Source organism: Mesocricetus auratus, unplaced genomic scaffold (genome assembly GCF_017639785.1).
Source record: "Mesocricetus auratus isolate SY011 unplaced genomic scaffold, BCM_Maur_2.0 Super-Scaffold_6730, whole genome shotgun sequence".
Lineage (NCBI taxonomy): Eukaryota > Metazoa > Chordata > Mammalia > Rodentia > Cricetidae > Mesocricetus > Mesocricetus auratus.
In genome coordinates, this window is record NW_024429184.1 from 48816707 (window position 1) to 48960470 (window position 143764).

At 39.5% G+C, this 143764-nt stretch overlaps 1 protein-coding gene and 1 long non-coding RNA gene across 2 annotated transcripts; one reads left to right on the forward strand and one right to left on the reverse strand.

Moving 5' to 3' along the window:
- The first annotated feature begins 36442 nt into the window (after positions 1-36442).
- Positions 36443-44943, forward strand: LOC121138741. Its single transcript, XR_005875601.1, has 3 exons — positions 36443-36509; positions 38873-39084; positions 44750-44943. It is a non-coding gene; the product is annotated as an uncharacterized LOC121138741 (long non-coding RNA).
- On the reverse strand, positions 43228-82808 carry Atp6v0d2 (ATPase H+ transporting V0 subunit d2). Its single transcript, XM_005066809.4, has 8 exons — positions 82583-82808; positions 72122-72293; positions 54981-55159; positions 52956-53035; positions 51530-51607; positions 46914-47090; positions 45076-45150; positions 43228-43557 (listed from the first exon to the last, which is right to left on the reverse strand). Exons 1-8 carry the CDS (start codon positions 82710-82712, stop codon positions 43396-43398), a joined length of 1053 nt encoding a protein of 350 aa, XP_005066866.1. The 5' UTR covers positions 82713-82808; the 3' UTR covers positions 43228-43395.
- Between the last annotated feature and the right edge of the window lie 60956 nt (positions 82809-143764).

Sequence of the window (143764 nt, forward strand, 5' to 3'; positions counted from 1 at the left end):
TAATAAACATTAGTGGTTGAAAATAAAGAAAAACTAGTTAATGGTTGAAAATAAAGAAATTTTTGACTGTTCTCATTGTGTAGCCCATGGTGGCTTGAACTCCTCACAGCATTCCTGTTGTCTCAGCCTCCTGAGTACTGAAATGACAACTAGAGCCACTGCTTCTGTCCCTGCCTTACCTCCTCAACGATGGGCTATGATCTGTAAGTTAAGATAAGCCCCTTTCTTCTCCAGGTTGGTTTTGATCAGTTTTTATCACAGCAACAGAAAAACCAGCTAGTACAGACACATTTACCAAGCTTCTCACCTTCAAACCAAAAGTGCTTTAACTAGTTAAAGTGCTCAAATGAAGTGTTCATAGGGACTGTGTTAGTCACCTTTCCCTGTTGTTGTCATAAAATACCCTGACACATGTAGTTGAAGGCAGTAAGAGACTATTTTCACTATAGTGCCAGAGAGGCATGGCTCATTTGGTCAGGAAGACATGACAGTAGTCAACGAAGGCATGGTGGCAGGAGCAAGACGCTGGCTGTTGCAGTTTGCTGTCCAGGAAGTAGGATGTGAATAGAAGCCAGGTTGGGATTGGAGGTGGAGTTTTTCTTTTGCCTGACCACATGGTCACAATTAAACACACACTTATATTAATTACAAATGCTGGCCAATAGCTCAGGCCCATGACTAGCGCTTACATTTAAATTAACCCACTTTTATTAATATATTTATTACCACGTGGCTTGTGGATTTATTTGCCCTCTAACACCTTGCTTCCCCAGCACCTGGCTCATGTCTCTTCTGTCTCTGCTCTTCTTCTTTGACTCCTTAGTTTGTTTTTTTTCTACATAACCTTACCCTGTCTGGCCATTGGTAGGTCAGCTTCTTTATTAAACCAAGCAGAGCATAATTTACACTAGTGTACAGGAATATTCCTTAGCACCATCTCTTCCCACAAAGCCTCAAAGCTGGTTCCTAGCAATTCACTTCATCCAGAAAGACTCTGCCTTTTGAAGGTTCGTTCCTCAAGGATCCTAAACAGCACTACTGGCTATGAACCAAGTTTTCAAACATTTGAGACTGTGAGGGCCATTTCACTTTCAAACCACAACAGAGAAGAAAGATAGTTCTCTTAAAAACATGTAGTCATTTGTAAATTGGGCTTTACATCCTGAGTTGTATTTCTTTCTTTCCTTTTTGACCGGGTTTCACTGTGGACCCTCAAGATCTGAGACAACAGTCATAAAGTTAGCCATAAGTGGGCTTTCTTAAAATGAGAATTAAATGAAAAAAGTCAGTGATTCACAAATTGTAAATGCCCAATGTTATATTAAAATAAAACGCCTATATTATTTTATTTATTTTTTAAATGACCATACTAGTATCACCCACAATTCAGCCTAAAGTGGGTATGCAAATTGGTTACATGCACAAATTTTTAAAATGTTCTACAAAATTGAAAAACAGATGAACAGGAAATACAAAACAAATTTTTACTGAATGAATGGGTAAAGTGGATGGATGAGGGAAGTCCAAAGTGTCAAGAGTATGTGGTGATCATTTGTTATTCCAAATTGCTAGGAGAAACAGGCATAGAATGCAAATGAGTGCTCTGGAGAACTCAACAATTTAAGATAACATGGAAAATGCTAGAACATAAACTTTCCACAGGAACACTGTGCTGTGTTCCTGCTGATAAAGTGGTCTGTTGCATCATGGGAAGTTCCTGGAGCCCCTTGTAGGAAAGCTCTTTGAATTGGATTAAGGTTAAAGCCTGTCTCACCTTGTCTGGAATTTTATCTAATAATATTGCATACTTATCTAGCATCAAATTTCAATTTGTGTAATAGACATTCAGTTTCTTGCCATAAACAGAACTCATTAAAACAAACGAAATGTACCAGGACAAGGTGTTCCTCATAAAGGCCAGCGGCTTCTGTAATTCTCTTTCCTTTTTGAGTCTCAAGCAGAATTCTGAGTGCAAGCAGAATTCCATCCAGAATTTCATTGACTGCTGATTCCAATCTTATCACAACAGTTATGTATTTTTAAAGGAAAAATGTATCACTGAAAGACAATATTTTCTTTTGCTCACAGGAAACATGCACAATGTTTTTCAGTGAAAAATTCTGGCTTACATACTTTCTGACGTCACAACTGCCCTCAAAGCCCATTCTCCTTTTGGAGTTTTTAAAAATCTGGATGGAAAGTTCTGCAGATGTTACAGGTTACAAATCAGAGCCCAACTGCTATGAGATTTTGTCTCCTGGACATAGCAGTGAAGCTTCACCCATGATAGTTCAACAACATTGCTGCCTAATAAGACCTGAACAAGTACAACACCAATAGGCAAGCTAACTAAAGGGATCCAACCCCTAGATAAAGAACTACAGAAGACTAAGGAATGCTGATAACCAGAGAAATAATTTTCCCTAGAATGACTTCCCCTAATTGATTATCTAATACCAAGTAGTCAGTTCTGAATCACATTATGTACTGGTAACCAAAAGGAGACAGAGAGGGGTGTATTTATATATTCAGGCATATCTATCTATCTATCTATCTATCTATCTATCTATCTATCTATCTACATTTCTTTCTTTTCTCTCTCTCTCTCTCTCTCTCTCTCTCTCTCTCTCTCTCTCTCTCTCCCTCCATATATATGTAAGAGGGCCATGATTTTGAAAGGTAGCAGCAGGGGCACATTGGAGGTGTTGAAAGGAGGAAAGGTAAGGGGAAAATCATACAATTATATATTTTTAAAAACAAGCAGTAGCTGGAAAATTTGTGATGTTTTGCTTCTTCTTCAGGTTAGTATAAAGGAAATGACATAAAGCAATTGTGGAAAGACCTCTGGAAAGTAGTGAGTAGGGTTCTATTTAAATATTTCAAGCTGAAGGCTGACTCTTAGAAAGAGCTCCTTTAATTGCTCTTCAGAAAAACTGTAGAAAAATTGTGGGCATATATTTATGGTTAAGGGGAAAAGCTGTTCAAGGAACAATGCTACTGAAAAGGTACAGACACTGACTCCCAAGCGACTTTGAGGTTCATCTACACTGTAACATGTACCAGGGATTTCCTCCTTCTTCTCCTTATCCTCCTCCTCCTTTTCTCTCTTCCCCTTTCATTCTTTCCCTTTGAAACAAGGCATTGCTATGTTGCCCAGGGTCATATGGCATAAGACAAGGGTACCCACTCTCCCCACTCTTATTCAATGTGATGTTGATTTTTAATACATTTTTAAATAAATATTCATAAGTTGGATAACTTATTCATAGGGATAAAATGCCCCTGTTTTATCTCCCAAGTCATCGTGGTCCAAAAACTCACTTTTCAAGGAGCTTCTTCCCCCAACCTTCTCGAAAAGCCCACAAGGTAGACTTAAAACCACAAGGCACACAATGTCAAAATGAGGATAGGTCTTTTGAGGCAGCAGAGCCTTTACTTGTACATGTGGGAAGAATATACCTGCAGCATCAAGGACGCTTAACCACAAAGGTGCATTCTGCCCAGAGACACAGTTTCCAAAATAAAGTTGGGGTTTTCCTTAGTACATTGTAGCTAATTCCTTGTCTACCCATTCTCACTATCAGCATCAAAATAGACCAACAGATAAATTATTAAATGTTACAAAATTTAAAGAAACTGTCCAAGAAAACAATCACACATTCATCTTTTATCCTGTTCTGATAAACAACAGTGTCCTCTTTCATGGTCTGGATTTTGTAAACTTGTATGAATGTATGTGGCATATATGTATGTATGACCAGGTTGTCGTTCACTGCCCCACCCGATACATTTGCTTGTAACATTGCCACCTGTAGTATTTTGTCTCTGTTTTCAAAAGGTATCAGTTGGAGTTCTTCTTTGAAATCTGTGCTCTAAGCAGCAATAATCCCATCTAAAAAAACTCTCAGTACAGCTTAGACCCAACTCAGTATATGTGGTGTGTGTGTGTGTGACTGTCACATGTGTCTATCTTATTTATTTTTATAAGCTTCTACAATGAAGGGATGCATTTTGTTATGATAGCATTAATTTCAAAATGGTAAAATTGTGACTCTTACCCAAATGTAAAATGAACATGTATTAAAGATTGTACTTGCGTCATAGTTGATTGGAAAATTGGTAAGATGTGAAAACTCATTTGAGATTGTGTGTTTCCCTGAAACAGGGTCTTACATTTTAGTCTAGGATGCCTTCAAACTCACCATCCTCCTGACTAAGCATCCCCAGTAATGGAATTTAAGTATGTATTTCTGTGACAAGCCTCCTGAGCTTTGAACACAAAGTAGAATAAAATGAATTTGTATTGACATTGTGTTATTCTGCTTTTTATTGCTATAGTAAAATACCAAAAGCAAGCTCTCTATTACAAACAGTTTCTTTATTATAGCTTGTAATTCTGGAGTTTCAAAGGGTTCCACATCTGGTGATGGCCTTTTTACTGGCAGGAGCTCCAGGTGGTACAAAACATTATGTGTGAAATACTGGAAGTATGCATTAGTGCATGTCTTCTCTCCCTCCCTCCCTCCCTCCCTCCCTCCCTCCCTCCCTCCCTCCCTCCCTCCCTCCCTTCCCCCCACTCTCCCTTCCTCCCTCCCTCCATCCATCCATCCCTTCCTCCCTCCTAAAGCCACCAAGATTGAAACACAGGTGCTACACCCTGATGATGTTATCTAATTCTAATCACCATTCAGAGGCCCCCACCTCTAAGCACCATGGACAACCAAGTTTTGGTTCTTTTAATATTTAACAATAGAAACATATTCAAACTATGTTGAGAACACAGCAACCATAAGCAAAGCAAATTGCAGCAGAATCTGTCGTCCATAACTGTCCACACAGGGTTATAAAAAACCTGGGCATCAAGTAACCAAAAATTCCAATAAATTTCTCCTAGTACTTCTGGACATATTTACTAAATTTCATTTAATTTCTTTGCTAAAGGGATTACTGTGAGGTCAAATATCTTTTAGAAGCTTTGGATAAGATAAAATTGCACATCCCTTCCTTTAATAAATCATTCGAGGTAGTTTGTTTAGGTTAATGTGGTTAGTACCAAATGTTCCTCAAATATGACTTTTCCCAAAAGAGGGTAGGCACTAAACCATACTGCAGATCTCTCAGAGAATGTGACCCTCAGTGAAAAACCAGACTTCAAAAGACACCAGATTTATGTTTGGTCTTAGAGAACCATATTTTCATTGTTTATAAGTCACATGGATTCAAGGCAGTTGATGCAACAGCCTCACATAGACTAAGACAGGAACCTCACTGCTTAACCAGAACATGATCTATCCCACACTCCATTCTTCTCTATGACAATACTTTTTCCAAGTATGCCATTTACTGGGGAAGGAACATTCTTGGGGAGTGTGAAAAAGACTCAATAAAGTGAAAAATTATCTGTGCTGACACTCCCTATATACTTTGGCCAAGTTCAGATTGAATATACTGAAAGTGGAGGAAACGGTAGTATTTTGCCCTCCATGTAGTGAGGATCCTACACACACACACACACACACACACACACACACACACACACACACACACACACACCATGCAAAGGTAGGCATTGATTTTGACAGATAATGAATTCCATTTTTGTAATAAACAAAAGCTTTCATATCTGTAAATCAATTACCATGCTTTTGTTGTTTTCTTTTTTCTTTCTTTTTTTTAGGCTATGCCAGAGCATTGTCTTTTCTCTCTTCCTCATTTCCAAATGTTGCTTTTAAATGGCAAAATCTGTACTCCATAAAAGTCCTGTGGTGGGGTCTAGGATGACTGTAGTTTCTGTAGGGGTGATATGAAGATAAGGAGTATTAGTTTATATCTTAGATAGTGTTTCTATTGCTGTGAAGAGACACCTTGACCACAGCAAGTCTTATAAAGGAAAACATTTAATTGGGACTGATTTACAGTTTCAGAGGTTTGGTCCATTATCATCATGGAGGGAAGCATGGCAGCACATAGGCAGACTTGACGCTAGAGAGGTAGACAAGAGTTCTACATCCTAATCAGCAAGCATTTCTCTCTCTCTCTCTCTCTCTCTCTCTCTCTCTCTCACACACACACACACACACACACAGACAGAGACAGAGAGACAGAGAGAACCCTCCATGACATAGTTTCTCTAACAAGTCCACACCCCCTAACCCTGTGAAGTAGTACCACTCCCTAATGATCAAGTATTCAAGCACATGAGCCTTTGGGGGCCCCTCCTATTCACACCACCACAGACTAGCTACCTCGTATTTCTCAGATGCATTTTTTAAAACAATTATTCTGGAGAATGACTCATCCACTTGTCACTTTCCCATCCACTTGTTCATATATTCAGTAATACTTACCAACTATTACTATGTTCTCCTGGATACTTCAAGGAAATATATAGTCATGTAATAATTTCAGTCTACAACTACCTTACAAAATCACTAGAAAAAGTCAAAGGGGCAGACGGAGACAAAGATCAGCAGACATGATTGTTAATTTCTGGTGGGTTCAGTCAAGATTCTTCTTCTTCCCCCAACCAGGTTTGCTAGCTCCTCTTACTGGTCCCATTTCTTCACCTTCTTTGCATACCTACATTAAGCCAGTTATGTCCCAACTGACTGCTCTATAAAATTGGATGTTCTAAGCAAGTAAACATGAAACTACTGCAAGAGGCAACAAAGGAAACAGAGAAGAGACACTTCCGAGCCTGGCTCCCATCTCCTGGCTCTGACTAGGAGTCCACCTTCTATGGACTACTGCTATCCTCAGAAGGGGAAGCCTGAAGACTTTGGGGCCCAGCTCCTATGTGACTCCCTGATTAGAGTGGGAAGACTTACTGGACACAGATTCTACAGAGGCTCCTATCCCTCCTCCACCACACCACCAGTGGCTGCAGAAGAGGGATTCTTTCCTGCCTCTAAGAGTCTGCACTTATCTGCAAAAGGGAATTCATCCCTGAAGTTGCTCCCTGCTTTCAAGGCCTATGGAAGGTCTCATCCTGAACTGAAGGCTTTAAGGTACTGCTCTCAGCTGGCACCTCAAAGCTCCTGAGAGCTCTTGAGTTGAAACACTTTCTCAGAAAACATCACACTGCTATTTCTTTCAAATCCTGTGTGGCAGCCTGTTTCCTGTTATTTCATCACTTTAAAGTCTGTCAATCTTGACAAATACAATACCTCCTGTTTGAACTCTTTGCTGTCTGTGAACACCACTCTTGAAGGAGGCAGGATGAGGAGGAGGAGAAGGAAGAAGACAGTCTCCATTGACCTCCACAGTTTAGGGAACCTTGATGCTAAATTTTGCAAAGGTCTGATAGAGTTTGAATTTATATGGGTCTGGGTTTGGATGTTTTAGATTGGGATTGTTTTTATGTTTGTTATTGTTTCAATCTTGCTACTTAGTATATATCTGTTTAAATTATTCATTTCATCTCAGTTTAATACTGGTAGATCATAACCATCTAGAAAATTATCTATTTCTTTTAGGTTTCCCAAAATAGTCAAAATAAAATATGTTTTAAACTTTTCTCAGTTTCTTTGATGTCTGTTATAATGTTAACCTTTTCATATCTGATTTTATTTGTTTGGGTTTTTTAAGTTTTGGCTAATTTTGTTGATCTTGTTTATCTTTTCAAAGGATCAACTCTATTTTATTAATTCTTTGTAGTTTGTTTTTTTTTCCATTTCATTGACTTCTGCCATGATCTTAATTATTTCTTTTGCTTACTGATTTTGGATTTGGTTTGCTCATGTGTCTTCAAGGTTCTAATGTGCACTGTTATTTATTCAAAACATCCCTGTCTCTTAAATATAGGTGCTTGTACCTATACATGTCTTCCTTAGATTGTTTTCATTGTATTACATCAGTGTTAGTACACTGTTTTCATTTTTATTTGATTGTAGTATTTTTACATTCCCCATTACTTATTTCAATAACCTATTATCATTCATAAGGATGTTATTCAATCTCCATGGGTTTATATACATTCTGCATTTTTTTCTAGCTGTTGATTTCTGTTTATTCCATTGCAGTGAGGTAGAACATTTTTTTTTGAATTTATTTTTTTAATTTTAAATAGCTTGTTTTACATATCAATCCCAGTTCCCTCTCCTTCCCCTCCTCCCGCACTCCCCCTCACCATCCCTCCCATCCTCCCACCCTATTGCCAATTCCTTCCTCATAGGGGATATCTAGAGTCTATCATTTCATTCAGGGTAGGGTCCAGGCACTTCCCTAAGAGTCCAGGCAGAGAGAGCAACCCTCTTTGTGTTATGGACACACGATGCCTGTTAGTATTTGAGGGATAAACACTGATCCACTGCTCAGGACCCCATAGGTAGCCCAGGACTCCACATTGACTCTCACATTCAGGGGGTCTGGATCGGTCCCATGCTGGCCTCCCAGCTGTCTGTCTGGGGTCCAAGAGCTCTCCCCTGTTCGGATCAGCTGTCTCTGCTGGTTTTGCCTGCCCATTCTTTGCCAATTTGCTCTTCGCTCCGCTTTCTCTGTCGCTGGGTTCCTTGGGTTCTCTTCAGTATTTAACTGTGGGTGTTTGCCTCTGCTTCCATCAGTCACTGGATGAAAGCTCCAGGATGGTTATAGACATCACATTCACTATCAGGAATAGGCATTCGAGGTGGTCTGTACACTATTGCTTAGCTTGCCAATTGGTGTCATCCGTTTAGATCACTAGAGGTCACAATGGTGCCTGATCTGTCTTCTAACCTATGATTCCCTCTTCCCCCTATCCTACCTCCAGTCGACCTTCCTGTTCCTCCATGTCCTACTCTCTCTTCCACTTCTCCCCCTCTCTATTTCCCAGGTCCCCCTCCCCCCACCCCCCTCGCCGTGTTCCCCATCTGTTCAGAGGATCTTGCCTCATTTCTCTTCTCTTAGGTACCATGTATATCTTTTAGGTTCTTTCCTGTTTCCCAGACTCTCTGTCAGTTTTCCTATGTTTGTCAAGATTTGTTTGTGTCCTTTATGCAATCTGTTTTAGAGAATGTTCCATGAGCTGCTGAGAAGGATGTGTACTCTTTATTGTTTGTAGGTATGTTCTGTTGATGCCTCTCGTGTCCATTCAATCTATGTTGTCATTTAACCAAGATAGTTCTCTGTTGATTTTGTTGTGGTTGTTGGGGTGATTTGTCTGTTTATGAGAGTTGGGTTGAGGTTTCTCACTGTTGTTATATTGGGGTGAATCTGTGACTTTATATCCATATTTGTTTAATGAAATTGCTTGTATCTATATTTGGTGTCTTGTTTAAAATTATAATGACCTCATGATAGACTGCTGTCTTAATAATGTGGAGTGAGTTTCTTTATCTCTTCTTGTTAATTTTTATTTGAAGTTTTGTCTCAGTAAGGGTTGCTACTACTGTGATGAAATACCATGACCAAAGGAAATTGAGGAGGAAAGAGTTTATTTGGCTTACATTGTTCATCACTGAAGGAAGTCAGGACAGGTACTCAAAGAGGGCAGGAACCTGGAAGCATGAGCTGATGCAGAGGCCACGGTGGAAGGAATGCTTCTTACTGGCTTGCTCTCTGTGGCTTGCTCAGCCTACTTCTTTATAGAACTCAGCCTATGTCCCACCCAAAATAGACTGGGACATCAATCTCTAATGAAGAAAATGCCCACAGGCTTGTCTGCAGCCTGATCTTATGAAGGCATTTTCTCAATTGAGGTTCCTTCTCAGATGACTAAAGCTTGTGTCTAGTTGACATAAAGGCTAGCCAGTACTAATCTCATTTGCCACATATTAGAACAATGATACCTGCTTGCTTCCACTGTCCTCTAGGGCTTGGAGATGAACTCAGGCCTGATCCTTTGACTAGTAATTTAAGTCCTATAGTTTCAGCTTTTAGTTTTATATGTTATTGATTGTGGGGTAGGGGTCCAGTCCTAATGTCATTCAAGCTTGCTAATATCTAATTAGGTGCTTCCTGGAGCCCATTTACCCGTAGTTCCTTAATGAAACAGAGCTTCCTACACTTCCTAGCCTCTGTTGAAGTCAGATGAAACACCAGGGCGAAGTGCTGCCAATCAATTATAAGTAGAATGGTTGTGTAAAGATCTTTAGAAGGATATTGCTCTCCTTAGCGCTGGGTTGGACCTCCAGGAGCATCTTAGACTATAAGATGCAAAAAAAAAAATCAAATAGTGATTTGCATTTCCCTAATGGATAGGGATGTTGAGCACATTCTTAAGTGTCTCTCAGCAATTTTAGACTGCTCTATTGAGAATTCTCTATTTAGTTCAGTCCCCCACTTTTTAATTGGAACCTTTGGTGTTTTGGAGACTTGATTTTTGAGTTCTTGGTAAATTCTGGAGATCAGCCCTCTGTCATATGTGGGGTTAGTGAATATCTTTTTCCAATCTGTAGGGTGCCTTTTTGTCTTGCTGACTGTGTCCTTTGCCTTACAGAAGCCTCTCAGTTTCAGGAGGTCCTATTTTTAATTGTCGATCTCAGTGTTTGTGCTACTGGTGTTATGTTCAGGAAGCAGTCTCCTGTACCAATTTGTTCAAGGGTACCTCCCACTTTCTCTTCTAAGAGGTTCAGTGTGGCTGGATTTATGTTGAGGTCTTTGATCCATTTAGACTTAAGTTTTGTGTATGGTGATAGACATGGATCTATCTGCAGTCTTCTACATGCCAACATCCAGTTATGCCAGCACCATTTGTTGAAGATGCTATCTTTTTTCTATTGTACAATTTTAGCTTCTTTGTTGAAAATCAGCTGTTCATAGGTTTGTGGATTAATCTCAGGGTTTTCAATTCGATTCCATTAGTCTACCTGTCTATTTTTGTGCCAAATCCAAGCTGTTTTCAGGACTATATATAGCTCTATAATATAGCTTGAAGTCAGGTATGGTATTGCCTCCAGACATTGCTTTGTTGAACAGTGTTGTCTTGGCTATCCTGAGTTTTTTTGTTTTTCCATATAAAGTTGAGAATTTTTCTTTCAAGGTCTGTGAAGAATTGTGCCTGGATTTTGATGGGGATTGCAGTGAGTCTGTAGATTGCTTTTGGCAGGAGTGCCATTTTTACTACATTGATCCTACCTATCCAAGAGCATGGAAGATATTTCCATTTCCTGCTCTCTTTAATTTCTTTCTTTAAAGACTCAAAGTTCTTGCGATACAGGTCTATCTCTTGTTTGGTTACCGTTACCCCCAGGTATTTTATGTTGTTTGTGGCAATTGTAAAGGGTGATGTTTCTCTGATTTCTTTCTCAGTCCTTGTATCATCTGTATATAGTAGGGCTACTGATTTTCTTGAGTTGACCTTGTATCCTGACACGTTGATGAAGGTGTTTATCAGCTGCAAGAATTCCCTGGTAGAGTTTTTTGGGTCACTTATTTAAACTAGCTATATCATCTACAAATAGTGAAAGTTTTATCTCTTCCTTTCCAATTTGTATCCCCTTGATCTCCTTTTGTTGTCTTATTGCTGTAGCCAGAAATTCCAGTACAATTTTGAAGAGAAATGGGGAGAGGGGACAGCCTTGTCTTGTTCCTGATTTGAGAGGAATTGCCTTGAGTTTCTCTCCATTCAGTTTGATGTTGGCTGTTGGTTTGTTGTATATAGCTTTTATGATGTTTAGGTATGTACCTGTTATCCCGGATCTCTCCAAGACCTTTATCATGAAGGGGTGTTGGATTTTTTTTTTTTTTTTGGTTTACGAGACAGGGTTTCTCTGTATTGTTTTGGAGGCTGTCGGTCCAGCCCGGCCTCGAACTCACAGAGATCTGCCTGCCTCTGCCGGGGTGTTGGATTTTATCAAAGGCTTTTTCAGCATCTAGTGATTTTTGTTTCTCAGTTTGTTTATATAGTGGATCACATTAATGGATTTTCGTATGTTGAACCATCCCTGCATCCCTGGAATGAAGCCTACTTGATCATGGTGGGTGAAGTTTCTGATGTGTTCTAGGATCCGATTTGCCATTATTTTTGAATATTTTTGCATCAATGTTCATGAAGGATATTGGTCTGAAGTTCTCTTTCTTAGTTGTGTCTTTGTGTGGCTTGGGTATAAATGTTATTGAACCTTGTAAAAAGAGTTTGGCAAAGGCCCGTTTGCTTCTATTTCATGGAATACTTTGAGGAGAGTTGGTATAACCTGTTCTTTGAATTTCTGGTAAAATTCTGCACTGAAGCCATCTGACCATGGGCTTATTTTGGTTGGGAGACTTTTGATGACTGCTTCTATTTCCTTAGGTTTTATAGGACTATTTAAAATGCTTATCTGTTCTTGATTTAATTTTGGTAAGTGATATTTATCCAGAAAATTGTCCATTTCCTTTTAATTTTCAAATTTTGTGGAGTACAGCTTTCAAAATAAGACCTAATGATTTTCTGGATTTCCTCAGTGTCCGTTGTTATGTTTCCGTTTTCATTTCTGATTTTGTTAATTTGCATGGTCATACTCTGCTTTTTGGTAAGTTTGGACAAAGGTTTGTCTATCTTGTTGATTCTTGAAGAACCAACTCTTTGTTACATTGATTCTTCGTATCGTTTTTCTAGTTTCTACTTTATTGATTTCAACTCTCAATTTAATTATTTCTTGGCATCTGCTCCTCTGGGCTGAGTTTGCTTCCTTTTGTTCTAGAGCTTTCAGCTGTGCTGTTAACACTGTAGTGTGACTATTTTCCAGTTTCTTCATGTGGGTACTTAGTGCTATAAACTTTCCTCTTAGTACTGCTTTCAAAGTTTCCCATAAGTTTGCATATGTTGCATCTTCATTCTCATTGAATTTTAGGAAGTCTTTAATTTTTTTTATTTCTTCTTTGACCCAGGAATGGTGCAATTCAATTTCCATGAGTTTGCAGGGTTCCTGCGGTTTGCGTTATTGTTGAATTCTAACTTTAAGGCATGATGGTCTGATAGGATACATGGAATTATTCCAATTTTTTTATACCTGTTGAGGTTTGCTATGTTGCCAAGCATGTGGTCGATTTTTGAGAAGGTTCCGTGTGGAGCTGAGAAGAAGGTATATTCTTTTGTGTTTGGATGGAGTGTTCTATAGATGTCTGTTAAACCCAATTGGGTCATAACATCTATTAGGTCCTTTGTACCCTTGTTAAGTTTCTGTCTTGTGGTCCTATCTAGTGGTGAGAATGGGGTGTTGAAACCTTCCACTACAAGTGTGTGAGGTTTTATATGTGCTTTGAGTTTTAGTAATGTTTCTTTTACGAACGTGGATGTCTTTGTATGTGGGGCTTAGATGTTCAGAATTGAGACTTCATCTTGGTTGATTTCTCCTGTGATGAGTATGAAGTGACCATCTTCATGTCTTTTGATTGATTTTAGTTTAAAGTCTAATTTGTTAGATATTAGGATTGGTACCCTTGCTTGTTTCTTGGGGGTAGCAATCCTAATATCTAACAAATTTGATTGGAATATCTTTTCCCAACCCTTTACTCTGAAATAACATCTGTCTTTGAAGTTGAGGTGTGTTTCTTGTATGTAGCAGCAGGATGGATTCTGTCTTCAAATCCATTCTGTTAACTTGTGTCTTTTTATGGGCGAGTTAAGACCATTAATATTGAGGGAAATTAATGGCCATTGATAGCTCATTCTTGTTTGTTTTGGAATAGTTGTTGCTGGTGGAATTGTGTGTGGATTTCCACCACGTTTTTTGCCTGTTGGTAAAGTGGGATCCATTAACCTAGCCCTACATAAAATTCTGGAAGGAAAACTCCAACCCAAGGAAGTTAACTACTACCAGAAAAACATAGGCAATAGATAATCCCACTTTCTCTTCTAAGAGGTTCAGTGTGGCTGGATTTAGTTGAGGTCTTTGATCCATGTGGACTTAAGTTTTGGGCATGGCAATAGACATGGATCTATCTGCAGTCTTCTACAAACCAATGTCCAGTTATGCCAGCACCATTTGTTGAAGATGCTATCTTTTTTCCATTGTATAATTTTCGTTTCTTTGTTGAAAATGAGCTGTTCATAGGTTTGTAGATTAATTTCAGGGTGTTCAAGACTATGAGGCATTTTCTTAATTAATGATTGATGTGGGAAGATCTGGCCTACCAGGTGCTATTATGCCCCTTAACAAATAGTCCTGGGTTGTATAGAAAAACAAGCTGAATAAGCCATGAGAAGCAAGGTATCAAGTAGCATCCTTCCATGGCCTCTCCTTCAGTTGCTGCTCCCACTTTCCTGCCCTGCTTGAGTTCCTGCCTTGGTTTCCTTCAGTGATGAACAGAGACCCAGGATGTATAAGCCAAATAAACTCCTCTCTAAGTTGTTTTTGGTCAGGTTCTCTATCACAGCCATATAAAGAGAATTAGAACAAACAGGAACCTCCAAATTCATCCAAATAAAAGAGAAAAGGGAAGTGCACTCAGACAAATTGTTAACTTCAAGGTGAGATTTGGCAGAACACTGGGAAGAAAGTTCTACTCTTGTGATATCACACACATATTCAGCAGACAGAAGCAGTCCAAGGTTTTGTAATACAGTTTGCAGTGGGGGACGTTCGGCATCCAAGTCTTCTATATATATTGTCATAAGCTATTTTTAAATATCCATTTACAGGACATATCTGTCAGTTGATTCAGCTTCTCTACTTCCTGTCAACAAGAATAATATTATTCCAGTCCTTCACGTTCTCAGTAGCTATTTAACAAAGTAATTGCAACTCCCAAGAAACAATAATCCATCCAGCATACTGAGAATTCAAAGAATCGTGACAAAGCACAGGTGCTATTGCCTGCTCTGATTCCCAGGTACCCTTGTTTAAGAAATGATTCTAAGTACAAATTCAATCTTATGGCACCCAGTAAACAACATCTAATGGGATGCAATTGGCAAAGGGAAGGAGAAAACTTATAAACAGTTAGCTACTATTACACTGACTGTGAGAAAGCAGCGATAAAATTCTAAAAAAAAATGTATCAGACTACTTTTGTATACAAATGGGTGTTTGTCTACAGTCATTTTTAGACATGAGCAAGCTGTCATGGACAGCTTAGTAAATTCAGAAGCAACCTTGCTTTATCTATTATGTGAGTGGGGCATGCTGACCTATTAGGAAAAAATCGTATTCTATGTAGAGGCTTGTGCTCAAGAAAGTGATGAGACAGTCCTTTATATTTTGATAAGAGAGAGACTGGAAAGATGCTTAGCAGTCAAGAGCCTTTGCTGCTTTTCAGAAGACACTAATTTAGTTTTCAGCACCACTTTTGGCAGCTCACAACTGCCTGCCACCCCAGCCCCCAAGACCCTCCCCCTTTGCTGTTCTCTGGGGGCACCACATACACAAATAAATTAGTACTCTTAAATTTCTATGAGAATACACTGTATTTATTGAAAATTCTATCAGATTTATTTGAGCCATAGAAGGAGAAGAGAGGGAAAGAAAATGAGCCATGAGTCCCAGGAAATAAAACAGATGTAACTAAGGACTTAGTTGTCATGGTAACACATAGTGTCATGAAGGACTTAGGAGTGCAAAGAGGAAGGAAAACTGGAAGAGAAATAACTGGAATTGCAAGAGAAGCTCAGAAACAGCCCCAGGGTATTTGGAAATGGAGGCCTGTACTGGTGACAGGAAAAATCATTATGGAAAGTGAATGGGGCAGTGAAACGCAGGTGGATGAGGAAGATGGAGTTCTCACTGTTTAGAATTAATCTGCAATACTTGCAAGTTTGGAATAAACTGAAATAATTGTAGTTTAAATCAATCAGTCAACCAGCCAGTTACACAAGTGTCTATTTGCAATATCAATATCAAGCTTACCGTTTTTTTTTTAACAAGTAGGTATAGTTCTTTGAGCCAAGCCATGCTATGAACTAATGGAAACACAGACCAGACAGGAGGGAATGTTCCCTTTCTTAGTGTGTTCAGCTGGGTGAGACTGCGCATGTAAATTGCAATGTAAGGCGATCCTAAATGGATAGAAATAGGTCTTTTATTAAGCACATTTATTATGCCAGGCTGTGCTCTAACCTTTAAACATATTATTTAATTCAGATCTGCTAGAAATCTCAAAAACTATTCATACTTAGGTAACTTTCACAAATGGAGAAACTGAATCCAAAAAATTCAATAATTCTCCTTAGGCCTCATGGCTACAGAAATCAGAAATGAATGATTCAAATTCCTCTGATTCACAGACTCACTTTTCTTTCTGTTCTAATCAATTTATTAGACTTTGCTTGTATTTATTTGCTTCAAAGCCAACAAGAGTTGAAGTATTTATTTCTAAGGTCTTTATCAGGTAGGCTCTGCCTAGCAGAGTGAGAACAATGCATTTTTGGAAAATAGATCAGTATGAGCTAGAGACGAGAGAAGTTGCTGTGAGATTGGACATCTTCCAGCTACCCCAAAGGGAGACTAGAAAGAAAGATTCTCATCTTTGAAGTAATCAGTACATTGCTCTTCTACCTCTGTTCTTCTACATAATGAAGAAAACAAGGGGTTTTGAGGTATTCCCCTATTGGGATATTTCACAATGGCTATCAAGTAGATTCTAGTGAGTACATGAATAGACAAGGTTGAAAAGCAGCAACAGATGAAAAAACTGAATCTCCAATATAAGCACACATCCAAAATACCTTCATCATCAATGACTCATGCTCTATTCCTCAGCTCTTCCTGTTTATGTATATACCACAGGACTGGAGTCACTCAACTGATTCATTAGGGAATGGCCGTCATGGCCCTTGTTTGTTTCCAGCTAACAGGATAATGCCAAATGTTACTCCAGATGCAGAGTGATCTGGCTATTACCCCTCTCTACCACACTCATCGAATACTATGCTTAAGGCAGACCCTGAGTCCCATTTTTGCCTCCTTTGGGGCAGTGATCAGTGGTGGTGCTGATGAAGTAATTGCCCCCGATAGGATTTTGTTCACTCAACAAACAAAAGGATTAGATGCTACCTAATATTCAAAAGATTGACAATACATAGTAACATGAGACTCCCAGAAGACTTATTTATGGATATCTTGACACATATTCCTCTAGCTTAAGAGCATCCTGTCTGTATGTCTGTTCTTGGTGGGAGGAACGATTTGTGGCTTTGAGTTGGTTCCCAAACATTGGGCTAAGCGATGTCAAGGGCTTTGGAATTAACTTAAATGCCATTTGAAAATGTTTGGAATAATTTCTATCCTTCTCTTTTTTCCTACATCATCTGTCTTTTGCTCCTTAATATATTCATTAATTGTTAATACTGAAAGCTTCTGGTCCAATCTGCTTGCCTGGAACACTTTTAAAGAGATATAATTCCCTGAATAAACAGACAGCGCAGGCAATGGAAATCTCTCTGGACAGTTCACTCTGCTCCTTCCCCACTTTAAATGAACTCAATCAGAGGGAGAGTTAACCAATTATTTACATATTTCAGAGTCCTATGAGGTTTTATTCTTGACCTTGTATTCTTCTCCTTTTCTTTGTGCTTAGAGGTTCTTTTTATTTAAATTAGAAACAATCATATTTTATATATCAATCCCAGTTCCCTCTACCTCCCATCCTCCCATGACCCCTATTGACCACAATCCCATCATTCTTCTGCTCAATGGAAAGGGTGAGGCATTCCATGGGGGAATCATCAAAGTCTGCAATATCATTTGGGGAAGGGCCTAGGCCCTCTCCGATGTGTCTAGGCTGAAAAAGTATGTGGAATGGGCTCCCAAAGTCCATTCATACAGGGATAAATACTGTTCCACTACCAGAGGCCCCATAGACTGCCCAGGTCTTCTAACTGACACCCATGTTCAGGGGGCCTGGTTTGGTCTGATGCTGGTTTGCAAGCTGTCAATCTGGGGTCCATGAGATCCCCCTTGTTCAGGTCAACTGTTTCTGTGGTTTTTACCAGCCTGGTCTTAACCCCTTTGCTCGTCACTCCTCCCTCTGTACAACTGGATTCCAGGAATTCAGCTCAGTGCTTAGCTGTGGGTGTCTGCTTCTGTTTCTATTACTACTGGATGAAGGCTCTAGGATGTCATATAAGTTAGTCATCAATCTCATTACAGAGGAAAGGTATTTAGGATAGCCTCTTCACTATTGTTTAGGATCTTAATTGGGGTCAACCTATAATGATTCCCTCTATTAAGATATCTCTTTCCTTGCTTTCCTCTATATTTTTCCCCCAACTGAATCTTCCTGCTCCCTCATGTCCTCCTCTCCCCTCCTATTCTCCCCTTCTCTTTCTCCTAATTCCCTCTCCTCTGCCCCCATGCTCCCATTTGCTCAGGACATCTTGTCTCTTTCCCCTTCTCGGGAGGACCATGTAAGTCTCTCTTAGAGTCCTCCTTGTTTCCTAGCTTCTTTGGAGGTGTGGGTTGTAGGCTGGTAATCCTTTGCTCTAATATATAAAATTCATATATGAGTGAGTACAAACCATGTCTGTCTTTTTGTGACTGGGTTATCTCACTCAGAATGGTTTCTTCTACTTCCATCCATTTGCCTATGAATTTCAGGATTCCATTGTTTTCTGTACCACATTTTCTTTATCCATTCTTTGATTGAGGGGCATCTAGGTGGCTTCCAGATTCTGGTTATTACAAATAATGCTGCTATGAACATAGTTGAACAGATGTCCTTGTTATATGAATATGAATCCTTTGGATGGAATTGCTTGATCTTAAGGTTAGACTAATTGCTATTTTCTTGAGGAACTGCCACACTTATTTCCAAAGTGGCTGTATGAGTTTGCATTCTCACCACCATAAACTGTCCTTGGTGTTTTTTATTTAGCAGTTCTGACAGGTGCTAGATTGTATCTCAGAGTTGTTTTGATTTGCAATTCCCTCATGGCTAACGATGTTGAGCCCTTTCTTAAGTGTCTTTCAGCCACTTTAGATTCCTCTGTTGAGAATTCTCTATGTAGTTCTGTACCCCAGTTTCTAATTGGATTATTTGGTATTTTGATGACTAGTTTCTTGAGTTCTTTGTATATTTTGGAAATCAGCCCTCTGTCAGATGTGGGATTGGTGAATATCTTTTCTCATTCTGTGGGCTGCTGTTTTGTCTTGTTAACTGTGTCCTTTGCCTTACAGAAGCTTCTCAGTTTCAGGAGGTCCCATTTATTAATTGTCGATCTCAGTGCCTGTACTACTGTGATTATGTTTAGGAAGTGGTCTCCTGTACCAATTTGATCAAAGGTACCTCTCACTTTCTCTTCTAAGAGATTCAGTGTGGCTGGAATTATGTTGAGGTCTTTGATATATTTGGATTTAAGTTTTGTGCATGGTGATAGACATGGATCTATCTGTAATCTTGTACATGTCAGTATCCAGTTATGTCATCACCATTTGTTGAAGATACTGTCTTTTTCCATTGTATAATTTTAGCTTCTTTGTCAAAATCAGGTATTCATAGGGGTTTGAGTTAATATCATGATTTTCATTCGAGTCCATTGGTCTACCTGTCTATTTTTATGCCAATACCAAGCTGTTTTCAGGACTATAGCTCTATAATAGAGCTTGAAGTCAGGGATGGTGATGCCTCCGGAAGTTCCTTTATTGTACAGGGATGTTTTGGCTATCCTAGGCCTTTTGTTTTTCCATATATAGTTGAGTACTGTTCTGTCAAGGTGTTTGAATCTGTAAATTGCTTTTGGCAAGATTACTATTTTTCTACATTGATCCTACCTATCCAAGAGCATGGGGGAATCTATCCATTTTGTGGTATCTTCTTTAATTTCTTTCTTTAGAGACTCAAAGTTCTTCTTATACAGGTCTTTCACTTGTTTGGTTACCGTTACCTCCAGGTATTTTATGTTGTTTGTGGCAATTGTAAAGGGTGATATTTCTCTGATTTCTTTCTCAGCCCTTGTATCGTCTGTATATAGTGGGGCTACTGATTTTTTGAGTTAATCTTGTATCCTGCTACTTTGCTGAAGGTGTTTATCCGCTGTAGGAGTTCCCTGGGAGAATTTTTCAGCTCACTTATTTAAATGATCATATTATTTGCAAATAGTGAAAGTTTGACTTCTTCCTATCCAATTTATATCCCCTTGATCTCCTTTTGTTGTCTTATTGCTCTAGCTAGAGCCTCAAGTACAATATTGAATAGATATGGAGAGTTTACAGCCTTGTCTTGTTTCTGTTTTTAATGGAATCACAGAGTTTCTGTCCATTTAGTTTAATGTTGGCTGTTGGTTTGCTGTATATTGCTTTTATTATGTTTAGGTATGTTCCTGTTATCCCTGATCTCTCCTAGATTTTTATCATGAAGGAATGTTGTATTTTGTAGAAGGCTTTGTCAGCATCTAGTCAGATGATAATGTTGTTTTTCTTTTTCAGTTTATATGGTAGATTACATTAGTAGATTTTCATATGCTGAACCATCTCTGCATCCCTGGAATGAATCTTACTTGATCATGATGAATGATTTCTCTGAAGTGTTCTTGGATTCGATCTGCCAGTATTTTAGCGAATATTTTTGCATCAATGTTCATGAGAGATATTGGTCCATAGTTTTCTTGCTTAGTTGTGTCTTTGTGTGGCTTGGTTTATTAAGGAAATTATATCCTCATAGAAAGAGTTTGTCAATGACCCTTCTGCTTCTATTGTGTAGAACAGTTTGAGGAAAATTGGTACTAGCTCTTTGAATTTCTGGTAGAATTCTGCACTGAAATCATCTGGCCCTGGGATATTTTGGTTAGGATACATTTGATGACTGCTTCTATATCTTTAGGAGTTATAGTTCTGTTTAAATTGCTTATCTGTTCTTGATTTAATCTTGGTAAGTGATATCTATCCATTTTCTTTAGATTTTCTAATTTTGTGGAGTATAGGTTTTGAAAGTATGAGCTGACAATTCTGTGGATTTCCTCAGTGTCCATTGTTATGTCCCTTTTTCATTTCTGATTTGGTTAATTTCAACATTCACTTTCTGCCATTTGGGCAGTTTGGATAAAGGTTTGTCTATGTTATTGATTTTCTTGAAGAACCAACTCTTTATTTCATTGACTCTTTGTATCGTTTTCTTTGTTTCTATCTGCTGATTTTAGCTCTTACTTTGATTATTTTCTGGCATCTAGTCCTCCTGGGTGTGTTTGTTTCTTTTTGTTCTAGAGTTTTCAGTTGTGCTGTTAATTCTCTAGTGTGGCTATTCTCAAGTTTCTTCATGTGGGCACTTAGTGCTATGAATTTTCTTCTTAGCCCTGCTTTCAAAGTGTCCCATAAGTTTGGGTATGTTTTGTCTTCATTCTCATTGAAGTATAGGAAGACTTTAATTTCTTTTTTTTTTATTTCTTCCTTGACCCAGGAATGGTGCAATTGCACACTGTTCAATTTCCATGAGTTTGTAGGGGTTCTACAATTTGTGTTGTTGTTGAATTCTAAATGTAAACCATGGTGGTCTGATAAGATGCAGGGGATTATTTCAAAATTTTTGTACTTGTTGAGGTTTGTTATGTTGCCATGTATGTGGTTAATTTTAGAGAAGATTCCATGTAGCACCGAGGGCAAAGTATATTCTTTTGTGTTTGGATGGAATGTTTTATAGATGTCTTTTAAATCCAATTGGGTCATAACTTCTATTAGTTCCTTTATTTCCTTGTTAAGTTTCTGTCTGGTGGTCCTGTCTAGTGGTGAGAGTGAGGTGTTGAAGTCTTCCACTATAAGTGTGTGAGGTTTTAAGTGTGATTTGAGTTTTAGTAATGTTTCTTTTATGAATGTGGATGTCTTTGTATTTGGGGCATAGAAGATCAGAATGGAGACTTCATCCTGATGGATTTTTCCTGTGATGAATATGAAATGACCTCCTTCATCCCTTTTGATTAACTTTAGCTGAAAGTCTAATTTATTAGATGTTAGAATTACTACACCAGCTTGTTTCTTGGGTCCATTGGTTGTAACATCTTTTCCCAACCCTTTACTCAGAGGTAATGTCTGACTTTGTTAAGTTGGGGTATGTTTCTTGTATGCAGCAGAAGGATGCATTCTGTCTTTGAATCCATTCTCTTATCCTGTTTCTTTTTATGGGCAAGCTAAGACCATTAATATTAGGGGATATTAATGACCATTGATTGTTTATTCTTGTTTATTTTGGAATGTTTGTTGTTGTTGGAATTGTATGTGAATTTCCACCCCTTTTTCTTTTGGCTTTTGGTAAAATGGGATTATCTATTGCCTATGTTTTTGTGAGTGTAGTTAACTTCCTTGGTTTGGAATTTTTCTTCTGTCTGCATGTCTGGATTAGTGGATATGTATTGCTTAAATCTGGTTTTGTCATGGAATATCTTGTTTTCTCCATCTATAGTGATTGAAAGCTTTCTTGGGTATAGTCATCTGGGCTGGCATCCATGGTCTCTTAGTGTAGGTAGAATAACTATCCAGGTCCTTCTGGCTTTCAGAGTTTCCATGTAGAAGTCAGGTATAATTCTGATAGGTCTGCCTTTATATGTTACTTGTCCTTTTTCCTTTGCTGCTCTTAATATTATTTCTTTATTCTGTATGTTTATTATGTGATGAGGTGACTTTTTTTGTGGTCCACTCTATTTGGTGTTCTGTAAGCTCCTTGTACTTTCATTGGCATGTCTTTCTTTAGGTTGGGAAAGTTTTCTTCTATGATTTTGTTGAATATGTTTTCTGTACCTTTGAGGTGGGTTTCTTCAAGTTCTTCTACACCCATTTTTCTTAGGTTTGGCCTTTTTATAGTGTCCCATATTTCCTGGATATTTTGTGTTAGGGATATTTCGACTTAAGATTTTCTTTGGTTGATGAATCTATTTATCTTACTGTATCTTCAATTCCTGAGATTCTTTCTTCCATTTCTTGTATTTTATTGGTTATGCTTGAGTCTGTAGTTACTGATCATTTGCCCAGCTTTTCTATTTCCAGAATTCCCCCAGACTGCGTTTTTTTTATTGTCTCTATTTCAGCTTTCAATCCTTGAACTGTTTCCTTCACTTGTTGGTATTTTTCTTGGCTTTCCTTGTTTTCTTTAAGAGATTTGTTTATTTCTTGCATTTTTTGCTTTTCTTTTCCTCCATTTCTTGAAATTTTTTGTTTGTTTGTCTTCAGTTTCTTTAAGGAATTTTCTCATTCCCTCTTTGAAGGACTCTGTCATCTCCATAAATTTGTTTTCAAGGTTATTCTCTTCTCCTTCATCTGTGTTGGGATACTCAGTCTTGCTGGTAGAGAGTCCCTAGACTCTGGTGGTGTCTTATTGTTCTTTCTCTTGTTGGATGTCTTCTTTTGTTGTTGTCTTCCCATGCCTTCTTCCAGTGGGTGCCAATAGGGTCTCTACCTCTCCTGGTGGGTACATGTCCAAGGTTCTTTTCCAGTGGGTGCAAGCAGGTCAGATACTCCAATTGCTCTCTTCTTCCCTTGTGTAGACTAGCACAGAGAAGTAGGCAGACTCTGGATGGCTTGGTACTCTGGGAAGGGTTCACCCATGCATAGTCCCCAGGCCAAAGAGTGCCAGAAAGGCAAGCAGAAGGCAGTCTGGAAACAGGCCTAACCTCACCTCTTCCTGTGAATGGAATCGGGACTAGCACTGCAATGTAGGCAGACTCTGGATGGCTTGTCTTCCAGGATGGGTTCACTCGTTGGCATTCCCAGGTCCTGGAGAGTCTCAGTGTATTCTTCTCTTATACATTATATTTGATCACAGTTCCCCCTCCCCCACTCCTCCCAGTCCCTTCCTCAACCTCCTCTCTTCCCCCCATCAATTCCTCCTCTGTTTCCCTAGAGGGTCCATGATTGCTGCTGCAGTCTTTTTGAGCCCTTATGAGCCCTGCTTAGTTGATTCTGTGGGCAGTGTTTTCCTGGTATCCACACCCATGAGGCTCCTACAATCCTTCCTCCCCATCTTCTGTGGGGTTCCTTTGGCTCTGCTTATTGTTTGGGTGTGGCTCTCTGTGTCTGCTTCCATCAGTTGCTGGATGAGTTCTGTGAGTTTTGTGATAGATGTTGAGTGTTTGAACATGCAAGCAAACTGGATTGATAGTCCTTGTCAGTTTTGGATTGGCATTTGCAGGAGGGATGAGGTATCATAAAGCAATCTCAAAGAGTATACCTGTTCTTTCAGTTGTTTTCTGTAGATGCTTGTGTTTGTAGATCATGAGAATAAGGCTTTACTTAGTTGAACAGTTTCTAACTAACCCTTATTTCTATTGAATCCTGCTGTTAATGTGTTGTCAAGTGTCACTGTAGATGTAGAGTGATCGGGCTGTCCCCCCAACCCCCACACTCAGTGAATATCACACTTGAAATGCTTCAAGCAGTTGTCAGTTGTGGTGCTGATGAAGTAATTGCCACAGATGGGAATTTGTCCACTAAAAAATACGTGATAGATGCTTACTTTGTGGTGAATAGTATAGTAATTCTCAGTTATTAATCAGTAAGGAAAGCCGCAGGGTCCTGTGACAATCCAGACTGGGGTCCTGAGGATGTATTTCTCTGTGGGCACTGAGTAGGGGAGTGGTAATCTTTGGGTTTCAGTTCCTTTGCCTTCCCTACATGTGGGAAGCAAAATACTGTGTGCCAGTTGAAATGTACAGGTTCACTTACCTAGCTATGCTTTTGCTCTTTCTTCTATGATTTAAATTAAGCTTTATAGTGGGAATAATCTGTTTACAGTTCATTGAAAATATTTGTTAAATGCTACCAGATACCAGGTTCTGGGCCAAATTCTGCGTATACAGCAGTAATCTAGAAAATAAATTCTCTTCTCAGAGAACATGGGTAGATAAGCATGACCAAAATTATAAAGCAAAAAAATCAACTTTTACACACTGTGGTTGGAATTATTAATCAAAGACAAAGTGTTCTGAGAAAGGTAAATACGAAATATCTCCTTAAGATTGGAGGACTTTATGAGTGGGCGTTATGCAGTGATGTTATGTAATTGAGACTTGCATAATTCCAGAAATATGAATGCTATCCACTAGAGTTGGGCAGCATGGTAATACAGTAGCACTAAAACCTAAGGGGAGGACTGGGAAGACAGTTCTGCAGATAAAGGTGCTTGCTGTACAAACCTAGTGATTGCTAGAATCAGTGTAAGGTTTGAAGGAGATGAACAATTTCATAGAGTTGTTTTCTGACCTCCACATACTTCCCATGGCAGGTATACCCATGCACCCATATGCATACACATACCACATACACAAACACAAACAAGCAACACACACACACACACACACACAACATACTGAAAGTTAGGGAGAACCCAGCATAAGAAATTCCAACAAAAATTAAGAAAGAACATGTATGATGGCCACAAAATGAGCTTAGGGGGATTGACAATAACAGAAAAGACTGGGAAGAGTAGAGGTAGGCATGGGACCAAGTGGAGAAAAGAATAAAGCCGGCAAAGAAAGACCTGCTTATTCTCAGCCATGCTCATCATGATAATATTTGATTTTATGTTCAATAAAATGGGAAGCCATGAAAGAATATTTCAAATAAGGAAGTGACAGAATTTTGGTGCAGTGCCCACGCCACAAGCAAGTCCAAGGTATGAGGAAAAGAAAGACAAGACGTCCAGCTGTTTGTACTCAGAGGATGCATGTGCTGCCTTTATTGTCAAGAGAATGTATGTGTGTGTGTCTTCATTGCAAGTGATAAGACTTCTCTCTCTTCTAGGAGGGAGCAGTTTTATATATATAGGCTTACAGCACAGTGGAAAAAACCCCAGGTGGAAGAGAGCATGTTTTCCTTGTGATAGATGTTGATGTCAGTGGGACAATACGGGGACAATAAGCCAGGACTAGAAAACAGGATGCACCTGTGGCTATCAGCTGACAAACAACTCAGAGACCCTGTGGGGGCTAGGCCACAACATTTTGGTTTTTAAAAGTTCTCTCAATTGTAGAGAGGGCAACATATAGAAAAGAAAAAGAATAGATACCAGTTAGAATTCAGTAGCTCTAATTTAGGCAGAAGATGGTGAATAATTGGATTTAGGTGGTAGATAAATAAATATTTTGAGGTTGGAAAGATGGCTCAGCAGTGACTGCTCTTGCAGGGGACCTGAGTTTGACTCCCAGCACCCACACGGTAGCTCACAACCATCTATTACTGCAATTCCAGGTTATCTGATGCTCTCATCTAGCCTCTGTAGCCACTGTCCACACACAGAGCCAGCCATGCATACAGGCAAAACATCCATACACATAAAATAAAAACAAAGAAAAAAAAACAATAAAAAACTAAAATGTATTTTTTGTTAGTAGAATTGAAAGGTTTTATATGGTGTATTTGTTGTTACTGTTTTGTCAGCTTGATACAAGCAAGAGGCATCTGGGAAGAGAAAATCTTAACTGAGAAAATACGTTCATCACATTGGTCCATAGGCAAGCCTGTGGGGGCATTTTCTTAGTTAATGATTGATGTAGGAGAATTCGGCCCACTGTAGGCAGCACAACCCATGGACAGGTGGTCCTAGATGCTATAAGAAAGCAGGTTGAGCAAACAATAGTGAGCAAGCCAGCAAGCAGTATCTCTCCATGACCTATGCATCAATTCCTGTCTCCAGGTTCCTGATTTACTTGAGTTCCCGCCCTCACTTCCTCAATGATGGACTGTTATCTGGAAGTTAAGATAAAATAAACCATTTCTTTCTCAAATGACTTTGGTCATGGTGTTTATCTCATCAATAGAAGCCATAGCTAAGACCTATGGTGAGTGAGAGAGATTTATATCATTGTATAATCATTAATATTTAAAACTTAAAATCTCAATAAACCATTTTTTTGTAACTATCATTCCCCTGAAATTATGGCTGAGTAATGAGAACATTGTTCTGAACTAGAAGTCTCAGTTATACTTGGCATATGACCTGGTGCTCAGCAAATACAAACATATTTGGGAAGTAAATAGTTAAAGTTGATAGTATTACTGTCTAATAATTTATAAGAAAAAGTTAAGATAATACTAAGTAATTTTTTTCATGATTTCTTAAACATTTGTGGAATAATAAATATTGAAACTGGAAAGGCTTATCTGAGATGCTTTGACAGACCCATCACCAGAAAGTCCACATTTTTGTTGCTATTGGACAAGAGGGACTATTCCACTAGGCTGGATCCTAGGTAGACTGTGAGCTGGGCTGCTGCTGACCTCCCTGACACTGCCTGGGAAAGTCAGAGATGGTTATTGATAGTTTTGGAGCCTAGGCCCAGCTATGCCACGAGAAAATAATTTTGCTTTAGGTTCATCCAATATGATGTCTTATTTTTCCACAGGATCGATGATCTTTGGAGGCTATGACTTACAAATGAATTCTACATTAATAAGACTATATTATTATTTATATATGGAAGAGTCAAGACACTTGGCATCTAATTTCATGTTAATTAAAGAAGTCTGTTTATTTTTGTCTAACCTTTGTCTGAATGTTATGTAAAGATGAAAATGAACATTCACTACTTGTGCTGTCTGGTGAAACTGTCCTTCTGTGGGTTCAAGGACCAAATCCTGGAGGTCAAACAGGATAAAGGGACTGGAAGAATGGCTGGTACTTGCAAAAGTAGAAGGGACCCAGGAGATGACAGAACTCTTTTAAATGATCCTTAAAATCCTGATTTCACCAGAGAATCTGTAAAGACCCCAGAGGCTTAACTTAGTGCCACATGTCCTGAAAAACAGTCTCTGGAGGGAGAAATGTCCCCCATTCCCTACGGTGATCTTCACTGTCAGTAAAATGCTCACCCATTCCAGTAAATAGCATGACTAGTAGAGGAAAATTAAAGGAGCCAGTGTAGGTTCCTAACAGTAACCCCTCTCAGAGACTTGGCTGAGATAAAAAAGAAAGAAAGAAAGAAAGAAAGGAAGGGAGGAAGAAAAAAAGAAGGAAAGAAAGGTTGGTTTGGGTTCTGTCTTAGTTACTTAAAAAACTTTTTATTGATTTTTTGTGTGTGAATTTCACATCATGCATCTGGATCCCACTCATCTCTCCATCCCCTTGCTTCTGCCCTTTGCTCTTGCAACCTCTCCCCCACTAACTGCCCCAAGACTCCAAAAACAACAGCAACAACAAAACCCAAATTTAAAAGTAAAACCAAAAAACCTAAAACCAAACCAAAACAAAAAAAATTCAGCCTGGAAGCTATAATGTGTCTTAGTGGGTCACACTACGGTTTAGTTCATACATCTTTAGTTGTCTGTATTCTTTGCAATGAGGCATTAGTCTGGTTCAGGGCTTCTGGCTTTTGCTACTACACCCTTGATACTTGGCCCTCACTGGGACTCCTCTTAGGTATCCTGTTATTGCGTTATGTCATGGAGATCCTGTGGTTTTAAATCTGCAGGTTCAGCTCCTTCATATGCTCCAGCAGTTCACAGATGAGGTGAATGGTGGGATGGGCTACCTCATAGTCCTGGTTCTGGACCTGGGGAGTAGCTGGGTTGGTCAGTTTGCCTTTCCTCATTGTGACCACCCAGGTGAGATCTTCAGAACTGCCCTGGCTAGCTCACCCAGTGTAGCAGACAACAAGGACCAGTTCTCCTGCTCTCACACACTCGGGTCCAGCTCACCCACCCTCACACCACCAGGGCCAGCTCTACTGATTTTCCCAGGTGAGGTGCAGGGCCCCCCTCTCGGGATTGCTGAAGCTGATGAGGGGGAGAGCCAGCTCCTCTGTCCTCATGCCCCCGCGGTCACCTCTCCCTCTTGTCCCAGGTGGCAAGGGTTGAGAGAGGGGATGTATTTTCCTTACCCTTGCTATCCCATGATATATGAGGGAGGAGGCAGAGGCATCCCTCCTGCTCTCATGCCCCTAAGCCTGGCTCATCTGTGCCAATAGGATGAGCTTTATTGTGCCGCCCAAGGAGGTACAGGGTCTGTTCTCCTGAGTGCTACTGCTGGTGGCAGGAGGTGTCAACTCTCCCACTCTTACAACCTGAGGGCCAGCTCTCCCACCTGCAGCAGGTGGCGAAGGGTGAGGGAGAGAGGAGGGCCTGCTCTTTAGAGTGGTGCAGTTGGTGAGGGGCACAGCCAGTTCTCCCTAGTGCTGCAGTCAGTGAGGGGCAGGAAAACTCTATGGATCCCTATCTTCCCTGTTTTCAGTGGTAACAGGAGCCCATGGACATCTGCACAGACCCTGACAGTGATAAAGCCATGGAGCCAGACATGGCCTATGGCTGCAGTTTGGGAATGGACACCACCATGGCCCCAGTAGCAGCACAGGTCTCTTAGGTCCCTACGGCCCCAGCCTGACCAAATGGCCTCAGGTGTTGGCTCGAACTGCAGGCTTCTGCACAAACCTTTGTGGCAACAGGATCCATGGAAGTCAACTCAGAGCCTAGCTGCAGCAGGGCCATGAACCCAGACATGGATGGGCCCTGGCAGCAGTCTGGGAGTGACATCACCATGGACCTGGTGACAGCACAGGAATCTTGGATCAGCATGGCCGCTGTGAAGGCACATCCCTTGGACATCGATTTGGTCACTGGTAGAAGAAGCCACAGACATCAACACAGACACAGGCTGCAATAGGACCACAGACCCAGACATGGTCCTTGGTAACATTTCATCATGGCCCTAAGTGACATTGCAGATTGCCCATATTCAAATGGCCCAAGTGGTGGCAAGGCCCCAAATGCCAAGATGTCTCTAAGTGGCAGCCCAGACCCCTGGTATCCATAGTGCCAACTATGTGCAGCCTCATCCTCATATCTAATCAGACCCCCACAGCTGCATCAGGGTCATAGATTAAGTCATGGCCCTTGGCAGCAGCCTAGGCCCAGACACTGCCACGGCTGTGGGTGGCAAGCAGGGTATCTACCTCAGTCTGTTCCTCACTGTCCTTGCCTCTTAAGATATGCCTCTCTGTACCATTCTGCCTCTCTTTCTCTACCATTAGCTACCCTGTACTCACTCACCATAACGGTGCCCAGTGGCCCAGTGCCTCTGGAGGAGCTGGGATTGTTCTCTGGAATCCAGGCCTAGTTTGATTATTTTTCTATTGCTCTGATAAAACCCCCTGACCAAAGCAACTTATAAAAGAAAACATATTACTTGGGGCTCATGATTTTAGGGGTTAGAGTCATTACTACCATGGTGGGGAGCATGGTAGCAGGCAAGAAGGCAGACATGGTGCTGTAGCTGTAGTTAAGGGCTCATATCTGAATCTATAAGCATCAGGTAGAGAGAAGTAATTGGGAATGGTGTTGGTTTTTGAAACATCAAAGAGCACCTTCAGTGATACACATTCTTCAACAAAGCCACACCTCCTAACCCTTCTAAAACAGTTCCACTAACTGGGAATCAAATATTCAAATACATGTGCCTATGGGGGTCATTCTCATTCAAACTACTTCCCCTCCTTACACCCAGCAAATGTGTCCTATCCTCCATATAGCCATTAAATTCCATTTATGCTGCCAATATATTCTTGGATGTGTGTTATTCTACTGGAGTATGATTGACCAACCAAGGGTTACACTTAAAAAATATATGTGCATGTGTCTGTGTCTGCATGTGGGTATGTGTATGGGAGTGCAAATGATGATGGGGCCCAGAGGTATGTGCTGTCTGATGTGGGTGCTGAGAACTGAACTAGGTTTCTAGGGACAACAGTAAGTATTAATTGCTGAGCCATTTCTTCAGGCTCCCAGGAGCTACACTCTCAAAAAACTCACTTTTCCTCTCCAAGTAGCTATCAATTCCTAATGGCTCTTTAGCTAGTTAGTAGAGGGAATTAATGCCCACCTCCTCTCTCCATGTTGTGATTTTGTCTGACTTGAGTACAGGTCTTGTGCATGTTGCAAACAACTGCTGTGAGATTATGTGGCCAACTTCTCTGCTGTGTCTGGATGACACTGGTTTCTTATGGTTATCTGTTGCCTCTGGCCCTTACGCCCCTTCTACCCCCTCTTCTGCATTGACCTCTGAGCCTTAGAAAGGGGGTGTATTATAGGGTTAAGCATCCTGCAGTCACTTACTCTCTGCACTTAGACCAATTACAGGTCTCTGTGGTAATCCCTGTCTCAACTACAAATAGAAGAATCTCTGATGAGGGCTGAGAGATGCATTAATGCATAGATGTAATGATAAGGATCAGGAGTCAGGTTAATACTATGTATATTTAGTAGAATAATAGTAAACTCTCCTCTACTGCCTATGACCTTTGTAGGCTCAGGTTCTTGGCTCAACAGTGCTGCTTCATTTTGTAGAGCTGAACTTAAATCCAGTCACCAAGCAGTTGGGTACTCCCATGATTCTAGTGTCTTTATTGAACCAGTGGGCATATCTTGACAGTTATCATATGCTATCACACCATGCAGGGTTCACAGCTGGATAAGATTCATGATTGTTTTTCTCCTTTGGTAGCATGCACAGCACCTTTTGACACTTTGGAAGCTAACCAGTAGTGATGAAGCTTCCTGGTCAGCACCAGCTTAGTTCATCCATGCCCTATGATTCAAGTATGTGGTCTTCAGCAGCAGGGCTTTACTATCATGTTCTGGATAGCCAATAAGCATTGACAATAGTTGATAAATCTGGGAATCCTCACTGACTGGCATCTCAGAAACAGATAACCCATTTCCAGCACTGGGATTTTCATTTGTTAGCATGTAGTGTTTAGTAGGGGTATTGCTGCTAGTTATAGGGCAACTCCAGTTTCTGTCTCTTTTTTTTAGTTTTCCCTTCTTTTTTTATTTTTCAGGACAGGGTTTCTCTGTGTAGCCCTCCTGTGCTGGAATTTGGTTTGTAGACTAGGGTGGCATCAAACTCAGGGATCTACCTGCCTCTGCCTCCCGAGTTCTGGGATTGACATCACTATATACTGCTAAAGGGTTATTCCATTTTAACTTTCTGTCTGCCTCTCTATCTAGCATGGGAGCTGTAACTGGTTGAGAATTACTGGCAGTTGATAAGTGCAGGGAGAAAGAAAGTCAGTTTTCCTTGACACTGTAACCCCTAGTGGGCTAGAGAGATGTCTCAGTGGTTAAGAATACTAAGTGCTTCTCTAGAAGGCAGGAATTTGGTTTCCATGTTAATGTATGAAGCTTTTACCATACTAGGTAAGTTTTCACATGAATTTTTAAAAATTCATTTTGTATAAATACCCAGAATAAAAGTATAACCAAAAATAAAATAATTTACATCAGAAAAATATTCTATTGCCATCCAATCAGGATTCTCATCTTCACTCACTTCAGCCAGAGAATCACACTCTTAAAGGCTCCCAGACCAGCTTCAGCTTATTTCAGAGGGATCTTTTTCAGGTCGTATTAAGTAATTCAATGATAGTCAATTTACCCCAGTGGACTATCTCTTCTAGCTTTGAAGTCCTAAAGACCCTCATCAGCTTCCAACAGGGTTATGTCCCATTCACCCTATCTTACTACAAAATTGAAAACACTACAAAAGCAAAATGTATCTGAACAGCGTGGCTTAGCAACAATTGTTGTAGAGTATTGGCTTTCCACAGGGTTGACTGGGAGCTCTGGTTCCCTGCCTTGTCTGACGTTTTGAGAATTTATCACATTGCTTGAGACAAATGCCAAAATTCAAAATTTGTTACGGCTTCATTAATATTTCAAAGCCAGGGTTTTTTGCAGACTAGGTGTGGGTTTTTACCATTGAGACATACCTTAGTCCCCAACTCTGGTTTCTCAGGAGTTCATATCATTCATAAAGATGGAAAATAACTCCTTCCTTGGTACTTTATCTAACTCTCCACTGCTGCAGACCATTCAGATACAGACACTGTAACTGCGGTCATAATCAACAAGCCACAAGAACTTCCAACGTGAGTGACCTTGCTAGTGGGCTAGGAAATGCCCTGTTGGTGGAGGTTTGAGACATGGACTGAGAAGCCATAGCAGAGCTTTCCACATTACTTTCTCTTCTTTTCCAGAATACTCTTATTGCAGTGACAACTTGTCATTTTCCCAAGGATTATGATCGTCTGGAGGATTCTTGCTCTAAATGAAGTAGGAGTGTTATATTGCCAAGGACTTGGAAGAGCTCAAGAGAGAGGAAAGGTTACCATAACAGTAGCAAGTTTGACTCTTTGGTTCATGGCTGTAACCACATGGTAAGCAGAAGTGTTATTCTATGTATATACTATAGGGAATACGATATATTTATTTACCAGAGAGAGAGAATCACACAAGCTGGGACTCAGAAGCGTGGCAGGCTTCCAAAAGAGAGGTCCTTTTTCATTTCGCTTCCTTTTATCTCTATCTGTGCTAATTTACTTGTCCCCGCCCTCATGGGTGGATAACTTTGTGGGGTTCACTCCTACATATGTAGAATTTATACACATTTAAAAGCTCTGCACCAAAGTGAAGTGCTATGTGTGTATGGGGTAATGATCAAGGAGCTATTAATAGCTCCTTGAACTAGAATGCCCAACTGAGACTATAGCCTAATTATTTTCCTTTGCTGCTTTCCTCTTTCAGGCTGATGATTGTATTTTATCAAGTTGTTTTCACTGGTTTTAGGTTCAATGGAGAGATGCTTTTTTCAGATCTGTGAACTTTACTTGCATTGTAAAGGAAGGAAACAGAAGGGGAGCCTGACTTTCCTCATTCCACTCTCTGTTCCACTGTGTTTTGGACGGGAAAAGTTGAGTCAGACCAGTAACCAGTTCTTTGTTTCTTGATTGTGCTCCCATGTAGGAGGTAAAACCAATGGTGAAAATGTAGATGGGTTTCTATAAATAACCTAAGTTTAACATAATGATGGCCTTGGACTGTCTGACTTGAGAAGCTATTCAATAACAACAAGTAACATATGTCCCAGGTCTTTATAGAAAATGCAGCTGAGTGGCAGTCAAAAAGCAAACATGCAAGGAGGAGTTGGAATTATTGCAGCCTTGATGTGGGACACACAAATGATGGCAAAGGTTTGGAACATACTGTTTTCAGAGACTACGTCCAAACCCCCAAGTAAACACTCATGTCTAGAATAGCATAATTTGGAGTTACTCAGGAACTGCCGAGAAGTACATTTTCTCAGAAATCAAGATGTTATTTTTGTATACTATATCACTTAGACAACTATATTTCCTTTGATGTAATCAATTTTTCAAAGTCAGATGGAACAAGCAACTGAGGTTCTGGACAAAAAGAAAATGTATTTTCTAAAGTATTCCAATAATACTTAAGTAGGGCAAAAAGTGAAAATTGTTAAGTGAGGCATTCTCTACATTTCTAACCATCCATTTGTGCTTATATTTCCGTATCCTAATTCAGCTACACAACTTATTTCTTGGTTTTGTTATGAAAGACAGCAATGAGACATTGAAGGGTTTTTTTTTTCCAGCAAGCTGTATTAAATAAAGAAACAAAGGATACTTGAAGTAGCACGTTAAGGTTGTTAGCTCAATATATGACCATGGAAGTAGACTGATGGATAATAGAAACATTAAGCATATTGGCATATTGGGCATGGGGAGGTGGCTCAGTGATTAACAGCACTTGTTTTTTTGCAGAGGACCTGCTTCATTTCCCAGGGCCCACATGGCAGCTTCAAACTGTGTGTAACTCCAGTTCAGAAGATCTCATGCCCTCTTCTGGCTTGCAGAGGCACTGCATGCACACACACACACACACACACACACACACACACACACACAGGTAAAAACACCCATACACATGAAGTAAAAATAAATAAATCATTTTTTATTTGCTTTTGTTTTTCAAGACAGGATTTCTATGTGTATCCCTTGCTGTCATGGAACTCGTTCTGTGGACCAGGCTGGTCTCAAATTCAGAGATCTGCCTGCCTCTGCTTCCTGAGTGCTGGGAGTAAAGGTATGGGCCACCACTGCCCAGATAATAAATCATTTTTTTAAGATGAAGTCATGTATGTTAATTTACTTATAAAATGTTTTGTTTGTTTTTAATTTGGATTTTGCTATAAGACAAAGAACCATTTTTATGCAGACAATGTGAAGAATGCCAACTTCTCAAGAACATACAAATCAAATTGTGAAGGACAGGTATTTTGAGGTCTACAAAGGATACCGAAAAAATATGAAAATAGCCTCTGTTGGTACTGATATCAATCTCTTGGGGGTAAAGTCTTGTTATTAATTTCTTATCTTTCTTGGTTGGAATAGCTTGGATGTTTTCCACATCACTGTATGTGAATAAAATGATACATTGGTATAGCACTTTGGGGTAGGCAGAAAAGGTAATGCAGATTAGAGGATGCTACAGGTCGTGGCATCCTGAGGGCTGTGAGATGAACATCTCTCCACCTTGTAGCCCACAGGAGGAACAGCTGTGTGCTTTGGCACACCAGCTGAGATGCTTTGGATTTAAAAATAAATGTGTCAAGTATTTTCCCATTAGTTTATTTTAAATGAATATTTAAAAAGTCCTTTTCTTAAATTCCTGCTCTGGGCTTACACTTGACAGTATTACTTGATTCCTAAAAGTTAATGGGGGCTGTTTTCACTTTTGTTTATGTCTAAAAAGAACATCTATCAATTTATATGGGTTTATGCAATAAGCACTTTCTATTTAAGCAGAGTGCTTTTCTCCTGTGTCTATAACCATATCTACAGAGGTGGGAATCACTCTCTGCCAGCCCTTTGGATCTGAGGTGAGTCTTTCAAGTCCCAGCAGACTGCTCAAGTCTTTGCTTTAGGGGCCCTTTGATGCCAAGCCACAGCCTTGCCACTGGCTTCCTCTATTCCTCAGAGGCAGAGTCTTGGTGCTCTCACAGTGCCCATGAGTTGATTTAAAGGTAACATTTATTTTCTTGTTTGGAGTCGATTCTTCCCTAGTTCTGTTAAGTGCTTATACTGTAATAATTATATACCAGTGGATAAGTATGTAGGAAAAACCCAAAACTAAGAATAAGGAAAAGGGAAAGGAAGGGAAAATCGTTAAAACATTAAGTAATCTTTTTCATTTGACATCAATGAGATAGATTTTTGCCCATCTTTCCTAAACTATCTCTGCAAGTGGGCAGTTTTCATGGTTCTAAGCTGGAGTGTTTGTTTTTTTGGTGAGGTTTTTGAAGTCATGTTCTACTGAGGTTTCTTCTGAGCGCAGCTCTGCTTTCTGTTTTGTTTGTAAAGAGCCTTTCCTTTTTTCCTTCCTGCTGCGTTTCCACATTTTCAAACCACTCCTGTGTTTAGTGCAGCCTCTCTGTGGCGATCGACAGGGTCAGCGGTGTCCAGCTGCTACCGATTTGAACCAATTACTGTCTCCACAGTCCTTCCTGAAAGTAGCCTCACCAAGAACAGCAGCGGCCACTTCCTCAACACAGAGGCTGCACTGCCCTCTGGAAGCAGACGGATTGAGTAAAGTAATTTCCCCCACTTGATTACTCAGTTCTAAAGATAGGCTTCAGGAAATATCTCTTATCAGCATTTATGTAAACCGATTCACAAAAATTTCATCTATTACACTTGCAAAAACCAGGACCATTGTATACAACAATTTAAAGAAGCAACTTATAGGTACTTTGGATCATATTTTCAATTTAGCTGGAGCTCAAAATAGTTGTGACCTCAGCCCCTGTGCCCTCCTCATGACTGACGTGCTTCTCTTTGTTGGCCAGGTGAGGAGTACTTTTCTACCTGTGCAGGGGCCTTCTCCTTGCAGCCTGCTTGTTCTGCTCAGTAGGTAAGAGCATCTTACCCTTGGGTAAGAAAAGTATATGGATACTTGCATTTTATTTACTCATGGATTGGTGGGGATACAAACGCCACAGTGCAGATGGGAAATCGAAGGACAACCTGTGGAGCCCACTCTCTCTACCACCATGTGGGGCTGAGGGATTGCACTCAAGCCTTCACATGTTGAGCTAGCTCGCAGGCCAATTATTCTAAAAATTAAAATCCTTCCCATTTCTCCCTAAAATGAGGTTTTTCTCCCTTCCTCAGCCTCTGCAATTGAGTTTTCCACCCTAGAGTCCATAAATAGGTCAGAAGATATTCATTATTGTAAGAGACTATGCTTCATTGGTTATCATATTCCTAAACTGCATGTGAATCCAAATTATTAAATTCATTCTAGTGACTGGTGTTAAAATGTTCATTGCTAATATAAGGCTAAGAACTCATAAGTTACACCCAACCTAGGACATAAGCTGCAGTGTTAATTGCTTAAAGCACATACTTGATGTGCATGATTTTGCCTGTTTCCACCCTTTTTTCCCCCTTCCCCTAACAGGTTTCTGAGGCTCTGAGTGATTTATTCAGCATGCACTACAGATATCACACCATTAGAGTAAATCAGAGGATCTGGAGTGCTGGAGTGAGATTACTGGTCCTTAACCTTCCAGGTCTCTTCAAATATTGTGAACTATGCTAATGAATTAGAATCTAATCATGAATATCACTGAAGTCTTAGCTGTGGATACAGGTCAGTGATGTAGTGCTTGCCTAGCATGCACAAAGCTAGCTAGCTATTCTTCAGGGCAGTCGCAAGACAAAACAAAGCAAGCAGACACAAAACCAAAATGAAACAAAACTAAACTCTCCAAACCCTCAGCTCTGTTTCCTTTCTCTCTTTAAAATGTCTTTTGTCCCAGTGACCTACTGGACGGGGACTAGCCTCCTAAACTATCTCAAGTTTTAGAAATTCATGATGAGATTACAGAGATAACCCAAAGGACGTGAGTAACCTCTCTTGAAAAACAAAATTGTTTTAAAGTCTAGAGTGGAACAACCCCAAATGTAAAGCAGACGGCATGTGATACAGTGAGTCATGCATCTCGGCATTAATAGCCAAGTTCAGTTTGGATAATTGTAAGCTTTAATTTTAGAAAACCTACAAAAGAAAATAGTGTGTATGTATGTTTTGGGGGTGGGGGTGGTCCCTGTAAACACCATGACCCACATGAGGCAAGAAGGGAACCCAGTTCAACATAACTTACTTAGCCTTTGTTGGTTCTAACTTCTAGAGTCTGAGGCCAGGCTGCCTATTTTAGACATGTTGTATAGCACAATTTTGGAGCTCCCTGGTGACAAAGATCCCAACCCCATGTGCTCAACAAAGCTTAAGGTGTGACTACATTGGAACTCTTTTGCAAAGATTTGTGAGCTCTTCAATAAAGATTGATTCTATAGCTTAAGGGCGTAGGGCCTGGTGTGGTCTCAGTATACAGATGGCTTATAAATAGAGGTCACAAAGCTGTGAAGTACATGTGGCATGTCCCCTAAGCTTGGGTTATATTGACTGAGAAGCAATGCTCAAGATAAATGCTAGGGAGGAAGGAAGAGTCTGAGATAAATATAATAGTCTCAAGATTCTGGTATGGCCTGGCCTTACATGTAGCACAGAATACCTATTAACTCCATCCATTCTCAGCTTTCTAGGTGGAAATATGGTATACACATCCCTTCCATTGAGACAAGTCTGAATGTTTAGCATTCCTGGTTTCCCTAGTGCTAACTGTGGGCACAGGGACCACAATTGCCCTTTACAAAATAGAAATGTGTAAATTATTGAAAATAGGAAATTATTGCCCCAAAGGTAAGGAAAATTGGGTTGGTATATAGTGGTAGAGCATATGTTTAGCATATAATATCAATTCCCGGGATTGACAAAATACATGTTAATGATGACTTTCACTTCTGAAGAGCAAGATTAGTATTAGTGGCTCTGAAACAGTCAAGTTATTGTTCGTAAGCCATATGCTGTGTTATTGTTGCTGATAAGAAGACATGGACTATGCTGTTTGTAAGAAATCCATGTGCATGTTATTGTTTATAAGGAAGTCACATGCATGCCACGGTTTGTAACTAAACACTAGTACAACTAGTCTTGCAGGGTCTGAAGTCAACTATTATTGAAGAGCTCCTTCTATACTTTCCATGGGGTCAGTGGGCACAGGTTTTAAATGTCACTTGTGAATCTGGTAGACTCGCAATTGTCCAAGGAGTATCTCCTTTTTAAAATACTGATACCCACAGTGGTCTTACATTGATCTTCTTATTGTTTATCTTCCTTCTCTAAAAATAGTTCCAATTGACTTTTCCTAGTATAAGCATACAGACATCATCCTTGCTGAGCCACTCTCTAGTGGGCTGGACTTCAGTCAGTAGTCAAGCCTCCAGGCAGTGGTAGAAACTGGAAAGCAAATCACAAGGTGACAAGGGCGGAAAAGCAGCTGGGAAATAACTGATGAGAACTCAAGTTGAAAAATGAAGATGTGAAGAAGAAACGATCTAGGAAAGAAGATTTGGCCCTTATTGTAAGTTTTTCATTTTCTTCTTGTGTATATATGACATGTTTTAAGACTATGTTGTCATTCAAAAATGACATCAGAACTCCTGGACTCAACAGTTGTAAAGCATAAAGGATGAATCACTTAGAATGAAGTCCTCTTATAAGGTCATAAATACTTCCTAGCAGTGTGTGTGTGTGTGCATGCGAGAGCACATGTGCTTTTGTACTTCCAAATAGAGAAAAAGATGATTAAAAATGAATGATACTATGGTTTTCACAACAGAGAGAATTCTGGTTGAAAGTAACAAGGCCAAACAGATAAATCAGCTGATCTACAATCCAATGCATCCCATATCTTTCTTTTCTGTGGATCTAAAACATTACTTACAGCATTTCAAAGTGATAATCCTGATTGCTAATATTAAGGAAGCCTTCAGAGCTGATCAACATGCAGTCAGCAATGTCTGAAGGTTTCTCTTATTCTCCATGTTATGCTATACTACCACTATGCGGGCAGCCAGCAAGATGGGGCACATTGGACTGGTTGCTTCAGACTGGTTAACTAAATACCTTCATTGCTGAAAACACAATCCTTAAATTAAGTTTACCTAGATTCAGGCCACCTCTATTGTCTCATTCATTGTTGTGCATTCTGAAGCACCAGAACATATTAAACGATGATTTCTTTTTAGACGTTCAGTAAACGTCTTGACATGTTCAACTGCTAAACCTCACTCCAGTCCTAACAGGTTCCTGACCACAGACAGTTGGAAGGAGATCCTGTGAAGTCATGATGGTAATGCTAACAGGAGTGAGGAGTGACAAGGTGTGAGTAGTCTTCAGGGACAAGATGTTAGTAGTCTGCACAAGGTATGAATCAGCAGATAGACTGGCTGCTGATTGGAAGGAATCTGGGGAGTGGAACTCACTAGACTATATTACTCCAAGATGAGGTACAGCAGATGACAGAGATGGAAACTGAATGGTTAAGGAAGTACTAGAAGCAGGATAGGGAAAAGAATGGTGAAGGTGACAGTTACAAAAAATAGAAGTATCCAGGTGTAGTGGCATATGTTTGTAATCTGAATACTAGGATCCAAAGGCAGAAAGATCAAGGGCAAGTCTTGGCTCCATATCAAGACTGTCTCAAAACAAACACAAAGATAGAAATAAAAAGCCTACCCAGCAAACCGGAACTCCTCACAGAGAATAGGAAATAAATTCTAGTCTTCTTGCTTGCTATGGTTCAGTCTCTTCTTACGACTCAATACAATCTACTAACTATAAGCTCCTATAAAGTAAAATAAAATAATCAAGTTATATATGTCCAATATCTAATGACCTAGAATAAATGCCTCCATTTCAAAAAATGAAGGACAGGAAGTTATAAAAGAAAAACTGAATCCAAGAAGGGAAAATGCCAACCACTGTTTCCCCATATCCAGCATTTGGGGTTCATGATAGAATTATTTGGGTTCCAGTGGCCTTTGGAATTCTTGCCTCTCCCATTCTGAAGCCTAAAACATCTATGATTGATCCCCCCTCACTGGTTCCATTCTGTCTATAACTTGATTCAGCAGATATCCCATAATCCTGGCATCTACAACATCCTAGGGCCTCCATCAGAACTTGCCCTTTGCCTTCCTTTCATACAGTTGTCTCTCAAGACCTCCTCGTGGGGAATATAGTCCTGTCAAGTACTGCTTGGCCTCAAAAGCTTTCTAGATCCTTGGTGCTATGTTCCCTGGGTCCATCACGCTTATATATTACATACATGCAAACTGATTTCTGCCTCTCAACCTTTGGTCCATTGTCGCAGCAGCATCTCTCTGTACCTTTGAGGCTGCACATAAAAAACAAGAAAACCCAAATAGTTCCCCAGGAATGATTTTGAGTATAGAGTCCCTTCAGTTCTCCTAGTATTCTCAGCTCAAATATACTCTTTTCAAATTAACTTTGATTTTCACAGATGGGATCCTTTGACCAATTGGATCTGCCCTTGGGGCACCTTGTTAATTGTCACAGTGTAGAACAAGAGGGCCCTCTTTAATGGTGCTAATCTTTTTAGTAAATATCACAGTGTTGTCTACACCTACCTTGCCTGTAATTTCAAATTTGTTTGTACTCCTTTCCCCCCTAAGACATGTATTCATGTCTTTCTGTTCTTTTAGCTTCCTCTTACTATAGATAGACCTTGATAAAAGCGATGAGATGAGTAGTAACCATGATGTGGTCTGACATACTGTACTGAAATTTCTTCTACCAAGCAAACAGTCGATTTTCTTTGAATTCAGCTTTGGTCAGCTTTTCACGACACAGGCAGAATACAGCCAATTCTTTGAACAACATCACATGAATGACTTCTAGTTGAGTAGTCACTAGAGTGCTTCAGAAATCTCATGAGATGGGACTCTACAGTCTGGATTTCTCTTAGCATTCTGCCTTTTCAAACTCTTATCAGAATGAATCATTAAGCACTGCTTAGAAGATTCCAGGGATGTTCTAATTCATAATTTCCCAAATCTATTTCTCACCCATGAATTGCATGATCAAGTGTATCATAGCAACTTCAGTATCAATTTTCTGTAATAGTTGCTTTGTTGTGTTGGCTGTCACAAAATACCCAATGAAATGACTTAGAGAGGGAAGGGTTTATTTTGACTCACAGTCTGAGAGTACAGTCCACCATGGTTGAGAAGGTGTGATGGCATGTGCATGAAGCATCTGGGTATATTGCATCTGCATTCAGGAAGCAGGTACTTAGCTTTATTCTTAGTTCAACAAATCATTATTTTTCCTTATACGTATACATCATTTTTCTATAGAAAAAATGTGTAGCCAAGCTGTTCTTTGTGTTGCCAACTCACAAAAAGGTGATATGAAGACCTATTATTAATTATGAAAGCTCAGCTTGTCCCACTAGCCCTTATAACTTAAGGTAACCCATTTGTATTCGTCTAACTGTTGCCACATGGTTTTTGCCTCTCCTTCTGATGTCATGCTCTCTGTGTCCCACAGATACCTCTGCCTTTCTTCTTCCCAGAGTGCTCTCTGTCTAAAAGTTCCTGGTATATCTCCTGCCTAGCTATTGGCCATTTAACTTTTTATTAAATCAATCACTGATACATCTTCGCAAAGTGTAAAGGAATATTCCACAACAAAATATTGTGCTCCTTAGTTTATGCATGCTACTCTGAATAATGTGTTTATATACTTGTTAAATATGCTCATAAAAATGATGTTCAAATTATCTCTGTGTGTTTCTTTCAGTTTTATTTTTACAATTGTTTCATGTGTGTGTGTGTGTGTGTTTCATATCTAAAGGTTAAAGGCAATATTGTAGTACTAATTTTGTAGTACTAAGTTCCTTTCTTCTACCAAGTGAGCTCCCAGAGATTGAACTCAGGTAGTTAGGACTGACAGGAAGCTCCCTTACCTACTGAATAATCTTGTTGACTGGCATGTCTAATTCTTGAAGCACAGCAAATACAGATTACATTTAAGAACCCTCTTTCTACTTAAAGAAAAGATTGGGAAGGTATTTTTGTATTTTCTTTTTTCTGAGTATCCCTTCCCACTAGTTCTAGGCTTTGTGAAGCAGCCATACTAAATCTGACTTTTTTCTTCTGAAGAAACAAAGTATAATTAGTGGAATTTTCTTCTTGAAAAAAGTGTGACAGAACCACAGGTATAAACATCTATATAGTTTCTGTATCTCTGTCTCTCTCTCTTTCCACCCATCCATCTCTCATATGTACACATATATATACATATATATATATATATATATGTATTTGTGAGAATTCAATTTATCACACATTTAGCAACACTAACATCCTGGGAATCTGTCCTTTCTCAGGCTTACCAATCCAAGTGTTTTGAGGTTAAAAGAAGACAACATTACCCCCAAATGTGCTGTGTGTTTTTTTTTGTGAATGCATGGAAGGAACATACAGCTAAAACATAGAGCAGATACTCAGTGTTTGAGCTTGGGCAAACGAATGGTAAAGGAAGAGTGAAATACTTGTTTAGGCATGGTTTTTAACATAACTAAATGAGAGTAAAAAAATGCTACAGGATAAATTAAAATGAATATGCAAGGCCAGTGAGTATTGATACATAAACTTGAAAAAATGAAAAAGGTTTGCTGGAAATAAGAATGGACTGCTTTGTTTCAAGTTTAGTTTATTGGGCTTCCAGGGGACATGCGATTCCTGGAAAGGAGATATGACTTACTTTTGTGTAATCTAGATAATGTAAGACACAATGCCTTTTCCTTCTTTAATAACTTCCTTTCAACTGTGTAATTTTCTGCATCCGAGGCCTCATTACTGGCCTATACAATTGGAATGTAACTGTTGATTTTAGTTCGATGTCTCTGGGAGATGCATTCTGCTATCCACACAATATTTCTCATCTCTTGCTCCTTCAACTTTACATATGCATAAAACACACCATAGTGGAATTGCCTGTTGAATGCCAGCACATTCATTTGCACCTAAAGAAGGGAAAAGATGACATGGATCATCAGCTTGTCTAGAATATGCTACAGTTATGAAGTAATAAACAAGCTAGAAATATTTTCTTCTTTTATGGTGCTTATTTATTCTTAAGTAATATGTAAATTAAATCAGTAGTGGGAGTAGAGGTAACTTACACATTTTAAGGAAGTGTCACATGGACAGATATGGAAGGTGTCAACTTAAAAAGTAAATTTATGGACTCACAAGATGGGCTTCACATCCTAGTACTGCTAGCAGAAAGGTATGTTCAGGTAAATGCATGTTTAACTTTGTAGTATTATTTATCTTGCTTTCAGTTGGTGGTCTAGCCTAATTCCTGTAAAGTATTCCTTCCTGGCCGCAGTTTCAAAAAAATTGAAGAGATATTTAAGGCTCTCTTTCTCTCAGGGCAGTGTGACAGTGTTCTGGAATTCAGACTGACACTGTGAGCTTTTTTTAGGTGCTCTGTAGCTACAGTCCATTCAGTTGAATTGCTTTGTTCTACAAAATTAAGTAAGCAAAAGAAAATTAAGTTTCTCAAAACTAGAATTAAATTGCAAATTGGACATTTTTTTTCATTTTGCTCCACTTTGATATTAGGAAGGAAAGAAAGCTGAAGAGGTACACAGTCCATCCTGCTGTTCTGCAAACCCTAAGCAACACAGTGCCAAGGGCAGGCTGCCCCGATGTGTACAGTAGACGCTGCTCATTTTTCCAGGGAAACGCAGCTTCCTTGACTGCCCCTTTGTGATGTTGGTGTAGCCTGTGTAGTTTTCAAGATCCCTAATATGTTGGGTTATTTGCCTTGTTTCTTTCTACGAAAGTGGGCTGTTGGAAAATACCCAATGTCTGGGTACAGCCAAGTTTCCAAGCTGCATAAAGTGGCATCCCAACCCTGAAGTCTGGTTCTATATTAAGTCAGTCAGGTAGGCATGGGTGGACCAATGGTTTCCATCAAGTGAATATACTAGAAAAAGTCTCTAGATATGTGGAAACAAACTCAATTTGGACAAAAATAAAAATTTTCTTCATTAAATAGTGCAGTAGCTAAGGACCTGACTCCAATTGACTAAGTAATCTGCCATTTTAGGGAAAGGGAATAATCTAGACTATGGGTTTCTATATGAATAATTCTCACATTGGCATAATTGTGCTTGCATTTTAACTACATATAAACCCTTCCTGCAGGTGACAAGGATTAAGGAGTGAGAGGAACCGAATTGAGAAGAGCTGGTATCTGTGAGGACATTCTTGCTTTTCTTTTGTAGTTAACTATGGAAAAGCCGCTTCTAAAGCTTTCACTAAACACACTCAGCACAGGAAAATTCATGTGAAATTATATATGAGCTTCAAGAATCTGACCCTCTCAGGGAATGATAAAATACAATGTTTACTGAAAAGCATCTGTTTTCCCAATGAAATATAAAAAAGAGACTCCAAGTGAGAAAACATTTAAAACCCGTGATAACAACAATAAAAGCATATAAACTATAATATTTCCACTTCTGCCATACCTCTCGCTCATAGAAAACATCTTCCAATGTCTTTCCCCCACTGCCACCTACAGCTTCAAACAAAGGCTTGTAAACCTTAAAAACAAAGGAAAGAGCATAAATGTAAAGGTTATCTCATTTCTTACAAGTGCATTTAAATACATTTTCTTAGCAATATAGATACTGGTGTGTGTGTGCGTGTGTGTGTGTGTGTGTGTGTGTGCTGTAAAGGAGTTTTGTACAGAAGGGCTGAATGCCTTTGATCAGGCCCTTCACTTCCTAACACCTCCCATCGTCCCCCCAAATCCAATCAACCAAAAAAGATGAATGAAATTCTCACTTTCTCACTTGTGGGCTGAATGGGCTATAAGCACAGGGACAAAATACATTTTTCCTCAATGTGCTTTGCCATTTTCACACATAAAACATTGAACTTAGTGAACTCATGCAGTTTGACAAGTAGAGGTTTGTGAGTTCCTTGAGATGACAACTTATACACCTCATGGAATTGCAAGTGCAGAAAGAGTGGAAACTGGGGAGAAGCTCAAACTTCTTTTCTAAGTGCTTTGGCCTATGCGTGTTTGAAAAACACATCATCAACTCCCATTGTAGGTTGCAGGTAGAGTGGTACAAGTTGACAGAAAGAAATGGTTAGCACTCAGCCATTGTAGAATCTGACTTTTCATTCCCTTAGAGAAAGAAAAACAAAACAAAACAAAGTATATTATCAGGTTAGGCAGATTAGGCATTGATTTGCCAGCCCACCTTCTTAACTACTCTCAAGATTCTAGAATGCCAGCCTCTCAGGTTAATACCATGAACTTGTAATATTGGTTGTCACTCTCATATTGCAGGTATCATTCCCTACATATCAAAGACAGTCATCACTTAGAAGTCTAGAGTGGTATGTCCTGGAAGATATCAGAACTTAATGTGTAGAATTATATTTCAGCCCACATATTAGCTTCAAATATGCTGGCCCCAAACTCTTTTTGGAGCTCAGAAAATTTCATCAAATAACTACATCTGTTAAAAACAAAACAGAAATGTGAGTTACAGGTGTACAGGCTAATTTCTCAAGATGGAGACTAGTAAAATATAGAGAAACTCAAATTTTAACATTATACTAAAGACTTACCCACACTTATAGATGAAATGCTAAGACTGTTTATGGATACTGTTTGCTGACATTTTTACTGGAAGGATTCGGAAACCCACAAGGAGACATCAGGGTTACTCTTAAACAGAGGAAGTAAGTGGCAGGATATACACGTGACTACCCACAAATCTGAGGAAGTGGATCTGGGTGAGAAGACTAGCCACGTGTGAGGAACTTCAGCCCATCTCAGAATGCTGAAGGCAGGAGGAGGAAAAGCAAGTAAGCGGTTCTGTTCCTCTCCCAGTTCCTGCCACTCAGCAAAGGGGTTGGGAAACCCACACATATCCCATATTCTCCTGTGGTCCCTATAGATGTTCTGTCATGACTCTGTTTCCCCAGTGGGTGCTTGAAAGGAACACTGGGGTCAGGCTGTTTAGGAACTTTGACATGAACTTTCATGTCCAGGAACTTTCATGCCCCAGCCTCTTGGGGGAAGTTGCTTTATAAGGTACTTCAAGACGTGCTCAGATAACACTCCTGGGAGATTTAAACAAGGGCTTTCTTGGCAGGACTCTTAAAAGACACCAGCTTGGACTGGAAACTTAAAGTGTTTCTCTAGGAGGCATAATTACAGCAAGAGGCACTGCTTGCTGCCATCTGGCTATCACTTGGGATGAGGTGTCTAAATGGATGTGTGAGCTTCTAAAGGGCCCAGGCTGAAATAATGCAAAGCACTCAGGGTGCTGGGGAAACCACTTACTCCATAATTATCTGCTACTCTCTTCATCTGCTCAAAGTCTTCAGCTTGAGCTAACAAGTGCAGCCCCTCAGGATAGAGCTTGCCGCAGGTGGGGAAGAGGGTCTCCCTGTCTTCTTTGCTCAGTTCAGTGCCAAATGAGTTCAGGGTGATGATTAAAGCACGTCTGTCGGCCTCAAACTGAAAGAGAAAGACAGGAAAGCAGCAAGCTAATAATCTCTTACACCAAATGCTACATGCAGAATTACATCCCTGAAGTGATCTACTTTCCATGTCTAATTACAGTGTAGGCGTGTGTTACTAATGTCCCTTTAGTGTTCCCTTGAAAGGGAGTAATTTGTTTGCTGGGGGAAGATTGCACAGCCCTGTGATGGCCTATGACTCTCGGAATCCCACCAAGCTTTACTTCCCAGGCTTCCTGCAACGGGCTAGTCACATGTTGCTCTCATGTAGGCCACCAGGGTAAGAAATGTGTTTTCCATAAAAGTGATAACAATGCCACTAAAATGCAGCCATGGAGGGAATAAGGCAATGCAAGTAAAAATGTCTGCAGGGTGTTTGGACAACAAAAATGTGCAATGTTACATATTACTAATCCCTTCTAATTGCTCATGTCACTATTGCTGGTGTTATTATTATTGTTTGTGGCTGAGGATCCAATGTTAGTTCCTGTGGTGGCAGCCAGACTGCCCCAGCCATGCAACCCACACACTTAAAAAGTGTCCATCAGTCAGTTCTCTATTTTTGTTCTCTTGCTTGTTCTATGTCTGTCTGCCTGCCTCTCTCATGTCCCCACTCTGAGACAGCTTTTTGATCTTTTACTATCCTTATCCCTCCTCTCCCAATAAACCTCTTTTACTAACCCTGTTGCATATGGTGTGTTCTTAGTGGCATACCTTGGTGGGGCCCATCAAAGGCACCCACTTCACAGCATTTCATCCAATCTAGGGCCTCATGCATGTCATACTAGCTCTAAAGTCATGTCCCTAGCCCTACTTGTTTTATAGAATTAAACTTTATACTATAGATCTTCTTTATTTTCATAGCTTTGGATTTTTAATGATCCACTATAACACAAATTAATAAAAACCCAGAGATAGATATTGGGGGTCAAGCTGATGGTCAGAGAAGCAAAACAGTCAGCCACTAGCTCTTACCTTTACCTCAGACTGAAAGGGCGGCCCCCTCCTCAAGGTGGCTAAAGACTAAATCTTTCCACCAAACCTCAGATTGCAATCCTGTCTCCACCAAGCCTCAGACTGCAATCCCAGACTCCTGCCTTTTCCTTTTATACCTCTTACGTCCTGCGATTTAGATCCTGTGATCCCAAGTGCTGAGATCGAATTTGTGTGAGCTGTTTCTCTTTAGGACTGGATGAATTTCATGTAGCTCTGCATGGCTTTGGACTAATGGAGATCCATCTGTTTGTCTCTAGAGTCCTGGAATTAAAGGTGTGTGCCACTATCGCCTGGCTGTATGGCTTGTGTCTAACTTTGCTTTCTGTACCCTTGGGCAAGCTTTAATAAACCATACATGATATATCACTACAATCCACCATCTCTGATTCTGTAGCTAAGAATCACGTGGCTTTGGGTGATTTATCTTTCTTGGAAGGCTTGATTCTTTATTATCCTTAAGTAGGTCAGTGTACTGATGACCTGTGTTGAATATCATAGGCTGATGAACTTCTATTCCATCAATCTTGTTTCCTATAATCACATTGTCTTTCTTGAGATTTCTTTCCTATTCCTTTGTTCTCCATGTTTCTGCTTTCTCTTAGTTTTCCTTATATCCACATTAATTATTCCATCTTCCTCTATTCTTTTTAATCCAGAAATATAAATATATATATTTCCTGAAATATATATACTTTTTAATCCACTGGGTCCAATTTGTGCTTTCCATGTATGAATGGGTGTGGAGTCATCCACTGGGGCAATGGGGAACCTATCAGTGGCCATACCACACTCTTATAGAAAAGTAACTCTCTCTTCTCCAGCAGCCACATCTACCACCAATAGATCCTCAGCTAGGGGTTGTGCTCATGTACTCTTCTCTACCCAACCCTGAGATTTTAAACTGAGATGATCTCATGCAGGTCTTGTCTAGGTAACCACAGCTGCTGTGAGTTCATATGTGTAACAATCATGTCATGTCCAGAGGACAGCATTTCATTGTACTCCTCCCTCTCTACTGGTTCTTATTCCTCCTAGGCCTCTTTCCACTCCCCCCAAGGGCCCCTCTTCTTCTTATCTGGATATTGTTGGGCTCAGGAACTCCTCCCCAGGTCCTTGAAGTACTTCATGCTTACCATGTCATTCTAAAGTCTGCCACTGTACTTTTCCATTCCTTACTCTTAACTCTTGGAAGAGCCCTGTTGTTTTTATTCGTTGTTCATTTTTGGAGTCAATGCCTGTCACATAGGATTATTCTAACTATCTACTGAATCTAACAGATAAACCTGTCTGATTTCATCACTTCTGATTCTCTACAATATTTTCTACTGTGATGCTACTTGAAGTCGTGGCTCAGTAGCTTTGACATCAGTGAAAGTTGACTAAAAATGCAGAGTCTCAAGCCACAGTCCAAAGTGAAACCTACTGAACCACACTGCCTTTTGAAAAGATTTCATGGCATTTCACCAGCTCAAAATAGCTGAACGGAATGACTCTGAGCTGTCTTTCATTACTTTCCACACTTACCAGCTAATAACAAAGCCAGGCTTGCAACAGCTTTACTGGAGTGCTTTTGTTAGAACAGGTGTTTCTTATCATCAGGAGAGTGAGCGGTCCCACTGGTCCTTTTGATTGCTTTTATGGAAATTATGGGTGGGTCAGAAGCAGGGTAGCCTTATTTGGAAGCAAAGATGGTTACATTCTGGCTCCTGCATATAACCAGGCCTGTAAATCCCTTTAGAACTTCCAGGGATGAGAAGAACTGCAAATGCAATTGTTCATGGCAATGCGAATCCTTGAAACGAGAGTTAGGGTAGGGTAAGCAACAGGCAGGTAGTTGTCCCAGGTGTTCTTTCTAGTTGTAAGATGCTAGAAGTTTAAGGAAGGAACTATGACAGGGTAGGCAACATGACAGACATCAGAGGCCATGCCAGAGGAGGCTGCTGCTGGAGGGAGCACACGGCATTTGGAGGATGGTTACAAGTTAAACATCTAGGGAAGCCACTGGAAAATTGGGTAGAGAGGTAGATGGGGAGAAACCAGGAAGCATTTCACATGCCAGGTTAAGGAGAGGTGACTCTGACTGCCTATAATGGATTATCCAAATAACCCATTCATTTCCTATGCCTTGCCTTTATAATAACAAAGTTTATTCCTTATAGTTTATTCCTTAGCTTGTAAGCTCATGTTCCATCCCCTACCTCTGCATGCTGAAGCACTACCTGCACTGAGAGGGATGGGTTGTTCCCATCAAAAGCCCTCTTTATCATGACAAATGCTTCTGTTTCTGGCCTGCTTGGATATGTTTTCTTTTGAATTCTTTTTCTACTTTAGTCCTCTTTATTCATTTGGTCTGAGGGCTCTTGGTATGATGTGTAGCCTCATAGTGAACACCACTCTAATTTAAGATGTTTAAATAAGCCAGACAGTGGTGGCACATGCCTTTAATCCCAGCAGGTGGATCTCTGTGAGTTTGAGGCCAGCCTGGTCTACAGAGCTAGCTCCAGGATAGTTAGGGCTGTTACACAGAGAAATCTTGTCTCAAAAAATAAATATATAAATAAAAATAAAAGAATAAAATAAAATGTTTAAATATATTGTGCCTTGATCACCCCTAAGCACAATCTGACACAGCATTTCTTTTATTTTTTAAGAGGCTTAGAAAGCCACTGAGAGATGGGTGTTAAACATTAGGTGCAGTCCAGTCTGTGCCCTGGGTTGAATCCCAGCTTCTCTCAATGTCCACTCCAATATCCCATGGATCTATGGTTCAATCTTCTGTCAAGAGGACCTCTGAGCATGTGTGGGATCTATTGTGATATATAGCAAATTTAAAAGGGTGTTAATGTTAACTCCAGAGAAGTCACTGATGTGGTGTCCTGCACAAAATCAAACTCCTGTTCATTGTGCATTTTGAACTCTATTCTTTCTGGTGAAAGCTGAAATGGTGGAGGACTGCTTAGGTGGTCTTTGTTTCAGGTTTCTATGAGGATGATGTCACTATGAATAGAGCTATAATGAAATGTGTTCCAACCTACAGGGGATTCCTGCCTTTCAATGGTCCCTCCTTGGAGAGAATTTGAGTGGGTATTATAAGAATAATTATAGCCTATCAGTTGCTAGTAGTATACAAAATATTTAATGAATTGTAACTTACTTCCTACATATATACCAACATGAATCATAACCACACATTTATAGTTATTTTGTGTGGTTGATTTTTGTGTTGCCGGAGGTAGGACCAAGGTCACATATGTGTTAGGCAAGAGTTCAACCACTAAGCTACAGAGCTGGCTTCCAAGAAAAGACTTTCCTTAAGGCATCAAATGATACTGCTTATTGAATTTTCAGATAACTTCTGAGATGAAGAAATACAGCACGGTCAAAACAAGGACAAGTATGTAAGCTCATTTAGCAAAGACAGAACCCAAGGGTCCTTCTTACCTCAAGAATGGGGCACATGATTTCTGCCGTGACATCACCATGATCCTTGCAGAATTTATAGAATGCCTCAAGGTAAGACTTAGAAAGAAAGAAGATTACAAACAATGCAATGAGTAATTTTCCTTCTAGAAACTTTTAGGTCATCTTTTCATAGCTTATGAAATGCTCTAATGGAAACTGAATTGGGAGGATATGCCATAGTAAATTTAATGGAGATTTAATATACCTGAGACCCAGACTAAAAAGAGCTCCATAAAAGAACAAAATTGCACTTATCACAGTGTCTAATTACCTAACAAGAATTTACGAAGCTAATTCCAGCTATTCTAACAAGAGTGCCAAGTCCTTTGCTGAGCTCTGCAAATGATTTAGTAACTCTGATATTAAATCTCACAAGACACATTGGCTTTGACTATGTGAATATATTGGAGAAGCATAGCATAAGTTGTAAGGTTAGACTGCCTGGGTTTTTATTCCAGCTCTAATACTTTAACTCAATACTAAGTTATTTCTGCTACGGAAGCCTCATGTCTCTGCATCTTTCAGGCTTATATGAGGAGTAAGAATTGCACAAATCACAGTTTTGCTTCTAGATTGAGTGAGTTAAGGCCCATGAACTGCTTAGAACAGTATATTCTGTTAGTTATGTCTCAGGAATGCCTCCTTACAAGTGACTCCTTATAAAACAAAATGCCTATAATAAAATACCTCGAGAGGACTATAAATTTGATCTTAATACACTGTTTATGAACCACAGTGGCATATAGTAGTTTACTTTGTGAGAGTGTCCGCTAGAAAATTTTTCTTGCCTTATAATATATACTCTTACTCTAATGGTGGCCACACGATCCAGACAATCTGATGACCTTGCAGTGGCACATACGACATAGTGTTTACCAGTTGGTAATGATGGCACAGGTTCAAAATTGCATGGACAGATTAATTGTAAGATTCAAAGTTCTATAACAGAATCTGCAGCAGAGATGGACACTATACAACGGAATGCCTACTGTCTATGGTGATTACCTATGATACAGTTTACCCACAATTTATCTGCCTATTTACCATCGTCTAACCATCACTTTTTGCATTTAAGGCACTGTACATAGAGCAAAGGATAGGAGAAAGTGACATGCATGCATATAATTAAAATGAGCTCAAACAATCGAACTATACTCCAAATATGCATCACTTAACTACTGCAGAAGCTGGCCAATGGGAAAAGTAACTTTGTTAATGTTGACTCCACAAGGGAGGCCTTATCCCCTCTGAGGAGTGAATGGGAATGGGATGGGGGAGGTGGGGATTTGAGTAGGGGAGGGAGGTGGAACTGGGGTTGGTATGTAAAATTTAAAAAATTAAATAAAAAGGAACTCCGCTACGTTATATTATGCAATCAAGAAAATACATATGGGAAAACAATTACCTTGTATAGTTTATTGCGCAGTAATTCAATATTCAGTTCATCGAGAGTATTTTCAGACATACAGTCTTGGAAGAATGGAGCTGAAAGCAAAAGTATATGAATCACAAGCCAGACTACAAACTATAGGAATTAAGCATAGCACTACTACCCAGTGCTCACTGCTAATGAAAACTCTGTGGAGTAGCAATCCATACTGGGTAAGGCAAACATTGATTAGGAAGATAGAACTTGTGATTCATTAAGCATCTTCTGTGTGTGAATCCTAGACACTGCTTGCTGTACCAAACAACGAATACACTTTAGCTTATTTAATTTTCACAACCTTGGAAACAGTCATGTAAGGCTTGCTTTTTGCAATTCCTTCCTTATATGCTATCACAACCTTATAGCAGTATTTACTATCTGCAACCTAATTTATACCAGACACATTGTTTTATTAATGTTTAAATTCATTAAAAACTATTATAATACGATATGAAGTATGGAAATTGGGGTACACTAAATTGCCCAGTTCATTGTACTGGGACCTTGCAGAGCTTGACTTCAGATTCCAGCTCACTCATTCCAGAGTCACCTTGTTTCTATCTGGCTGTAATATCTAAGCCACAGGTTCATAAAGGTGACCCTGTGTGCCCTTGCCTTTTTAAAATATCTGTTTGAAGGGTAATTATTTTGTCTCAGCGTTTGGGCTCATGAGCAGAGCATGTTCTTAGCATGCAAAATACCCTGTGTTTAACCCTGCTTCCCAAATTACTTTATTTTGCTTTTTATATTTTTATATGTATGATTATTTTACCAGATGTATGTCTGCACCATGAGTATGCCCAATGCTTGCAGAGAACAGAAGAGGTTGTTATGACCCCTCAAACTGGAGTTACAGATAGTTTGAACCACCATATTGGTTCTAGGAATTGAATCTAGGTCCTCCAGAATAGCAGCCAGTTCTCTTAACCACTGACACATCTCTTCAGCAACTGGCCCCATTTTAAATTAAAGCTATTTTCCCTATGATCAACAATGAATTGCTACCATCTGGAATTCCTGACAGTAATAATGTTTGAAAAATTTCCCATTAATATTTTGAACAATGACATTGTTTTCAGTCCTAAGTTACAATGAAACTGTCATTTTATAATTGATTTAGATTTGATCTAGATTCGATTGAGGCTTCCAAGTAGCTTATAGCAATGACATTTCCAAACTTCTTAAAACAAAATGCCCCCTAGATATGACCTGAATTAGATAAGAGTTTAATATGAAGGAAACAGGAACATAGAAAGGGAAGCCAAAGTTTGAGAATGCACACGTTCATCATTTAATTGCTATAACTTGGTAGAAAGCATAAGGATTTGGTCGTTGGTATATGAACCCCAGCCCCTTCCCAAATTTGAATGGCTAATAAATGACTGAGATCAGATTGCCTCACTTGTCTTCATCTGATAGATGAAAAAGCAAGGTTAGATGATTTTTATGCATGTGTGTATGTATATATTTGTGTACATATGCTTTTGTACATGGGTGCCCATACATGTGTGTACGCATAAGTAGAAGCCAGAGGACACCTCTTAGGTACCATTCCTTAAGAACCATCTATCTTGTGGCCTGGGTCTTATCAAGTAGGCTAGGCTAGTGGTCCAGAAAGTTCTGCGGATCTCTGCCTCTCCGGTGCTGGGGTTGAGCTTCTTTTCAAAGTTTCTGTGACTCAACCTTAATCCTTACGCTTGCAAGACAAGTGCTTTACCAACCAAGCCATCTCCCCAGGCCTAGATGATTCTTTTGGTGTTGTTTGTTTTTCTGAAGCAGAGTCTCTCTGTGTAACCAGACTGACCTCAGGCTTGCCAACCTCTGTCCTTAGCTTTTACATATGTATATGTATGTGCCACCACACCCAGCTCAAATACCCTGTCAACAACTATGAATCTGTATAGCATAAAACAACATTCATAAACATGTTTAATATTGAAGGTACATTTTCTAAAGACTGTGCTAACATGCACAGGCCATCTTACAAATAGGTATGCATACCTAATGGTGTTTCAACTAGCACAGCCTTGAAGAGATCTGAGGTGGTCTCTGCAATGTTGACTGCTTCCATCTCTGTGAAACGGCCCAATGGGTGACACTTGGCTAGGACTTCTTTCACAGACTTCTTTTGCAATGCCCCATTCATCAGTAGAATTACATTGTCTATCATATAGCTGCATCTGGAATAATACTCACTTATTAAAGAAACAATTAACTGGCTGGTAATTTGTAGTTGGGTCCTGAAGAAGTTCCCAGGTCAGACTCCCTGGAAAATGACATTCAAGCTGAAATTTGAAGAATGAATGGAGTTTTGACATAAAGAACTGAGACATGGGAAATAGTTATTCAAGGTGGAAGATGTTTGAGATAAAACACACACATACACACACAGTGTCTGGATCACCAGGGTAGGCCCAAGTTTGCCCATGATAGATAATCCTGGATAAAGGGAGGAGTCTGGGTGTTAATGGCAGTGGTGGAGGCTGAAAGCTTTTCAACTATAGGAAATGTTATGGTCTATGTGTTTAATATTAAAATGGAAGAAGAGGCAAATACCTACCTATAGTGTGTGGTGCTTTACAAAAAGTCATTTTATTTGACCTCTATAACATCACTGTAATGTTACTACTATTATTGTCTCCATTTTCTAGTTGAGGAACCAGTGACCCAGAAGGATGTAAATGTAGCCCATGATAGCAACTATAGCTAGCAAACTGGACAGCTGAGAGCAAAACTCAGGAAGTTTGTTTCAAGGACACTACTTTTTAACCCTTGTTTTATGCTGTTTTTAGTGTCAGGACCATGAACACTTTGGAGAGTTCTTGGTTGAAAAGAGAGTGTAGGAAGAAGACATCTGCAGTATATGTAGATATTCTGGGCAGAATGAGTTTAAGGTGTGCAAGAGATAACCGTGAAAGAGCTAGAAAGCCTCAGAAGTGCAACTAAAGATAGCTAGAGGCAGGGAGCGGTCAGTTTAAAGCTAGAAGCCAAAGCCCAGGGAGAGATTAAGATACCTCCCTAGAGAGTACATGTTCAGGCTAATTTTATGACTACTTGACACAAGCTATAGTCATCTGAGAGGAGGGAATCTCATTTGAGAAAATGAATTCGCAAGACTGGGCTGTAGGCAGGCCTACAGGACATTTTGTTATTTAATAATTGGTATGGGAGGGCCACAGATGGGCTGGTGGTCCTGGGTTCTGTAAGAAAGCAGGCTGAATAAACCAGAAAGCAGCACTCCTCCATGACCTCTGCATCAGCTCCTGACTCCAGGTTCCTGCTACATTTGAGTTCCTGCCTTACTTTCTCTCATGGCCAGAGATTCAGGATATGTAAGCCAAATAAACATTTTCCTACCCTTATGGTGTTTTATCACAGCAATAGAAAGCCTAACTCAGACAGTATGCAAAGGGTTCATTGTGTGTAACCACAGCAGGAACCTTGCTATAGGGAATGAAGAAGAATAGCCAGGTGAGTGGAGAGCCGGGGAATGAACTTCAAAGTTCTAGAAAGTTATTAGGAGATATTACAGAGTGTCAATGACCACAGGTTCATTAAGGTAGATGATACTGGCATAGACATCCATACTCTCAGAAACTAAGAGACCGTCTCAGCTAGTGAAAGCACTCAGTGGAGTATGTTTGTGGGAGAGGAAAGGGGGAGAAAAAGGCAGAGCTGATCAATGAATGTTTAAAAGAATAGGAAATGAGAAGGACAAAGTGAGAGAGAGCTCATACCACAAGCTGACCTTAATGTAAGGAGAAAATGGCCTTGCACAGGCCAGAAGCCTTGCAATTTAGAAGATTAGTGTCTGTTTCAGGTGAAAGGGAAGGGGGAATGTGTAGCGCCAAGTGGGGCGAATCATGGAGAAAATGAAGAGGCAGGTTGGAGGAAGGAAGGGACAATCCACTGATGAATGAACAAAGGTCCTCCAGTTTGACAGTAGTGGGAGACGGCGCCACAACATAGACTTGAAAAGTGACACCTTTCAGTGGGTTGCAGTGAACTTGGATCCTTGGAAATGCTATTGCAGGAGCCTGGTTCATGGGTTACAGGTTTAGTGAGCGGCATTTCGTTTCGTGGTGGAAAAGCAAGTCTGCCTTGCTGTGGAAAGTCAACAGCCCACCCCATTGAGAATTCTAAGTAGCATTCCTGAAGCAGACAATTATCATTCATAAAAAGCACTTGACTATAAAGTTTCTTTGCTTCCCAAACAGCAGCACCCAGTTTAGACATTGTGAAATTTTAGGATCCACTTTATCTGTTGAAAATGATACTAGCATGGTTTTATTTGTTTAACTGTCCCTTTAGGCTCAAAGGCAATTACCTGACAGAGGATTTGCTACCACCTAACAGTCTTTGGGAAGCTTCAGGAACTTGTTCCCCACAGCACCTCTGTAACATAACAGTGTATGTACTCCTGGCATTCTGCAGCTTAGGTCAATGCTGTGAGGAGGATTTGCCTACATGTAATGGCCTGCACAGGGCGCAGACTGTGTATATTACATGTGCTTATGTTTTTGCTAATACAGAAGTTGGCTTCTTATCACAAAAAGCAAGGGTAGTAGAGATTGGGTTGGTTTTATTTCAACTCATTCTTTGAGTGGACTTGTTTCTAAAATAACAATAACACCAGTTCTCATAGCATTGTTTGGAAATGAGTGACTAGGAGCTATCGCTTTCATGTCCCCTCCTTCCCTCCTTGTCCCCATCACACATATACACACCACACATAGGTACATCAACACTGTCAGCTATTGGAGGTGCGGCATTGCTCCGAAGACAGATTAATTTGTCCTGCTGTAATATCCATAAAGCTCCATGGCCATGAATATGGCAGCTAGCTTCAAGTCACCTGGTTATCTACCTAGTTAAGAGTCTTGCTTCAGATAATTTTGTTCACAGGTAGATTTGAATAAATGGGTCACAAATTATCTACTCCAGCAGGGTAACTCTCACCAGGACTCATCGTCTATACCAACATCCCTGTTTTTTTAGCCCCTTTCTTATCAGTTTCTTCTATGCCTCTGATACTGGCATCTGGGGAAATCATAGCATAGTCACTTGATTTCAAAACTTCTGTAAGTTGTTAAAAGTACATTTTTTAGGCTTGGCATGGTGGAACACACCTGTTAATACTTGAGAGATTGAGGCAGAGGACCATAAGTTTGAGTCCAAATTGAGCCAGATAGTTAGACCCTACTTCAAAATTATAAGTAAATATTAGTCATTCTTGAGTTTGGGTTATGCAGCAAGCATTTTGAAGGTTCTCATCAAGCTTCCTGACAATTTACTGCCAAGACTTCACAAATCAGGGCACCAAGGCTAGGACTGGGGATATGTGCCCTCAGATCATCCTGCTGCAATCTGACAGGAATTTGTTGGCAGTAATGTCCACCTGCCTCTCTGTGAAACCTCTTTTCCATTTCAAGTATATACCACTTCCTCAGGTTGTGCACAGTGCCCATACAGCACTAACTGCAGTAAATCAACAGTCACTTTCAAAGCCAAGGCTTCAATTCCTTTATCTAGTTCAGACAAAACAGCCAGCTCAAGCCAGACTATACTTATAGCATTTAATTTTGGTTTTAGATTTATTCTGTCCTCTTGCTCTTTCTTTAACTTGTTTAAGAAACTTGAGAGTACCTAAAACATATATATATATATATATATATATATATATATATATATTACAAAAATGACCAGATTTTTGAGCTTGTACGGCAGTTGCTGAAGGTAAGTTAAGGGTCATAATTTACTGAGTTAGAGAAACTGTCTTTTATGGGAAAAATCTTCAATATTTGTGTCATTAACAACAACTGTGAAATGGCTGCCATTTGCTAAATGCTGTGGGCATGAGACAGAAGAAAATGAACGCTCTCTAAGGGAGACACAGGTCATTGATGATCTTGACCTTGCTATTTTGGGGAGTACTAACCAGGCGGTAGAACCTGTCTGAGCAGCAGCACAGATAATGAGTGACCAGATAAAGCGTCACTTCCATTGCATGTAGATGTTAGCATAGTTTGTTGTCTTTGTGGTTGATCTTGATCTTCTGGTAGTGTTTGTCAGGTTTCTCCAAAGCAAAGTTGCTGCTGCATCCATTCTTTCTGTGTTTCTCCATTTAGCACCCTCAGAAGTGGTGATGATGATTCTCTCCCTTTAGCACAGACCCTCTACAACATTTATGGAAATTTTCCCACAAGGGAGATTTATTTTTTTCTCCTTTATTTATTAATTAATTTAATCATTTGTTTGCTCTAGTATTGACCCATGGTATTTATTTATGCTGGGATGAGAGTTCAGTGCTACTTCCTTTAATTTTTTGCTCAGATTGTTCCATGTTTGGTCACTGTGAGCTCATTCAGTTGGTCCGATGCTCCTTTCACAAGCTCGTATCTTTGCGGTTTGGTTCTTGGCACTTCCTCCCTTTCTGGCACTGTACGGTGTCGAGATTAATTCTGCACATTTCAGTCCCAACCTTAGAATCAGCTATTTCTCTGAGGAAATCTTTCGTCCTATTATGATTTAGTACTGCTACAGTCAACATCTGGACACTAGTTGGGCTTGCTGAGAAGATATTATTTCTATTTGACCATCTCAGCTGAGAGAATGCAGTATCCATGTATTCTAACCAAAGTTTCCATCCTACTGAAACTACTCAGTGCCTGCCACTCAACAATATCATCCAAGGCCATGTTTTTCTTCTGCTGTAGAAGCAGAATATTAGCCAATCTTAGTTCTAGAGAAGCCACTCGTGAGTCTCAAGTTTATGGATCTGAGACTATGTCCTTTGCTTCTTATAAACACAAATAGTTTTATTGGGGGTTTATAATGTAAAATAAAATAGATGCATGCTTTTAATTTGCATATTGTTCTGGAGATTGAACCAGGCTTCAGAAATGCCATGATAGTCTCCTGTTCCTGAGCTAAGTTCCCAGCTGTGATCTGAACTCCTGTACTTCCTTTTGGTGCATGTGACTACTCCTTTTCCCACAGGTGCCAAAGTCACACGAATCACAGAGGCGCAAAACCCTGTTGCCTCTGATGCATTTCTCTTCTTGCAATCTCTATTCTCTATCAACAGCAACACTGCTTTCACTCTTCAAAGTCAAATGTCTGTTTCCATTCCTTGTATAAAGGCGCTTTTTAAATTGGTCTACAATTACCTCTTCAGCAAAAGATAAAATCATTTAAAATAAAGTGTATTTTCAGGTATAAGTATATAGCTCAGTGGAGGAATACTTGCCTAGTGTGTACTGAGGCCTGGAATGTGACCTATAGCATTGAAAGAAGGCAAAACACACATCCTAGAAGAGAAAAGAGGTGGTGGCACACACCTTCCCAGCATTTGAGAGGCTGAGGCAGGTAGATCTCTGCAAGTTTGGGGCCAGTCTGGTCTGCAAAGCTAGTTCAATGCCAGCAAGAGCTACATAGAGAAACCTGTCTTGAAAATGTGTGTGTGTGTGTGTGTGTGTGTGTGTGTGAGAGAGAGAGACAGAGAGAGAGAGACAGAGACAGAGAGACAGAGAGAGAGACAGAGAGACAGAGAGACAGAGAGAGACAGAGACAGAGAGACAGAGAGAGACAGAGAGACAGAGAGAGAGAGAGAGAGAGAGAGAGAGAGAGAGCAGACCTCCGAAGAATGTTCTTGGAGCAGAAATGAGACTTAGTAAGAGCTTGAGAAGGTAGGAGTGCTAAGAAAACAGTCATTAGAGTGAGTGGGGTGAGGATGGTAATTGAAAATGCCTGGGAAAGGTGGGGGAGCGCTCAGCAGCCCCCATGGTCTTGATGGCACAAGGAGTAGGGTGCAGGACAGAAAGGGGCATGCAAAAAAGTGTCAGAACAGAGGGAAACAGAGTATTCTTTTAAGTAAATTTGGCACCAGAGGACAAGAAGGCACAGACTTGGTAGGGCCACAGGGCAAACTAAAGTAAACCATGCATATCAAAGCGGTTTGTAAATCATAATAAGATTGTCACATTAGAAGGAGCCAGGGCTTGGGAATAGATAAACATGATCCTAAGGCCAGTTCTGCCACTTAAAAGCCAGTTCACAAGCACTCCATTTCCTCGGCTTAAGAATGGAAATATTTATTCAGTTTTGAATGGTTGGCCTCAGGATTAGTCATAATAAGAAAACACAGGAGAGTAGCTCGCATTAAAGAAGACCGTGCACTCTGAGAAGACATTTTCCTACAAATTGCTCTCTGCAGGCATGGAAATAGAAAGTGAAAAACCACATCTTTAATATGAAAAAGTTTCCAGTGTTTATATCTTTTTATTGAGCTTGAGGTTTCTTCATATGTGGTTTTACATATACTTCTAAATAAAAGAACCCTTTCAAAATTCAGCATTTCTCTTGGAGGGTCGGAGGCAGCGATAGGAATCTGAGCAGTCGTGTAGATGGCTCAGACACCCAAAGACCAGGAGGTGTGGCAGGGAGGTAGTTCAGGGGCTTGTACATGGGTTTGATCTTTGGGACCCACCATGGAAGGAGGGAATTGATTCCCTAAAATTATCCTTTGCCGCCCACATGAATGTGCCTGTATTCACACATGCACACTCTAATAACAAAGAAAATTAAAATTTAAAAAGGACATGAGCTAGTTATGCTTTGGGAGATTAGCTTCAAGTGCTTTGTTTATAAGTATTTTGAAAATCAGTTGCCACTTAATTCTTTCTCTCTGTTTCTCTCTGTCTCTGTCTGTCTCTGTCTCTGTCTCTGTCTCTGTCTCTGTCTCTCTCTCTCTCTCTCTCTCTCTGTGTGTGTGTGTGTGTGTGTGTGTGTGTGTGTGGCCAGTTATGCACCTTTGAACTCTTCACATCTTTGGGTGGTCACTGTTCTAAATGACATTTTCTTTAAGTAAAAGTTCATGTTATTTTTCCTTTCGGCAATGAAATCATTAACTTCAACACATTATTACTAAAGTGTATTGTAGCCATAAATGAAATTGTTACAATGAGCTCATTATATTTTGTAATTAAGATCTGGTAATATAATCCCCTCAAACCAAAAATGAAAACAGTGCTTACCAGTGGCTGTTCTAAATGACAGCCACTCCTGTATATAAAAAGACTTGAACTTGTTTTTTAAATGGAAGCCCTGAAGACTCAACCTAAATAACTTCTTTTGGCGGTGTATAACTTGGTGATTATTATGCTAGATATGTGGTCTAAAGGCATGTGACTGTGACATGGGTTGATCCTGGAAATCACATCTTTACTACATTGATTTATTTTATGGGTTAGGCTGTGAATGATATGGTGTGTGTGGAGGTCGGGGGATACCATGAGGGTGTCAGTTTTCTCCTTCCACGGTGTAGAGGTTCTAGGGATGGAACCCAGGTCACCAGGCTTGGTAGATAAGTATCTTTGCTTACTGAGTCATCTTGTGGACCAGAGAGTCACATCTTTACATCAAGCTTGATTGCTACAGTTCCTTCCTACCTAAGAGGCCACATCAGCATCCATCTATCTGGGCAGTAAAAAGGATTGTGTGCTCAGTGACAATTGTCTTAGGTAATCAGAGTTCTTAGATATGTTGGCTAGGTCATGTTTGCACATATGGGTAGCAGAGAAAGGAACACACTATATAATATCAGATATAACTGTTAACTAACAGAGGTTTGGGCTGTGTGTGTGTGTGTGCGTGTTATATCGGGTACATTTTAAAAACAATTCGTTTCCTCCCCCAGTGAAACTCCTCAGTGAAAAGTAGTGGTTAACTCATACAGGCTCAGCTGTCATTCATTATGACACAGACAGTAAGGACCATGTTGTATCTCTCAATGTAATAACTTTCAAGTGAAGCTTTGGTAAACATTTAATTAAGTTATGGAATTGCCCAATCCAGACCTAACCAGATGTGCTTCATGGGGAAGTCCTGATATTTTGTATGATTTGCAAATACACTGCTGAGGTTCAGAACACATACAAACAATCTGCTCCCTTTGCATTTTCAGTAACATTTTTTTTTATTTTCTGAAGCTTCTCTTTTCTAAAATAGAGGAAGTAAAAATTAATTTTTCAGAATGATGTAATTTTTGCTGTCACATTCATTTTCCTTCTAGCAAAATAAAATACTGAACAAAATTACTCTGCATTTAGGATTGCCTGTAATAGCAAACATCAACATGAGAATGTTGCTCACTATGCATTGCCCAAACTCTACAACCGTTAACCTCTTTAATGTTTAAGATAGTGATCAGGCTTGCTAAAGATTCCTCAACTTATTTTCATTTCCCACACAAGTATCATGTTCTTTGTCTTTTTTAGATGCATAAAGATGCTCAAAGCTCAAAGCCCTCTCATCTTTTCAGGCGACAGTCAGATACATTTTCATTATAGCTTTTTAAATGTTTCCAGCTCAGAGCTGGTTATGATCACATGCTGCTCTTGAAAAATACTGAGGTTTGGTTCCACACCAGGTGACTCACAACTGCCTATAACTCCAGTTCCAGTGGGGATCTGACACCCTCTTCTGGCCTCCTATGGAACCAGGCATGTACTCGGTATACGTAGACACTCACACATCCACATAAAGTAAAAATGAATCTTTAAAATGTCTTCAGCTATTAGGGATCTCTCTCAGCCTCTCTATCTCTGTCTCTGTCTCTTGGTATCCATTCATGTATACCGGCGGAGGCAATAAAGAATGGAAAGAATGCTCAGCATATTCATTCACAAACATTTATTTGATATTTAATGGGATATATGATCTGGAGTCCACTACTATTTCTGTCACTTCCAACTGTGGAATACAGTTATCCATAGTTCTCACCCATCTGTGAAGACAAGGACCAAGGACTTTACTGTGTGTGTGTGTGTGTGTTCTGGGCTTAGAGCAAAATAGGGTTGCAATGAATATTTTGTAACAGAAGTAAAGGAAATAACTGGCTTCCTGGTACCTTATCTGGAGTTCCCTCTCTAGGAGTGAATATTGCCCATTTCCTGCATCTTCTGTAACTTCTCTATCTACAGAATGATCATAATATTACAAAGATGGCTCTGCTGTTTTCCCTCTTCTAGGATACCTGAAGCGTTTCAGGAACTCAGAGAAAACTACTAATAGAAAGAAGATGTTTTTGAACAGTTAGATCAGTTAAATGCATGGGGAGCATCTACTATAGCCTGCTTCTTACAGAAAAAAATGATGGCATCTTATTTAGTATGTTTAATTATCACTCAGAGCAGGTTTTATAGACTCTTACTGTTTTTTTCTTTCTGACACAAAGAAGAAACAAATCCTAGTGAATAGGACAGGGTCTGAGAGAACAATCTGCTAATATTAAAATATGAAAATTGAATATCTTTTGACAAAGCAATTTTACTTCTGGGAATCTATACTAAAGAAATTATGTCACATGAAAGGACAGGCATAGCTGCAGTGAGATTGATTACAGAGTCACTTGAAATGCCAGAGAAGTGAAACAAGACAGGGGTTGTGGCACATGCCTGTAATGCCAGTGCTCTGAAGCCTGAGGCTGAAGAACTCTGAACTCATGGTCATCTGAGATTTACAGAGAGACCTTTTAAAATCAATCAGTCGATCAATAATCAATCAATCCAGATAAGGAAAATGCAATGATCAAATGAATCATGGTACACCCAAATAATAGGATATACTGTACTCAATGTAAAAATACATTCTACATGTATTTATTTGGAAAACTTATAATAAATATGAAATAGAAAACTTATAGACAACGTGTACTACTGTCTAAAACAAACAATAAAGCTAATGATAGAAATTTGTCCTTATATGTGAATGTGTGTATATCTGAAACTTTTCACATGAAATATGTAGGAAAGATATAATAAAAGCATATACATAGTTTCCATGGAACTTCTGGGTACTTAATATGTTCCTCTGTTTTTAAAAACCCAATAATGTTAGTGCCACTCAGTATGGTTATTGTGAGAATTAAGTGAACCTTATAAATAAAGTATTTATAAATGGACTACCTTGTAGTGAATATTAAATTCTAATTAAAAACTAATTTTAAAAACATACTGATTATTTGCAATAAAAATGGAAGATAAAATAAAACTAGGACAACAGATATCTGGATCACTACCAAGGTAGATGACAATGTGTATCCTGAGAACCAAGGTTATGAAACAGCTTCAAATCTCTTTAAGCAATTGCAAGGAAGGAGAAACAGTTTGGAAACCAGGTTACCAGGATCTATCCCGCCCCCTTGTGGACAGTTAATGGCTAGGCAGCTCATGGACAAAGCTAAAAAGCAAATCGCTTGCCCTTGGCCCAGATTTGTATCCCACTTGAAGACCTGTTGCAGGGACAACATCCTAAGCTCCTACACACCCACTCACTTAATATCCTCAATCCTCAGACACTAATTTTGCTAGTTTCAGTTGGCATCAACCAAGGTGGGAAGGCACTGGCAGAGCAGAGCTGGCCAGAAGTAAAACATGGTCTACTTTTATTTGCATGATACTCATTTGATCAGCACAACAGATCAGGTGACAACTGGGACATCATGAGGACAGGAATGAGGCAGAAAAGATGTGCCCTGAGAGACACAACTCCTAATTCCTTCAACCAGAAACTAGTTCTGTCACCTTCCAATAGTTTATTCAAAATATTAACCCATCCATAGATTGAACCATTGATTGGATCAGAGAGAAACCTTAAGTTCTAGTCATTGGAGAAAAAAAATCTCTCACAGACACACCTACAAGTGTGCTTTACTTATCTCTTGTCATCTTTCAATCCAATCAAATTGGTAGTTAAGATTAATTGTCACTATTGTCAGTCAGTCTCAAAATATTATTGGAAAATTTGACTGTGGAAGTAAGAACATAGTATGTGCTAAGCTGAGTTTGGGAAAAGAAACACAAAGCTTAACGTATCTAAATTGTCTGAACCAAGGGAAAGGCTCTACAGTCATTTAAAAATGATGTTAGAAAAAAGCTGATAGTGAATATAGGGATGCTAATATTTCAAATTAACAATGATTTTGGTCCTTTAAAAATGAATAGAAAGAGAATATAGAAAGATGTCAAGTGATAATGAGATAAACAGTACGTTATTTACATTATATACTTTAATTCACATTGGATTTTGAATTTATCTATAGATTAAAAATAAAATCCTTGTAAATAATCTCCTCCTTTTGCCTAGACTGCCAAGGAACCATTGCTATCTGCATTCCCTCATTCATCACAAATCCAGATACTAAATCCTGAGATCTCTGACTCCTGAAAGTATCTAGCTACCATGCCATCATCCCTCTTTCCCACGTCAGCTGTCAAGATTTCCAGTGCAAATTTAAGAAATAAGTTCCTCTACATTTTCTACACCTTAAGTCTCATCTCCTGAACACATCTTTTACAATAAAAACACAATTATCTCCCTAAACACACCATCCTACTCACTTTATGAAGTAGAAAGAACTAACACATAAAAGCAAATAAATAAACAAGAAGGAATATATTTGGAACATGGCTGCTTGGAGTGCAGTACTTGGGTGCTTACACAACAGCTCTGTAGACTTAGGCAGATAATATTTCAGTGTCCCAGTAAATAAGTATGATAGCAGATAGCAGCATTGCCAGTTACCGAATGAGCCCTGTGTACACAGCAGTCCTATGAACTGGTATTCTCTCCTACTGGCCAGATGTGAAAAGAGCATAAACTTACAGGTATTAAACTGCTCAGCTATCCAGCCAGCTGTGGTGGAGGCATTCAATCATTGCATCTCATGGTCTTACAAAAGGCGTGTGCTCCTTTTTGTATAGAACAGTGACCATTAAGTGAGGGGTAGATCAGCAAAGAGAAGCATGGAAACTAGGGGGTCTTTGTGGAATCCCTCTTTTCACCTGGCCAAGCTCTCTCATCATCATCATCATCATCATCATCATCTTCTTCTTCTTCTTCTTCTTCTTCTTCTTCTTCTTCTTCTTCTTCTTCTTCTTCTTCTTCTTCTCCTCCTCCTCCTCCTCCTCCTCTTCCTCCTCCTCCTCCTCCTCCTCCTCCTCCTCTTTTTCACATTTAGGTCCAGAACCATATGAAATGAGTTCCTATTCCTAAGCACAAACTCTTTTCCTGTTTCAGTTATTCCTTAAATGTATGCACATCTTAAAGATTGGTTATGTTCTGCCTTCTCTGCAGATCCTTTAATATCAGAATTATTGCTCCATGCCTGTAGGCACTGCTGACTGACTGAATGCCCTAGATTGTGATGGTTGCTGCCTAATCCTGTCTTGACTTTTCATCATTCAAGGACAAATCTGCTTGCTTCATACGGATAGGTATTCTGAGTCAAGGTATTCATTTCCTGTCTAGACCACTGAAGACGTGCCTGATTTTAGTACTGAAAGGGCTGTGTCTATAACCTGAACACACAGTACAGGGCAAGGTCTACAGATGATCTGTAGGTCATCCCTTGGACAGTTAAGAATTTGGTTACTCCTCCTTATATATGAATCTTTAAAGGTTTCTTCAGAATAACCTGAGATTCTCAGTATCTTTCATCTTTCACCTAGGATTACTCATTATATTCATCCCTGTGTTTATGGTGAGGACTACTGCAGACACCCCTCCAAACACCCAACATTCCCAGACATTCAACTACGTAAAATGGCATTTGTGTATAATTTGTATGTATCGTCCCATATAAAGTAAATTCTTCATTAACTCTATCAAACAATATGATGCAAATGCTGTATAAGTAGTTGTTATATTTTAAAGCAGTGTGACAACAAAAATCTGCACATGTTCAGTACAGTAGGTACAATATTTATCAGAATATTCTTGATCTACACTTCATGGAGGTCAGGATTGTAGAACAGGTCCTGAAGGGTGTGTTTTTTCTGGTCATTATATTACATTTTTAAAAATCTTTTTGGTAGTGGAATGCTTTGAATGCTGGAAAGATTATTTCTTAAAATTTGCTCATTCAAAGAGATGAGCAGTTGAAACTCTTCTGTAAAGTACTGAGTAGCAAGAAAGAAAAACAAAACATTCTCAGTCTGTAATAAGCAGTCTTCACTAACATACTGTTGGATCTGTTCCTTTGTTTCATAAACCGTGCATAATTATGGTATGCAAAACCTTCAGATATTCTTGCTATGAAGGATTTAAAAATATCTGCTCCACATTTTCAAAATAAGTTTTTCATGTACAGTAATTATCTCATATAAAATGTGCAAAGCTTAAGATAATCAATTTAAATTTAGACTGTCTCTCTTAGGGTTGACTTTGACAGTGCTACAGTGTTGCCTCAGGATATTTCCTATTAGGGTAAGATCGAATTCCGATTGTTGGAAGTTCATCCGGGCTAAATAGGCACTTGACTTCACAGAACATTTTGGAGGGCATATAAGAAAAGATATTTCAGAACTGTGGGACACCATGCCCCATTTGTACACAGTTGGTTATTGAAATAAATCTCTAAGCTCTGAAGAGAGCAGCAGGCTTGTGCTAGAACTGAAAAGTCACACCACAAGACGATATGACAAGATAAAACCCAGAGGACTCTGTGGGAACCAGATGTAGTGGTGCACATCTGCAACGCTAGCACCCAGGAAGCTGAGGCAGGTGAATTAAGAGACCAGACCACCTTGTGCTGTTTGATTAGTACAGAGCCAGATGAACTACATGGTTTGACCTAGTCTCAAAATATTAAGGGTCGGGGAGGGAGCTCAGTGGTAGAGTGCTTGCCTCGCATGCTGGTGCCCGTGGCTGAATTCCTAAAAGTTCGAAGTCATAAGACTTTGGAAATTGCTGCAATCCCAGGTACTTGGGAGGTTGAGTCAATTGGGCTGTAAAGTCTGGATCAGACAGACAGTTCAGACAAGCCTGACCATTAGTGGGACTCTGTGTGAACACAGGAAGTAAAATGGTGGCAGCACATGCTTGGGATCTCCAGGACAGAGTTTTCCTTTTCTTTTCACCTTTTAGAAAGAGTCCTGTGGAGCCAGATGAGAATGCAGGGCTGAGTGTCTGTAATGCTACCATTGAGAGGTACAGGACAGAAGAATACAAATTCAAGGTCAGCTTGCACTCTACAGTGAGACATTCTCAAGGAAAAAACCCCAAGGTGGTGGCAAATCCTGTAATCCATGCAATTGGAAGGTGGAGGCAGGAGGATTAGGAGTTCAAGGTTGGCTTTGGCTACATTCTGAGTTCTAGACCAGACCGGGCTGCATTAAGACCCTGTCTCATAAAAACCAAACCAAACCACCAACCAACCAACCAACCAGCCAACCAACCAATCAAATTCTTAAAATGCCCTACACACACACATGCGCGCGTGCACGTGCGCACACACACACACACACACACACACACACTATTAAAAAAAGATTACTGGATCTGGGGTGTAGTCAGTGGTAGAACATTTTGCCTAGCATGTGTGAGATCCTGAATGTGATCTTCAGCACCAAAAGCATACAATAATGATGATAAATATTATAAAATTAAATTGCATCAAACAAAAATAGCTCTTTGTCATATTATTACTAAAAGGACTACTATATTAATTTACAAAGTATGCATATCAATTAAAAAGTTCTATAAACGCTAATAAAAATAGGTACATAATTTAGTCTAGCAATAAATAACTATGGAGTATTAAGTTTTACTCATAAGGAACTGAAATTGAAGAGAGAGGTTGAGAGCTTTTAGTTTATCAGATTGACAAAAATTAAAAAAAATACAAAATGCTGGCAATTGTATAAGAACACAAGCCTTTTTATGTACTATTTTGGAGGTTTAAATTGGTGTTTCTTTTGTTGTGTTCAGTTTAGCAATATTACCAAATTTTAAAATGTACATTTCTAACCAGAAGCATGGGGATCATGAGTTCAAGGCAAGCCTGGACCATACAGTGAGTCTCAGGCTGTTTATTTAGATATGGGGAACCTGTCTCGAAACAAAACAAATGAAGAAAAGCACATATCTTTGACTTATCACTTCCGCTGCAACAAACTGAAGTTAGAAATAAATTCAAACTTGCTTTGATGGCTGGGGATGTGGCTCATTAACAGAGCACTTACCTTTCCTTGCAACTACATCATCTCAGAGTTTAATCCCATGCACTGCAAGGAAATGTCTTCACAGAAGTTAGTTAATTGCAATTTATTTTTTGCAATGTAAAGAAGTGAAAATAACTTAGGTACCTGTTGAGGGATGACTGGTAATGGAATCATAGTACATTTATAACACAGAATTATATGGTTATTTAAAGGGAATAATGTTCGTGGGATATTAGTAAGAAACACACACACACAGAGAGAGAGAGAGAGAGAGAGAGAGAGAGAGAGAGAGAGAGAGAGAGAGAGAGAGAGAGAGAGAGAGAGGCCCAGAAAGAAAGGTGCTGTCTGTATACACCTGAAATATGGAGTGCTGGTTAGGGTGTTAGGGCATGCATTGTTAGACACATATACATGTAAATGTGCAAATGTTTTTATGAAAAAAAACTCAAGAAATTGAGAAGTGGTTTCACTGGGGAGAGGAACTGGGGATCAAAGGGATACATGGAAGAAGGTAATTTTTATGTCTTTATGAACTCTTGGAAAGTTATAATCATGCCCCTTAATTTTTCACCCCCCACACCTTCTCTTTCTCCCTCTCTCCCTCCTTCTGTTCATCCTTCTCCTTTTATGCAACATGAGTTACAGAACCCAGGGACTTTTCCATGCTAGCAAGTAAACTGAGCAACACACTCAGCCATATTTTTTTCTTGACAATATTTATTAATCATGAAGTAGAGCTGATCTCCCAACAGCATGATGTAGTAGGAAATCTCAAATAGTTGAGCGTCCCTTTATTTCTGGTCTTGTCCAACACCAATGATAGAACATTTGCATTGATTTGCATCACATTAAGTTTGGGATGTGGTCCTATTTCTATGAAGTATTTACTAGTGGCCAATTTTTAAGATTTAAATACATATCTGATATAGTGTGAGAAGTCTTTCTAACTAGCACATTTCCCCCTCAGTCTAAAGTCAGGCACAGCAGCGAGCATCCATTCAGCCTTGTTCAGCTTGGCAGATATTTTGGATACTCTTAGTCCCATTCTTTATTAACTAGACTCAAGGTAAGAGTTGATATTTGCAGAATGTAAGAATAGATGACGGAGAGATAAAGAAGGGATGGGAATACAATAACATCATTGTTGTCATGCTACCAGACAGTCTTAAAGGCAGAGGCTGAAATTGCCCCTTTAGAAGGCTCCTCTGTTATCTGCCTATTTGCTTTAACCCTTTCTCCTGTTGCTCAGAACCTATCTCTACACTCCGTAGTTTTCTCTCAGGTCCTTCTTACATGAATTTCAATGACCACTTTATTTGATTCATAGACACTTTCTTGATTTCTGTCTATTGCTGAACACAGTGTTCTATACATAGTCTTATTCTTTTCTTTCATTTATTTGCTTTAGGACCTGTACAATCCAGCATTTGCATCATTGTTAATATCTTTCTATGAGTACATTGCATGCTTGAGTGCTGATCACTTGGTAGAACTTGGGTCTATTAGTTATAACTTTGTTCCTTGTAATTAAATTTGATCTGTATAATACACAGCATATCTATTGTTTCTTTATTTTTAATTAGGACAGCTAGAATGTTACAAAGGTATTCTAATGGCTCATGTGAGCACTAGTATACTTTAAGTGCCATTTACTACTGTGCAAGCATTGGAATTTGCCTTAGAATGAGGAACACACACACATCTAAAGGTTGAAACCACTGATAAAGGACAAGAAGAAAATGTGTAACTATGACAGGAGGCACTTGTACTGTGAAAAAGGAACCAGGAAAGGTAGAGATGACCTTTGCAGAAATTTGTGAGTCTTTCCCTACTCTGTAAATGATATAAAAGTTACATAAGAGTTACCTCAGTTTAACACTTCAAGAATTAGCCCCACTCAGTATTCATTAAAACAAAAACACGCGTACATGGAGGTTATCACCACCTCCACAATCAGCTTTATATTAATGAATTCTTCTCTATTTCAAAAATAGGTTGTGAATTTACCAGTCACTAAAAGCTGTATGCATTCAAAATTACAGACAATGAGGTCTAGCATAGACACTTAGGCCCACTCTTGCAATTAAAATGGTTAGGAGTCACATCCATCACATTGGGGTTTAGCAGGGCTTCACTTACGTCATGTAGGTGAAAAATGTGCTCAGGGGCTCCAAGGAATGATTCCGGAAATACTCAAACTCTCTGCAGAGCTTTTTCCTCATTTCTGTGTCAATTTTGGAAACAGTGAGAGGGTTTGTTTCATTAGCCAGGAAGTTGCCATACTCAGTGGTCTGGAGATGAATTTTTAGATCTGAAATGCAAAGAACCCCCAAGTCAAATTAATTTGGAGAGGTGTTTGTGATAACTTTAAGTTGAAGACATATTCCCTAACTCCTTTGAATTTTATATAAGTGTAGAGTGCTGATCTCTAAAGAAATGAAAAAGTCAGTGTAAATATTGATATTTTTAACACACCATAAGAATTTCAACTTACCCAAGAAAAAGTATTATTTCCACACAGGTTAAGAACCAGCAAGCAAGCAAGCAAACAAACAAACAAACAATACAAACAAAAGAAAAACCCTAGACCAGAGCCATTAACCTTAAATGTCAGGTTAACAGGATCTGGAATCAATTGGGAGACAGTCCCCCGAGCTGATGATTTCCAAGGGGAGAAGAAGGCTCTCCCCAACCTAAGCTGCACCTTCTGGTGGAGGCCCAGATACACAGAGGTCTGAGGAAAAGTGTCCTTTGATGGACAACCTTCACTTTATGCTGATGATGTGTGTCTATTCTGTTGCGCTGTTGACCAGCACTGCTGTCATCCTGTCAGCTCAGAACCAGGGGACTCTTCAGGAATCCTTTCAACTTTCAGCATTACTTTGGGACTGCTACAGCACCCAGTTCAGGGTTGTCAATCTTTCCATCATGCAGAGGGCCACTCAGACCCTATGGGTTGTAAGCCATTCTAGTGAAGTTCCTATTATAATTTACACTCATTCCGTCAGTTCTCTTCCTGTATAGAACCCTCACTAATACAGATGGCTTTCTGTTGGCCTATTTTAGTCTTTAGTAAATTGAGAATGCTAAAGCGCTGTCCAACTTGAGGAAAAGAAGAGACTAGCAATAGCTAACATAGACATAGGGTGGGATGGGCAGCCCTCATGGCTCAATTCCAGTGTCTTTTAGTTAAGACAAAAAAGCTGAAGTCCTGAGGGCCAAAATGGGGGAGTTAGAAGCAGGTTGTCTTGGAACTAGAAGGCATTTTACTCCAAGAGTCAAGCATCATCCATTGTTTAAGTGTTGCAGAGAGTTGAACTCAATTCCAACCTCATTTTATTAAGTCTGTTCTTCCTCAAAAGGCATGTGCCATACTCTTGCTACTGTTGATCCCACCTCACTTTCTAGAATCACATAAGAAAACCAGGATTCAAAACCATGTTCAACTGACTTCAAAGACATTTCAGAGTTGTAATTTGCTACCCATCAATGCAATCATTATCACATACTCTGAGAAGCCTTGATTTTTCTGAGAAATGATTTAAGCCCACTGATAGGAAGTTGAAAAGACTTTGCTAATACTTCTGGCACAGCACCTGCTATGTTTTGGATGTTCCTTATAAGGCTAACCTGTCTGGACCCTGGATCCCCAGCTGGTGGTTCTGTTTGGAGAGACCAGAATTGAGGCCTATTTAATGGAAGAGGGTTACTGGGAATGTGTCTTGAAGTTGATGTCCATCTCTGGTTCTGGTCTAATTTCTTTGCTTTCTGGCCCACCAACATATGAATAAGCCATGATGCAATTTCAGGGCTTTCTTCACTGTGGTGTGCTGAGAGCTCAGCATCTAAGATCATTTGTTGATTTTTTGCAGGAGCAGGATTCAATTCCCAGCAGTCACATGAAGGCTTACAATTGTCCATAAATCTAGTTTCAGGGGCTCCAATGACCTCTGTGTGCACCAGGTATACATACAGTGCACAGATATATATATATATATATATATATATATATATATGTAAGCAAACCACTCACGTACATAAAATAAAACATAAAATCCTTTATCCATTTAAATTAGAAACAGGCTTCTTTTACATGTCAATCCCAGTTCCCTCTCCCTCCCCTCCTCCCCTGCCCCCTACCAGCCCCCTATCCCACCCCCTTTCTGCTCCCCAGGGATCTTCAAAGTCTATTATATCATTTGGAGCAGGGCCTAGACCCTCCCCAGTGTGTTTAGTCTGAGAGAGTATCCTTCTATGTGGAGTGGCCTCCCAAAGTCCATTCCTGAACTAGGGATAAATACTGATCCACTAGCAGAGGCCACATAGATTAACCAGAACTCCTAACTGATACCCTTGTTCAGGGGGTCTGGAACAGTCTTATGCTGGTTTCCCAGCTATCAGTCTGGGGTCCAAGAGCAACCCCTTGTTCAGGTCAGCTGCTTCTGTGGGTTTCTCCAGCCTGGTCTTGACGCCTTTGCTCATCACTCCTCCCTCTCTGCAACTGGATTCCAGAATTCAGTTCAGTGTTTAGCTGTGGGTGTCTGCCTCTGCTTCCATCAGCTACTGGATGAAAGTTCTAGGATGGCAATAGAGTCCTTGTGGTCGGGAAGCTATGGGGACAGGAGGGTGAAGCTTCTGCCTAAACTGCATCTCCAGTTAGGAAGCAGAGAGATGTTGGTACTCAGATGGCCTATTCCTCCCACTGTCTTTTATTCACCTGTGATTCACTCATATATCTTCCCTCCTCACTTAAGAGTCTCTGAAAACTCCCTCAAATACAATTTCCTATGTCTTTTAGCTGACTCCAAATCCTGCAACTTAACAATGAAGATTAATGCATCATAAGGAGATAGATATATTAAAAAAATAGCAACACCACTGATATGTATATTTATTTTATATAAAATATAAAAATATTTGTATTTTTACTTAGTTAAAAACAAACTTAATTCATACAAAATATGTACAGCATATGTATCAGTTTTAATGCATCACTTAAATGGATTATAGGAGAGCAGAATTGGAGCTCAAGAAATAGGCATGTGTTGTCACAGAGAGTCACTGTGAGCTATGAATAGTTGCCTTTCATAGCTGGGTAAGAGGTATTAGGTTCTTGAGAGATTAAGATATAGGCATTGGAGTATTCTTCAGTGTTTTAAGTAGATTTTGCATCAAAGTTACTCTTTATTGAATCAATTACATGCTTAACTCAGTTTTAGGCAATTACACTTCATTCCATGCCTTGTTTGTCATTATGGCAGTGCAGAAATTCATGTAATTTTGCAGTTTCTATTTTCACTACCAAAGATTATTTGCCAACACAAGCGACACAAATGATGGCATTTCTTTCAAAACCATGATATTTTGCTCAGTGACATATGTTTCTTCTAAGCTAAATAACTTTCAAACCTTTTCCCTGCCAATGAGAAGTTGCAGTTAAATACCTCTTTTGCTTCAGACTCTGGAGGAATCTTTGAATGCCAGAGTCCTGGAAAATGGAGTGAGAGACTCCTTTCCTTCACCAGCACCAATGTGGTCCACATCTAGACATTTGCACAGTGATCAGGGTTGTACACTTTTCAAAACAGGTTCACTTTTTTTCTCTTGCATTTCCCTAAATGCTCATCTCAGTAGATGGCCAGCAATAGGCTTTGCAATCAAGTATATCCAGAAAAACAGGCTTCTTTATCATAGGAACTGAAAGGCTTTAATAGACTCATTAAGGGATATTTTTTGTGAAGAGCAGGACACAGGACTTTCAAGCCACTAAGAAACAAGAGAGCTGCCCTCCGAGCACATGCAGGGAGATCACACTACCATTTTATTAATAGAGGTAGTGGGGTCTTTTCTTTATTAAATAAGGAAATATGCTGTTTTGCAGACTGTGGTATCCCAATGTAGTAAATGACTGTAATAGTTTCTAAACAGCAATAGAAAAGAAATCCATTAGGCCATTTTAATGAATGGTAGACTATTTTATAAAGTGGTAGGTGTGTATGCATGCCTGAATACATGTTTTCCAGATTGTAAAATGCTTCTTTTGAAATTGGAAACTACCCCCATGAAGGGAATGATCCAAAGTCAGGGGGCTAGTGAATAAGTTAGTATCTTCATTATTACCTTCTGTTGTGGTTTATGTTGGTATGGTCCCCATAGATCCATGTGTTTGAATGCTCGGCTCATAGTGAGTGACACTGTCAGGAGGTGTGGCCTTGTTGAAGGAAGTGTGTCACTGTGGGGTGGGCTTTGAGGTCTCACGTGCTCAAACTATGAGACACAGTTTCCTTCTCCTGTCTACAGATCAAGATGTAGAATGCTCAGCTCCTTCTCCATCACCATGCCCCACTGTGGTGATAATGGATTAAACCTCTGAAACTGTAAGCCAGCCCTAATTTTTCTTTATGAGACTTGCCATGGTCATGGTGTCTCTTCACAGTCATAGAAACCCTAAGATACCTTCTGTTCATTGACTGGCAGATATTTTGGAAAATTATTTTATCTTGTGAAGCTTTCTATTTGGACCTGCTTCTAATATTTAAAATTGAAAGTTGGGTGTGCTAATATGTCTGTAATCCTAGTACCCTGGAGGCACAGGTGGGAAGCTAAAGAATTTGGGACCAACTTGGATTACCTAGGGACATTCTAAGACAACAACAAAAAGGAACAGCTTGTCTCTCTTGAAGTTTCGCGAAGGAGGTACCTTCAGACACACCTGTCATCCAGGGTACTGTCTCAGCCATTGGATCCTTCCCATTTTTCAACTCAGCTAGTGCTGAGCTTAAGGAGGCCTGCTGATCTCTCTCAGTTCAGTTTTATGATCCAGAAAATGATAGAAAACTTACATAGCATGAGTAAGGCCATGGGTATCATCTCCAGTACCATGCATGTGTGTGCAAATACATACACAGACACAGGCACACATACATACACACAAAGAGAGAAGCATAGAGAAGAATATAGAGTCTATTCAGTCAGGCTATGGCACGGGCCAAATAAACAATAGCTCTGATTTAATAAACAGCTTTAAAAAAAGGCAAATTCAGTATATGAAGAGGCAGTATATAGAAACTACCTCAAAATGTCATTTTTTTCTTCTGTGTATTCATCTGCTTCCTAAACAGTTTGATTCTCTAAGAACTTTGACTTTTATTCTCTAAGTGGGGAATTTTCCAACTGATATACTCAGTTCCATCACTAGATTTAATAATTATCTAGATTTTAATATACATATTTGTTATGGTTTTAGTATGGGCTATCCTCAACAGGCTCTTGGGTTTGAATACTTGGTGCACAGTTGATGGAACTTGTTTGAGAGATTGTAGAATTTTTTGGTTATAGGGTCTAATGGATAAATCTAGGTAGCAAGCCCATTGGGCAAAGTCCTGGAAAATTACAGCCATTTCTTTGCTTCCAATCCTTAAAATGGGAACAGACCACACCCAAGCTCCTGCCACATAGACTGACCCATTGTGTCTTCTGTGCCTTAAGCTGTGAGACACAGAAAAACCTTCTTTCCTTAAGTTGTGTACGTCAGATATTTTTTCACAATTATGAGAAAAGTCATTAATATAAAACCAGGTACTTCATCTATTTTGCTAGCTCACTATTATTCACACCATATTAAACTTCATAATTCTCTTTGGTGCTTTAGTATATCAAATGCTCTTTTCCTCCCTCCCCCACTCCCTCTTTCCCTCCCTCCCTTCTCTTCTTTCTCTCTCCTCTCCTCCCTCCCCCCATTCTTCTCTTCCCTCTTCCCCCTCCAACTCTTCCTCTTTTGCTTCCTGCTTGTTCCCTTTCTAGGGTCTTGGGATATTTTACGTGTAGGCAAGGCTAACTTTGAACTCAACAGCTTTCTGCCTCAGTCTCTCAACTGTTGGAATTAATGGGGTCTCCTACATCTCTTCATTGATTTCCACTTCTACCTTTTCTTATTTTGAATGATCATATGACACTGAGATTCTTTTGTCAATCTATTAATTGATTTTCCTAGGCTCTTTGTTTTTAATGAACTACTAGCATAAAATTTACTGTTTCCTAAGAACTGTTTCAATCTTGTCCTACTCTTACAAAGTAACTTATAAGAGTCAATTGATACTAAAAGTAACTTAAAACAGGGTTTACAGATGTATAGGGTGTTTTACTGCTAATAAGATGATTTTAATATGTGTCATCTCTTAGATTTTCATTGATCCCCATTTCATAGATGAAGAAACTGAAGCCTGGAGAGGTTGTGTGTCCATGTTCTCCATGCCAGCAAGTGTGTTGCTGGACTCAGACATGACTCTTATTCTCACCTAGTATTACAGTCAGCATTCTGACCTTCACAAACAGACTTTTAAGGCACCTCAACATTTTGCCAACCTAAACTCCAGCCTCATCTCCAGTTATTGCAATGTTACTGACAGACTGATTCACTTGGCTTTTGTTTACTCTAAGTCACTGGCTTGCCCAACTGCCCAGAGTGTTTACCTGCTTTAAGCCTTCTTCCAAAGCCATCTCTGCAAGAATTCCTCAAATGCTACCTTTCAAGTTTGGTTCACTTTCATATGTAAAAAGAAATTATTTTTGTATTGTTAGTGACTTTTTTCCTTACCAATGATATCCTGGGCTAGACAGTCACGTAGGTACCTAATAGTCTTACTATTCTTTTTATTCTATCCCATGTGATGGGATATGAAATTTCCAGGCACTATTTTTATGCAGTTGGAATTTTGACGGGTTCTGCCCAACTGCCCTCTTTAAGGATTTCTTATTTGCCTAGCCATTTCATTTTCTATAGTAAGAGGCCTTTTAAGGCAGGTACTATATCTTATCCATGTTCACTTCTTAGGACTTAGTCCGAAAGCCTTTAGTATGCTGGTTGCATTAGTTCTCACTTGAAGGCACAGATTGGGAAAGACTAGAGATCAAATCCCTTTAAAGAGTCCTAACTGTCAGGAATATAAAGTGGGCATCTTGAATTCCTTTCCAAAAATATATGGCAAGGAAAACAATGTGAAAATACAGTCTAGAGTATTGTCCACACCCCAAAGTCAGTGCATACTTTTACTGTGTTCCAAAAGGCCTATTCATTACTAAACTTTAGCTATTGCTGTCTCTATCTAAGAAATAAGCATATTTCCACAATTATTTGTAATTGAGATTCTGATGAAGATAGTGTGTTGTTTTAAAAAAGAGTAAGGCTTCCTTCTTTTGTTCCCAGGAACGACTGACTCATTGTGACTCCCATGACTAGTTTGTGCTTTGGTTAGTCAGGGTCACACTTGGAGTGGGTGAGTGTTATTGACCACATTTGCTCTGTTATACCCCTACACCAGCACAATCTTGAATATGAAGTCTTCCCAAAGTTTTTCTGGACAATGTTATTTTCTGTCTGCTAAATTTACTTGAAATGCTATGTCTTCTTTGAAAGCGGTTCTAAAACAGTCTCTGCTATCACATCAAGACAGGTTTAAAGACTACAGATTTTAAAAAAGTGAAAGAAAATCCAATCTTTGCCAAGTTAGCTTTTGCAGAATGCACTTGCTTCAACATAGTACTGTGACAGAACAGTTTTAGCTTCCCTTCTTTATCCAAAACTAACATAGTGCATACTCTGAAAAAGTAAACAGAAGTCCCTAACTTCCATCTCTGCAAATGCCCTTGATGAATTTTTAACCCTGAATTGGCTCAAAAGTTACCTGCATATTCACAGAAGCAACACATACATAGCTTTCCAGAGCTGTTTACTTCGTATCATCCTAGAAATGGACTAATTAGGGCAGCCTGTGTTATTTCTATCAGCAAAATAGGACTGACATCAAAACAGCACAGTTTTATTCTTGGATCTCTGTGTGTGTGTTGCTGGAGATGTTACTTAGAACCTCATACATGGGTAGGGAAGTGGTAAGTACTCTGAGCCATATCTCCCAATACACCCTATGCTCCTCTAAGTAGAAATTAAGTAAAAAAAGAGACACCAATATTTCTTACTTTCTGTTGTTGGTAGCCTTTGGTTTCTCACAGCTATTCTAAGCCTCCCTGTCCTCAGGTGTAAGAAGAGAAAAAGTTATTAATTAAGGAGCTAGAGATATGGCTCAGAGTTTCTGTGTTTGCTTGCTGCTCTTGCAAAGGGCTGTATGTTGGTTCTCACCACAACATGTATGCAACCTTGCATCCATGGCCTCTTTTCATCTCTGTGGACACCTGCATATGTGTGGTACACATATACCCATAAGGATACATTTTAAACATTCTTTAAATGTCTCTCATCTGAATGTTTTTCAGCATCTATGGTAACTTGAATGTTTTTTACTGATTTTTTGATAGTATTTTCAGATATCTCCCAGTAGTAGTCTGTCACCCAGATTCATGTATGGCTGGAGGCAGTCCCTATAAGCTGACATGAGGTTCTATTGGGTCAGCCCACCATTCTGAGTTCTGAGTCTGTAGACAGATATCTTGGAATTGAATAATTGAAAAATTCATATTGAGAAGAAAGAAAAATCATGAGGCATAATGATAATAAAGCAACGATGTATTGGGTGGGATTTCCTAATTAGGATATAAGGGTACCTTCAGGTGGTCCATTACACCTTTGAGTTGTTTGTGAAGTTATGTGTGGGCACATGGACAGTTTTCCAAGAAGTGTTGTTCCTGAGGTCTCCAAAAGGATCTCAAAACTTGCTTTGATTATAAAGGTACTAAATTCATATAGGTGACTATTCTAGACCAGAAACATGCTATATACATTTCCTCCTTCTCTTCTATTTCCTTTTTCAATAGAATCTTTTGGTTAAAATACCCAAGGTAAAATATAAACAGACAGATTTACTTCATTTTTAATTATGTCTACATGTATGTGTGAGGGGCATGCATGTGCATGTGGATGGGGGTGCCTTTGGAAGCCTAAGGCACCAGATGCCCATATAGCTGGTGTTATTAGACGGCTGTGAATTGTCTGCCCAGTGCGGGTGCTGGGAAGTGAGTTCAGGTCCTGTGCAAGAGCAATGTTTACTCTTAATCACTGAGCCATCTTTCCCCATTCTGGCGGTAACTTTTGATTTTTGATTTGTGTCCTCTTGTTTTATATCTTAGAAATCTTTCTCTGACTTTGATACAACTTCTTAATTTCTCTCTGATGTGAGCAGGAAGTGTTTGGTATCAGAAGGCAGCTTAATTGTGGCTTGCATTTAAATTAGCATTTGTTTTTACTGCTTGTAAAGGCTTTACTGAAAACTAAATAGAATTTATCCAAATGGCTGACTTCTTTCTGAAGCAAGTATTCTGTTTTTTTTTTACTTTAATTTATGCAGACATTTCTATAAGCAATTAACATTTTCTAGTCACCAAAGTCCTAACTGAATATGCTGTATTTGGAATTATTTAACATTGTTTGTAGTCAATAGAATTACTTATCATCTGAAAGATCTGTTTATAAAGTAAACCAAAGGGCAGGGCAAGGTTGATCCCACCTTGAACCCTTAACTCTGGCTGTAACTAGTCAAACTATACAACCGTGATCTGAGCTCCCGTCAGCCTTACAGGGAAGCTAGAAAAGTCACCTTCAGAAGGCTTTTTTTTTTAAAAATATGATTTGTCATCCACCCCCACTCCATCCTTTCATCCCCCACCCCACTCATGCCACCTAATTCATTCCTTTTCTAAGAATTTTTCCCCTTATTGCTTACTTATTCCTTCTAGAATAATTGGGAAGTCTCTCAAAACAAGTAAGCAAAGCTGTTTTTAATAATAAAAATGGTTACAGATGTATATTCTCTGTTAAGGTTTGAGAAAAATGTGATTTAAGGAAAACTATCATTTACTGGGTATGTATCTATTCTTTCTCCATAGTAACTATGTAGGAATTCTTTCCCCACATACAAGGGAGGACTTTGAGGCCCAGAGGCTTTTAAGTACTAGGTCACTAACTTGGACATAGCAGAGGTCAAAGCCAGGACCTTTAACTCATCACACTCCGGCTCTTCTTTTGCTTCCCTTCAGTTAAAGGCAAATCACAACCAATTCTCAGATCAATACTGAAAAACTGGAGCCAGACAAAAATCTCTCTAAACCCAAATTATTAGCTGTGTCTTTCTCCACAGACACAGTCTTTCCCAAATAGTGGTTATAATTATGTGGATAAAACTAGATAGGATGACAAAGGAAAAACAGTATTTTTAAAGTATTATTATCAGAATAAATTAAAAATCTTTAAAATGTGCTCTTTACTGAGACATTACAAATCAAGGTCAAAGGAACCTTGGAATTAGAGTAGCATCTGAATTCAAACTATAGAAACATTAATGAATTTGAGACTGTCTGAAAGAACTTCAGGGGAACAGCTGTGGGTTTCTGGGTGGGCATCAGAGTCACAGGTGATGCTTATCACCTGCATTCATAATGGAAGGGAATGTTAAGCTGTTAAACTGTATCCATGGATACATATCTTTTCTCCTCACATCCAAGGTCCTTAAACCACATTCTGTGCACATGAATTCCAGGAATAAGAACCTGTTCTGGCCTTCTGAGTAGGAGACTGAAGCCCTTTCTCTCCCTTCCAGAGAACACCATTGTTGTTTATATGTTTCTTTTAATGGGGCAAGGTGAACAGCTTACCTTCCAAGGTCTCACACTGCACTAGGTTGACATAGTCCTGCTGAGTTAGGAGGCCGGCTTTGCATCCTCGAACAAGGCCCTCCAGGTAGCCATGGTCCACATTGAAGTACAGTTCTGCAGTCTCACGCATATTGGTCAGGCTCAAGTGGCAGCCACAGAACACCAGCCCTGGTCTGGGAAAGAGTGGGTGTTCCAGTCACTCGGCTGATAGTCAGGGTGCTACTGACTAGTTTGCTCCGGTTTCAGCAGCTTTCTACACAGTGCCTGGGTCTTATTTTTACATCAACAGTGAGTCAGTCAGATGGGCTAAGAAACTCAGTGTCAGGAGGAGAGGAGGTGAGAGGAGGGGTCCTGATCATCTCTTCCTCTCAAGTAAAGGTCATGACAGTTATGTCAATGAGAGACTTCAAACACCAGGATGTTGTGTAAATGTATGTTTTCCAGATCCGAACTTTATTTATGTTGCATTCATTCCATTGTTTGAGGACTGTTAATGTGAACAAGTTTCCTTTTTAAAACTCTGGAAAACGCTGGGTGGATGGCTCCTAACTTTAGTTGTAGCACTTGAAAGACTGAAGCAGGGGATTTCCCATGAATTTGAGGACAGCTTGGGTTACAGAGTAAAACTCTGTCTCAAAAAATAAAACTGGCAAAAGCATTAAAAAAGCAGAGGCAGTGTATTTGTTAAACAAATAATTAATGATGTCTTGAAATTGCCAAGACTGCTAGCCATTTCTTAACCAGTCAAGAATCAGAGCCTTACATTTACACAACAATAAAACACTCCCTTTGCACAACTGGGCCAATGATAATGCATTCTTCTTCTTCTTTTTTTCTTGTGGTTACTGTGAGACATATGATATGACTCCACAAGACACAGATAATGGATCAGATGTCAAAAGCTATGAGGCAGCTCAGAAAATACAGCTGGCAAGGCAGTGGCTATCAACAAAGTCAGCACGTAATTGCTGAGTCCCATACTCCAAAAGGACTACTTGTCTCCCCAATATACTTAGCTCACAAACTAACAAATGTCATCAGTGTGAATTTCTTAGGTAGGATTGCCTGTGTATTTTGTTAAGTGCTCACAGACATAGAGTTAAGGAATCAGAACTTCTCTGGGCTTTCAGTATTTCCACAGTGACTTGGAGTAGAAAAGATCCAATCAGTGTAAATGTTGCTGTAGGATTTTAGAACCACAGAGGCTTACACTTAGCTTTAAGCAGCACTCACATCTGAAAGTCTGCAATTTATGGGTGACCAAGGTTATTATATAGCCATGGTCAGTCCTCCCACGATTCCTCCATCCGTAAACATCCTGAGTATATTTTATCAGGAATCTTATGAGCTTACCTATAACTTTCTTAAGTCTAAAGATGACTATGTTGTCATTTTATGTAGTTAAAATGGACGGAGGTTACAAATAATGTGTAACACCAAAGTTTTTTTCATATTATTATAATTCATATAATTATTTATGCTATTGAGGTCATTATCTCTATGGTAATTTTTTCTGTTTTCATTCTTTGTTTTCAGTGCTGAATATTGAATCAGACTCTGGGACATGTTGGGCAAACTATACCAAATATACACTGTCAGCCTAACAAGGAACCATTCCATCTAACAGTGAGCTCCCATCTATCTCTTCTTGGCCTACTCTGCTAGGGGTATCTATCTCATGAAAACAGGAAAAACAGACATTTTCTTTTAGTATTTAAAAACTTAAAAAGGATTTATACATGTATGTATGTGACTGTATATTTATATGTATTTAAATATATATGCATATATTTTCCTATATATGTTGTATTCATATGTATGTATGTATAATGTACATACACACATACATATATATACACACACACACATACATAAATATATATGAATGTCTGCTGAGTGTGTGCAGCTACCTGAGTAGTCCAGGAGAGACATCAGATCCCCTAGAGCTAGAATTATAGGCAGTTGTGAGCCATCTGATGTGGATGCAGAGAACTGAACCCTAGTCCTCTACAAGAGCAGGAAATGCTCCTAACTTCTAAGACTTCTCTCCAGTTGTAGCATTTAAACGCTTTTATCTGAACCAGAAAACAACAACACATTCACATTCTGTAGAACAAATGAAGTCCAGACACAGGCTGCCATTGTTATACTTTTAGGCCAAGTATACAATACACTATTGTTAACTAGTCATCACATCATGCATGAGAACCCCAGAACTTACATGCCTTATGACCAAAAGTGTGACCCCAGTGAACAGTATCTCTGTGTCCCTCCAAACCCCATGCCTGGCAATTCTAACCCTTGTTTCTATTAATTCAGTTTTTCAGATTCTACATATAAGTGAAATCAAACAGTGTTTGTTTTCTCAGTCCCACAGCTGGATATATGTAGCTAAAGATATTGATGTCAGTATTCCAAAAGAATATTTATACTTCTGTGTCCATTATGGTGCAATTCAAAATAGCCAAGGTTTGCAAACACCTGAGGTGTTCATCAATAAATGAGTGTATAATGAAATGTAGTGTTTATTATTATTGCCACAAAACCAAAGGAAATCTTGGCATTCCAACAACATCGATGAACTATGAGAAGATTGCCACTGTACTTGAGCAAAATATTATGTTTTGTTTGTATATTAATTAAAGCTTGGCCTGATTTAGCTCATGCCTTCCCTCAGGATAGCTCAGGCCCCTTCGGGGAGATCATTGCATGACTTGTTATGTGTCTGGCAAGACGTCTTAGTCTGATGAGAAAAGCAGAAGAAACAAATCACTCTGTAGTAACATACATATTTATGTGGGTACAACTACAAAGCCAAAGCAAATGCTCACAGTCCTGAAGTATCTGTTTTCTTCAAATACAGAAGGACATTTCTTTTTAATTTATCCCAGATTCTCCATTCTGTGAGTGAGTTGCAGAGAAATCAGTTGCCTGAGTTAGTTTTACTTGGGTTTATTTATTTTGAAACAGACTTTTACTATGTAGCCCTGCCTGGCACCTTGCGTACTGGGATTAAAGGCTGTGCCATCACACTTAGCTGTTATTTCCCCCTTTTTTCAGTTTTGAAAAAATTGAACCACTACAAAAATATATGAGGTAAGAGTGTCCTAACAAGCACTCCAGAAATAACTCCTAACGCTAAGTTAGGGGCCATGGAATATGGCTACTGAAACACCAAGGTATGTCTCTCCGCCTGACATGTTAGAAGTAGTTCAAAGAGGCTACTTTGCTGTGAACCACAAGAGGTCATCAGAACACTGAGCAAGTGAATCTTTTCATTTGATTCACCTCATCTGCAAACTTTTGTTCTGGAAGTTGTGACATCAAAAACATTTTTTTGGCTTTTTATTTTATTTTTTTATATTTAAATTAGAAACAATCTTTTTACATATCAATCACAGTTCCCTTTCCCTCCTATCCTCCCATGCCCCCCACGGACCTCCCATCTCATCCCCTTTCTCCTCCCCAGGGAGGGTGAGGCCTTCCATGGTGGATCATCAAAGTCTGTCACATCATTTAGAGCAGGACCTAGGCCCTCCCCCATGTGTCTAGGCTGAAAGAGTATACCTCCTTGTGGAAAGGGCTCTCAAAGTCCATTCCTACACGAAGAATAAATACTGATTCACTACCAGAGGCCCCTTAGACTGCCCAGGCCTCATAACTGACATCACGTTCAGGGGGCCTCAGTTAGTCCTATGCTGGTTTTCCAGTTGTCAGTCTGGGGTCCATGAGCTCCCCCTTGTTCTGGTCGGCTGTCTGTGGGTTTTCCCTGCCTGTTCTTGACCCCTTTGCTCATTACTCCTCCCTTTCTGCAACTGGATTCCAGGAGTTCGACTCACTGCTTAGGTGTGAATCTCTGCTTCTGCTTCCATCAGCTACTGGATGAAGAGTCTAGGATTGATGATAAGGTAGTCATCAATCTCGTTATAGGGGAAGGACCTTTAAAGCAGCCTCTCTACTATTGCTTAGATTCTTAGTTGGGGTCATCCTTGTAGATCTCTGAATATTTCCCTAGAATATTTCTCTTTAAACCTATAATGGCTCCCTCTATTAAGATATCTCTTTTCTTGCTCTCCTGTATTCTTCCCCTGACTCAATCTTCCTGCTCCCTCATGTCACCCCCCCCAACCTGAGCAAATTGGGAGCATGGGGGGAGGAGAGAGGGAGTTAGGAAAAAGAGAAGGGCACATCAAAATTTTTAACAAGGCCTTCTGAAAGTGGGTGACAGTTGTGTGGGGTGGTCTTTCTATGGGACCCTTAGAAGTGGAGCCAGGACTTATCCCTGGGACATGAATTGGCTTTTTGGAGCCCATTCCCTATGGAGGGATACCATACTCAGCACTGATGCAGTGGGCTTGGTCCTGTCTGAACTTGATATGTCAGGCTGTGTTGACTCCCCATGGAAGGCCTTATCCTCTCTGAAGGGTGGCTAGGGGTAGGGAGGGAGGTGGGTGTGAGGATGAGGAGGAAAGGGAGGGGGGCTATGGTAAAAATGAATTAAAAAACGTTAACAAGTGGCTCTTGCTAAACAGTCTTTTAAGATTCCTTACACATCTCACAGTCAGGGAGTTCTGCTCTTCAGGTTTCTCACGGTCTTTTCCAGACCACACCTGTCTTTATATGTTTGAGCCTGTTTTCCTTACCTTCACAAAAGCACATAGCTTTTTACCTGTTTTACCTATTCTTACCTCATCTTGCTTTGAGGATCTCTGAGAGACAAACAGTGTGCACATTAACAATGAGCTCTCAGGAATTGTCCTTTAATTAAAACTGCCTACACTGCAAAACAATATTTTCCAAATGCTTGATTCGATATAGTCCCCTTGTGTGAGCAATTAGCACGTTGAAAATCTGACAAAAAGTAGCATTCTTTGGGAAATTATTTAAAAATTCTGATGTGTAACAGTTATTTTTAAAGTGTTAAAAATGCATGTTATTTTTTTAAACTTTATTATTATGAAGTCTAGGTTAACATGCAAGGAAAGAGATTTCATTATCACAGTTCCACGTATATATATCATTAGTTTTTCCTCACTCGCTGGTCACCCCCTCTCATTCTCCTTCTCCCCGCCTTGCTGGCCCGTTTGCTGCCTCCAGGCTTCCCTTCTGTCTGCATGGCACCCATGTTCTTTCTCCTTTGGATCTCCACTTCCCTCCTTAAGTTTCCTTTCAACTCTTCTATCACGCCACTTCATAAATATTCAATTAATTTTTAATCTTAAATTATGTTTTAATTCACTCGTGCTTTAAAGTTTAATAACCTAAAAGATGTTTTCTTTTTCTCATCTGTTGTTTCGTTGGCAGTGATCCCAGGACCTGTCTTGCTAGAGGAATATGTGGTGTGGTGAACGAGTGGTGAAAAATTTACCTATGGGAAAAGTAAAGGACATTAGGAGGGCAAGAGTATTATTTATAAAGAAAATATGAACTAAAATGGTTTCTTGCGAGTAGAGGGGGTCATTATTTTATAAGACTAGAAAAAGTGTTACAGAGGAAAGGTTCATAGGCAGAAAGGTTTTACTAATAATCCTGCAGTGTTAGCAGAGGATGAGACCTCACGAGTCATGTGATATCAAGTCACGCTAACTACAGGAGCAGGAAGGAGCCATCGTTCTTTGAGGGTGGTCATTGTGTTTTCAGACACTGTAAGCATAAGAAATATCTGTCTCTTGGCAAATAAAACACTTTCCCAGGGAACTTAGATATTGCTGGCTATATTTTTCAGGATATAAGTTTTTTATTTATTTAAGCTCTTTTTAGCCAAATTCTCTTATAAAATGGCTATAAGGTGGCTTTCAGATATTTGAAATGACTTTTATTTTTCTGGAAAAAAACCCTGGTTTGTACTCTAAGTCTACATCCATGAACTAGAAGTTTCAAGCATACAGGAAATGAGAGGGAACTTAGGATAGCATAATAAAAATAGCCTTCTGATCTTAATATATAAGAAAAAATTAAATATGCAGAAATGTGAAGAAAATGAATATGATACTATTCCAAGTTGCTGATTCTTTCCATTACCTAAAAATGATTCATTAAGTTTACACAAATTTTAAAGAATGAGTATTCCTCAATTTGATGCAGAGCTATGTTTATTGTTTTCTGAATGGGGTTACTTTTGTAGGTGGGGGCTGTATTTCTCTATTTTGAACAATAGAGAGAAGGTGAATGAAGAGTGTGCCTGTGGGACTTCAGATAGGCAACCAAAGGTTTGCAGTAAAACATCAAGAAGCAGGAACAGACTATAAAGATTTGGGTGAGGGAACTTTATAGGGGACAGTGAGGTCACCACTTCCCTCTTGTACAGTATTAAAAGCAATGAGAACCAGTTTAATGACATGTGACCTCTGTGATGAAATTTGTGACTCTCACATGTGTGAGGAGAGCACAAAATGAGAAAGGTTTTTTTGTTAGATAGAACTCAGACATTATTACACAGTGCTAAGAGGGAAGGTCACAGCACTAAGTGCCCACATGAAGAAATGGAGAAATCTTGCACTAGAGACTTAACAGCACACCTGAAAACTCTAAACAAAAAGAAGCAGACTTACTCAGGAGGAGTACACACCAGCAAATAATCAAATTGAGGGCTGAAACCAATATAATGGAAACAAAGAAAACAATACAATTAATCAAACAAAAAGCTGGGTCTTTGAGAAAATAAGCAAGTTAGACAAACCCTTATCTAAACTAACCAAAAGGCAGAGAAAGAATATCCAAATTAACAAAATCAGAAATGAAAAGGGAGACATAACAACAGATACTGAGGAAATCCAGAGAATCATCAGGTCATACTTTGAAAACCTTTACTCCACAAAATTGGAAAATCTAAAAGAAATGGACAGTTTTCTGGATAGGTGCCATATAATATAATTAAATTAAGACCAGATAAACAAGTTAAATAGACCTATAACCTCTAGGGAAATAGACAGTCATCAAAAGTCTCCCAACCAACAAAAGTCCAGGGCTAGATTGTTTCAGCACAGAATTCTACCAAAACTTCAAAGAAGAGCTAATACCTACCCTCCTCAAACTGTTCTATACAATAGAAACAGAAGGAACATTGACAAACTTTTTTATGAGGCTACAGTTACCCTGATACTCAAATCACACAGACTCAACTAAGAAAGAGAATCACAGACCTGTCTCCCTCATGAACATTGATGCAATAAAATACTGGCAAATCAAATCCAAGAGCACATCAAAAATGATCCATCATGATGATTTTTCATCCCAGAGATACAGGGGTGGTTCAACATATGAAAATTTATCAATGTAATCCACCATGTAAATAAACTGAAGGAAAAAAATCATTTGACCATCTCATTAGATGCTGAAAAAGCCGTTGGCAAAATCTAACACACCATTATGATAAAGGTCTTGGAGAAAGAAGCTATACAAGGAAGATATCTAAACTAAATAAAAGCAATATACAACAGACACCCAACATCAAATTAAATAGAGAGAAACACAGCGATTCCACTAAAATCAAGAACAAGACAGGGTTGTCTACTCTACCCATATTTATTTAATATAGTACTCTAAGTTCTAGCTATAGCAATGAGACAACAGAAGGAGATCAAGTGAACACAAATTGGAAAGAAGTCAAACTTTCACTATTTGCAGATAATATCATAGTATACATAAATTACACCAAAAATTCTACCAGGGAACTCCTACAGCTGACAAACACTTTCATTAATGTGGCAGGATACAAGATCAACTAAAAAAATCAGTGCCCTTCTATATGCAAATGATAAAAGGACCGAGAAAGAAATCAGAGAAATATCATCTTTGCACAGGCACAAATAATATAACATATCTTGGGGTAAACACTAACCAAAGAAGTGAAAGTGCTGTATGACAAGAACTTTAAGGCTTTGAAGAAAGATATTTAAGAAGATATCAGAACATGGAAAAGTTTCCCATGCTCTTGGATAAGGAGGTTCAACCTAATAAAAATGGAAATTTTACCAAAATTAATCTACAGATTCAATGCAATTGCCATAAAAATCTCAACGTAGTTCTATACAGACCTTGAAAGAAAAATACTCATCTGCATATGGAAAAACAAAAAACCCAGGATAGCCAAAAAATCCTATAAAATAAAGGAACTTCAGGAGGCATCACTATCCCTGACTTCAAGCTCTATTATAGAGCTATAATAATGAAAGAACTTGGTATTGGCATAAATACAGACAGGTAGACCAGTGAATGGAAGATCTTGACATTAATCCACACTCCTAGGAAACCATGATTTTACAAAGAAGCTAAAATTATGTAATGGAAAAAGAAAATATCTTCAACAAATGGTTATGGCATAACTGGATGTCAACATATAGAAGAATGCAAACAGATCCAAATATATTGCCAAGCACAAAATTCAAGTACAAATGGATCAAAAACTCCCAAATAAATCCAGCCACACTGAACCTCTTAGAAGAGAAACTGGGAAGTAGCCTTGAACACATGGATACTGTTAGGAATAGGTGGAGAAGCTTGGGACTGTAGGTAGCACTTGCTGGGTTGAGACCACAGGTGGCAGTTCCCTGGTCCCTGGCTGGGACTGCAAGGATCGTGGACCCATGTCCAGTGATGGATGGCAGGTGGATGGGGAAAACAGAGTCCTGTAGACGTGACTCATTTTGAAAGTTTGTGGAAGGGGAGGTAAGAAGACAAGGTAAAGAAACACAAAGACACAGATACACAGACAGAGAGAGGACAGAAGAGAAGAGGAAGACAGGGAAAGTCCTGTCTGCCCCAGTGGAACAGCAGGGAAGAGAGCATAAGTGGGCAGGGGTCTTTCTTTTAAAGGGGTCCTTTGGTACCTTCATGCAGACTATGTAGCCATGGAACCCTGGGCTGACCAGAGTACTGCCTAGGTGCATTCTGCCAGGTGACAGGGGCAGGCCAGCATATTGTCTGAAGCCCTACAGGCATAAGACACCACTTCCTAAATATAGCATGAGTAGCACAGATACTGAGAATACCAATTTATAAATGGGACCCCCTGAAACTGAGTAGCTTCTGTAATGCAAAGGACACAGTCAGGAAGAAAATGCAGCCTATAGAATGGGAAAAGATCTTCACCAATCCCGTATCTGACAGAAGGCTGATCTCCAAAATATATAAAGAAAGAACTCAAGAAACTAGACATAAAAACACAAATAATTCAATTAAAAATGGGGTACAGAGAATTCTCAATAGAAGAATCTCAAATGACAAAAGACACTTAAGGAATTGCTCAATGTCCTTAGCCATCAGGGAAATGAAAATCAAAATGAATCTGGGATGTAACATGAAAAATAAAAGACCCAGAGACTGATATTGGGGTTCAGACTTCAGCCGAAGGTCAGAAAAGCAAAGTAGCAGGCCACTAGCTCCTACCACTACCTCAGGCTGAATGCGCTGATCCTGCTGCCTCTCCTCAGCCTGGCTGGAGAATCCTGAGACTGAATGTCTTCCTATCCTCAATGTGTCTGAAGAACGAATGCCTGCTACTGAGATCTTCTTTTCTCCTGTATCACCGCATTGAGATACCATTTTACTCACGTGAGAATGGCTAAGATCAAAACCACCAATGATAGTTTATGCTGGAGAGGATGCAGAGTAAGGCAAACACTTGCTGGTCAGAGTGTAAACTTGTACAACCACTTCGGAAATCAATATGTCTGTTTCTCAGAAAATTGAAAATCAATCTACCTCAAGATCCAGCAATACAACTCTTGGGAATATACCCAAAAGATTCACTCTCATACAAACAGATTAGCTCAACTGTGTTCATAGCAGCATTATTCATATTAGCTAGAATCTGGAAATAACCTAGATGCACCTTAACTGCAGAGTAGATAAAGAAAATGTGGTGCGTTTACACAATGGAGTACTACTCAGCAGTAAAATAATGGCATCATGAAATTTTCAGGCAAATAATGGAACTATAAAAACCCATCTGGAGTGAGGTAACCCAGACCCAGAAAAACAAACATAGTAAGTACTCGCTCATAAGTGGATAGTAGATGTAAAGCAAAGGATAACCAGCCTATAGACCAAAACCACGGAAGCTAGGTAACAAGGTAACAATGAGAACCCTAAGAGAATCATACATGGATCCCTCTGGGAAAGGGTAATAGATAAGATCTCCTGAGAAATTTGGAGCATAGTAGGGGGGATGTAGAATTGGAGAGAAGGGGAGGAGAGGAGGGAGGATAACACGAGGAAACCGGATGTTGGAGACAGTGAAAGGATGGAGAGGGAGAGCAAGGAAAGATGTATCTTGATTGAGGGGATCATTATGGGGCTAGTGAAAAACCTAGCACTAAGGAAATTCCCAGAGGTCCCCAATTAAGACCTTATCTATGCATTAGTGGAGAGGGTACCTGAACTGGCCTTCCCCTGTAATCAAATTGATGACTACCTGAAGTATCCTCATAGAACCTTCATGCAGCAACTGATGAAGACAGGTTCTGCGATCCATAGCTAAGCACTGAACCAAGCTCCCAGAGTTGGATGAAGAGAGGGAGAAGTTGTAATATGAGCACGGTGTTCAAGACTATTTTGGGGATACCCACAGAGACAGCTGACTTGTGCTAGTGGGAGCTCACTGACTCTGGACTGACAGATGGGGAGCCTTCATGGGACTGAACTGGCCTTCTGGATGTGGGTGACAGTTATGTGACTTGAGCTGTCTGTGGGGCCACTGGCAGTGGGACCAGGATTTATTCCTAATGCTTAAATTGGCTTTGTGGAGCCCATTCTCTTTGGAGGGATACATTGCTCAGCCTAGATATAGGGGCGAGGGCCTTGGTCTTGACTCAAAGAGATATGCCATACTTCCTTGACTCCCCATGGGAGGCCTTACCCTCTCTGAGGAGTGGTTAGGGCCTGGTGGGGGAAAGGTAGGGAGAGTGGAAGGAGGCAAGAGAGTGGAAACTGGGATTGTTATGTAATTGAGAAAAGGTTTTAAAATAAAAGTAATCATGTGGTAAAAAAAAAGATTTTATCCTACCTTCCAGTGTCCATGGGAGGAGAGGAACTAAGTGTCTGCAGACTCCATTAGCTAGCATGGATGGCATAATTGAGAACACATTCTTCCTTGTGTGACCTCCAGAGCTTTTGTGCTAGTTCATACTAGCACTGGAACTGACTCTTAGCTTTTGTTTGAATGGAGTTGATTTGTTACATTTCTTTTACTGGAAAGTCTTTATGTTGTTGAGATAGTATGGATATAGGTTTTCTTGACTTTTTCTATGTCCAGAACAATTAATGCAGTGATAAAGGAAAGGAGAGCAAGAAATTGGTAGCAGCTCAGCTTAGAGAAGAGTGATGGTGAGTGGGGACTGGAAATGAGTTAGTAGACATGGTATCTTGTAAAAACTGAGGTAGCAGAATGGCCGGTCTGGTCATCTGTAACCAGGAAGCAGATTCTACTCTGGGGATACCCACCCTTTTAATGTCACCCCCTCTTATTGTAAGGGGATTTCAACAGATTAAGTGCTTCAGAAACTATAGCATATCTTTAACACATGTAGAGTTGAGGCCCCAAAGCTCAGACAACTTGCCAATTTTATAGCTAAATTGCATCTTAGCACACACCAATCCTTCCTGTGTGATTCCACTCAAAGTTCTTACAGAATAGGGGTGATAGAACTTATCTTTTTTTCCATGTGTGGTATTAGTGATCAGACCCAAACCCTCACACATACTAAGTAAGTACCCTGCCAATCAAATGCATCACTAGTTAGACAACAGAATTTAAATCTGACTTTATTAATTTTTATTTTAGGAAAGTTCTTTTAATTACTTATGTCAAACAGAAAGGGATATTGCAGTATTTCCATATCTCATTTAAAAAATCCATGTGGAAGAAGTCCTGTTTAGAGCAGTTGAAGTGATATCTTCAATTTTATCCAAACTCTGGGATGATTATGCCATTTATGAAGCTGGATTTGAGCTGCTTCATGGGAGATGGGGTGGAGGAGAAGAGATAGGTAATCTGGAAAGACACTGTTACACATTCTCCCTTGCTGGATTCCACCACAATTTAATATCTCCAAAGTACATCTGGTGTCTCATAAAAGTATGCATTCAGAAAATGATTCTCTTATTCAATGTTTACTGATGCTTGTATGTGCTGTGCCCTATACACGGTCCTGCTCCTAGGTAGTCAGCCTCCCTTGTGGCAGAGAGGCAGGAGCATGGCTACAATCACAAGAATTTGTTATAAGCCATGACCTTGTTTTGTTTATCAATGTGAGACTATTTATTTCTGTTACTCTTATCTTGAAGCCCACTCTCTTCTCCACTGTCAAATTACTAGAATCCTGTTTTCAGTTATTTAGTACAGGAAGTCACATGCAGCAGTGTTGACTAAAGCTCCTTTTATTTGAGCAAAAACAGTGTGTTTCTCAGAAGTGCTAGTTTCTTTGATATTTGATGATTAATTCCATGAGCCAAGGAGCTTGTTTGCCATTTTAGGAGGAGAACAATAAATTAGCATTGGCAAAGTGCTTTCATTCACATGAAAGATAATAGGGAACTTGGTCTGAAAAGTGGGATTTGTAGTGCTCGTGACTGTCTTCAGCACCACCCCGGGAGAGCAGGTGAATAAGAGATAGAGTTGTAGAATAGAGAGGGAACTTGTAATATTACTAAATTGCTGTCTGTTTTGATAGGGCAATTAGCCAGAAAATTCAATGCACTCTGTAGAACAAAGCTATTTTCTCTAAACTGGCAGAGCCAAGCATCAGTTTTCTTCACAGAGTGCTGAAATACAAGGAACAAATGAGCAGAAGTAAAAATTTCAAGTAAAAGCTGGGCATAAAGAAAGACTATTTTAAACACAGTGATATCTGTGTTAGAAACTTAGGTATTGTGTATGTGATACAATTACCTTGCCATTTGGCATTCAATCCTTGGAACAATATCAGCTGTGAAAAAGGCGAAACAATTTGAAGTCTGCTTTGTCAATTGGGAAAGAGGATAGGATGATGGATAAAAGCTCCACGAGCTGTCTGAATTGAGGAAGAAGGCTGTTTGCCTTGATTGCTGCCAAAAAAATCAGGAGAAGTTTTGTGTTCCTTTGGGCATATTCCATAAAATTTAATTGTAAAGTCGTAACCCAAGTTATGTAACAATTCTACTACATATCTTAGGCTTGTCCAAACTCCTGCCCAGTGCTCCTTCTCCCTCAGTGTTGGGATTACCAGTAGAAATTATTAATAAAACTTACTTTTTAAGGGAAAATACTATTTTCTGTTTAAAGACTTTAATAAAACATCCATTTGGAAGGAGAAATATGTGAGCTTTCCTAAAACTCAAATTCTGCTCTTTCCCACTGTTCCTCTGAAGGAGCAGGCAGACCTTTCTCTTTCTTTCCTTGTCTCTGTCTCTTTCACTCTCTTCTCTCTCCCTTCCCTTTTCCTACTCCCCTCCCCCAAGAAAACTCCCCACGTAAAAACTCAAATTCTACCAATAATCACCTTATATTTCAAAAATGCTATATTATAACAATTATAATCCCCAAACTACAGGTTTGCATCTAGAATATTTGAGACTATCTAGATTGTTTTATGCTGACTATTATTTGATATTTTAATGTTTTTTGAAGCACTTAAGTAGAGAACTTGGCTTGTTTTTAGGACACATATTTATCATGAATAAATCCAAGTGGTTAGAGAATTATTGGATACCTTCCCATTGTTCTGTTACTTTGCTTTGCTTTTGGTGCAGATGATGAAATCTAGGAACCAGAGTATACTTTGTATGTATGCTACCACTGAGGTGCATCCCCAGATCTTTCAATTATCTCCCTCAGAAGACTGGGGAGGGAATTAAACTGAGGATTTTATAGTAACAAAACCGTAATAATGAAACTTCTGTATAATATTTTATCCTTTCAAAACCCTTCTGCAGTATTTGACTTGATTTGGTCCAAATAGCAATATGAGGATCCTGATTTTCCTAAGGAAGTAGAGATACCAAGGTTTCAGAGTTGTGTGTGTCTAGACTCCCTCTGCAGTCCAGATGCACTCATCTCAGTTCAGCCTTTTCATGATGTGTTAACAGGCTGGCCAAAGGCAGTGTTTTCCTGAGAAGGCTGAGAAAAACCAAATGCGGGCAAATTTTGAAGGAAAGGCTGAGAGCCATCAAGCCTGGAAAGAGAAACTATGGAGTGCTAGTTACTTTTCTCATTCTGTGACAAAATGCAACTTGTCAGAAAAGGCTTATTCTGGCTCACTGTCTAAGGAGAAACAGTCCCTTGTGGCAGGGATGGCATAGCAGGTAGAGCATCTAAAACCTGTGTCTGTGGGAAATTCTCATGCAGCATCTTAGCTATATAGAAAGCAGAGGATTGAGGCTAATACCAGAAGCAGGTATTACCTCCCAGATCTTCTCCTAGTGCCATACTTCCACCAACCAGCCCTCACCTCTTAATGATTCCACATGTAATGGATCATCACATCTCCACCTGGGGCCCAGTGTTCAAACACTGAGTCTGGAGAGGACATCTCACAGTCACACTACATCAATGGGATGCTGCACCTGACCTGGATTAGATGGATTTCCAATGGCTATACTGATGATAATGTCTCCAGGTTATAGTTGGTTCCAAGTAGGAACTTGATTAAATGTGTATTCCTTTAATTTGTATAGTCTTACAGTACTAGTGGTTGAAAAATTTGAACATACTCAGTTTTTATTAATTTATAGAATGCATTCATGCAAGTAAATTAGCTTTTGTTTAACTTTTGTTTATTAATCTTGGGCAAAATAGCTTTGTAACTGAGAAGATAAAAATAAAATGGAAGCTCATTTTCTTCCCTTGTCTGCCTTCCCTTTTGTAATATGTAATATGACACTGACTCATAAGTCCTTTCTGATTGTTCTCTATGTCCCAGGATGTCTGTAATTTGTAACTTATGTTTGAATAATAAGCTGTGTGTGGCTGAGTAGTTTTTTTCCAGTGTTCTGGTTACCTTATTTTCTGAAAATGCATTTTTAATGTACATTCATTTGTTAACATTTTAATGAGCTCCCCATAAATCTTGCCGCACAGATTTTATGTTGTTTCCAGATAGATTCAGTTGCTTGTCTTTAATGTTATCTTTGAGATGTCTGATTTAACCTTCATTTCAATAGTCTTGATCTCAGACAAATGTGTCTGGATCTAGGGTCAAACAGATATCTGGCCAAAATCTGAGGGCACACTGTGTGTTAGCTCCAGTTGTGCATTGTCTAGACTTTCATATTTAAGTAGTTAACAAATATGTCCATTTATTTTATTACCTGTATTTTTGCAATAAATATTTTAATAACCTATTTACCTAAACAAATAGAGGGGGAAGAATGACATTTTCACTTGTATTTTGTTATTCAAATTCAACGTTAATAGCATTCTAAAGTTGAATTGTGTGACATTTTTCTATATAGTCTGATTTCTTAAAGTTCAAGAACAAAGACAGTAACCTTATCTATTCTGGGTAACCTAACTTTAAAAACACAGACTTGTTAGAAATTGTGTTTAATCAGAAACAGCTGACCTGAGTAAGTAGGAGCACATGGACCCCAGTCTGACAGCTGGGGAACCAGCGTAAAACTGAACAAGGTCCCTTGAATATAGGTGTCAGTTTGGAGGTCAGGGCAGTCTATGGGACCTCTGGCAGTGGAACCAGTATTTATCCCTAGTGCACAGACTTTGGGAGCCCATTCCCTATGGAGGAATACTCTCTCAGCCTAGATACATGGGGATGGGCCTAGACCATGCTCCAAATGACATGTCAGACTTTGATGAAACCTCGTGGGATGCCTCACCCTTTCTGGGGAATGGAAGGGGGTGGGATGGGAGTTGGTGGGGGGTATGGAGGGACAGGAGGGAGAGGGAACTGGGATTGGTATGGAAAATATGATTGTTTTTAATTTAAATAAAGAAATTGTGTTTTAGAGGCAATTGTACAAGCAATCAATTTTGTCAATGTTTATTTTTGGAAGATATTAAATTCAAAAGTATATATTCTTCTAAATAAATGGTATGTGCTTGTCAGAAAAGGCTTAGGTATGAAACAGCCACCTGTTGGTGCCCACTTTCACAAGTGCCACAGAGAGTTGTTCCCATTGGCAAATGCAGTAAATACTGGCTGATTAAGCACATGAGTTTTGTGCACATTATGTGATGAATTCCATTTGTAGACAACACAGTAGGAGAGGCCAGGCCCTAAGCATTTGAGGAAATGCCCTTTCCGTTGGTCTCTTCTCTATGAACATGGAGATATGCTGAAGGCTGGCTGAGTCAAGATTAAATATTGAAAGACTAAGGAAAGTGCATGGTTGCCCAGCCTCTTCCATTTTCCACTCTGCTTTATTCTTTGGTCACATGAACTCTATGTGCAGACAGAGTGACAAATCATATCTGGTAATGATGCAGTTCTTCTAAAGTTTTCAGAATGTCCAACTTCAGTGAATGTAATGTTGGAATTTGCTAACGGCAACATGCTGCATAGGTGTCTATAAAGTACTTATCATTAGTATGTCAAACGTTGGAATGTAATTCACCTTTTTCTTTTGCGATATTGTTTAAGAGTCTTTAAAAATTCTTATCTTATATATTACATCCTGACCACAGGTTCCTCTCCCCCAGATCCACCTCTGTCTCATCCCCCAAAAAAGCAGGCTTCCCAGGGACATCAACCAAACATGGCATAATATATTGCAATAATATCAGGCACATACCATCATATCAAAGCTGGATGAGGTGACCCAGTAGGAGGAAAAGGATCCCACAAGTAGGTAAAAGAGTCAGAGATAGTCTCTACTCCCACTGTTAGAAATATCATAAGAACAACAAACTACTCTGCCATAACATATATGTAGAGGATCTAGGTCAGGCCCCTACAGGCTCCCTGATTTCTGCAAGCCCCATGAGTCCCAGTCAGTTGATTCTGTGGGCCCTATTCTCGTGGTGTCCCTGTCTCCTCTGGCTCCTCTGATCCTTCCACCCCCTCCTTTTCAGGAGTCCCTAAGCTCTGTCTACTGTTTGACTATGTGACTCTGAATCAGCTCTCATCAGCTGTTGAATTAAGTCTTTCTGATGAGGATTCTGCTAGGCTCTGGTTCCAGCATACTCTGCAGGCAAGCCAAGCTGTAGGTTGAAGGTTTTGTGGCTGGGTTGGTGTCCCAGTCCACCAGCTTGAGACCTTGAGACCTTGCCTGTTTTCAGAAGATGGCCAGTTTGGGCTCTGTGTCCCTCATTACTAGGGGCTTTTGCTAGGGTTGTTTTCATAGGTTCCATGGAGTTTCCATTGCACTAGGTTTCCACATCACCCTCACCCCTTAAATGCCCTCCAATTCCAATTATTTCTCCTAGTACTTTCTCCTTCCCTTCCCCTACTTGATATCTCCTGCTCCAAGTCCCACCTGTCCCAAGTGCATCCGCAGCATCTATTCTATTGCTCCTTTCCAGGGGTAATCCTTGTGTCCCACCATAATCCCTCCTTGTTACTTAGCCTTTCTGACTCTGTGGACCATAGTATGATTATCTTTTACTTTATAGCTGCAATCCACTTATAAGTAAGTGAATACACACCATGGTTGTCTTTCTGGGTCTGGTACCTCACCTAGGATGACTTTTTTCTAGTTCCATCTACTTGCCTGCAAATTTCACAGTGTCATCGTTTTTCACAACTAAGTAATATCCCATTGTGTAAATGTACCACATTTTCTTTACCAATTTTTCTGTTATGGGACATCTAGGTTGTTTCCAGTTTCTGGCTATTATGAATAAGGAGTCTATGAACATAGTTGAGCAGGTGTTCTTTTGATGGGATGGAGCCTCCTCTGGGTTTGTGTCCAGGAGTGGTATAGCTGCATCTCGAGGTAGGTCTATTTCCAGTTTTCTGAGAAACCACCCTTATTGATTTCAAAGAGGTTGTACAAGTTTGCATTCCCTCTGGAAATGGAGGGGTATTCACCTTGAACCAAATCCTCCTCAGCATGAGTTATCCCTTGTGTTTTTGATCTTAGCCATTCTGACAGGCGTAATATTGTATCTCAGAGTTGTTTTGATTTGCATTTCCCTGATGGCTAAGGATGTTGAAATTTCTTTAATTGTTCTCAGTTATTTTGGTTTCCTCTGTTGAGAATTCACTGCTTAGATCAATTTTTTAAATTGGATTCTTTTGTTTGTTGATGTCTAGTTTCTTGAGTTCTTTATATATTTTGGATATCAGACCTCTCTCAGATGTGGAGTTGGTGAAAATCTTTTCCCATTCTGAGGGCTGTAATTTTGTGTTATTGGTGGTGTCCTTTGACTTTTAGAAGATTTTCATTTTCATGAAGTTCCATTTATCATTTGTTGATCTTTGTCCCTGTGCTGTTCTGTTCCAGAAGTAGTCTCCTGTGCCAATGTGTTCAAGATAATCCCCACTTTGTCTTATATTAGATTCACTGTATCTGGTTTTATGTTGAGGTCTTTCTTCCCCTTGGACTTGAGTTTGTGCAGGTTAGTATGTATGCATGTATGTACGTACGTACGTACGTACGTACGTACGTATGTATGTATTCTCTTTTATATTAACATCAAGTTGGACCAGCACCAATTGTTAAAGATGCTTTCTTTTTTCTATTGTATATTTCTGGCTTCTTTATTGAAAAACAGGTGTCCATAGGAACTTTGGGTTTAGGTCTGGGTCTTTAGTTCAGTTCCACTGATCAATGTGTCTTTTTTTATGCCAATACATAAGGTTTTTATTGCTATGTCTCTGTAGAACAGTTGGAAATCAGGGATGGTGATACCGCTGGAAGTTCTTTTATTGCATGAAATTTATTAGCTATCCTATATTTTTTGTTTTCCCATATGATGTTGAGTATTTTCAAGGTTTGTAAAGAGTTGTGTTGGAATTATGATGGGGATTGTGTTGAATTTGTAGATTGCTTTTGATAGGATGGCCTTTTTTTAACTATGCTAATTCTGCTGATGCATGAGCATGGGAGATCTTTTCATCTTCTGATATCTTTTCATCTAGTTACTTTTACTTTTAGTCTTGGTCAAGTATTTCCTACTAGGTAAAGCATGTTATAGACAAGATACTAAAGCTAGCCATTCAGTGTCAGTTGGCCAGACCCTAGGTCATCACGAGATGATCATTATGGCTGTCATAGCTTGCAGGAAGCATCCAGAGAGCCATTTCCTAGAGTTTCCTGCAGAGACATGGTCCCACTCTCACTGTACAATATCTATGCAGCCTTGATTTATGTTAAGATTCATTGCATGATGTTATCTTGGTAAGTGAATTTTATATTTAGTATGAAGGTAATATTGATGAAATGTTGCTAATTTGGGGGCATATACAAATATTATGATAGTTTTCTTTTTATTATAAACTGAAAGTCTACCTGGAGCAGTATTTATTGGGACATGGAGATTTTGAAGAATCAAACAGCAGTGGTATTATATAGCATCAGTATTCATTATTAACATAAGATGTATAACCATTTTCCTTTTGTTACTACCAACTCTTTCCTGAAGTATTTAATAAACTATTTTAGAGTTTCTACATACCAGTTATAATTATAATTATAAATAGTGCATCAAAACTGGTAAATTCCACTTAGGGTTAATGGTAGTCTCCATGGGTTACTGTTACCTGCAGCACCTTGGGTCTGAGAACCTTGAGCAGGAATTGAAGAAAGGACAGACACACAAACAGAAAAGCTGGGTTCATGTGAAGTATTCACTCGGATGGAGCCATAGCTATTACCACTAAGATCTGGAAACTTAGCATGTTAATTTTATACAGCAGAGGGGAAGGGGTTTGTTAATATTGGTAAGAAGTCTCTGTAAGTGAGCAGCATCAGGCTGTAAGTATCTGAGAGGAAGAAGTTCCTATTGGTAGCTTTGGCCCACACTGACCATCTGTCTCTAAACACCAGTACTTGGAGAGAGGAAGGCTTTGCCTTTCTGATCCTGACCCATGTGAGGATCAGCTTTGCCAGTTTCCTATAAGTCAAAGGCCTTGAAGTCCTTGGCATGGCCATACCCATGTCAACCTTATGCATTAACTGAGGGTTTTACTCACTCATTTTCTGCTGCTCCCCATAATGGGTGCTGTAGGAACCACAATCAGGACAGAGAGCAAGAACTGTGGGACATCAGCAGGCATAAAGCTGGAAAAGAACATCTTTTACACTTTGGAAAGAAACATGCAGTGTCAAAATAAACTAATTCCTCAATCACAGTGTCGTACATAAATGAACATGCATATTAACATTTGGATTAAACTACTGCTTCTGCTATGGAAGTTGACTTCTCCCTTAAATATGAAAGTGGGGAATACAGGCGGTGGTGGCACATGCCTTTAACCTCAGGATTCCAAAGGCAGAGGTAGGTCGATTTCTGTGAGTTTGAGGTCAACCTGATCAGAAAGGCTACACAGTAAAACTCTGTCTGGAGAAACAAAACAAGACAAAAGTGGAGAATATAAATTCAGATGAAGAATATCCACCAGAATACTATATAAAATACAACAAACAAAACAAGTGGAAAAAAGTAAAAACTGAAGTATACATCCACCACAACAGATGAAGAAAACACAAGAATTAAAGAATTTCCAACTTCTGCAAGTACAAAAATAAAAAATGGATTTCTCTGACATATCTACACACTCACAAAGTCTGAATTCTGGTACCAAACATAATGAAATGGCTGATATGCTAGCAAAAAGACCTCAGCCTTCCATTTTTGAAAAGAATCAATTATAACATCAATGACCAGAATATGCAGTAATGATGCAAAGAAACCAATCCAGGTCCTAATTAGAAAATCAACAAAGTAGATAAAAGTCATCAATATGAAAGAGAAATTTAAAAACATAGAGAAAATTGAACAAGGAAATAGAAATTCTTAAAGAACTGAACTGAAATGCTGGAAATCAGTCAAATAAAATCACTGGAGGCCTTAGTGAGATGGTTCAGTGGGTAAAGATACTTTCTAAGTGAGCAGGAGTCCATGAATGAAGCTGTATGAGGAATATTCTGAGAGCTCGTGAGAAAACTCCTAGAAAACAAGATGATCCCACATAACATGGGGCTTTCTTGAAATGTTTTCATGCCCCTGACAGGTGCAGTAAATAGGAGTGGGTTTACTTCATTATTATTTAGGTAGTGTTTCCAAGCACAGGTGATTCTCATCACTGTAATCAGCCTAAATTCATGTGACATTTCTTACCCCTCAGAAGATCACCAGAATATAAATATTGTCTGGTACTCTGAATAAAGTTTGCTATTGCATAAGACTGTACTTTACCTAGGTTTTAGGTTCCACTCTCCCAGGTTCATGCACCAACTATATTGGCAACACACAATGACCAAAGCAATTTGAGAAAGAAAGAGCTTGTCTTGGATAGGGATTCTATTGCTAATTTAAAATGCCATAACCAAAAACATGTTGGAGAAGAAAGAGTTAATTTCAGTGTATAGTTCCTAAGGGAAGTCAGGACAGGAACTAAACTAGAGCAGAACCTAGAGACAGGTTACTGGTAGAGAATCCATGGAGTAGTTTGCTTACTGGTTGCTTACTTACTTGCTTACTGGTTTGTTCATTCTGGTTTCTTATAGAACCCAGGACCACCAGGATGGCATTGCTCGCAGTGAGCTGGAAACCTTCCACATCAATCATAAAGAAAATGTAACCCTGGCTTCCTCACAGAACAATCTGGTGGAGACATTTTCTCAACTGAATTACCCTCTTCAGAAATAATGCTAGCTGTGCCAAGATGACATGAAACTGGACATTACAGTTATTCAATTTAGAAGTTATGGTACATAATTAAGGAGGCTTAAAGCAGGAACTCAAGTCAGGAACCTGGAGTCGGGAACTGAAGAGGCCATAGAGGTGTGCTGCTTATTTGGTTCTCTCCATGCATAGCCTGCTTCCCTATGCCTCAGGGGACCACCTGCCCAGGGATGGCACCACCAACAATTGCCTGAATCCTCTCACATCAATAATTTATAATTATAAAATGCCTCCTAGACTTGCCTATAGGACAATCAGATGGAAGAGTTTTCTCCATTGAGGATCCTTCTTCCAAAAGTTTATGTCCAGTTGCCAAAATAACTGACATAAGTCCTTATAAAGGTGAAAGGAGAGAAACAACACCTAGAATTGTCCTCCCTCCATTTCACTAATAATAAAATTTATAAAAAGTGTTGGAAGGTAACATGAATGGAAAAACCTAACAAAAAGTAGTATTAGGGATGCAGGACAAATTAAAGGCAATAATGCATTCACACACACAAGGAAAAAAAAGTGAGCATGACAGAAAACGAGGAACACAATTTAAAGAGGAAGAAGAAAGATCGTTTGAATCATGAAAGTATAGGAAAGAGGAAATTTCATGAGACAAATAAATAAACCACAGGAGGTGGGAAGACCCATCATGTCCAGTAGAGTAAGCCAGCAAAAACTTAAGGCAGAAAAGAACAAATGATAAAACAAATAACCAAAAGACAATAATATTATTTTCTCTGAAAAATCCACAGGAATCCTATTACTGTAAGCATGCTAAAGAGACTAAATCTAGGAGCCCAGCTTCAGGTGAGATTGGGTCTCCTGCGGGGATCCCCTGCCCAAAACCCATCCCCTCCATCTTCCAGGGCCTCTCCTGGCATCCAGAAGACCCGCCCACACAGGAAAGACATCAGCCCTTCCAAGCCCCCAACCTCGGCGAGCCCAGCTTCAAGAGAAACATCAGCCCTTCCAGGCCCCAACCTCCGGCAACCCCAGCTTCAGCTTAAGCTTCAGTGTCAGCATCCCTAGGTTCAGCTTCAGGAAGGAAGGAGACCAGAGGAGACAGAAAGACCCCACCAGCACCCACTGGAAGAAGAGAAGGGAAAAAGACAGAATAAGAGCTCACTCAGCAATAGAAAAACCAACGTGACTCCACCAGAATCTAGGGAACCAACACCAGCAAGACCTGAAAAGCACTACATAGACGAAGCAGAGGAGACAGACCTTAAAAATTATTTCATGAAGATGATAGAGACCCTCAAAGAAGAAACGAGGAAATCCCTTAAAGAAATAGAAGAAAAAACAAACAAAAAAATCCATGAAATGGGGGAAAATTCAAGAAATAAACAAATCTCTCAAAGAATCTAAAGAGCACCAAGAAAAAACAACCAAGAAAATTAAGGAAACAGCTCAAACAGTTGAAGGATTGAAAGCTGAAATAGAAACGATAAAGAAAACACAGAATGAAGGGATGCTGGAAATAGAAAAGCTCGGTAAACGGTCTGGAACTACAGATGCAAGTATCACCAATAGAATACAAGAGATAGAAGAGAGAATCTCAGGTGTTGAAGACTCATTAGAGGATATAGAGTCGTCAACCAAAGAAAATCTCAAAACCAACAAATCCTTAACACAAAATATCCAGGAAATATGGGACACCGTGAAGAAGCCAAACCTGAGAATAATAGGTATAGAAGAAGGTGAAGAACTTCAACTTAAAGGTACAGAAAACATATTCAACAAAATCATAGAAGAAAACTTCCCTAACCTAAAGAAGGATATGCCTATGAAAATACAAGAATCTTACAGAACACAAAATAGGCTGGACCAGAAAAAGAAGTCACCTCGCCATATAATAATCAAAACATCAAACCTACAGTGTAAAGAGAAAATATTAAGAGCAGCTAAAGAAAAAGGCCAAGTAGCATATCAAGGCAGACCTATCCGAATTACACCTGACTTCTCAATGGAAACGATGAAAGCCAGAAGATCCTGGGTAGATGTCCAATAAACGTTAAGGGAACAAGGATGTCAGCCCAGACTACTATATCCAGCAAAGCTCTCAATTACCATAGATGGAGAAAACAAAATATTCCATGGCAAAGCCAGATTTAAACAATACGTATCCATGAATTCAGCTCTACAGAAAGTGCTAGAAGGAAGACCTAGATCCAAGGAAGATAACTACACTCACAAAGACACAGGCAATATATAATCCCACTTTACAAAACACCAAAAGAAAAAGGGAGGAGAAACTACACAAAATAACTTCACTAACAATAAATCAAGCACAAACAAGAATCATCAATCAATGGTCATTAATATCCCTCAATGTCAACAGCCTCAACTTGCCTATAAAAAGACACAGACTAGCAGAATGGATACAAAGACAGAACTCTTCCTTCTGCTGCATACAAGAAACACATCTCAACATCAAAGACAGACGTTATCGCAGAGTAAAGGGTTGGGAAAAGATCTTCCAATCAAACGGTCCCAAGAAACAAGCGGGTGTAGCAATCCTAATATCTAACAAACTAGACTTCAAATTAAAATCAATCAAAAGAGATGAAGAAGGACACTTCATATTCATCAAAGGAAAAGTACATCAAGATGAAGTCTCAATTTTAAACATCTATGCCCCAAATACAAAGGCACCTACATTCATGAAAGAAACATTACTAAAGCTCAAAATGCACATAATAAAATCTCACACACTAATAGTAGGAGACTTCAACACTCTGCTCTCACCGCTAGACAGGACCTCCAGACAGAAACTTAACAAAGAAAAAAACAACTAATAGAAGTTATGACCCAACTGGGTTTAACAGACATCTATAGAACATTCCACCCAAATACAAAGGGATATGCCTTCTTCTCGGCACCACATGGAACCTTCTCTAAAATTGACCACATAATAGGAAACAGAGCAAATCTCCACAGATACAAAAAATTGGAATAACCCCCCTGTATCTTATCAGACCACCATGCATTAAAATTAGAATTCAACAATAACACAAATCGCAGAAACCCTACAAACTCATGGAAATTGAACAATGAACAATTGCACCATCCCTGGGTAAAGGAAGAAATAAAAAAAAGAAATTAAAGACTTCCTCGAATTCAATGAGAATGAAGACACAACATACACAAACTTATGGGGCACTTTAAAAGCAGTGCTGAGAGGAAAGTTTGTAGTACTAAGTTCCCACATGACGAAACGGGAGAACAGTCATACTAGAGAATTAATAGCACAGCTGAATGTTCTAGAACAAAAAGAAACAAAGTCACCCAAGAGGAAAAGACGCCAGGAAATAATCAAATTGAGGGCTGAAATCAATCAAGTAGAAACCAGAAAAACACTGAGAAGAATCAATGAAACAAAGAGTTGGTTCTTTGATAAAATCAACAAAATAGACAAACCTCTGTCCAAACTAACCAAAAGACAGAGAGAGAGCATGCTAATTAACAAAATCAGAAATGAAAAAGGGGACATAACAACGGACTCTGAGGAAATCCAGAGAATCATCAGGGCATACTTTGAAAATTTGTACTCCACAAAATTTGAAAATTTAAAGGAAATGGACAATTTCCTGGATAGGTATAACTTGCCAAAACTAAATCAAGAACAGATAAACAATCTAAACAGACCTATAACCCCTAATGAAATAGAAGCAGTCATCAAAAGTCTCCCAAACAAAAAAAGCCCAGGCCCAGATAGCTTCAGTGCAGAATTCTGCCAGAAATTCAAAGAAGAGCTAATTCCAATACTCCTCAAAGTATTCCACACAATAGAAGCAGGAGGCTCACTGCCAAACTCTTTTTAAGAGGCTACAAATACCTTGATACCCAAGCCACACAAAGACACAACTAAGAAAGAGAACTATAGACCAATTTCCCTCATGAACATCGATGAAAAAATACTCAATAAAATACTTGCAAACCGGATTCAAGAACACATCAGAAAAATCATCCACCATGATCAAGTAGGCTTCATCCCAGGAATGCAGGATGGTTCAACATTAGAAAATCTATCAATGTAATCCACCATATAAACAAACTGCGAAAGAAAAACCACATGATCATCTCACTAGATGCTGAAAAGCCTTTGCCAAAATCCAGCACCCCTTCATGATAAAGGTCCTAGACAGATCAGGGATAATAGGAACATACCTGAATATAATAAAAGCAATATACAGTAAACCAACAGCTAACATCAAACTAAATTGAGAGAAACTCAAAGCAATTCCTCTAAAATCAGGAACAAGACAAGGCTGTCCACTCTCTCCATATCTCTTCAATATTGTACTTGAAGTTCTTGCTACAGCAATAAGACAACAAAAGGAGATAAAGGGGATACAAATAGGAAAAGAAGAAGTCAAACTTTCACTATTTGCAGATGATATGATAGTTTACATTAGTGACCCAAAAAACTCCACAAGGGAACTCCTAGAGCTGATAAACACCTTCAGCAATGTGGCAGGATACAAGGTAAACTCAAAAAAAAATCAGTGGCCCTATTATATACAGATGATGAAGTGACTGAGAAGGAAATCGGAGAAACCTCACCCTTTACAATAGCCATAAACAGCATCAAATATCTGGGGATAATGTTAACCAAGGAAGTGAAAGAATTGTATATCAAGAGCTTTGAGTCTTTAAAGAAAGAAATCAAAGAGGATACCAGAAAATGGAAAGATCTCTCATGCTCTTGGATTGGTAGGATCAACATAATAAAAATGTCAATCTTGCCAAAAGCAGTCTACAGATTCAATGCAATCCCTATCAAAATTCCGGCACAATTATTCACAGACCTGGAAAGAACATTAATCAACTTTATATGGAAAAACAAAAGGCCCAGGATAGCCAAAACAACCCTATACAATAAATGACTTCAGGAGGCATCATCATACCTGACTTCAAGCTCTGTTATAGAGCTATAGTCCTGAAAACAGCTTGGTATTGGCACAAAAATAAGCAGGTCGACCAATGGAACTGAATTGAAAACCATGATTTTAACCCACACACCTATGAACACTTGATTTTTGACAAAGAAGATAAAACTATACAATGGAAAAAAGAAAGCATCTTCAACAAATGGGGCTGGCATAACTGGGTACTGGTATGCAGAAGACTGCAGATAGATCCATGTTTATCGCCTGGTACAAAACTGAAGTCCAAATGGATCAAAGATCTCAACATAAATCCAGCCACACTGAAACTTTTAGAAGAGAAAGTGGGAGATACTCTTCAACGAGTTGGTACAGGAGACCACTTCCTGAACATAACACCAGTGGCAAAAACACTGAGATCGACAATTAACAAATGGGACCTCCTGAAACTAAAAAAGCTTCTGTAAGGCAAAGGACACAGTCAACAAGACAAAAAGGCAGTCCACTGAATGGGAAAAGATATTCACTAACCCCACATCTGACAGAGGGCTAATCTCCAAAATGTACAAAGAACTTAAGAAGCAAGTCTCCAAAACACTAAAGGATCCAATTATAAGGTGGGGTACAGAACTAAATAGAGAATTCTCAATAGAGGAGGCTAAAATGGCTAAGAGACACTTAAGAAAGTGCTCAACATCCTTAGCCATCAGGGAAATGCAAATCAAAACAACTCTGAGATACCATCTTACTCCTGTCAGAATTGCTAAAATCAAAAACACTGAAGACAATTTATGCTGGAGAGGATATGGAGAGAGGGGAACACTCGTCCACTGCTGGTGGGAGTGCCAACTCGTACAGCCACTTTGAAAATCAGTATGGAGATTCCTCAGGAAAATGGGAATTAATCTACCACAAGACCTAGCAATTCCACTCTTAGGCATATATCCAAAGGAGGCAAATCCATACAACAAGAGCATCTGCTCCGCTATGTTCATAGCAGCATTATTTGTAATAGCCAGAACCTGGAAGCAACCTAGATGCCCCTCAACTGAAGAGTGGATAGAGAAAATGTGGTACATTTACACAATGGAGTATTACTCAGCAGAAAAAAAAATGGAATCTTGAAATTCGCAGGTAAATGGATAGCACTGGAAGAAACCATCCTGAGTGAGGTAACCCAGTCGCAAAAAGACAAACATGGTAGGTTCTCACTCATATATGGATTTTAGACATGGATCAGGATAGTGCCAGTCTGCACTTCCCCTGATAGAGAGTCTGGGAAACTGGAAAGAACCTAAAAGATATGCATATATACATATTACCCAAGAGAAGAGGATTGAGACAAGATCCTCTGAATGGATGGGGAACAGGGCAAAGGGTGGGGGGAATGGGAGCTGTGGAGAAGAGAGGGGGAGAAGAGGAGGAGAGAGTAGGTCATGGGGGAACAGGAAGTTTGAGTGGGTGGGGGTAGAATAGGGGGAAGAGGGAATCATAGGTTAGAAGACAGATCAGGCACCAGAGTGACCTCGAGTGATCTAAAGGGATAACACCAATTGGCAAGCTAAGCAATAGTGGAGAGACCTCCTCGAATGCCCATTCCTGATAATGAACTTGATGTCTATAACCATCCGGGAGCATTCATCCAGTGACTAATGGAAGGAGAGGCAAACACACACAATTAAGCAGTGAACTGAACCCAAGGAACCCAGTGACAGAGAGAGAGGAGTGATGAGCAAATTGGCAAAGAACGGGCTGGCAAAACCAGCAGACACAGCTGATCTGAACAGGGGAGAGCTCTTGGACCCCAGACAGAGAGCAAGGAGGCCAGCATGGGACTGATCTGGACCCCCCCGAATGTGAGTGTCAGTGAGAAGGCCTGGGCAACCTATGGGGCCCTGAGCAGAGGATCAGTGTCTATCCCTGGAATACAGTCTTCGTGTGCCCATAGCACAAAGAGGGATGCTCTCTCAGCCTGGACTCTTAGGGGAGTGCCTGGACCCTACCCTGAGTGAAATGACAGACTCTAGATATCCCCTTTGTGGAAGGAATTTGCAATAGAGTGGGAGGTTGGGGGGGGATGGGGATTGCGATTGGAGGGGAGGGAGAGGGAACTGGGATTGACATGTAAAACAAGCTATTTAAAATTAAAATAAAAAATTAAAAAAGAAGAGACTAAATCTAAAGGTTCACAGGGTGTAGGAAGCTGAGATTAAAAATCAAAAGTATAAACAGTCTGTTCAATAGCATTACTGCCGAAAATGTCCCAAATCTAGATCAAAAAATAGTCACTTGTAACAGTCTATCAACTCCATTATATCCAAAATATCAAAAATATAAAGCAAAGACATGATGTCAAGAGCTGTCAGGGAAAACCCAAACTTATCTAAGAATTTAGATGTTTCAATATTACTGCCCACAAGTCAACAATCTTAAAGACAGGACATAGGCTGATACATTTCATGCCATGAAAGTAAGTAACTGTTGACTAGGAATTTGTTATAGAAATTCTGTCTTCTATATGCTATCTTCAAAACTAAATTAAAAATAAAACTAAAAGAGGTAAATTCCAAAGTGATTCTCTATCTAAAGCTTCATAAGGTTTGAAATGTGATTAAAGTGCTGTGATGTTTTTTTTCTAAATTCTTAGAAAATTATGTAGACTGCCTCAATGGTTAAGAAAGCCTACCGCTTTCGTAGAGAGCCTGAGTTAGGTGGCTTACAATCTACCAGGAACTCCAGTTTCAGGACATTTTATACCTCTGGTCTCAGAGGGCACATTCAGTCATGTGTGTACCCCACAAACTCTGCCACATAAAATAGTTAAAACTAAAATCTTCAAAAAGATTCATAGAATGAAAGATAATGATTTTTTCTGTTGATCACTCCTATGGATAGATCACTATAGGTAATAAATAATTCACTCATTAATATCACTATTATTATGGTAATAGAATTCGAGGTGACATTGACTAGATTAACAAAGTAATTTTAACCTTCTTGGGCTCTTTATATTTTATCTAAATGAGATGTAGATACATAGAGGTACACATGAAAAAACTGTCTCTGTTATATATAGAAATGAATGAATAAATAATGCCATAAATACTTTCATTTTTTCATGGTGCTGGAAGCTTGTACATGCCATGTCATATTGTACCACCACTATATATACAGCAATATTTTCTTTCCTTGTAACCTAAATTTTACTTATGTTAAGCATTGTAGTGCTGTGATAAAAAACAAAAATGACAGCTGTGTACCAGAATATCCATACACCAGCCGTGAAAGGTAACTTTTCATTATGTCACTGCTGGGGCATTAAGCTTTTAGTAGGAAGCATAAACCAAGTTTTTCCTTTTGTTTTTCTTGTATGGTCTTACTTTTTAAAATTCATTAATTCATTATCAGTCTCCCTGTTAATAGTCCTATACATGATCTGAATGATAGGCTGTGTGTGGGCATCACTGAAACTGTAGGACTGATGGAACACTCTCACACACATCTATAAGGAACATCAAATATTTTCTTACAAAAATGTAATGCCAGCTAGTGGTGCGCACACCTTTAATCCCAGCACTCAGGAGGCAGAGGCAAAGGGATTTCTGAGTTTGAGGCCAGCCTGGTCTATAGAGATAGCTACAGGACAGCCAGACTACATAGAAACACCCTGTTTAGAAAAAAAGCAAATAATAACAACAACAAACCCCAAAACAAACAAATAAACTGCTTGTTGTATGTGTCTTCTATACCAGGCTATGGGTTAATTCTTTCAATATAGAAAGAATACATAAATAAGTCAAACAAATAGTGTAAAAACTGGCAAATGTTTTGACAAGCAGTTCACAAATATACAGATGCCTAATAAGTACATAAAACATGCGGTTTTATGTATAATATATAAAATAAAAATAAAGTGATAAGTTTTTCTCATGTGTGTGTGTGTGTGTGTGTGTGTGCATGTGTAAGTGGGCATGTGTGTCACAATGTGTGTAAAAATCAGAGGAGACTGTTTTCCCCCAATAAGGAATTAAGCTTCAGTCTTCATTCTTGGCAGTCAGCATCTTCACCCACTCATCCACCTTGCTGGGATGTGAAAGTATTTTTTAATCTACCAGACTAAAATAATTTTATGTCTTGGACAATACCGATGGTGGGACATTGTAGGCTACTAGATACTTGATGATACCATATCATAGAGATGAGTACAAATTGGCAGCAGTGTCTATTAAATTAGTAATGCTTTGACTCTTAACTTCATAGCGGGTATTTCTGTAAATAGTCATATATATATACACACATATATATGTGTGTATATATATATATTCTTGTCAAATTGTGCAAAAAATTGACAAAACATTTTTTTCACAAAATATTTTTACTTATGTAACTTGAATAGCAAATTAATATTTTAAACAGTCTCTCACAAAAGTGCTACATCCTGGAAAATGGCTACTATTTATTCAGATGTGAAACTGATGGAATAATTGTGTGTGTTATATTGTATGATAGATCATTTCTATAAATGAAGAAAACAAGATATAGAGTTTTTTCAAGTTTCTCAGAAACTTGAAAGACTGGTTAAGAATTTGATAAAAACAAAACATAACAAAACAAAACAGCAATTACTTCTAGAGAAAAGTAGGAAGTTGGGTGGGAGGGAACGGTTTACTATTTGGAAAAATATTAATTCACTATTTGGAAAAATATTAATTGATGCATTTGCTTTAAATCTACAGTAAAAAGGAAATGAAGCTAAGATATGTGCATGTCAGAAAGGCAGTGATTGGAAAGAGAAAACCTGAATAAACCACCTCCAGGATCCTGATGGACAGTATCCACCTTTGTCACTAGCGATACCCAGGGTAAAAAAAAGGCAATGTTTGTTACCCTAAAATGTTCTAATTTCTTCAAATAATTTAAAAATGATTTGTGTGTGTTGTGTGTGTGTGTGTGTGTGTGTGTGTGTGTGTGATTCCTCAGGCACTATCCAGTGTTTTCTTTTTTGTTGTAGTTGTTTTTTGTTTTGAGACAGGTTCTTCCTTTGAGTTGGGATTTTCCAATTAGCCTATACTGACTGAAGGGAGATCCCTGGGGAATCAACCTGTCTCTAGCTCTCCAGTGGTGGAATTACAAGCATGTGTCACCATGACTTTTTCTTATATGGGTTTTGGTGTTCGAACTCAAGTCTTCGTGGTTGCAGGGCAAGGACATTGTCAACTGAACTATGTTCCCAGATTCTGAAAAGTTTTAAAAATAAAAAGTTGAACCTGTACCTGTAAGACCAACTCTTGGGAATCAGAGAAAGGAGGGTCATGACTTTGACACAAGCCTGAGGTACATAGCAAGTCTTTGTCTCAAACAAGCAAACCACAGAGAATAGTCATGTGATTCTTACCCTAACATTTCCTGAGTACTTATGTGACAAAACTTCTGAAGCTCAGATGTGAAATAACTTTTAACCAAGATCAGCAGAAGGTAAACAGTAGATCTGGAGTCAGAAACTCAGGATTTCATCTTTGACTTCCATGTGGAGCAGTTCCAGGAAGTAAGGTGGAAATGGGAGCACAGGGGTGTGTATGGGGGACCCTTTCTATGCACAACATGTAGAGTAATATTTTCATGTAATGAATACAAACAAGGAACATTTAAAAACATGAATAAATTAAGAAAGAATGCAGAAAGCAGGTTTTGAATGCTTATCTTTGGTTATGTGCCATGGAGAAACAATACAATACAATACAATACTATGCAAAGTCAAACCACAAATATTAGTCATTTCCTGAGATAATAGATTCCCCCTTTCTTTGCCTGATGTGCCTGATGTGCCTTTCTTTCACTGGCAGCATTAATATACCAACCAGCAAGCATCCTAAAATCCAAAGGTAGGACTCCTTTATGATGCCTGGCCAAGGGAGGATACTCCATACAGTTATGTAACACGATCTTCGATGACTGGGTTAAGATTTCTGTCAAGTCTCATATGTCAGTGACAGGGATTTTGAATGTAGGAAGGCTGTTTGAGGCAGATGGGACCAGGAGAAGTGTGTTCAAGACAAAATAGATCAGGACCATACTAAGATGGATACAGGAACTCATAGCTCTGTAGAAAGCTTTGGCACTGATCCAGAGGTTCTCTCAATCGAAGTAGTGCCTGGGTGCTCATTAGTGAAAGTGCCTGCAGGGAAGACAGAGGCAGTGGGCATCCACGGTGAGACAGTGTTTGCAGGACATGCCTGAACAAGTTACACACGAGCTCACAGCAGCTATGGTTGGAGTGTGCCTTTTCCCTACCATAAAGAGACAAGCAAGAAGATTGATCAGCTTGCCAGTTATATCATCCAAGTTTACAAAATGTGTGTGTGTGTGTGTGTGTGTGTGTGTGTGTGTGTGTGTGTGTGTGTGTCCACAGGTGCTGGCAGAAGCCATAAGAAGGAATTGAATTGGACCTTTGAATTGGGAATTACAGTGCTGTGAGTCACCAAATGTGGGTGCTAGGATCTGAATTCCGTTCTTATAATTGAACAGCAGCAAGCACTCATAACTGCTGAGCAGTCTCTCCATCCTTTTAGCTGTTTTTAATAAAATGATTTTGGGAGTTCCCAGAAGTTCTCAACCTGTGGGTTACATATCAGATATTCTGCATATCAGGATTCTGAGTAATCGTTATTTATATTACAATTATAACAGTAGAAAAATTACAGTTATGAAGTAGCAATGAAATAATTTTATGGCTGTGGGTCACCACAGCATGACGCACTGTATTAAGCTGTTGCAGAACCACATTAGGAAGGTTAAGAACCATAACAGTTCTAATTAGCAGCTAATTAAACATACCTCTCAGAATTGCTGGGAACCCAGAGCCACAAAGTATTTGGAATTTTGACACCACTCTACCATCTTCTGGTGAAATTGGAGAATGCAGTCCAATTCTTAAACACTGAATTTCTTCATGGAAAGAGTTAACAGGTTTATGGAAAACAGCACTCAGATTAATGAGCAAATTAAACACCATATTAACTTTTCAAGTTTCTTTTATTAATACTTTCATGAAATAATTCCTACTTATTTCTAATAGACAGAAAAAGATTCTCCTGAATGATAATACCAACATGTTCCCATATCTGTCAGTATATATGTCTGTTTATTATTATTGCTATTATTATTATTGTTACTATTACTATTATTATTACTAATGCTACTATTTCTCTGGATGAAGCTGCCTTAGCAAAGCAAACGAGTAATAATTTCAAAGTGGTAGGAGCAAGAAGAGCCTGTGAAGAGAGAGTGTAGGCAGTTCCAGAAGGTCTCAGAAATACCCTGGTGTCCTGAAATGAACCACTGATCTACAGTATTTTGTAATATTACTTGAAAGGCATATACAGTATCCTTTACAACTAACTGAAATTAGCCTCCCAGTTTTTTTGGATACTTTGAGTCATGCACCTGTTTATTTTTTCGAATGAACTGCTACAAAACTGGAAGTCAAATATGGACTTTATTCTTAGTTATTATTAACAATTTTGCACTTAAATAAGATTCTTACTTTGAATGCCTATAAAATAACCATATCTTTGACTTCTTCATAGACCTTCTATTTTCATTTTTCTCCTGCATTCTTAGTCCACTGAATTCAAATGGGTTGCATTTTGCTTTTATTTGTACTTATACAAGGTGTTTTAAAAACAATAAGAAAAGGAAGAGGGGGGAAGAATGAAGGAAAAAGAAAGAAAATATATATCAAGCTCCTTAAAATAATTACAAGAGGCAAATCAAATCATTTTACTGAATTGGTATAAGAAATAGAATGTGCTGGTTTGAATGAGAATGGTCCCCATAAGCTCACATGTTTGGGAAGGATTAGGAGGAGGTGTGTCTCTAGGGGTGGCTTTGAGGTTTCAGAAGCCCATGCCATTCCCACTTAGCTCTCTCTGCCTGCTGCTTGTGGATGAGATGAACCCTGTCAGTTACTGCTCTAGCTCCATACTGGTCTGCCTGTTGCCATGATTCCCACCAGGATGGTCATGGAGTAACCCTTTGAAACTGTAATCCCCAAATACACTTTCCCCTATAAATTGACTTGCCCATGGCAATAGAAAAGTAATAAGGCATGGAATAGCTATACAATTGTGACCATTTTGTTATAGTATTCTAAATAAATACACTAGTTAGTAATAAAAGAATTATTTTACGAAATACTGAAATGGGATTCTCCAAGTGAAAACCAAAGACAACAAAACAAGGAAGACAATGATTTGAGAAGCCAGTTCTAAAGTAAGGTAGCAAGTATTTTCTCCATAGGCGACAATTTTCATCAATAATAATTGTTATTATGGTTTGAATCTGGAGACCCCAGCCAACTCATAGCTTAGGTGTTTGTTCCTCAGTAGGTATTTTGGAAGACCTTTGAACCTTTGTTAGGTATGTCTAGCTGGTTGAAGTAGATAGCTAAAGCTGAGTTCTAACATTATAGCCAGACCCAGGATCCAGCATGACTCTCTGCTTTATAATCTAAAATGATGTCAACAATCTCCGTCACATGTCCCTGCTGCATGAACTAAGATGCTGAGCCACATCCCTCTTGTCACACTGGGCTGTGACACTGAGCTCTTCCTGGCTTCAGTTGTATCTGAAAGTTACTGTAGTCACAGAAAATACACTTGCATTATGATCCCTGAAAGATATGTCCAAATAAAACCTGTGTCATTATTGGGAATGATTTCCCCCCCTCCCAATGTGGTAAAGGTAAAGATCTATAGATAAGGTCATCTTGAATTCGTGTGAAAGGAAAGCTGAATATGCAGTTGAGTGGTAGAACAGTTGCCTAAGCATGCTCATGAACCCGGGTTTGATCTCTATTACTGAGAATAAAAGGTGGAAGCGAGCACAAGGACATCAGGGTGGAAGCTCTGATGCATGTTGTCCCCAAATATCATGCAACTCTGCATCAGTTCACCCTTTAGGTGTCAGAACCTTTGGCTGTGAATTTAATCTTGCCAAGTCTGAATACCTGAATTGGCTCATGGGGACCCATGTGGTTTGAGCTTTACACAAGTGCCATATCTTAAGGTCACATACACATAAATTTTTCTTTTATTAAACAATGTAATTGTTCATGAACTGTATGTTAAAAATCTTCACTGGATTAGGAAAAACTTAGAGAGCATTAAATAACTAAAAACATTCTTGACAAACCAAGTAAGTGGTCAGTTCTGCAGCCTTGTCACTCTCACAACTGACATGTTCATTGACAGAATTGTCATTTTTATGTGTGTATATTGTCCTAGATGTCAAATGTTAAGCAATATTCCTAATTAAAGTAACCAAAGATTGATAATTTAACCTCCAGATTACTATATTAGTTAATGGTAATAATTGTTTGTAAGGATATAGTGGGTGGCAGATTGTATCAAGTCAAACGACATAGGGTATAAATGCACAGTTCAAATCAGTAGCATGTTCTCTTCTGCTTAGAAGTTTCTGAAGTTCATTACAATAGGAAGCCTTAACAAGATTACAGTTTTATTGTTTGAGAGTTTCATACATTCATATAATATGTTTTGATCAAATCCATCTCTCTCTAGTCCCCTTTAACTCACCCTCTTTCTTCCCAACCACTTTCCCCTCCCAACTTTAAGTGTCCTGTTTCTCAAAGCACTGAGTCCACTTTGTGTTGCCTGTGTGTGTGTGTGTGTGTGTGTGTGTGTGTGTGGTGTAGTATCATCTGCTGTAATATGGGTAGTCTAACAGGGTTACATCCCTGAAAAAAAAGGACCCTTCCTCTCCTGCAACCACCAATTGTCAGCAGCTTCCAAGATCTGGAATAAAAAGAGCTTAGATCAAAACACAAGCCATAGAGATTCTACTCAACAAAAGTCTAGGAGTAAATTCCTCAAATCCAGAGAAAATAGACATCCGGATGCAAGAGGCATTTGGAATCACAGATAGATAGCAGATGAGAATTTTTTCATTGTATATTATAGCCAAGTTATTCAAAATTCAAAGCAAAGACATAGAATTAAAAGCTGTAATATAAAAATGCCAACTCCCATACAAAAGATGAAACATCAGCACAGCATCAGCTCTTTCATCAGAAACCCTAAAATCTAGGAAAGCATGGAATGATACATTTCAAGACCTGAATTTATGTAACTCCCAACTGAAATTGCTATATCCAGAAAACCCACACTTAAAATTTGACGGGGGCATAGGCCATCTTAAGACAAACACAAACAAAAGCATCCCAAGACCAAAGGACTAGAGATGTAGAACATGCATAAAAGAGTACTATTCACAGAGAAAGAAAATCTCGATCTTACAAGCAGAGGGAAAAAATGTCATGAGAAGAATATGTAAAAGAAGAGCTAGGAGCAAATTCATCATGTGTAACACACTAAACTAGAAAACCACAATGTTGAGGTCAGAAAGTCAATAACAACCTAGCTCAGCCCATCAGGGAACAACCAACTAAGTTACAGCAATTAGCAAATATCTCTCAATAATAACCTCATATGGTATATCCAGTAATGTGAGGCCTGGATCGTTGTTGCCACTGTCAGGGTTAAGTGGTTAAATGTCGTAATGTGGAAACTATGCCACAGTTTTCTTCTTAACACAAACATGCACTGCATGGTCCTATTCTTTTTATATTTACATCGACTTTATGAGTGCAAACTTGAGCTTTCTGTCTTTTCATCTCCTCCTCTTCTTCTTTGGAAGTAAGTTCTGTTTTCCTTACTTCAGGGCTTCTTGCCGTAGCCACACACGTATATTTTTGTGTCAGTGTGAGATAAGTGATCACATTTGTTTAATGACCCTTTCTTCTTTCACTAAATGCAGTTATCTCTACATTGAAAATGCCATCATTTTGCTTTCTGCTGGATCTTTTCCATCTGTGTGTGTATGTGCATGTGAGTGCACACATGTATGTGTGTCTCTGTTTCCAAGGCTTCAGCAACAAGGTATGGCAAACTTGGTGGCTTGAAACAGAAATGTCCTGTTTTAAAGGTCTAAAACCTAGAAGTGTAAAAATCAAGTTGTGGCTTCTACTATCGGGTCATTGTTGGCAACCTCTGGTATCTTTCAGCTTGTAGGATTAATCGTCCCAACACCCGCCTGTCTTCACACAGCATTCTCCTCTATGCATATACTTGTTTCTGGCTTTACTTTGTATATGAAAGTCACTTAATGGGAGTTGTCCTTCTGTGTATATGTTTGTCTTAAAGCACTGTTTGGCTAGTGGTCAGGCAGGAAGGACAGGCAGGGCTACCAGACGAGGAAAATTCTGGGAAGTGTAGGCAAAGAGCCGGGCAAAGAGAGGACATGAAAGGTGTTCTCTGGTAAGCCAAGACCATGTGGAAATACATAGATTAATAAAAATGTGTTAATAATTAAGACAGAGCTAGCCAATAAGAAGCCCAAGTCTCTGTCAAACAGTTTAATAATTAATATAGCATCTGTATTTATTTTGTGGATCAAGGGCCAGAAATCTCATATTACAGTCACTGGATGATTAGGGCCTTTATATTATGTGAGTCTGATGTTCCTTTCACTAGCTCACATTTTGGATACTTGGTACCTAGCTGGGGGTGACATTTTAGAAGGTTCTAGAGACTTTGGGAAGTGGGAGCTGGGTAGACTAGGTAGGTCACTGGGAATAAGGCCTTGTGGGGAGGTATATTATCTTTGGTCATTTCTTGACTCTGCTTCCTGTGATATGAACAGCTGTCCTCACCCACATGCTCTTGCTGATGAGACATTCTGCTTAAGCACACAGTGCTAAGCACCGTGTGATGATCCCTCCCAAACTGGGAGTCAAGTTAGCTCCAAACTTCCTTTGTTTTCATGGAGTTTGTGGACAAGGTCCTAATCCCAGAAAGGTCACAGTCTCAGCTGTTGGAATTAAGACCTGAACAGGTTTTTCAGAGGACACAACAGCATACAGTCTTGGGATTTTTCTCATCAGACATTCATTTGTTTGATGGTTTTTCATATAATTGTATTTTATTTTGTTTTTTGGCAAATCCTGCCTCAATCTCCTAAGTGCTAGGATTGAGAGAATGACCCATTGTATCCTACTTTAACTCTTGTGATGCATATATTTACTGTTATGATAATACATTTCTACTGAGCATTATTTAATAAAATAACTTTTACTGACAGTGGTATCAAACCGTCCTTTGTAATTAATTGAGTTAGTTATGCATTAAAACTTTTGCTTTTCAACCAACTACAGTGTTTTATTGAAATAATAAAGCAGTTGCACAGTTGTTGGCATGGTTAAAGACATTTTTGCTCTATTACTCACAGCAAATTTCTAAAACAACTTAGAAATAATTAGATTGTAAAAACTTTACTATTTAATTGATGTCATCATTACACCCATTACTTGCTTTTGTGTTTTTTCTAAAGGGATCTGCTGTGTAACTTGAAGTTACTAGTTACAAGTATGTGCTCTGAGTACCCGAGGAGGCCCCAGATTTTGTGCTCTGTAGAGATAGTGCTTTGTCTTCTGTGGTGTAAGGGGAAGTAACTATGCTGGGAAGATACAGTCATTATCGCAACATTCTCTGTTTCTTTACTGTGAAATGGTAGGTAAACATATGTTTGGAAGTTCCTAACATAAGGAGATCAATGTGCTTGTAGAAGCCCTGGAAGACTACTGTCTTTGTGTTTAGGCTCTGCTCTCTCACAAGCTGCAGACCACTAGCCATTCTTCACTGAGGAATCTGAGGGTAGGGTCTATCATAGAAGAGAGTATATTCAACCTGCTGTTCCTGTCTGACTCTTGGGCTCAAGAGGACAGCACAGCTGGAGTAAGGAAGAGAGATCCTGGAATTGAGAACCCAGGGCCTGGGGCCTTGTCTTCCCTTTCCAGAGGCATCCTCCTGGCTTTGGCGAACCTTCTTTTACAGAACATTGTTTTGGGTGAGTGAGAAACTACACATTGGCAAGGAGAGAATGTTTTCAGTTCTAGCAGATGCAAGAGGTCTGATAGGGGTAAACCTTAGTTTGTTCATTCTGCACCCAAAAACTGTGGTGTAGAGGGGTGCCTTTTCTGTCTGTGTCTGGGACCAACTTTGGGGTGAGGGAGTGGAGGAATAGGAAAATAGTCTCACCAAGGAGGAGTTTCCTTTATTTTGTGCAGAAACACTGGCACATACGACTGTGTCCTGTGCCTCTCAATCTCGAGCTCTTCACTTCTGGGCCCAGTGACACTCAGTTACCCTTCTGCTCTTGACTTCTAAGGGGGAGTCAGAGACAGGACCTGATTGCTGGGAACAAAGCACTAGTGACTGAATAATAGTGGGCAGGTCATAAGCATCTGCTCATCATCCGCAGAGGACTTTCTACTTGTCTCTTCATCTTATTCTCCTTCCTGCAGCCCATCTGCGTGGTGCAGCTTCTTCTACCCAATTAGTTAAGCTGGAAAGTCAAATGCCAGGTTTGGCAACTCCTCTCATGCCTTCATGTATCTTTGTCTTGAAACTCTTTGTGGAGCAACATAGCAAAACAGGAAAAAATGGCTTATAAATAATAAAAAATGTGTCTTACAGTTTCAGGAGCTGGGAGGTCCAGGTCCTGGCAGCTATAGATCTAGTGTCTGGGAGGAGCTGGCTTCCTGGTTTAGACAGGGAGACTCCACATAGTGCGCTCATATGATAGAAGGTGGGGCCTCTCTCCCGGGCCTCTAGTATAAGGCCATCACTAATCCTGATCATGAGGGCTCTGTCCTAACCACCTGTCCTATGACCATTAGACATTAGGATTTGACATAGATTGGAGGACAATAAACATTCATTCCCCAGCAATCTTCAGTGTTCCTACATCTTCCTTTCTATTTCATCTCTGAATCAGACAGACTTGTAGCTTTCCCCACTCACTCATTTCATATTTCTGGGTTTTTCCTACACAGGTATTGTTGGGAAAGAAGTCAGATTGCATTACTTTCTTGCCTCCATGGATTTACCTCCAAATGCTTTGCCAGCTTCTTTCAATCCCTAGCCTATAATTTCAGAACTATGAAATTCTCTTTCTGTTCTCTCCTGATTTGTAAGGTTTCCACTCAGAATTCTTATTGTGGAGGGGGGCTCTTATGTATTGTTTATTTCATGTTGCAGTTTGAGAATCCTCCAGTGTATTTAATCTTTGAGAGCTTGTGCTTGTCTTCAGGTAGACTTGGTAAGTTGAAACTGATTTGTGATCTTAGCTCTCCCTCTACCTGGATATTTGTATTTTTCTCTAGATTTAAGAAATTGTCTGTTCTTATGTCTGGAGTAATCTTCCTATCTCCTTGGCATTTTCAGGTTACTCTTTAATCCTAATAACCAGATCTGTGCTCTTTTAATGCTGTGACAATGTATGCATAAACTTTTTTCGTTCCTTTTCACTATCTTTTTCTTCTCTGTCTATTTTGTGGTGGTGTGCCTTTGAACTATTTAATTCTTCGGTTTGATCTGTTACTGTTGTCTTTTATCTCATGTCATAAAATTTCACTTAGTGCATTTATAAGAGTTTTGTATTTTGAGATTACTTTTATCTATGTTAAATATCTCTTATAAAATGCTGATTCTTCTTGATGTTCATTTAATTTCATAATAACAGCTGTTTTAAATTCCCTTTCTGAAATTATTTCCAAGTGATAACTGGTCACAAAGGAAAAATTAGATTTCTTCAATGGAGTCACATTGAGTATACAAACCACACTTATCAGAGGCTCCATGCCTACTTTACTCTGGTCAACGCAAAGTAAACTCAGTGATAGTTTTTAGAGACATTTTGTCATACAGTTCTTCATCTGATTATTTTTTGTAATTCCTTACTTGTCTTTTGATTATCTATTATTGCTTTATATGGGGTTTGTGTCCCTGCATGTGGATGTGTTTCTTGTGGCTTTTCTTCCTTCCCTCATCTGTGTGTTTATTTTATTCTGGCTTTTAATTGGTATGCTTTTTTCTAAAGACAGGGGTTTGGGAATGAGGAGCATATCTGGGAGATGAGGAAGTGAAGCTATATTCAGAGTATACTGGATGAAGTTTATTTTCAGTAAAAAATGAAATAAAATCTTCTGAGCACTCACTCGTATTTGCTACTTTATGGTCAGTTTCTGGTACTTAGTTTGTTCAACAAATAAGGTCAGGGTTCCCTAAAAGTTCTTGAATTTTGTTAGTTTGCAACATTGTACATTGAATGACTAGATATTTATTAAGTATTTGTAATATTCTTTTTCTTAAAATGTTTAAAATGTCTACCTTCCTGGAAATAGATGCTAATTTCTCATCTTATATGTCTCTAATTCATCATAAAATGGCATCTCATATCTAGGTTTTCTGAAGTTTGTTGTTAATGTGATTTGAACACTAGAGGACACTCCAAGCCCAGGTTTGTCTCCACACCACAGTTTATGTGCTCAGCTTTCCACCATAAACTGTAGGAATACCTTAACTATCAGTATCAACAACATAAGGCACACTATCTCTGCAACCCACTTAGGGATGAGGGATAGAGCAGTCACTGTGTCTAGCATTGGCCTGTGGTCAGTCACTATAGACTGATTCTGCCTGACTCTTGCCAGAAAGGATATTATTGGCATTGACTTCTTGATACCTGCCATTTATCCCTTGAACATGTGATTAAATTAGATCAACTAGAATGTAATCCATCTCTGAGACAAGAGACAACTGAGCTCTAACAACAAGATGATTAATTAGTCATGTCATCAGAAAACACTGTTCAGAGATAAGGGGGAAATGTTAAAATGGAAATGAAGACCCAATGAGCTTGGTTGCCTTGGGGTGTATATTATATATGATATAATCCCAGTACTAGGGAGGCTGAAACAGAAGGATGATTAGTTCAAGAGTAGTCTGGTTACATAGGAAGATCAAATTTCAAAGAGACAACAGGATGGTGTTGCTTATACAAGTAATTGAAGCCAAGAGACAATGCAGGAATGCATAATTATTTGACACTAAATATGTGCTAACCTTGGTCCTTCTTGTATTCTCTTTATAGTTGTTTCATGTACAGACATTTTAACCTCAAAATCAAAATTTTTAAACAAAGAATGGGGAGGAGTAACTGTCCCAACAGGAGTAAAGATATTCTAGGGACCTTTATGCCCCTCCCCTTGCAATAGACAACAATAAATCAGAATTTCCCCAGGAATCTCAGGCTGAGAGGGAAAAGCCAGCCAGGGGTGGGACTTGGATTCATGAAAGAGACTTGCAAGCTGAGACAATACTGGGTCAATGTTGGGCAGGGCCACACTTGTACTGAGAATGCTTAGCTGTCCACGGCTCTGACTTGTTCTCCAAACCTTCTGCCAGGACCTCATGCATGAAGATGGAGTGAGGGGGGTCACATTCAACAAATCTTTTTCCTCATTTCATTGTTAATTTGTTCATTTAATAGGGCTATGGAGAACAGGTAGGCAAGCTGATTGATATATCTGCCTCAGCAAGGCTCTGATCTTGATTAGTCAGTAACAGAAGACCTGGAGCTCTCACTGCAGAGACCAAGTAAAATCTGGAAACAATAATATTTATTAATCCATCTTCTCATTTTCCTCACAGGAGTTCAAGAGACAGAGGGAAATGACAGAGAATAAACTTTACATTCATATAAAAAATAAAAACAGACAAATAACAAACATAACAACAAAACCTAAGAGAGAGTTCCTGAGTAGTCCCACAACTTTCCCTGTAGCTAATGCTTTACATTTTTGGGGACCACTTGTTAAAAATTAGTGACACACCATGATTAATCAAAGTTCACACTTTATGTAGACATCCTTGTCTCTACTTAATGTCCTTGTTCTGTTTTGAGATACAGTCCTAGATTCCATGTGACACTTGCGTAATATACATCCCTACCCTCTTTGCAAGATGACCTTGATTTGATGATTGGCAGTTTTGTTGAGCACCTGAGTACAGGGCAGGATAATCTTTTGTTTCAACTTATCTGATATTTTCCTCACAACCAGGTAGGTCAACTGGCCCCAGGAGGACCAAGTAACCTTGAGTCTGATGATATCGCTGGACTATTCCCCCCACTCAGGGGAGAGGTGATCTTGAGCCCCTATCTCAGGCCCAACTTCTGCTTGCCCACATTGGGATCTCCTGGCCTGAGGACTGTGGGCAGGCTGACTCGCCCCTGGAGACCAAGCATCCATGAGTCTGCTGACATTGCTGTGCTAGTTTTGCTCATATCCATCAGGAAAGGGAGTGCCTCAGACCTGCCTGCACTCACCGTGAGACCCATCAGAGTGTTGGACCTGCTTGCACCCACCAGAAGGGAACCTCGGACCTGTACCCCACCTGCACCCACTGGAAGAAGAGATGGGAAGATGACAGATTAAGAACACATTCAACAACAGAAAAAACAATATGGTGCGACCAGAATCTAAGGACTCTATACTAGCAAGACCTGAACATCCCAACACAGATAAAGCAGATGAGAATGACCTTAAAACAACTTCATGAAGATAATAGAGACACTTACAGAAACAGAAGAAAAGGCAAACCAAAAATTGCAAGAATCAATTCAAACAGTGAAAGGGTTGAAAGCTGAAATAGAGACAATAAAAAACACAGTCTGAGGGAATGCTGGAGTTAGAAACAATGGATAAATGATCAGGAACTATAGATGCAAGCATATCCAACAGAATATAAGAGATGGAAGATAGAATTTCAGGTTTTGAAGATACACTAGGAGAAATAGATTCATCTACTAAAGATCTTAAGTTCAACAAATCCCTAACACAAAATATTCAGGAAATATGGGACACCGTGGAAAGGCCAAATCTAAGAATAATAGGTATAGAAGAAGGTGAAGAAACCTAACTCAAAGGTGCAGAAAACATATTCAACAAAATAATAGAAGAAAACTTTCCCAACCTATAGAAAGACATGCAATGAAAGTACAAGAAGCCTATAGAACACCAAAATAGAGAGGACCACAAAAAAGTCCCATCGCCACATAATAATCAAAGCACCAACCATAGAGGATAAGGAAAGAATATTGAGAGCAACAAAGGAAAAAGGCCAAGTAACATACAAAGGCAAACCTATCAGAATCACACCTGACTTCTCCATGGAAACTCTGAAAGCCAGAAGATCCTGAATAGATATTCTATCAACACTAAGAGACCATGGATGCCAGCCCAGATGACTCTACCAGCAAAGTTTTCAATCATTATAGAAGGAGAAAACAAGACATTCCATGACAAAACTGTATTTAAACAATTCATAACTACTAATCCAGTCTTACAGAAAGTACTGGAAGGAATACTCCAACCGAAGAGAGTTAACTACACTCACAAAAATATAGGCAATAGATAATCCCACTTACAAAGAGCCAAAAGAAAAGGGTATAAAATCACACACAATACCACCACAACCAACAAATCCAAAATAAACAAGAATTGATACTGAATGGTCCTTAATTCCCTTCAATATTAATGGTCTTAACTTGCCTATAAAAAGATACAAGCTAACAGAATCCATCCTTCTACTGCATATAAAAAACATACCTCAACTTCAAAGACAGACATTACCTCAGAATAAATGTTTGGGATAAGACTTTCCAGTTAATGGCTGGTGAATCTTACAGAAACTGCTGACCTGAACAAGGGAGAGCTCATGGACCCCAGACCAATGGCTGAGAGCCATTATAGGACTGATCCCCTCCCTAAATTTGAGTGTCAATGAGGAGGTCTTGGCAATCTATGGGGCCTTGGGTAGTAGATCAGTATTTATCCCTAGCATACAGATGGACTTTGGGAGCCCATTCCCCAATGAGGGAACCTTTCTCAGCCTGTACACATTGGGGAGGCCCTATGTCCTGCCCCGGATGATATGACAGACTTTGGAGATCCCCATGGAGGGTATCACCCTCCCTGGTAATTGGAGTGGGTATTGGGGGGACTGATGGTGGGTGGGGGAGGAGGGGAGGATGAGGGAGCTGGGATTGACATGTGAAGCAAGCTTGTTTCTAATTTAAATAAAAATTGTAAGTCATTACATCACATACAAAACAAAAAATTTTCCAGTCAAATGGACCCAAGAAATAAGTTGGTATATCTATCCTAATATCTAAAAAATTAGACTTCAAACTAAAATCAATCAAAAGACATGAAGAAAGTAATTTCATATTCACCACAGGAAAAATTTATCAGGAAGAAGTCTCAGTTCTGAACATCTATGCCCCAAATACAAAGGCACCCACATTTATAAAAGAAACATTACTAAAACTCAAATCACATATAAGACCTCACACAATTATAGTGAGAGGCTTCAACACCCCAACTCTTACCACTAGACAGGACCACCAAACAGAAACCTAACAAAGAAACAAAGGAACTAACTGAAGTTTTGACACAATTTGGTTTAACACACATCTATAGATCATTCTTTCCAAACACAAAAGATTATACTTTCTTCTCAGCCCCACATGGAACCTTCTCTAAAACTGACAACATACTTGGCAACATAGCAAACTTCAACAGGTACAAAATATTGGAATAATCCCCTGTACCTTATCAGACTGCTATAAAGTTAGAATTCAACAGCAATACAAATTGCAGAAACCCTACAAACTCATGAAAATTGAACAATACACAATTGCAACATTCCTGGGTCAAGGAAGAAATAAAGAAATTAATGACTTCCTAGAATTCAATGAAAATGAAGACACAACATACCCAAATTTGTGGGACACTTTGAAAACAGTCCTAAGAGGAAAGTTCATAGCACTAAGTGTCCACATGAAGAAACTGGAGAATAGTCACACTAGAGAATTAACAGCACAACTGAAACTCTAGAACAAGACGAAGCAAACTCACCTGGGAAGAGTAGATGCCCAGAAATTATCAAATTAAAGGATGAAATCAATAAATTTGAAACAAAAAACAACATAAAGAATCAATGTAACAAAGAGTTACAATCTAAGCAATAGTGGAGAGGTTACCTTAAATGCCCTTCCCTGATAATGAAATTGATGAGTACCTTATCTGCCATCCTAGAGCCTTCATCCAGTAGCTGATGGAAGCAGAAGCAGATGCCCACAGCCAAACATTGAGCTGAACTCCTGGAACCCAGTTGCATAGAGGGAGAAGCAATGAGCAAATGGGTCAAGACTAGGTTGGTAAAACCCACAGAAATGGCTGACCTGAACAAGTGGAGTTCATGGACCCCAGACTGATAGCCATGAAACCAGCATAGGACTGATCCAGATCCCCTGATCATGGGTATCTGGCAATCCGTGGGACCTCTGGTAGTGGATCAGTATTTATCCCTAGTGTACGAATGGACTTTGGGAGCCTATTCCACACAGAGGGATGCTCTCTCAGCCTAGACTCATGGGGGAGGACCTAGGCCCTGCTCCAAATGATATGACAGTCTTTGAAGATCCCCCATGGAAGGCCTCACCCTCCCTGGTGAGCAGAAAGTGCATGGATAGGGAGTTAATGGGGTGGCAGGGGAGGAGGGGAGTTAGAGGGAACTGGGATTGACATGTAAAACAAGCCTGTTTCTAAGTGAAATAAAAAATAGAAAAAAATAATTGTTGGATTTAATTTTTTCTTTCTCCCCCTCCTTCTATCTTGTGCATGTTTGCGTACTGTCTCCCCCTCTCTGTGTGTGTTTATGATATATGCATGAAGGTATGTGAGTACTATGGTGCACATTCAGTGGTCAAAGGACAACCTATAGAAGTCAGTTCTATCTTTCTATTGTGGGTTCCAGAGATTGGTCATTGGGCTTGTATGGTGAGTGTTTTTTTCTTTTTTTTATGGTGAGTATTTTTAACATCAGCTATTTCATCAGCTCTGTTGATGAAGCCCTTCATTTTTAGAAAATAAATTTATCAGTTCTTTGAAATTTTTGCATACTGTGTTTTGATCATATTCACAATTCAAATTTTTCCAGGTCTACACCCTTTTTTACTCAATTTTGTGTTCCCCCTCACATTTTTTATAGCCCATCAAAATCAAATAGTATGTCCTGATATTTTTAGATGTGTGGTAGAAGTACCAGAGTGTGGTAGATATACAAAGGGCTATATTCTTAGAGAAAACTGGCTTTCCTTCTAGCAGCTAACAATTGCCAATAGCTCCTCTGCTGGGGATTGGAATTCCTGCATAACTCTGCTCTCTGTGTTGGTATATGGTATGACTTGGGTTTGTGCATGATATCACTGCACTTAGCATATACTAAAATCTTAATGAATGTTACCCATCAATCACCATAGCCGCTATCCACCAACACTGTTTATTTCATTGAGTAGCATTAACTTGAAGGTTTATACAGAGCCCATCTGCAATACAGGATCTAGAGTTACCTAGAGACAAAGTTCTCAGCAATTTTATGAGGAATTACCTAGAGTAGTTTAACCACTGGCCCATTTCATTAGATTATGCTGATTAGGTTAATCGACATCAAAAGACCTACTCTAACATTGGGTGACACAACTCCCTGGGGTTTGGTCCTGGACTACATAAGACAGAGGATGCTAGCTGAGCATTCATTGGTCTTCTCTTCTAAACTGTAGCTCCAGTGTGCAGGCCTGCCTGAGGTATGTGTTGTGCTGTCTTGACTTCCAAGCCATGACAGACAAAACTCTTGAATATGAGTTTGTAAGTATATTTCCCCACAGCAACAAGAAGAGTAACTTTGACAGTGTTTTTCTCAGTTCTCACACTAATAGCAAGGAGGTAGTTATGTTGTTTGCTTATCCAAGTAAGAAAAAGGACTTTGGTAAAGTGATATTGGACAAAGATGGAAAAGAAGAGAGTGAACCATACAGGAATTTTGAGGAGAAAACTAGGGTTGACTTTATTTTACTCATTTCCACAAAGCACTCTGGTCACTGAAATGGGAGATGGTAGAAATTCTAACATCTGTCTACAAGGGATAAGATGGGTGGAGTCAAGGTTCAGAGACCTTCCTCATGGGCAGATTGTGGATATAATGCTGTGGCATGTAGGGGCCTATCAGGCTTGAATATTTTAAGTCATCAGAGTTGTGCTGTCTGGATGAAACTATTGGGAGCTTGAAAGTTGATCACAGTGAGAGAATTTCCATGTTAGAAAAATACAAGAACTGTAAACTAGCATTCCATAATCTTTGTAGAGTCAAGATTTGAATAATTACAGTATCAAGAGTGGATATAATATTTGAAAGTCATCATTGTATTTGAATGAGAAAAAAGTAAAATGCAAGAATTATTGAAATTCTTTGAACTTTCACAGCATTTGACTCTTAACATATCTAGAAACAAGAAAGTTTACACAGAACTTATAAGAGAGAGGAGAGGTAATTTTTGTTGAAGGGGATTTGAGGAGTAGAACACTTAGATAAAGAGGAGTGAGAATGATTTCTATACCTAAAATCAGGATGTCAATAATTAGACAATATTGTGAAGGTACAGATTTTGGACAGAGTGGAATCTAAAAGAATGGTGAGTTCAGACAGCTTGTATTGGAATGTGTAGTAACAACCAGGTCTATGGTAATAGAATGGAGACACCTTGACATATTCAGAATGAACTTTTTTTCAAATTTTAGGGAGGGACCCAGCACCTGTTCGTAAATCCCTGATAAAGGTCATTATTGACATATCTGAGAAGTATGGATGCCTATGTAGAGGAGAAGCAGGGAATTGTGAGCCATCAGCTGTCCTTGGGTGGGATGCATTGGAAGAAGTCTTCAAAAACTTAGCAGCTTCTTCTTTTTTTTTTAAATTTAATTTAAATTAGAAACAAGTTTGCTTCACATGTCAATACTAGCTCCCTCTCCCTCCCCTCCTCTCCTGCCCCCCCCTTCAACTCTCCCCCAACCCCTCCACAATCCCCACTCCACTCTCCAAGGAGGGTGAAGCCCTTCTTGGGGGAATCTCGAAAGTCTATCATATGATCTGGGTTAGCAGCTTCTTCTTACAGGCTGAGATACTACTTACAAGGATTTTTCAGAGATTCAATGTTCCCTGTGACAAAGCAAGAAAAGAACTGTGGGGAATCACATTTCATTCAATTATCAATACTTCACTGTTTGTAAATAATCTCTTAAGTGCTACAAAGACTATTGTTCTCTCTATGTACATATCCTGAATGCATGGTACATCCATGACTTAGAAGTGTCACCTTAGCCATTGTCTTAGTTAGGGTTTTTATTGTTATAAAGAGACTCCATGGCCATAGCAACTCTTATCAGGGAAATCATTTGATTGGGGTGGCTTACATTTTCAGAGGTTAGGTCCGTTATCATTTTGGTGTGACATGGTGGCATGTAGGCAGACATAGTGTTGGAGAAGTAGCCAAGTGTCCAACATCTTGGCTTGTAGGCAACAGCCAAGGTATCACTGGATGATATCTTGAGCATATATGAAACCTCAAAGCCTACCTCCATACTGACACACTTCTTCCAAAAAGACCACACCTACTCTAACAAGGTCCTATTCCCAATATTGTCACTCCCTTTGGGAGCCATTTTCCTTCAAACCACCACAGCCATGTTCTAGATCAAGGACTATTTTTACTTTTACCTTTTCCATGATCCACAAAGAGGGTCAAAGCAGAAATAGAATTGGGAACTGCCTATATGAAATCTCTAAATATTGTTCCACAATGTAAATTCTTGAGGCCCTTGTCTTTCACTAGCCTAGAAATGGCTTCCATGTGGAGCAACCCTGCTAATAGCTTTCATATTACCCATCAGTTTACTTCTTCTACATTCTCTAGGACTCTCTGGGCACTGTTAGTGTTCCTTGATTCAACCCTTCCTGAAGGGCACATATCTCCTAGGACCTGGGCCCTGTCAGGGGGTTTTAAAAGATGCTCAAGGATCCTAAGCACTATGTCCCCATCTGTGGATCCCACGGATCCTAATGATGTGACAGGTGACTTCCCTCATACTGACTCTATTTTGTCTATGTCAGCCCTTGGACTATTCTTCCTCTCATCTTCCCTTATGACTTACAGTTAAACCTTCTGATTCTTGTGAATATATGGAGACATCGGGGATACCAATCATCAGTAGCATCTTAGGAACAGTGTCATTAGAGGCATCATCAGGACCCACTTACTAGAGGCATATTTGTACCCCGTGAGTCAGAACATTTACATTCAAAACCAATACCATCATCACATTCAGTGAAATTAGCCATGATTCCCAACAATGATGTCAAATGGGAACAATATTCAAATGTTTTCAAAATCATTTTATTGGCTTTTGTGCATTTGAAAATTAGGTTTAACCCATTCTTTGATACTAATCAGATTTTCTTGTGAAAGTCTCTGTACCTCATGATATCTGCCCCCATGTGTTAAAATGGTGAGATCAACTCCCTCAGCTCACAACCACTCTGATGATTTCATTCTGTGACTGTCCTGACTCCACTTGCTCAAAGCTAAGGTCATAGCAAAGTTTGACAGACATGACTGGGACAAGCTAAGAAATGGACTGAAAAGCATTATAATAATATTTTTACTGTTATAGTTGCCATCATTTCTTAAAGACAATAGCAGAATCAGTGGTTATGGGATCTTTCAGTTCAGTGGAGAAAATAATTTAGCATCCTATTAAAATGCAGTTGGCGGTTTGCATCAGAGAAAGACACCAGGCTCCTTCTGACTTAGCTAATGGCTGGGCGTGAGAACTGGATGGTAACTAGGCTGCCAAGGACACTTGGTAACTATATTTTGATTTTTTATGATTCTATATGTATCAATAGTTCTCTCCCTTTAAAATTATATGAGTTTCCATTTGGAATTCCTACCAACCCAGTGACTGTAAAGAAAAACGGCATTACAGTAAAGAGGGAGTTGCTTGGAAAGAGGAATGGAATCAGTGTCTATCAGGAGAGTGGCCAGATGGAGGAGAGAGGTTAACAGGAAGAGGAAAGTACCATAAAACTACATTATATACAGAATATCGACTACTGTCTGTTCATTCCAATTAGGCAATAGTTGATGGGATTATTCCTTTGATGTTTAATTTGTAAAGTCTTTTACATATTTTCTGTTAGTCTGGGGAAAGGCAAGTGATTAGATTAAACTTCTTGAATAAAAATGGAAATAATTTAAAAGAAGGTATAAAATGAGTGAATATTTGCCATTGTGTTTGACAATGGAAATGATATCACTGGTTTTGTGGAACCACCCTGTCACGGATATGGCAGTTTTCATTTTTTACCTTTATAAATCTTACAATTCCCTACATCTAGTCTCTCCTCCTTTCCCTATGTATACTGTGGTTGTATGGTAATATTAAATATAAAATGTATGGTTTAAAGTCACTGAGATCAAAAGATCTTATTTACATAAACTCTTGGTGATATTTTTCAGGATCTGCTCATATTCTTTTGTCAGTTAGAGGGAAGAATAAGGTCATGTGTTGAACTTTTCCTGAGACATCATAAAGTAGTTGTTTGAATCTGATCCATTAAACATTCCAGGGAAGCACTTTTTTGAATGAACATGCCCTCTCAAGGTCTAGATGAAGCAATGATGTTTGTGTGTTTAATTTATGTTCTAGCCAAGGGTCAGGGAATTAGGTTATTGGTGGCACACAAACAATCCATAGATATGGAATATGCAGGCTATAAATTCTCCCTGAATAAGAAGCAAACCATCTTGGGGACATCCAAACACAACACCATTTATTACTCTGCTGGTGGTCATATTTATACTACATTTATTACTCTGCTGGTGTACATTTTGTGTAGAATCAGACATTAATAAAATAAATTTATTAATAAAATTATTATTAAAATAAAATTATTAATAAAGTTATCTCTTTAATAGGTAATGAACCTCTTCTCATTCTTTACAGGCTCCCATGAAGAGTTCATTGCCAAAGCAGGCTCTAGATAACATATGAATAACAACACAGATTATTTTTCATGCAAAAATAAGGCATGTATACTCTGGACTCAGAATGATTTCTTGGTGAATAAATGAGTTATTGTGAGCAGCTCTGTGGAAATAGGTGAATTTACTGTATCATCAATGGTGATATAAATTCTCTAGTTTCTATGCTTTATGTGTGCCTAGAAGTGATATGGACATTACAACTATTCTTTATTCTGATGCTCAACTATTTATTTTTGTGTTTGTTATTGAATAGACTCCTGTGACAGAGCCTATTTATCCCTGAAGTAGAAAAGCTGCAATATGAATGAGTGGTTTGTAATTTCTGTAATTCTCCTTTTCTCTGTGACCTATTAAAGCCCCTTTTCAAGAAAACAAAAAGAAATGGACTGAAAAAAGTTCAAGATTTCTGGAGGTGAGAGTCTTTCTTTTGCATATTTTGCTCCTTCCTGTGATTATCTTTATCTGAGACTCTCCTAGACAAGTAGCATTTGCTCACCAAGGATTCTTGGAGACATTGATTGGGTCTGGAGCTACCAAAATTTTGGGAATGCCAGATTTCTATTTGCCATTATATAATTTCCCTATGTCCTACTGTACCTTGTTTAGTGACAACAGAGGAATTTATCAAATTCACACATTATTTGGATTCCTTTGTTCTGTTTTGAAATCCAATCTAGGATGCCAAGTTTCCTTTACTTGGTGTGTCTTTTCAGGTTCCTGTTAGACTTTTCTTAATTTTGATGACTGACAGTTTTGACGAGTCAGGGAAAGTATACAAGATGATGTGCTATTAGAATTTCTTACCCTAAGAGAGATATCCATGGTACCCCAGAGAAGGAGAATAGGCACAATCTCCTGAGGGGATTGGGAACGTGGGGGGAAGGGAGGGAAGGAGAGGGGAGAGGGTGCTGGGAGAAAGAGAGGGGGAGAAGAGGATGCAAAAGGCAGACATGAGGGAGCAGGAAAGTTGAGTCAGGGGAAGAATAGAAGAGAGTAGGATGAGAGATACCATAATAGAGAGGGAGTCATTATAGGCTTGATAAGAGATCTGGCACTAGGGAGATTTTCAGACATCTACAAGGATGACACCAACTGACAATCTAAGCAATAGTGAAGAGGCTAACTTAAATGCCCTCCCTTGATAATGAGATTGGTGACTACCTTCTATGCCATCCTAGAGCCTTTATCCAGTGGCTGATGGAAGCAGAGGCAGACACCCACAGCTAAATACTAAACTGAACTCCTGGAACCCCGTTTCAGAGAGGGAGGAGTGATGAGCAAAGGAGTCAAGACTTGGCTGGTGAAACCCACAGAGGCAGCTGACCTGAACAAGGAGAGCTCAGGGACCCAAGACTGGTGACTGAGAGGCCAGCATGGGACTGATATAGACCCCTGAATGTGGGTGTCAGTGAGGAGGCCTCATCAATCTATGGGGCCTTGGATAATAGTTCAATATTTAGCCCTGGTGTACAAATGGACTTTGGGAGCCCATTCTACATGGAGGGATGCTCTCTCAGCCTAGACACATGGGGGAGGGCCTAGGCCCTACCCAGGATGATATAACAGACTATAAAGATTCCCCACGGAGGGCCTTACCCTCCCTGGGGAGTGGAGAGGGAATGGAATGGAATGGGGGGCTTGTGGGGTGGGGGAGGGGGGGAGGGTGAGGGAACTGGGATTGATATGTGAAGCAAGTTTGTTTCTAATTTAAATAAAAAAGCAAAAAAAAAAGAGAAGAAACTCTTTTATATTTTTCTCATGCCTAGATTGAGGTTATGGTTCATGGTTACAGAGGAAACCTACCAGATAGGGTAAAGTGAACTATTAAGATAATATTGGAAGAAGCAGAGGGGTCACTATAACTTAGTTTGCTAACACATTCTAGTTGCTAAAATGGGATCTGATAGATGCTGTAGAGTCTGTCCTTGACCCTGGGTCTAGGGTGGAGGGGCAGAGGAGGTGGGCCATATTCACACTGTATACACACTGTAGTGGTGTGTAGGGACAAGTTGGTACAGTCTGTGAAGAGTTTTCATGTCGGTGCACCTGGAGTTTCAACTGTTGCTTACTTGAAACAGACCTTGCTGAGACTACTTACATTATGGAAAGTCACAGCACTATACATTAGTACTTTCTCCCCTCCAGAGACAAATTTTAAATATTACTTATTTTTAATTAACATGTGATCTTTGACAAAGAAGCTAAAAGAATACAATGGAAAAAAGAAAGCATCCTTAACAAATGGTGCTGGCATAACTTGATGCTGGCATGTAGAAGAATGCAGATAGATCCATGTCTATCGCCATGTACAAATCTTAAGTGCAAATTGATGAAAACTTCAATATAAATCCAGCCACACTGAACCTCTTAGAAGAGAAAGTGGGTGGTACCCTTGAATGAATTGGTACAGGAGACAGCTTCCTGAACAAAACACCACTAGCACAGACAGTTAGGTCAACAATTAATAAATGGGACCTCCTGAAACTGAGAAGCTTCTTTAAGGCAAAGGACACAGTCAGTAAGACAAAAAGGCAGACCACAGAATGGGAAAAGATATTCACTAACCCCACATCTGACAGAGGGCTGATATCCAAAATTTACAAAGAACTCAAGAAGCAAGTCTCCAAAATACCAAAGGATCCAATTAAAAAGTGGGCTACAGAACTAAATAGAGAACTCTCACTAGAGGAGTCTAAAATGTCTGAGAGGCACTTGAGAAAGTGCTCAACATCCTTAGCCATATGGGAAATGCAAATCAAACAGCTCTGAGATACCAATTTACTCCTGTCAGAATGGCTAAAAATCAAAAACACCAATGACGATTTATGCTAGAGAGGTTGTGGTGAAAGGGGAACACTCCTCCACTGCTGGTGGGAGTGCCAACTTTTACAGCCACTTGGAAATCAGTATGGAGATTCCTCAGAAAAATGGGAATAAAACTACCACAAGACCCAGCTACTCCACTTTCAGCCTTATATCCAAAAGATTCACATTCATACAACAAGGACACCTGTTCCACTATATTCATAGTAGCATTATTTGTAATAGCCAGAACTTGGAGCAACCTAGATGCCCCTCAACCGAAGAGTGGATGGAGAAAATGTGGTACATTTACACAATGGATTACTATTCAGCAGAAAAAAAACAATGGAATCCTGAAATTTGCAGGCAAATGGATGGCACTAGAAGAAACCATCCTGAGTGAGCTAACCCAGTCACAAAAAGAGAAACATGGCATGTACTCTCTCATATATGGATTTTAGACATAGATCTGGGGAGTGCCAGCCTACAATCCCATGGCCAGAGAGTCTGGGAAACAGAACCTTCATTCAATGGCTGATGGAAGCAGAGGTAGACTCCCACAGCTAAACACTGAGCTGAGCTCAAGGAATCCAGTGACAGAGAGGGAGAACTGATGAGCAAAGGGGTTATAACTGGGCTGGTTTAACCCCCAGAACCAGCTGACCTGACAAGGGTTAGGCCTTGAATCACAGACTGATGGCTGGGATTCAAGCATTGAACTGATCAATACCCCCTGTACGTGGGTGTCAGTGAGGAGGCCTAGGTAATCTATTGAGCCTTGGGTAGTAGATCAGTATTTATCCCGGGTATACAAATGGACTTTGGGCACCCATCCAACAATGAGAGATGCACTCTCACCCTGAACTCTTGGGGGAGGGTCTAGGCCCTACCCTGTATGAAATGACAGACTGTGGACACCCCCATGGAGGGCCTCACCCTCCCTGGGGAAATGAGGGGATATTGGAGGGGTTGGTGGGAAGGCTTGGGAGGTGGGGGGGGAAGGGAGAGGGACCTGAAATTTATATGTGAAGCAACCTTGTTTCTAATGTAAATTTAAATTCAAAAATTAAAATTAAAAAAAGAAAAAAAAAGAGTAGTCATACTCATCTTTAACTTGGCACTCCATGTGAGTAAGTAAAGAAAAAAAAGAATATGACATGAACTCTGAAATTAATAGTATTTGTATCATGAAGAGTAGGAATAAGAAAAAAAGGTGGTACATTTACATAATGGAGTACTACTCAGCGGAAAAAAACAATGGAATTTTGAAATTTGCAGGCAAATGGATGGCACTAGAAGAAACCATCCTGAGTGAGGTAACCCAGTCACAAAAAGACAAACATGGTATGTACTCACTCATATATGGATTTTAGACATGGATCAGGGGAGTGTCTGCTTATAATCCCAGTGCCAGTGAGTCTGGGAAACAGGGAGTTTCCTAAGAGATATACATGTTACCCCAGAGAAGTGGAATGAGGAAAGATCCCCTGAGCATGGGGGGGAAGAGGGAACCAGGAAAAAAGAGGGAGATAAGAGAATGGGAGAAGAAGACATGGGGGAGCAGGAAGTTTGACTTGAGGTAAGAATAGAGGAGAGCAAGATGAGAGATACAATAATAGATTGAATTATTATAGGTTTGAGGAGAGAGCTGACACTAGTGAGATCTACAGAGATCTACAAGGATAACACCAACTGGCAAACTAAGCAATAGTGGAGAGACTACATTAATAGCTCCTCCCTGATGATAAGGTTGATGACTACCTTATATGCCATCCTAGAACCTTTATCCACTGATTGATGGAAGCAGAGGCAGATACCCACAGCTAAACACTGAACTGAACTGGAACCCAGTGACAGAGATGGAGGAGTGATGAGCAAAGTAGTCAAGACCGTGCTGGTGAAACCCACAAAGACAGCTGACTGGACAAGGGGGAGCTGTTGAACCCCAGACTGATGGCTGAGAGGCCAACAGGGGACTGATCCAGACTCCATGATTGTAGTGTCAGTGAGGAGGCCTCAGAAATCCCTGTGGCCTTAGGTAGTAGATCAGTGTTTACCATGGCGTACGAATGAACTTTGGGAGCCCATTCCACGTGGAGGGATGCTCTCGCAGCCTGGACACATGGGGAGGGCCTAGGTCCTGCCCTGGATGAAATGACAGACTCTGGAGATCCCCCCAAGGAGGGCCTCACCCTCCCTGGGGAATGATGTGAGGATTGGGTGGGGGGCTGGAAGGCTGGTGGAGGAGCAAGGGAGGAGGGGTGGGAGAGGGAGATGGGTTGACATGTGAAACATTCATGTTTCTAATTTAAACATAAAATATATTGAAGAAAAAATATAGATTCAGACACCAACTACAAATAATTGAATCTGCCAGATGCACAACCAGATTTTTATTCATGTACTAGCACCTAGGGGCAAAATTGTAAAACATAATTAAATTACAAAACCACAAATTATTTCTCATAAATTTTGATGGTAAAATACACAATGCCATTATGTATTAAATTTAAATAGGTAAGAGAACCTCTAGGTTGACTTTAGAAGGCATATCTATTTTTTACTTTTATATTTTTGATTGAGGCTCTCTGAGGACACTTGGCCATAGGAAATAGAACAATTTTTATTTTAAAATTAGCTTGTAGTAAATTAGAGATTATCAGTATGGTTAGGAGTTGGGCTATAGTGGAATCCAGGAAACAGACTTTGTACAATGAAGGCCAGGCCATGACAAAGGATTCCAGACACCAAGATGCATTCAGAAAGGAACTCTTCCCATTGTCAGGATAGCAGAACGAGTTCTGGATCCAAAATGAAGACCATGTGATAAGAATAAATGTTTGACCATCTGTGCTGCGTGCAGTCATCTATAGGTCTCCTTGATGCCATGCCCCTCAGGTAGGTAAAAGACACCCATTGACCAACCTGGATCCTCTTGGTCCAGGCTATCTAAAGGTACCCTCATGTTGAGGCAGACAAGGAGATGCCATTTTGATGAGCAAATATATGATGGAGAAAACAGAGAGAAAGAGAAGCAGAACAGTTCATGTGCTGTAGAAAGAAGCAGTTTGAAGAATCAGTCAGTGAGGAACTGGCTGATGTGGGTGGTCTGCTTGTTAGCTGAGGTCAGGATGACTCCGGGCTCAGGCTGCTGCTTTGGCCCATGTCTGGGTCTTATGGTCCAACCGCTGCTGGTGTCTGTGTTGACATCCATGACCCATATGCTACCAAACACCACAATGATGCCTGAGGTCTTTTCTGCCTCCTTGTCCATTATGGAGCCTGAGGACCATGCAGTCACTTGGGTCATGCTGATCTGAATGACCTGTGCTGCTACCCACAGCCATGGTGACATGCAGGCACAGGTTGCAGTACAGGGCCATATCTGGGTCTGTGGCCCTACTACAGCCAGAGTCTCTTTTGGTATCTGTGCCTCCTGAATCCACTGAAGGCCATGCCAATGCTGGGGGTCTAGGCTGCTACATGGAGTCATGGTGGTTTTCAAAGGCCATACAACCACTGGGGTGATGCCAATCTGAGGGGCCTGCAATGCCACCTGGGGCTATGGTGACATCCTGGCTCAGGCTGCTGTCGAGGACAATATCTAGGTTCATGGTATTATCACAGGCAGGCTCTGTGTTGGTATGCATGGCCCATGTTACTACCAATGTCCACAAGGTTCCCTGAGTGTACACCACAGTCTGTGGGCTTGGTGTCTGGGGGCTGTGCTGCCACAGAGGCTATGCCAATCTGAGTGGCCTGTGCTGCCAAATGGGGCCATGGTTGCCCAGACCCAGGCTTCTGTCAGTCAGGATGAGACCATGTTGGTATTTGAGTGCAATGCTGCGACCATACAGATCTTGATAGCCTGTGCTTAAATCATATTTTTCCAGGATTTCTTTTGTGGGGAGGTAGATTTTTCAGGGGGGAAGGGTAGATGCGGAGAGACTGGGAAGTGAGCAGGATTCGGGTATATGCTGTGAAATTCCCATATAATCAATCAAGAATTACATTTTAAAAAGTGGTTGAATTGCATAGCATGTTTAGGGTAGAAAGATCTCAAAGAAACACTTAGTTTCTTATTTGTTTAGAAGCCCAAAATGGACATGGACCTCTTGGCAGCCTTGTTCTTTCTAAATATCAGAGATAACATAAGTGTTTGGAGGCTCTGATTCTGATCTCACTTCTAAGTGATTTAGGGTGACCTTTTCAAGAAGATGTTAGAGTAACTATAAAGCCCCATTGAAGAAAGTTCATGGTTAAGAGAAAGAATCTGTGGCCTGAGTGGAGACCTAACATTCCAGGTGGGCAAGATCTATCACCTGGACAAAGGACCCTCTTAAAACACACTAAAGGGATAGGTGGAATAAATTTTTCTAGAGATGCATGATGATGCAGCATACATTCAATATCAGGAGTCAGGAGTCAAAGGCAGGCAAATATGAAAGAGTTTAATGTCAGGCTTGTCTACATTACAGGGCAATTTACAGGGCTGTCAAGGCTATATACGAAGACCCTGTGTCAAAAACCAAACAAAAACAAAATTCCCTTTGATTTATATACTACCTATTTCCTTCCCAGAATTCTTCCTACCCAGTACAGTCCCTACATGCTATGTTCAGCTTCACTTGGGTCTGCTTATGTCACTATGACCAGATTAGACTCAAACATCTTTTCTGTTTTCCTTTCTTCTGTTTCTTTCTTTTGGATTTTAGATGATGACTGAATTTAAGTATTCCCTTAATGATAGTTTAGATTTCTTTGCTTTTTCTATAAATGCCCCCTTTTCACCACGTGTCAGTTTGTTCATCATATGTCTGATCTCCATGCCTTCTTAAACAGCATGAGTACATTTTCCCCTTTACTCTCCATTTTCCTCCTCTGTAAGGTTGCTGAGTTGTATACATCCCTGAACTTGAAAATTTCCCTCATAACTTGAATAGATTGTCTTTTAACTTTCATGTGAGCCCATTTTTAAATTCTTTTATTAATGAGAATAAGAACACCAAGAATAGAATCCAATAGCAATAGCATCACAGCTCTGAGTGGTCAGTGCTTATATAGAGGAACAACAGAATTCTGAGTTGCAGTTGTTCTTGTAATGGAGGCATCTGTAGCAGTCATCCACAGCTACTCACCAGTTTCTTCTAGGCTGATGCCATTCAAGAGAGGTGATTTTAGTATTTAGGGTTCAATGTGGCTAAAGATGAAGAGAAGAGTGGTGAAGAATCACCTCTCATTCAATACTAATTTCTCGTGTCTTAGTTCCTCAATGTCTCTGGTACTGCTCTCCTCCTGTCCTGAGTGGATGAGATGCCCATGTCATAAAAGTATCATCTCAGCCTAGTCTCTGAGTTATGCAGTCTTTCTGAGTCTATTCTTCATGATTGTAGAGAGACCAAAGCAGAAACAGTCCTTATTACAGGTCTCTGGAACTTCTAAAAATTGGTTCATAATTAGATGGCTGTTTCCCATGGATCTTTGTCTTCCACTTTCTGTGGTGACCTCCAACAGGAGCAGTGAGGTCAATATCCCACATCCTACCCCAGGACCTATGTCTTTCACAACTTTTAAGTCTTGTTTGGGTATTTTTGTTAAATCTTGATTGAACCCTTACTGCCGGACACACATTCTTCATTGGAGCTTGGGATGTCTCAAAGTGTTCTAAGAGATTCCTGAGGATCTTCAGCAACATTTCATCACCACAGATTCTAAATCTGTTTGACAAATGCCTTGGCCTTCCTACTGATTCTGTCAATTCTTTTTTTTTTATCATTTTTTATTTTAATTTTAAATAGCTTGTTTTACATGTCAATCCCAGTTCCCTCTCCCTTCCCTCTTCCCTCA

What these genes read in the sequence shown, in the direction of transcription:
- Atp6v0d2 (XM_005066809.4), bottom strand. Translation starts at nt 82,712, where the DNA reads ATGCGTGAGACTGCAGAACTGTACTTCAATGTGGACCATGGCTACCTG. An exon ending in GCAGTGTGAGACCTTGGAAG is followed by an intron (nt 72,294 to 82,582) that starts GTAAGCTGTTCA and finishes TTTGCATTTCAG; the next exon opens with ATCTAAAAATTCATCTCCAG. An exon ending in ATGTTTTCTATGAGCGAGAG is followed by an intron (nt 43,558 to 45,075) that starts GTATGGCAGAAG and finishes TCCCTTCTTTAG; the next exon opens with GTGCAAATGAATGTGCTGGC.